The sequence below is a fragment of the Nycticebus coucang genome, chromosome 9 (genome assembly GCF_027406575.1).
Source record: "Nycticebus coucang isolate mNycCou1 chromosome 9, mNycCou1.pri, whole genome shotgun sequence".
NCBI lineage: Eukaryota > Metazoa > Chordata > Mammalia > Primates > Lorisidae > Nycticebus > Nycticebus coucang.
Window position 1 is genome coordinate 19,909,828 of NC_069788.1, and position 144,179 is coordinate 20,054,006.

Here is a 144,179-nt window from a genome sequence, read left to right on the forward strand (position 1 = left end):
TTAGCACACACAGATGTTAACATCAAAGGGGCTTAACTTGTCACTCCATTTTCTTCTCTACTATTGGTATTATTTTTCTTAAAAATTTAACATGTATTTACTACAGCCTTAGATAGTCTACAATTCCGAAAATTTAAGATTGGATCATCCACAATAAGCTACAATTGATGAGTCAAGTTCTGAGGCAGTAGAATAATGACCCTCAGGCACAGCTATGTTTGCTTACACAGCAAAGGGGAATTAGGGTTACAGCTGAAACTTTGGTTGCTAATCAGCCAACTGTAAAGAGAATCACTTAAGTGCGGGAGTTGGAAGTTGCTGTAGCTGTGACGCCACTTCACTCTACCAACGGGGACAGGGTGAGACTGTCTCAAAAAAAAAAAAAAAAAAAGGGAAGAGCTGCCCCACGACCCACCATCAGCACCCGCCCAGACCTCCGGAAGAGTGCCAGGACCTGCTATCGGCACCATCCCAGACCTCCAGAAGAGCTGCCCCGCGACCACAATGGCCACCCTCCCGGACCTCCAGAAGACCTGCCCTGCGACCCATGATCAGCACCCTCCTGGACCTCCATAAGAACTGCGCCAGCCAGACCCTGGTAAGAGCTGCGTTGGGACCCACTACCCCACCTGCGTGGCCTCCCCATGCCCTGACCAGGAACTCTGGGAGCCACACAACCCTGCGTCCTCCCTCCTGTATCCTCCCTGGCTCCACACCACCCTGCTCTTCTGCCCAGGGACTCTGGTAGCCGCGTGCCCTCCGAAGCCCTCTCTGCCTCTGCATGGAGCCCTTCTCCTGGCCAGAGACTGCTGGAGCCTTGGGCCCTCTGTGCCAAAGTCACTGAGCGCCGAGCCATGTGCACCACCCCCAGCCCTGTTGCTGGATCTGGGGGTGTCACACTCCGCAGTTGCTCCCACAACCAGAACTCCCTGGCTGGGGAAGCCCCACAGGAGCTACATAGGGTCGCTCCCTACAAAGAGTGATCGCCCCGGGGTCTAATCTCTGAGAGACACCACCCCAACTCTGACGACGGCCACAGGCAATAGTGAAAAAGAATCATGAGACGAAATCTAAGGAAACTCTGGCAATATGAATAATCAGAGTAGATCAACTCCAACAAGGAACAATGGGGCAGACACAGCACAAGATCCCATGCACAAAGCAATACCTGAGATGTCAGAAATCAAATTCAGAATCTGGATAGCAAATAAGATCGAAGTAGAATTCCAAGCAGTAACCCAACAGATGACTCAAGAATTCAACGAATTCAAAGACCAAATGACCAAAGATTCTGACACTTTGAGAAAGAAGGTGCAGCCCTCAAAGATCTGAGAAACACAGTAGAATCCCTCAGTAAGAGAATGGAACAAGCAGAAGAAAGGATTTCTGACATCGGAGACAAAGCTTTCAAATGCTCCGAAACTCTCAAAGAGGAAGAGAAATGGAGGACAAAAACAGATCACTCTCTGAGAGAGCTCCGGGACAATTCGAAGAAAACCAATATTCGTCTTATAGGGATCCCCGAAAGCGATGAAGTGGCTTCACAAGGCACAGAGTCTCTTCTCCATGAGATTATGAAAGATAACTTTCTAGACATGCCAAGAGATTCTGAAATACAGATAACTGACACTTTCAGAACTCCAGCATGACTCAACCTAAATAAGACATACCCCAGACACATCATAATCAATTTCACTAAAGTTAATATAAAGGAGAAAATTCTGAAAGCAGCCAGACAAAAGAAAACCATTACCTATAAGGGGAAGAATATTAGAATAACTATAGATCTCTCTGCTGAAACCTTTCAAGCTAGAAGAGGATGGTCATCGACTTTTGATCTTCTAAAACAAAATAACTTTCAACCCAGGATCCTGTACCCAGCTAAACTGAGTTTCATTGATGATGGAGAAATTAAATACTTTAACGACATTCACATGTTGAAGAAATTTGCCACAACTAAACCAGCTCTCCAGGATATTCTCAGACCTATCCTCCATAAAGACCAACATAATCCTCCAACACAAAAGAAAACCCACCGAGAAAATTTTGATCAAATTCCAACTTCCACAGTTGCAAAAGGATTAAAAATGTCCATCGACTCTCGAAAGGCTTATCAATATTCTCAATTAATGTGAACGGTTTAAATTGTCCTCTAAAGAGGCACAGGTTGGCTGACTGGATACAAAAACTCAAGCCAGATATCTGCTGCATACAAGAATCGCACCTTACATTAAAAGACAAATATAGACTCAAGGTGAAGTAATGGTCATCTATACTCTAGGCAAATGGAAAGCAGAAAAAATCAGGAGCTGCAATCCTATTCCGAGACGCAATAGGCTTTAAACCAACCAAAATAAGGAAGGATATGGATGGACACTTCATATTTGTTAAAGGTAATACTCAGTATGATGAGATTTCAATTATTAATATTTACGCACCCAACAAGAACGCACCTCAATTTATAAGAGAAACTCTTAATAGACATGAGGAACTTGATTTCCTCCAGTTCCATAGTAGTTGGAGATTTTAACACCTCTTTAGCAGTGCTAAATAGATCCTCCAAAAAAGAAGCTAAGCAAAGAAATCTTACATTTAAACTTAACCATTCAACATCTGGACTTAACAGATATCTACAGAACATTTCATCCCCCAAAAAACTGAATACACATTCTTCTCATCAGCCCACAGAACATACTCCAAAATTGACCACATCCTAGGCCACAAATCTAACCTCAGCAAATTAAAAAAAAATAGAAGTTATTCCTTGCATCTTCTCAGACCATCATGGAATAAAAGTTGAACTCAACAACAACAGGAACCTGCATACACATACAAAAACATGGAAGCTAACAACCTTATGCTGAAGGATACATGGGTTATAGACGAGATTACGAAGGAAATCACCAAATTTTTGGAACAAAACAACAATGAAGACACAAATTATCAGAACCTCTGAGATACTGCAAAGGCAGTCCTAAGAAGGAAATTTATAGCACTGCAAGCCTTCTTCAAGAAAACGGAAAGAGAAGAAGTTAATAACTTAATGGGACATCTCAAGCAACTGGAGAAGGAAGAACATTCCAACCCCAAACCCAGCAGAAGAAAAGAAATAACCAAAATCAGAGCAGAATTAAATGAAATTGAAAACAAAAGAATTATACAACAGTTCAATAAATACAAAAGTTGGTTTTTTGAAAAGATCAATTAAAATAGATAAACCTTTGGCCAACCTAACCAGGAAAAAAAAGAGTAAAATCTCTAATTTCAACAATCAGAAATGGTCAACATGAAGTAACAACAGACCTCTCAGAAATTCAAAAAATCCTTAACTAATATTACAAGAAACTTCACTCTCAGAAATACGAAAATCTGAAAGAAATCGACCAATACTTGGAAGTACACCACCTACCAAGACTTAGTCAGAATGACGTGGAAATTTTGAACAGGCCTATATTAATTTCTGAAGTAGTATCAACTATACAAAATCTCCCTAAAAACAAAAGCCCAGGACCAGATGGCTTTACGTCAGAATTCTACCAAACCTTTAAAAAAGAACTAGTACCTATATTACTAAACCTCTTCCAAAATAAATATTACCCAACACATTATACGAAGCAAACATCACCTTGATCCCTAAACAAGGGAAAGACCCAACAAGAAAAGAAAATTATAAACCAATTTCACTAATGAATATTGATGCAAAAATACTCAATAAGATTCTAACAAACAGAATCCAACAACAAATCAAAAAAATTATACGCCATGACCAAATGGGATTTATCCCAGGCTCTCAAGGCTGGTTCAATATACGTAAATCTATAAACGTAATTCAGCACATAAACAAACTGAAAAATAAAGACTGTATGATTCTCTCAATTGATGCAGAAAAAGCTTTTGATAATATCCAGCATCCCTTCATGATCAGAACACTTAAAGAAAACTGGTATAGGAGAGACATTTCTTAAACTGATAGAGGCCATCTGCAGCAAACCCACAGCCAATATCATATTGAATGGAGTTAAATTGGAATCATTTCCAGTTAGATCAGGAAGCAGGCAAGGCTGCCCATTGTTCCCATTGCTCTTTAACATTGTAATGGAAGTTTTAGCCATTGCAATTAGGGAAGAAAAGGCGATCAATGGTATCCACATAGGGTCAGAAGAGATCAAACTTTCACTCTTCACAGATGATATGATCGTGTATCTGGAAAACATTAGGGATTCTACTACAAAACTTTTAGAAGTGATCAAGGAATACAGCAATGTCTCAGGCTACAAAATCAACACCCATAAATCTGTAGCCTTTATATATACCAACAATAACCAAGCCAAAAAAAACAGTCAAGGACTCCATTCCTTTCACAGTAGTGCCAAAGAAGATGAAATGTTTGGGAGTTTATCTAACAAAGGACTTGATAGATCTCTATAAAGAGAACTATGATTTAGGATAAAACCATTAAAGTCATGAGTGGTTTCTGAAAGGACTGTGAATGAAATGGTTTCTCAGCTCTAATCTCTGCAGCTAGCCTGGGGATCAGACTTTACTCCTATAGTTTTGGAATTTAGAATAAATGCAAAGATCAGAAAGGCCAAAATACAAAACCCTAGGTAATAAAGCCGTGAGCACACGGGCAGGCTCCCAGGACAGGAAGCGACTGGAATCTGGTTGCTAGGAGACACTCGTCTTTTCCTGGCAGCAGGAAGATGTCCTTGAGCATGGCTTCCCCTGCGGTTGGCTTTGGACAGGCGGTGAATCAGCCTGTCCTCAGTAATGCTGCCCTCCCAGCAGGGCCCACCAGCCCACCACACAGGTGGGACTGAAGGGCCACTGTGGGACCTGTTCCCTTGGAAAATTTCTTACCCATACCTGCTTTTCTGATATAGTTTTCAGAAATCAACAAGCATCTGGTGTGTCTACTATTTGATATGGTTATAAGATTATGGAAAATTAGCTTCCTATGTGGTACTTACACCTGTAAGAATTTTGCAGGATAAAATCACACCCTGAATTACACGAAGCAGTCTACAAGGGCTATAAGAAAAACAGAGATAAGACGATTAGTTCATGGTAATTAAGAGAAGTTTCATAGAGGAGAGGGCACCAGAGCCAGAACCGTCTCCTCGGGAAGCATGAGTCTGGTCGAGGAACACCCTGTCCGCCACAGAGCTCTCCTAAAGGTTCCCTGAGGACAATGTGCTTGTCCTTCTTGCCCAGGACAGCACTTGGCAGTGTACGTGCTCAGTGTTCAAGGCCTGTACGAATAAATGAAGATGTGAGGGATGAGCAGCCAGAGCTTGGTGGTCGCTCCTGGTGTTCGAGGGACAAGCCAGCGGAGAGAATGTTAAATGAAGAGGGCTGGCCTCACTGTTATCAGAGCGTCTATGTCAGAAAATGGCGAGAAACCATTTTTCTGGTTGGGCCAGGTGAGGAAGGCTCTTAAAAACCAAATAGAAAATGGCTTCAAAAACTAGGGAGCTACTGAGGGATTCTGAGCCTGGTGGAGATAAAAATTTTATGGTTTACAAATGCGCCTTCAAATGCATTATCTCTTAAACATGTACAGTTTATTATATGTCAATTATAACTCAATAAAGCTGTTAAAAATACAAAAAAAAAAAAAAAAAAAAGAGAACTATGAAACTCTAAGAAAAGAAATAGCTGAAGATGTTAACAAATGGAAAAACATACCATGCTCATGGCTGGGAAGAATCAACATCATTAAAATGTCTATACTACCCAACACAATATATAATTTTAATGCAATTGCTATCAAAGCTCCATTGTCATATTTTAAAGATCTTGAAAAAATAATACTTCGTTTTATATGGAATCAGAAAAAACCTAGAATAGCCAAAATATTACTCAGCCACAAAAACAAAGCAGGAGGAATCACGCTACCAGACCTGAGACTGTACTATAAATCAATAGTGATCTAAACAGCATGGTACTGGCACAAAAACAGAGAAGTAGATGTCTGGAACAGAATAGAGAACCAAGAGATGAATCCAGCTACTTACCGTTATTTGATCTTTGACAAGCCAATTAAAAACATCCAGTGGGGAAAAGATTCCCTATTTAACAAATGGTGCTGGGTGAACTGGTTGGCAATCTGTCAAGGACTGAAACTGGACCAACACCTTTCACCATTAACTAAGATAGACTCTCACTGGATCAAAGATTTAAACTTAAGACATGAAACTATAAAAATACTTGAAGAAAGTGCAGGGAAAACTCTTGAAGGAATCGGCCTGGGTGAATACTTTATGAAGAGGACTCCCCAGGCAACTGAAGCAGTATCAAAAATACATTATTGGGACCTGATGAAACTAAAAAGCTTCTGCACAGCCAAGAACATAGTAAGTAAAGCAGGCAGACATCCCTCAGAATGGGAGAAAATATTTGCAGGTTATACCCCCGATAAAGGTTTAAAAACCAGAATCCAGAGAACTCAAACGTATTAGCAAGAAAAAAACAGGTGATTCCATGTCAGGATGGGCAAAGGACTTGAAGATAAACGTCTCTAAAGACGACAGATGCATGACCTACAAACACATGAAAAAAAGCTCATCATCCTTAATCATCAGAGAAATACAAATCAAAACTACTTTGAGATATCACCTAACTCCAGTAAGAGTAGCCCACATAACAAAATCCCAAAACCAGAGATGTTGGCGTGGATGCGGAGAAAAGGGCACACTTCTACACTGCTGGTGGGAATGCACACTAATACATGTTTGGAGAATACGTAGAGACCTAAAAATAGACCTGCCATTCCATCCTCTAATTCCTTTACTAGGTTTATACCCAGAAGACCAAAAATCACAATATAACAAAGAAATCTGTACCAGAATGTCTTTGCAGCCCAATTCATAACTGCTAAGTCATGGAAGAAGCCCAAGTGCCCATTGACCCACGAATGGATTAGCAAATTGTAGTACATGTATACCATGGAATATTATGCAGTCTTAAAGAAAGATGGAGACTTTACCTCTTTCATGTTTACATGAATGGAGCTGGAACATATTCTTCTTAGCAAATTATCTCAAGAATGGAAGAAAAAGTATCCAATGTACTCACCCCTACTATGAAGCTAATTTATAGCTTTCATATGAAGGCTATAACCCAACTATAGCACAAGAATATGGGGAAAGGGCCAAGGGAGGGGAAGGAGGGGGGATGTCAGGGTGGAGGGAGGGTTATGGGTGGGGCCACACCTACAGTGCATCTTAGAATGGGTACAGGCGAAACCTACTAAATGCAGAATACAAATGTCTACATACAATAACTAAGAAAATGCCATGAAGGCTACGTTGAACAGTTTGATGAGAATATTTCAGATTGTATATGAAACCAGCACATTGTACCCCTTGATTGCACAAATATACACAGCTATGTTTTAACAATAAAAAATAAATAAATAAAAATTAAAAAAAAAAATAAAGGATGATGATCCTGCATTATCTGAGTGAACCCAATGCAATTACAAGGATCCTAGAAGAGGAAGGAACAAAAAGAAGAAAGCCTCAAAGATGATAAAGCCTGGGTCTCACAGAGATGGCATTCAAAATAAAGGAAGGGACCACAAGCCAAGAAAAGTGGGTGGCCCCTGGAAACTAGAAACTAAGGCAAAGGTAAGGATTCTCCCCTAAAGCCTCCATACAAGAAATGCACCCTGCTGACACTCTTGGTCTTACCCATGAAGATCCACATCACAGTTCTGATCTAAGACCTATAAGACCATGAACTTCCGTGGCTTTAAGCCACTAAGTTTGTAGTTAGTTTGTCACAGCAGCAACAAAAACTAACAAGAGAATTACGGCTTGTGATTAACATTAACTGAAGATCTGCACAGAAGAACCCACAGGTTTTTAGCTAAATCTTCTTGCTCACTTTGAGAATTTGGGTTGTTCAGTGAAGGGTCTCAGGCCGGCTGGTGGAATGGGGCAAGAGGGGGCGATGGAAGGTGCGTATGTGTCAATCAGGCTTTTGCTCCTTGCTCTCTCATTCTAGATCCTCACAGCACAACTGCACTTTTGTCTTTGAAGAAAAGTAGAACTGCTGTGGGATGCCAGTTCTGACAACAGCAGTCAGACCTGAGCAAGTTGTTCGACTTTCTAAGTTCTAGTCTCCTCAGCTCTAAGACAAATTTGCACCTTTAAGAGCTGACCAAGGTTTACATCATGGCGTGTAGATGGAACTGGCTTATTAGTGTTTTACTTGTGTCTTGCAGAGAAACCTAGAGTCCAGTAACTCTTCAACTAGGTAAATCCGTAAAAGCAGATTTACTAACAACATACACATTTGAAATTTTAAAAGCAAAAAAAACTAGTTTGGGTTTTTTTTCTTAATTTGTAGAACCTTGACAGCCATTTCTTCATAATGGTGCAAAAGATGACTAAACACCCTTAGGCTTAGTTTTGTTTGGGAACTTTGTTTTTAAAAAGTTAATTTTCAGAAGAAAAGTAGACCAAAGTCAAACAGACCTCTGAGAACTTTTATAATGATACAGAGGATAAGGATGGAAAAACAAGTGTTGCAAGTCACTGCAAATTAGACAAAATCTTTGGTTCTGAATTTCCTCTCTTCTCTCTCTAGCAAAAATAAGGCTAATTCAGTTTCAAAACCTATTTTTAACTCTAATCTTTAGATACTTTATGAAAACAAATTTAATCTTAATTTTATGAAATTACTTACATCTTTCTTCATTGATACAGGCAGATAAAAAGTTTTCTGTGGTCAAAAGAGTTAGCATCATTTGATAGCTTCAGATTATAGCTATTATAGGATACGTATTTTAGGGTGTAAATAGATTTGGATTAGTAAGAGTCTCCATATGCTTTCTATCTCAAGTAAAACTGGAATATGAAACTATATAATGTAAAAATTATGGTAAACGACACATTTTTTTCAAGTATACAAAACACATTTTTTAAATAAAAGTTCTGTGGTTTTACAATGATTAGTGAGTAAATACACCAGACAGTGCACAGGTTTTCAGAAATGTCCGTATCAAGTGGGTGGCAGCTGCACGGTGTTTCTCTGGTAGTTCTAAATTCTAGCCTCTTCACAACTATACAATTTATCTAAACCTATAAAATATTTAAAGATTATTTTCCCCCTCATCTCATGCCTGACATAGCTATGTTTGTATGTTTTTGGCCAAGCAGGAGAAAAACAATGTCTGAAGGTAATTAAAACTTTAAAGAAGAAATTCTTTTACTACTGGATTTCAAATCACACACACAAAATAGGTGAGAAACTCTTTTATCATACTTAGAATCAAAATATCCCTTAAAATATTTACATTGTACAGTAAAAAGGATAGCAAAACACAAGATCATGTACAAGCTTAAGTATTCAAGTTTCTGAAGAGCCGAAAATGAAAATGAAAATGAAAAGAATGGCCTACCGCAAAGCTGTAATATATGTAACAAATGCCTTCAATGAGTACAGATTAAAGCAAGAAATGTACCCTTTGGGCTTATGATTCTTGGTCAAAAATCGCTCTATTAAATGATTAGCATAATCTGATTATGAAGTTGCTTCAATTTTTGTTGCTCCTCTACAGCTTCTTTAAAAACAGTGCAATTTAAAACAAACTTACAGAGCACACATTACTCTCAAATTAGTCATTATATAAAGGACATTCCCTAGAGGCAGTAAATATATTCCATAGTTAACCATATTTACCAATTAAGGAATAAAACTAAAATTTCTAAGCCTTTATTGCATATTAATAAAACAAATCTTTGAATATACAGCAATGTAAAACTTTTAAAAATATTAAATTCCTATAACTAGGGACAGTTGGTATGAAGAAAGGGTGATGAGCACTGGCACAGACAACTCTGCACCAACACACAGAATTTATTGTTCTGCAAACCAGCAACAGTAAAAATGTAAAAGATGGCACAATCTTAGCAGGCAATCTTAGAAAGTTTTTAAGATACAACATTTAACAGTTATTTAAATGTGATCTTGAAGCCGCCTGCGGATTTTACCTTTTGCTTTTAGCTCTGTCAGTATGGTCCCTGTCTTTGTGGTACCTGTCCCTGTCCTTTTCCCCTTCTCTATGTTTAATTTTCTCTCGTTCTTTGTCCTTCTCATAGTCTTCACTTTTAGGTTTATCTGGCTTCTTATCTACATTCCTACTCTCTCTGCTTACTTTTCCATCTGCTCCTCGATCACCATGTGATAAGCGTGCCCTCTCTTTATCTTTGTGCCCTTCCTCTCTGATTTTTCTGTCTCTGTCCTTGTCTTGGCTTCTGTCTCTGCGTCTATGCCTTTCAGATTCTTGCTCCCACTCCTTTTCATGTCGCTCTCGTTTCAAGTGGTGTGAATCACTATAAAATCTCTGGCGGTCCCCTTTACCCCTATTAAATGGCCTATCCAGTTGCTGTTGGTCTTGCCTACCCCAAGGGTCACTATGACGCCTTTCTGGTCTCCGAATGTCTTTAACCTGGTAAAAATTTTGTGGGCCTATATACCTTGATGCTTGTGAAAGAGGACCCATCATACGCTGCGGTTGGCCTGGAAGATGAACAACAGATGGCCAGGGAACCATGGGATTTTGAGCAAAGCCAAAGCCTGGAGGGGGGAGTAATGGAGGTGGCAAATGTGGTGGAAATCCAAACATGCTTTGGGGGGGGAAATTAGGAGGCCCTGGAAATGGAAATCCAGGGGGACTAGACTTGAGATGCTGGAGATTGGGCTGCTGTGGCCTCATGGGTGAAAAGTTTGTGCTTGTTCTGGGGCTGGTGCTTCTGGAAGTAAAGTTGATGTTCTTAGATGGAAATTCTGATTGACATGCATTTCCAACTTCAAAATGAGATGCTGCTGCTGGTGCTGATCCTCTTCTAAATGGGTGCACTGTTTCAATGTTTTGCATTAAAACATCCTCCTGTAAGGGTTTTGTTTGTTCTGTTTGAGACGTTTGTGTGTTTTCTACTGATGGTGAGTTTTGTGCAACCTTTGAATTATCACTCTGCTGAACACATGAGTTTTTCTCTTCAGAAGATGACTTTTCCTCTACATTGACAAGTTCTGTTAAGTGCTCCTTGTTGTGTGATAGGCCAGGCAGGGCATGTTTTTCTCCATTCCGGCAACTATCTCCATCTTTGCTTTCTGTAGTAGCTACCTGCTGACTTCTTCCTGCTGCTTGCCTAGGATCTCTTTTCAGGTTGATAAACGGTGGGGATCTTGATGCATTAGCAACAACGTTTTCGTTGCAACTCACATTACCATCTGTGCTTCCTTTTCCCACACTGGGTCTGCACGGAGGACTGGTATTCGAAGTTTGATTATCTTGCAAATTATTGTCTTGATCTTGCTGTAGTTGTCTTTTTAATGTTTTCTCTTTACTCTCCACTGTTTCCTCTGGTTTTGACTGGATTGATAAATTGGTTAAGAATGCTTCTGTGGAAACATCTGGTGGTTTACCTCTGAGACTGAGATTTGTCAAAGGCCCTGGAGAAATGGAGGAGGATCCTACTCCTGATGTTTCCTCTCCTATTACTACAGAATCACCTGTAGATTCTGAAAGATTATCTTTTACCTCGTTGGCTTCACCATCAGTTACTTCTACTTTATCTATTTTCTCTGCTTTTGAGTTGGTTTGCTCATTTAAAAATGGAATTTCTTTAAGAGTGTTCTGTTCTATAACTGACTGAGCCTGGTCATATATTTGACCAGTGGTACCTAAAAGGCTTTGAAGTATATCATCCACAGGAAGAGGTTTGTTTGCTAATTCCAGAGTAGAAGGCTGATTTTCCCAGCCAATCAACACACCAGGAAGAAACCTTAAAGGTTTTGGTGGTTCCTGTTTAGTGATTTCCATTAAAGGTTCAACTGCTATTGGAGGATCTTCTTGAAGAGTCTGCTGAGGCTTATTTCTCTGCTTATGTAATACAGTTGTAAAAGAATTAAAAAAGTCATTTTCTTCCTCTGGTGCTTCCTCTGCAGAAACTTCCAGTCTACTTTTTTTATCAGGTGGCAATGCTACTGGTATGCTTTCAGGAGCCTCAGCTGTGTGACTAGCACTAGCAGCACTATGTTGCCGCTTCAGTTTCTGACGAATAATTAGGCCCAACAACAGATTAGGTCTATGCAGTTCAAGCCCTGTATAAAATCAAAAAACATCAACAGTCATTTTCAATCATTACAAAAAAAGGTAAAACTTTGCATCTAGCTTATTATGAGCTATTAAATAATTATCTAGCCCTATCAAGCCATCTTTAGAGGGTTGGATCCCAAAAAAGCAGTTAGTCTTTTCACACTGATCCCCACCTCCCATGTGATTTCAATCTTATCCTATTATTAAAACGTATACCTACCAGGTCCGTCAAAAGGCACAAGAGGGTGTGGAATTTTATCTGCAGCACCCAAAGGAATAAGGTACATATCTTTAACCTGCTTCATATTGTTAGCAGCTACTCCATAGCGCTTTCTGCTACTGAAGTAGGCGAACAGCAAAGTATAAGAAATTTGATCTTCTTCAGTTACTGGTGTAAAGCGAACCACACAAATTTCCTATTCAAGAAAATAACAAATGATTGTTTAAAATAATAACCTGAAGAACAGCTTGGCTTTAAATACTGTTTCTTTTTTCAGTAATAATCTAAACTCCATAATGATAGTTACCAAATAACATGGTTTACCAACTTAAATACACATGAGAATAATGAAAGGAAATAACTCTTAAGAAAAGATCTTTGCTGGTCCATTGACAGATCTTGTTTTCACTAAAGGCTTTCTATTAAAAATTGAGTCCCAAGGGGACTAATTAATACTTAAATACTTTTGATAGCTATACTATATCCTGATTCCCAATGCTATAACTTCCACAGAGGGCAATCTGTGTTCTCAGTACTTTGGGAACTAAAAGCAACCAACACCACCTCCCTGTATGCACACAAACCCAGTGATAATTCAGTTTACAGGAAATAAATTTAGGACTAAAGGGGGCTGGGTGAAAAGACCTCAAATATGCAAAAGACCATAAAATTTATACAGTAATATGGCTTATTCAGAAAATATCTACTTGCCTCTGGATTCTTGGCTTTGTGTCAGGTAAAAAAGATAGTCCTAATTTGATATTAATTTGGTAGTGTTAAGAAATGGATGTTTTTTCATGAAGGTATACAATCAAAACAGGAAAGCCAAATTTGTTGTGAAGTATAAAACTGATGCAAGCTCTTGAATACACGAATGAGCTGAACTATGGCTCCACCTCTTATAAAATGTCTGTTATATAAACCACTTTTAGATTAAAGATTACTATACATATGTTAGCAACAACTACTATGGCGTTTCACTCAGTTCAAGTTGTACTATATACTATATTGTGTCAGTAGTAAAATACAGGAAAATCCAAGAGGATTCCCAAAGTGTCCCAAAGTGACAATAGATGCAGTAACATCTTAAACAGTGCTTCAAAGTTTATTTGTATCCTAACATTACCAATTTTAATTCTAAAACCTATATTGGGGGAAAATATTCTTCTTAGCTTAAGATCATCCATTTTTGATCACTCCAAAGAAAAACTACAGAGTTCTAGAAAAAGAGGCAAAAAGTAACATTACTTTCGTCAAGATGTATTTACCAACTGCCTATAATATGCTAGGTACTATCAGATCCCTTGAAAGAGAAAATTTCTTCTAATGATTCAATATTCCTCTGTAATACTATTTTATGAGTTAAAAAAAGGATAGAAAATGGAGAGAAACAGGTGATGGGTGTGTTAATCAGTTCAATGTAAGCATTTCACACTGTATATCAAATCAGTACACTGAACCCCATAAATGCATCAAAGTACACAGTTATGCTTTAATAAAAATAAATAAATAAATAAAAATAGCAAAAAAGGGGAAAAGGGAAGTATTTTTGTGATAGAAAGCTATTAATCATCTGCCAGTATCTTTTCTCCACCTTTCCTCCATTACTAATGAGAAGCCTTTAACTTTTAGCTGGGCACACAGCTATCCCTAGCATAAGTTTTTGCCAATGGAAGCTGATGACTATAATTTGTAGGTCTTGCCTTTAAAACAACTGGGTAGGCATTCCTCATTTATTCCCATTTGGTGCTTCGGAGTCAGCTTCGAGTGTATCTGACTGATGAGGGCAATAGTCTTGGAAAAAGCAAAATAACAAGGAAGGAGGAACAAGGTCCCTAAGTGATGTTTCAGAACCAGAATCATCTAACCACCCTGCATAACTGGCCTGACAGAAGAGAGAAACTTCTGTATTCTTTGAGCCACTATATTTTACAGCAAGCATCCTCAAACTGCAGCCCACGGGCCACATGAAGCGGTGTGAATTGTATTTGTTCCCATTTTATTTTTTACTTCAAAATAAGATATGTGCAGTGTGCATAGGAATCTGTTCATAGTTTTTTGTTTTAAACTATAGCCCCGCCCTCCAACGGTCTGAGGGACAGTGAATTGGCCCCTTTGAAAAAGTTTGAGGACGCCTGTTTTAGAGTCTCTTTATTGTTAAGAGCTCAGATGTGCCCTACTACAAACAAATACCTATAACCAAAGTAAAACCAAATTCCACAGTGAATCTCAACACTTGACTTTAAAACACTTCTTTCCAAATACTGACAGAAGCCACAAAGAAAGCATTCCAGAAGGAAGGCAGGGTGAGTGCTGACCAGTTTTAAGCCTTAGCAAATGGCTTTAAGTTCAGTTTTTTGAGGTCTGAGTAAATTATGTAGCTTCAGAATCTGTATTGGCTCCCTTCCCCAGAAGACCTTGTATCTTGGCATACGAACTCCTGATTTGTTTACTTTTAAATATTTTCCCAGGCTGGTATACTGGGAAGTTTTCCTCACCTTGGTTCCTGATGCTTGTATTTTCTCCACATAATCCCAAACTGTCTGAGGTGATATCCTGCCACCTACTTGAATACTATCCGGCAGATCCTGTGGTAAAAAATGAAAGTGATCAATACACGCAGGATGACTTTATTAAAATACCCATAATTTGTACAAATTTAGCTTCAAGATTAATTTGAAATGGTAATAAAAACAAGTAAAAAGATTATGAAAAATACATCAGAAAACATAATATAGAACAGAGACAGCAATCAGACTTTACAATGCCAACTGCAAATGACTGATGCCTAACATAGAGTTACCAAGAAAGAGTCTGAGCTCAGGCCAAATCTCACCGGAAAGATGGGCCCAGGAACGGGAAGCAGGGACTAGCACACAGCATCAGCAATCCAGAAAACTACAACACATTTCAGAATATTGAGTAGAGACTGTTCCACTTTTTTGTAGTGGTAGTTAAAGCCAGAGTATTCCTTCATCATTAATGGCTGAATTTCAGAGGATATAAAATTTAATATAATTACAAGGTATTTTTTTTGTATAGGGGACAATAACACTGCAATGTATTTTATTACAAGTACAATCTTTCTGAAACGAATGACTATAAAATCAATTACAGATATTTAAAGCTTTATTCAGTATATTCTTATTTTTTCCATGAAGACTGAAAATCATAAAAGCATAATTAACATTAAATTCAATTACAATTATTTAAATTGTTAATTGTTTTAAATGTTTTATTTGTAATTTTAGTTTCAAACTAAAAATAAGTAGAAAGCAAAGGTGGAACTCTGAAAAGCGGCCATATAAACAATGTGGCTCAGAAAGAAAAATAATAATCTGACTTTAAATCAAAAGGTTTCATAGTTAAGGACTTAATTCTCAGCATCCTATAGCACAGTGGTTACGGCATCAGTCACATACGCAGAGGCTGGCGGGTGCGAACCCAGCCCAGTTCAGCTAAACAATAATGATAACTGCAACAAAAAAATAGCTGGGCGTTGTGGTGGGCGCCTGTAGTCCCAGCTACTTGGGAGGCTGAGGCAAGAGAATCACTTAAGCTCAAGAGTTTGAGATTGCTGTGAGCTGTGACGCCATAGCACTCTACCAAGGGAGACATAATAAGACTGTCTCAAAAAAAATACTTTCACCACAGACCAATGAAAAACTAAATTTCCTATACGTATTTGTTCAAAAAGAGTATCACAAATCCACTTAATTTTTCTACTATAAAATTCACATTTCTAAAATATTATTAACCAAGCAAACTGTTATAAAAGTAACAATTATGTTAATCAAAACCAGAACTGTTAAGCAAATAACCTAATCAACATCAGATAAGCAATACATTGAATTAAACTAATTTCAGTTGAATCTGAAGAAAAGTCTGGCTTATGTTAGCCTTATAGATACTAGGCATATAATTTGGGCTTCTGAAATACTGAATTTTTAATTTTTAATTTTTGCTTTTATGGCCAGAATTAGGTATATACATAATAGCAAAATATGATCTCAACACACAGTACATGTATACTGATTTATTTTTCCTTCTACATATGCACAAAAATATATTTCCTTCAAAATAGAGTAGAACCTCTGTAAGTTGACCACCCAAGGGACTATAACAAAATGGTCAATGTACAGAGGTGGTCAACATAAGAATCTAGGCCTGCTGTACTGATACATACATGTAATGTATGTCTAGTCTGTGAAAATTAGGTCACCTTAAGGAGGTGGTCAATGCCGAGAGATGGTCAAATATGGAGTTTCTACTGTAGTTCAAAAAATGTCAAACTTTCTCACTTATCACAATATTATGATGCTGACACTACTTATTTTCAATAAGCTCTACATAATAGTTTCTCCCTACTCGCTTCAAGTATAAAACCAACTAAACCACTATAGCAATGATGTTCACTAATCTTACAGGACTGTCACCTAGCTGTAAAGCTTCATCTTAGTCAACAAATACCACATTCACAGAAATAGGCAAGTAAGAACTGTAGTCATGAAGCTGGGAAAAAAAGCAATGGGGAAATTAAAAGACTTGTTTAACAATGAAAGATCTTCGTGGACTAACACTATACACCATTAGTATGCTGATCTTGTATGTAAGTCTATATTCGATGAAGAACTTAGATACTCATGCAGACTCCCATTAATTTTAATTCTGACATAGTAAAGTAGTACATCTTGGGAACAGTACAAGACATGTGGTTTTAAAACTTTCATTGTACAGTCTTCCACATTTCTAAAGACCTACTTGTAATTCATAATGCCATTAATTGAACTGTTTAAGGATCACTGTTAGTAAAAATTTTTATTATTGTGTATTATCTCTCTAACCATTGCTTTCAGAACCACTTAGACTAACCCAGTGACAGAAAGGAAACAAAATCCACGGTACCTCTGTCAGGTATTCAGGAGAGCCAGATACTGGGTAGGCTTTGGTAACAAATTTTGCCACAGATGGCATATTAATAAAGCCTTTCCAGATGAAGTTCAATCGAGCAAGGAAAGTAGACTCAACTTCAACAGTTCCAGGCATCTCTGGACTAGAAAATGACATTAAAAAGTTAGCAGCCTAAAGAGATGCTCCTGAATAAATCCACTTTCTGCTTAGTCATCAGATACTTCTATTTTAACATGTTGAGAAGGCCAAAATATATAAAGGTTATTTGGTAAAGAGTTTACAGTTTCACTTTATTAAAAAAGTCCATTCACATTTATACACTAATGTTTCACAAAGTCATCATTCTTGTCTGTCCTGGACAGACTAAGATCTAAACATGTACAAACAATTTTTCTTTAATAATCTACCCTTGTCTTTTGAGATGAGCATAGTTAAAGAGAATTTTAGCTGCTTCCCCAAGCACTCAAATCTCTTACTCTAACCACTCAAATTTTCAAAGCCTTATTCTTTTATCCCAATTAGAGTATAGAAGTCACAGTTACTTTCTCAAGAGGAAAAGTTCCTAAGAACTATTCCTTTTCTGCTTTTGAAGACTTCTGAGTATGATAAAGATATATAAAATGACTATTACAGAAATTCTGAGAAAAAATTACCGTGGAGCAGGAGAGAATGTTGACTTTGGAGACTCTTGTTGCTCCTCTTCAAAGAATTCAGAAGCCAAAATATTTGAGGTTGAAGACAAGGCATCAGCTATACTTTCTGCTTCATTGTCGGAATGCTTACGGGCTACTCCAACAACAACTTTCACTTTTTTTGGAGAAAGATCATCTACAGGTGGTGCCATGCGACCTAAAATCCAGAAGACAAAGACAACAAAATAAACCAATTATTATTAACTGTAATTTTATAATAACCCATTTCACATTCTAAAACTTTCAGTTTCTATGATTCAATAGTTAAGTCACCACATATTTCCTAATGTGATATCTAATGATTATCATTTCCCATGAGTTTCATTACAACTGTATTTAAGAGTCTACAGGGATTTGCCAGTGTTCTTCCCTCCTCCAGCCCTCTTCTACATAGAGAAACCTAAGCTTATCTGAAATGTAGTACATCGCATATAGTGAAGGGTTCCCCCTATAGTATGCAGTAGAACCTCTGTAAACTGACTGCCCAAGGGACTGTAACAAACTGGTCAACACAAAAAACTAGGCCTGGCTTTCATATGAAAGCTATAACCCTGTTATAACCTAAGAATATGGGGAAGGACCAGAGGGAGAGGAGGGAGGGGGGAGGATGGGCAGAGGGAGGGTGATTGGTGGGATTACACCTGTGGTGCATCTTACAAGGGTACATGTGAAACTTAGTAAATACAGAATATAATTGTCTTAATACAATAACTAAGAAAATGCCAGGGAGGCTATGTTAACCAGTGTGATGAAAATGTGTCAAACTGTTTATAAAACCAGTGTATGGTGCCCCATGATTGCATTAATGTACACAGCTATGATTTAATATTTAATAAAATTTAATTTAATTAAATAAAATATTTAATAAAAAAATTCATTAATAAAAAAAAAAAAACTAGGCCTACTGTACTGATATGTACATGTGGTGCCATGTCCAGCCTATGAAAATGAGGTCAACTTAACAAGATGGTCAAAGTAGAGAGGTGGTCAACTATGGGGGTTCTACTGTATAACTTCCCTTTCAAATCATTTGTAAATATGATCTCCTAAATGTAAAAATAAAGTACAACATAAGTAAATATAGAACAAATAAACTAATTCTTTTCTTAGTGATGTGAAAAATTTGGAAAAGACGATGTGGTAAACATCTCAGACAAGTGTCTGAAATGAAAATATTGTAACTAGAACCGAAAATAGGTTTCCTAATTCCCTGACCTGACAAATGTTTTTTTAACTAAAACATACCAAATCCCAATAGTCTTAAAGTAACTTGAACAGAGTAAAAATAAATCTGCATCTGACTTTGGGATATACACAGCAACAGCCTGCCTGAGAAGGGCCCAACCCTCTCTGATCAAAGCCCAAGGTGCCATTTTGGGAGTCTGAAGCAGGGTAGTGATCCACCCTTGAGTTGAATTCAGGCTGATGAAGCTGCAGACCTATCCAGCTCAGGAGGGAAAGGGAAACCCAAGATCTTCCACATACCTAGAACAATTTCTATTGCCCTGTTATAGGCTGCTATGGGACCAAGTGGTGAACACACAGCACTCTCCTGGCATCCTGCATACCCTGTTTGCCTAGAAGAATTGAGAGGTGCCAGATTGAGAGTTTAAAGCTCAGCCGCACCCCAACCTCAGGCTGAGTTCAGGCTGATGTAGCTATAGCTGCCAGTCAGCTGAGGGGAGTTGGGGAGCAAAGAATCCCCCGCTTTCCTACACACACCTAGGACAATTCTCACTGCCCTGCTGCAAGGTGTAGTGAGACACATGAGCTAGTAACACGCTACCCAATATTTGCCAGGAAGAGACCCCGTCCTCTTTAGTCACCGGCCCAAGTTTGGGAGTTTAAAACTAGGCAGCACCCCGCACTCAGGCTATGATTGGGTTGATGCAACTTCAGCCCTACCCAGCAGAGGGAGAGAAAAGCCCAAGCTTCCCTGCATGCACTTAGGACAATTCCCACTGCCCTGCTACAGGATGAGAGACTGAAAAGTAAGTGGACAGCACTCCCCCCAGTTTCTTGCCTATGCTCCTTACCTGAAAAGGCCCCTGCCCTCTTGGACTGGAAGCCCATACCTAGCACTGTTTTGAGACTTCAATGATGGGTCATGCCGAGCCCTCAGGCTGGTGATTGCAACTGCCACCTGGCTGGGAAATGACAGGGAGACCAAGCTCTTCTAAGCACACTTATGACAATACCCACTGCCCTGTTACAGGCAGCTGTGGTACCGGGGACTAGCCTACCCAATCCACTGCAACTACCAGTAACACCAAAATGGACCATTTGGGTCCATCCTGGTGAGTGGCTCTATCACTGCTACTACCAACTCCCACATCACAGCAGCTGCTCAAAGACTCCCTCCACACATCCAGCTCTCTATTCTAACTACCAGCTTCTGAGCAAGCCACCTGAAGGCCCAAGAATTGGCCCCTCCCCCAGGACACATTAAACCACTGCCAGCCTAAACTGCTCTGTGGCCTAAAATTAGTCCCCTCACTGTATCACTGGGGCACAAAGACTGGCTGGGTTGCATTCAAGTCCCTAGCTAAACTGCATCACAGCCTAAACTATTGACAGTAATTATTCCCTAAACCACGAAGGAAATCACAGATAGCACTGACCCTGTATAAAAGAAATCATACAAAAATCAAACTACTAAAGGTACCCAAAATTAAAGTCAAAGAGTCATGCTCAAGCAACAACATATATATATCTTTAGGAAAAAATTATCCCCCTTGAAAGCAATTTCAAAAAAATCAGACAAAAGAACTGCTACATTACATGAGCAGATTATCAATGGAAACATAAAAAAGCAAGGAAACATGATACCATCAAAGGACCACAATTTTCCAGCAATGGATCTCAATAGAAAGATATTCCTCATAATACCAGATAAAAATTCCAAATATTGATTCTAAAGAAGCTTACTGAGATGAAAAAGATATCTGAAAACTGATACAAAGAAATCAAAAACAAAAAATCAATATAGAGTATGAATGAGGAATTTTCCAAGGCGACAGATACAAAAGGAAAACAAAACAGAAATTCTGGAACTGAAAAATTAATTAAAGAAAATACAACAGACATCAAAAAGCTTTGAGACAATCAGAAATGATAAAAGGGAAATAACAGATGCCACAGAGATACAAGAGACTATCTCTGAATACTACAAGAAACTCTACGCCCAGAAATGTGACAATGTGAAGGAAATGGATCAATATTTGGAATCACACCCTCTCCCTAGACTTAGTCAGGAAGAAACAGATCTCCTGAAGAGACCAATTTCAAGCACTGAGATCAATGAAACATAAAAAATCTCCTAATAAAAAATTTCCCTGGTCCAGATGGTTTCACACCAGAATTTTATCAAACCTTCAAAAAAGAGCTTATTTCCATACTGCAGAAATTATTCCAAAAAATTGAAGAGGAAGGAACCTTCCCCAACACAGTCTATAAAGCAAATATCACCCTAATTTAAAAGGAGCACTTCAGACCACTTTAGATGCAAACAATCAGAAATGATAAAAGGTAAATAACAGATGCAAAAATTCTCAACAAAATAGATGCAAATGAATATAGATGCAAAAATTCTCAACAAAATCTTAGCCAATAGATTACAGCTTATCATCAAAAAGGCCATACATCATGATCAAGTAGATAGATTTCATCCCAGGGAAGCAAGGCTGGTTTAACATACGCAAGTCCATAAACGTTATTCACTGTATCAACAGAAGCAAAAACAAAGACCATATGATCCTCTCAATAGATGCAGAAAAGCATTTGATAAAATCCAGCATCCTTTTCTAATTAGAACACTGAAGACTACAGGCATATAGGTGGCACATTTCTTAAACTGATTGAAGCTATCTATGACAAACCCACAGCTAATATTTTACTGAATGAAGTAAAACTGAAAGCTTTTCCACTTAGACCTGGAACCAGACAAGGTTGTCTTCTATGGCCACTACTATTCAACATAGTGCTGGAAGTTCTAGCCAATACAATTAGGCAAGAAAAGGAAATAAAGGGCATCCAAATGGGAGCAGAGGAAGTCAACTCTCTCTCTTTGCTGATGATATGATCTTATACCTAGAGAACTCCAAAGACTCAACAACCACAAGACTTCTGGAAGTCATCAAAAAATACAGTAATGTCTCAGGATATAAAAATCAATGTCTATAAGCCTTTGTATACGCCAATAACAGCCAAGATGAGAAGCTAATTTAAGACACAACACCCTTCACCATAGCTTCAAAGAAAATGAAATACCTAGGAATAGACCTAACAAAAGAGGTGAAAGACCTCTATAAAGAAAATTATGAAACTCTAAGAAAAGAAATAGCAGAGGATTTTTTTTTTTTTTTTTTGTTTGTAGAGACAGAGTCTCACTGTACCGCCCTCGGGTAGAGTGCCATGGCGTCACACGGCTCACAGCAACCTCTAACTCTTGGGCTTACGTGATTCTCTTGCCTCAGCCTCCCGAGCAGCTGGAACTACAGGCGCCTGCCACAACCCCCGGCTATTTTTTTTCTTCCTTTTTTTTTTTGTTGTTGCAGTTTGGCCGGGGCTGGGTTTGAACCCGCCACCCTCGGCATATGAGGCCGGCGCCCTTCTCACTGAGCCACAGGCGCTGCCCGAAATAGCAGAGGATATTAACAAATGCAAGAACATACTATGCTCATGGCTGGAAAGAATCAACATTGTTAAAATGTCTATACAGCCCAAATCAATCTACAGATTCAAATACCAATATCATACTTTTACAACTTGGGAAAAATAATTCTTCATTTTGTATGGAACCAGAAAAAAACCCGTATAGCTAAAGCAGTTCTTAGTAATAAAAACAAAGCTGGGGGCATCACCATACCAGACTTTAGGCTGTACTACAAAGCCATAGTGATCAAAACAACATGGTACTAGTGCAAAAATAGAAACATGGACATTTGGAATCAAATAGAAAACCAAAAAATGAAACTAACATCTTACAGCCACCTAATCTTTGATAAACCAAACAAGATCATACCTTGTGGGAAAGACTCCCTATTCAATAAATAGCTGGGAGAACTGGAAATCTACATGTAAAAGACTGAAACTGGACCTGTACCTTTCTCCACTCATAAAAACTGATTCGAGATGCATAAAAGACCTAAATTTAAGGCATGAAACAATAAAAAATTCTCAAAGAAAGCATAGGAAAAACATTTGAGGATATTGGCCTGCGGAAAGACTTTATAAAGATTTCTGTGGCACTGGCAACAACAACAAAAATAAACAAATGGGACTTAATTAAACTGAAAAGCTTCTGTATAGCTAAGGAGACAATAACCAAAGCAAATAGACAACCTATGCAATGGAAAAGATATGTGCACATTTTGAATCAGACAAAAGCTTGATAACTAGGATCTATAGAGAACTCAAATTAATCCACATGAAAAAAGCCAATAATCCCACACATTAATGGGCAAGACAGATGAATAGAGCCTTCTCTAAAGAGGACAGACAAATGGCTAGCAAACATATGAAAAAGTTCTCATCATCCCTAATTACTAGAGAAATGCAAATCAAAACCACCCTGAGATATCATCTAACCCCAGTGAGAATGGCCCACATAACAAAATCTCAAAACTGCAGATGCTGGCACGGATGTGGAAGAGAAAAGAACACTTTTACACTGCTGGTGGGACTGCAAACGAATACAACCTTTTTGGAAGGAAGTATGGAGAATCCTCAAAGCACTCAAGCTAGACCTCCCATTTGATCCTGCAATCCCATTACTGGGCATCTACCCAGAAGGAAACAAATCCTTTTACCATAAGGACACTTGTACTAGACTATTTATTGCAGCTCACTTTACAGTCGCCAAAATATGGAAACAGCCTAAATGCCCACCAACCCAGGAATGGATTAACAAGCTGTGATATGTGTACACCATGGAATACTATTCAGCCATTAAAAAAGATGGAGACTTTATATCCTTGGTATTAACCTGGATGGAAGTGGAACACATTATTCTTAGTAAAGCATCACAAGAATAGAGAAGCATGAATCCTGTGTATTCGATTTTGATATAAGGACAATGACCTAGTACATGGTGTGGGGGTGGGGGAAGGGGAGAACAGAGAGAGAAGGGGGGTGGGGGAAAGGTTAAGCAGAGAGAGGGAAGGAGGGAACGGGGTGGGAGTCTCGGTGTGTGATATACCTTTGGGGGGCAAGACACAATTATAAGAGGGACTATACCTAACAAATGCAATCAGTGTAACCTGGTTTCTTATACCCTTGATGAATCCCCAACAACAACAACAAAAAAAAGCTTTGAGAATAGACTAGACAAAGATGAAGAAATAATCTCAGAACCTGAAGACAGGTCTTTTGAAATAATCCAGTCAGCTAACAAAAAGGGAAAAATAATAATTTTTTAAAAAGGAGAAAAATCTTCAAAATGTCTGGGACTCTATAAAGTGACCAAACATACAAATTACCAATATTCCCAAGGGAAATATTTAGAAAACCTAGATTAAGGAAATAATTGATGAAAATTAGTCATCTGGACTAGCAAAAGAATTAAACATTCAGAGACAAGAGGCCAAATGATTCTCAAATATAACACAAAAAGGATTTCCAATACATAATATAATCAGAATAAAGTTGAAGTGAAATAATTCTAAAATTAGCAAGAGAAAAGCGTCCAGGCACTTATCAAGGAAACTGCACCAGACTAACAGCAGACCACTTAGCAGAAGAAATCTTACAAGCCAAAAAGAGAATGGGATGGTATTTTCAAAATGCTAAAAGCCAAAAAACTTCCAGCCAAAAATTTTATATCCTGCCAAAGATTCATAAATGAAATAAAAAAAGCCTTTCCCAGATAAACAAATACTAAAAAAATTCAACACCCACTAGATCAGCCCTACAGAAAGTATATGAGGGAGTCTAAAATATGGAAATTAAAGGTCAATACTCACCATCAAAAAATACACACAAATATATAAAATTCACAGGTCTTACGAAACAGGCAAAGAAAGAAGAAAAAGGAATTAAATGGCAATGTGACAACCTCGGCAAACCATGAAAATGAAAAGATACAGAAAAATGAAGAAGTAAGAATTTATAAAAACAACTGGAAATCAATTAACAATATGACAAAAAAATGCTCCCAGAGTGCTAGGATTACAGTCGTGAGCCCTGGTGGTTCACAACTGTAATCCTAGCACTCTGGGAGGCTGATGCAGGTAGATTGTTTGACCTCACAAGTTTGAGACCAGCCTGCACAAGAACTAGACCCTGTCTCTAAAAATAGCAGAGCATTGTGGTGGATGCCTATAGTCCCAGCTATTCAGGAGGCTGAGATAAGACAATCACTTGAGCCCAAGAGTTTGAGGTTGCTGTGAGCTATGACACCACAGCACTCAACTGGGGCAACAGAGTAAAACTCTGCCTTAAAAAGGAAAAAAAAAAAAAAATAAGAACAAAGCTTCACATACCAATGTAAACCTTCAGTGTAAATGGATTAAATGTTCCACTAAATGATATAGATTGAATAAATGATTAAAAACACATGAACCACTATATGCTGCTTATAATATAAGGACACAACACATGTGTCCTTATCCGTAAAGACATACACAAATTGAAAGTAAAGCAGTGGAAAAAGACAGTCCATGCACACAGAAACAAAGCGCAAACAAGAGTGGTTATACTTAAAGAAACTTTAAATCAAAACAGTAAAAAAAGGATAAATAAGGTCATGATACGATGATAAAGCGATCAATTCAACAAGAGGATATAACAATTCTAAATATATATATAACCAACATTAGAACACAAGGATTCACAAAACAAATCCAGCAGAAACTCTGTAAGTTGACCATCCAAGGGAATGTGACAAACTGGTCGACATAAGAAGCGGTCAACAAAAGGAACCAGTTGTATAGCCTACTGTACTGTTACATACATGTGGTGCATGGTCAGTCTAGGAAAATTAGTTCAACTTAAAGAAATTGTCAATGTAGGAAGGTGGTCCACTATGGAAGCTCTACTGTATTACTAGACCTAAGGAAAGAGACAACCATCAACACAGTAGTACTGGTGGACATCAATACAGCTCTCACAGCACAAGACAAATCACGAGGACAGATAATCGACAAACACAGGACTTAAATTCGATGTCAGGGGCGGCGCCTGTGGCTCAGAGGAGTAGGCGCCAGCCCCATATGCTGGAAGTGGCAGGTTCAAACCCAGCCCCAGTCAAAAACTACAAAAAAAAAAAAAAAAAAAAATTCGATGTCAGACCAAATGAACTTAATAGACATTTACATTCTTTTCATCAGCACATGTAATGTTCTCCAAGACAGACCACATTTTAACCAACAAATTTTTAAAAATCAAAATCATATCATCTCAAACCATAACTTAATAAAGCAAGAAATCAGTATGAAGAGGAATTTTATAATATATACAAACACATGGGAATTAAACAACATGCTCCTGAACAACTACTGGGTCAATGAAAACATAAAAATGGAAATTAAAAAATGTTTTCAAACAAATGAAAATAAAAGCACATCATACCAAAGTTTATGGGATACAGCAAAAGCCATACTAAGAGAAAAGTTTATAGCATTAAATGCCTACATCCAAAAAACAGATCACAAATTAACAACCTAACATCACAAATTAAGAAATAAGAAAAATAAGAACAAATCAAACTCAGAGTTAATAAAAGAAATAACAAAGATCAGAGCAGAACTAAAGGAATTAGGGACCAAAAAAATCAATATAGAGGATCAACACAACAAAAAGTGGGGTCTTTGAAAAGATAAACAAAATTGATAAACCACTAAGCTAGACTAAGCAAGAGAAAATATCCAAATAAACACAATTAGAAATGAAATAAAAGGCATTACAATTGATACCACAGAAAAACAAAAGATCAAAAACTATTTATGAACAACCATATACTCACAAACTAGAAAACCTAGAAGGTATGGAAAAATTCCTGAAAACACACAACCTCTCAGGATTGTACCAGGAAGAAACAGAATTCCCAGATAAACCAATAATGAGTAGTAAACATACACAAGTAAAAAAATGTGATTCACCACATAAAAAGAATGAGAAAGAAAAACCGTATGCTCTTGTTAATATATGTACAAAAGTAGTCAATAAAATCCAGCTTCTCTTCATAACAAAAACTTTCAAAGAACTAGGCATAGAAGGAACACACCTCAAAATAGTAAAGCCACATGTGACAAACCCACAGGCTACATCACACTATATGAGGACAAGTTGAAAGCATTTCCCCTAAGAACTAGGATGAGACAAGAATGCCCAGGCTCACTTCTATTCAACATGGTACTGGAAGTTCTAGCCCAAGCAATCAGGCAAGAAAAAAAATAAATAAATAAAAGGTATCCAGATTGGAAAAGAGGAAGTCAAACTGTTTTTCCTGATGATATGATCTGATACCTAGAAAACCCCAAGGACTCTTTCAAAAGACTTAGATTTAATAAATGAATTTAGCAGTCTCAGATTATAAAATCAACATTCAAAAATCAATAGCACTTCTAAATGTAACGATGACCAAGTGTGGAACAAAAATAAGTACTTTTATTTATAATAGCTGCAAAAACAATAAAATCCCTAGGAATAAATCTAACCAAAGATATGAAAGATCTCTACAAGTTGAACTATGAATCACTGATGAAATTGTAGATGACGCAAATGGAAAAATATCCCACACTCATAGATCAGAAGAATTATTTTTAAAATGTAAGATTCAATGTAATTCCCACCAAAATGGCAACAGCATTTTCAACAGAATTAGAAAAACCAATTCTAAAATTCATACAGCCCAAATAGTCAAAGCAATCCTAAGCAACAAGAACAAAGCTGAAAAGTATTACATTATTTGACTCCAATTTATACTATAAGGCTATAATAACCAAAACAGCATCACACTGGTATAAAAATATACACATAAATCAATGGAACAAAGTAGAGAACCCAGAAATAAAGCCACATATTTACAATGAACTGATCTAAGTTGACCAAGACACACACTGAGGAAAGGACAACCTTTTCTGTAAATGGTGCTGGGAAAACTGGATAGCCATATGTAGAACAAAACTGCATTGCTATCTTGCACCATACACAAAAATTAACTCGAGATGGATTAAAGACTTAAAAGTAAGACCTAAAACAATAAAAATCCTAGAAGAAACCCTTAGGAAAAATGCTGAACATTGGCCTAGGCAAAGATGTTATGACTAAGGCTTCAAAAGCAAATAGAAAAAAAAACAAAAACAGACAAATAAGACTTAATGAAAATAAAAAAATCTCTGCAAAGCAAAAAGAAACAATCAAAAGAGTAAACAGACAACCTACATAATGGGCAAAAATATTCACAAACTACGTGTCCAACAAAGGACTGACATCCAGAATCCATTAGGAACTAAATTCGGCATGAAAAAAAACAACACCCTCTAAAAGTGGACAAAAAATTTTTTCAAGAGAAGATATGCAAATGGCCAATAAACATACAAAAAAATGCTTAACTTTACTAATCAAGGAAATGCAAATTACTACCACAATGAGATAACATGTTACTCCAATTAGAATGATCATTATTAAAGAGTCAAAAAAGAATAGAGTTGGGTGTGGAAGCAATGAATAGGGAACACTTAGGCACTGTTTATGGAAATATAAACTAGTACAACTTCTCTGGAGATCAGTATGGAGATTTCTCAAAGACCTACCATTAGATCCTGCAATCTCACTACTAAGTATCTACCCAGAGGAAAAGAAATCATTATTATCAATAAGATACCTGCATTCGTATGTTTATCGCAGCAGATGTGGGATCAACCTATGTGCTCATCTACTGACAAGCAAATAAAGAAAATGTGGCACATTTTCTACTCATTAATAAGAATGAAATAATGTCTTTTGAAAGACATTTCCCAATGTCTTTTGAAACAACACAAGTGGAACTTGAGGCTAGTTTCTTGAAATGAAGTAATCCAGGAACAGGAAAATGCAGTATGTTCTCACTTTTAAGTGGGAGCTAAACAAAAGCTATACAAGATAACACAGAGTGGGTATAATGGACACTGAAGACTCAAAAAGAGGGAGGGTGATAAGCAGTGAGGTATGAAAAATTACCTATGAAGTACCTATGTTACTTGGGTGATAGGTAAGCCAAAAAGCCTAGACTTTACGTACCACTATACAATATATACATATAATGAAATTCAACTCATGCCTCTTAAATCTATTAAAATAAAATAAATTCTTTTAAAAGCTGCTAGAACAACTTGTCATTCATGTGCAAAAAAATAAAGAAAGAAAAAGAATCCTGACACAGATCTTTTACCCTTCCTTCACAAAGATTAACTCAAAATGGATCAGAGACCTAAATATAAAATACACAAGAAGATAACATAGGAGATAACCTAGATGACCATGTGTATTGCAATAACTTCTTAGACAAAAAAGACAAAGGCATGATCCATGAAGGAACTGATAAGGCGGACTCCATTAAAATTTAAAAATTCCACTCTGCAAAAGACAATGTCAAGAGAATGAGATTATAAGCCATGGACTAAGAGAATATATTTGCAAAAGATAAATCTAATAAATGGGTACTATCCAAAATATAAGAAGAATTAAATACAGTAAGAAAACAAACAACCCAATTGAAAAACAGGCTAAAAAACTGAAGACATCTCACCAAAGATATTATAAATGTCATATAAATTATATACCTTCCATATACCTCACTGGGAAACGGCAAAGTCAAACAAGAATGATACACTACTACCTACCTATTAGAATGGCCAAGGCTCGGCACCTGTGGCTCAAGCAACTAGGGCACCAGCCACATACACCTAAGCTGGCGGGTTCGAATCCAGCCCGGGCCCACCAAACAATAATGATGGCTGCAACCAAAAAGAATGGCCAAAATCCAGAACTCTGACAACACTAAATGCTGACAAAGATGTGGAACAACAGAAACTCTCCTCTAATCCTGGTGGAAATGCAAAATGGTATTGCTGTTTTGGCAGTTTCCTATAAATTCACCATATGATCCAACAATTGTGCGCTCTGGTATTTACCCAAAGGAGTCAAAAATTCACATCCACACAAAATCCTGTATACGGATGTTTATAGCAGTTTTATTCATAAATGCCTAAACCTGGAAGTAATCAACAAGTCCTTCAGCAAATAAATGGATAAATAAACTATATATTTAGACAATGGAATATTACTCAATGCTAAAAAGAAATGAGCTATTAAGCCATGAAAAGACATGGTGAAAACCTAAAGGCATTACTACTAAGTGAAAGAAGCCAATCTGAAAATTCTACGTACTAGATGATTCCAACTATAAGCTATTCTGGAAAAGGCAAAGCTATGGAGACAGTAAAAAAATCAGGACTTGCCAGGTTTAGTGGGGATAGTGGAGGGAGAGATGAACAGAGCACAGAGGATTTTTAGAGCAGTGAAAATACTCCATACAATACTATAATGTTGGATTCATGTTGATATACATGTATCCAAACCCACAGAATGTACAAAACCAAGAGTGAACTCTAACGTATACTGTGGACTTTGAGCAATTATGGTAAGTCAATGCAGGTTCATCCACTGTAACAACTGCTCTGATGGTGGATTCTGATGATGCACACGTCAGGGGCAGGAAATATATGGGAAATCTCTGTACCTTCCTCTCAATGTTGCTATGAACCAAAAACTGCTCTAAAAAATATAAAATCTTTTATCAAAAAGTAATTTCAATTTCTGATTATTTAATGATTTGTAATAAAATATGAAAGCTATTTTACTCTCACTTTAGTAAATGAGAGTACCATAACAACTGCCCACAATTTCTAATATTCATTCTAATAATTAAATTCTTATTATTTGACCCTAGTAAGAGTTTTTAAGTTCAGATCATTTATAATATAATTAATTCTAGATAGTAAACTATACTATCAACCAGTATCAAAATATACTTCAACCTAGAAAATCAGTTACATATAAATGTGTTACAACTAAGAGGAGGTGGGTGCATCATCACCAACACTGGGAAAACAAAACCCACTAAAATGACAAGCACTAATATACAAGTGTCCCCCTTTCACAAGGAATATAAAATTTTAGAAAGAAAAATTATAAATTACCTATGCAAATTTTGCAGTTAAGATCAAAAAGATGCTGTCTGTGTTGACTAGTAGTATCTTTAGATGTGGAGTCAACTTCCTCTTTTTGTTTTTCAGATCCTTCCAGCTTCTCCAATGACTTATTAGCAGTAGGTTCCTAACACAAGTGAGTATAAAAATTAGTATTCACCGATAAAATATCACACTGAAAGAAACAACACTCTAGCCACTTTTTTGTAGCAGATGGAACATTAGAAGAATGAGAGTTGTCTTGGGCCATACAGTAAATATACAAATACTAAGGAAAGCTGATTAGCAAAAAAAAGGTCTGTGTTTACTTTTGTGATATCCAACACCACAGATAAGCAAAAGTCCTCACAAAATCAGCATGGAGCCTGTCTACCTACAGGTTGGACATCCCTGCAGCATTCTCAAACAAACACTAAACCAATATGATAGACGACTTTAATATGGATACATGTTTAAAAATTCTTCTTAGGATGGCACCTGTAGCTCAGTGGGTAGGGCGCGAGCCCCATATACCGAGGGTGGCTGTTTGAACCCGGCCCCAGCCAAACACAACAAAAAATAGCCGGGCGTTGTGGCGGGCGCCTGTGGTCCCAGCTACTCAGGAGGCTGAGGCAAAGTCCAGGAGTTGGAGGTTGTTGTGGGCTGTGACACCACGACACTCTAACAAGGATGATAGTGTGAGACTCTGTCTCTAAAAAAAAAAAAAAACACTTCTTCTTAAAAACACTAGGCAAATAAATCTTTTCTGCATCTTCATGGTCTGAGCTATGAAACACGACATCTTTACCTGAATCTCCATTGCTGCTTCCTGTTCTTTCATTGGGGCATCACTCTCAATTTCTATTTCACCTTTATGAGTTATTTTTGTGATAGGTCGTCTCTCTGCTTCTCTCTGTTCCTTCTCAATCATCTCTATGGTCTAACAAGAAATAAGTCAAAAGAAATATTAAATGCAAAATATGTACTTCCAAATGTACACTTTAAATAATTAAAGCTTACGTAAAAATAAATGAATCAGTAAAGAGGACTTTTAATCGTTGGGTAGTCTCTCATATAACAAACTTATACTGGGTGTTCGTATATGACAGAGACTGTTTTAAAGTGCTGGGGTTGTAAGAATGGGATTAGACCCATACTTTAGCCATGAGAAGTTCATGTAGACATCCTAACAGAAGGTAACTGACGTACGATGTAATTTGCAAAGTGGTGCAACATGGTATCAGTTGAAATCTGTCTGTACTTTTTAGCAGCTGCCACAGAGAAATGAGAACCATCTTGCTTTTAAATTCCTAATTTGATGTTCTACCATCCCCTCCCTACAATGGCAGTTTATATAAACAGCAAAAATAATCTGACCGTCCTCTGACTTGAGCCTGCTTAGCGACACTGCAAATTCACTGACACTGAACAAGCTCAGTAACAAAACATAAAACTTAAGCAAGCATACAATAGGTCATATAAAGGTAGCTGGGAGTGGAAATGGGGTAAGGATGGTAGAAAGATGGGCTGGCTCCCTCATTTTTGCTTTATTAAGTGAAAATCATCCTATAAAAAAAGAAATCTGGCTCAGCGCCTGTTGCTCAGTGGCTAGCGTGCCAGCCACACATACCAGGGCTTGAATGTTCGAAACTAGCCTGGGCCTGCTAAACAACAACAACAACAAAACAAAAAGAAATCTGGCATGTGACCTACAGAAAGAACAACCTGGTCTCTGATGTGATACTTGAAGCCACAGTTCCAAAGCAAAAGAGAGGCATGTGTATATTTGGGATAGGAAGAGAAAGAAGAAGTGATATTATTTTCAAAATAGAAAAGGAGATTTAATTACACAGGGCAAAGGTGAAAAAAATGTGAGAAAGTGTGATCCATCAAATCAAGGCCTGTTGAGCTCCAAACTCGATCTGGCACAGAACTATACAGAGGTTTAGTGCCTAAGATACAAGTATGGACAAGAGAATCAGGTAAATCATTCAGAGTTAATACAAACTATAACAAATCAATATTTTCCACACTAGGGGGCTGATATTCTGAGGACACTGTAATAAAAGTATTCAATAACATGGCTTACTGTCACAACAGCTCTGAGTCACATATTTACTTAATCTTTAAAGGTATTTCAACTTCACAATCTCCAACCAAAAACTCAGCATCTGTGACCGAACAGAATTTTTCAGTTTTAAAAATACAGTATGAGGCTGGGTGCATGAGCTCATGCTAATAATCATAGCACTCTGGGAGGCTTGAGGCAAGTGGATTGCCTGACCTCAGGATTTTGAGACCAGCCTGAGCCAGAGCGAGACCCCATCTCTAAAAACAGCTGGGCGTTGTGACAGGTGCCTATAGTCTGAGCTACTTGGGAGGCTAAGGCAAGAGAATCAGTTGAGCCCAAGAATTTGAGGTTGCTGTGAGCAATGATACCACAGCACTTTACCAAGGGGGACAAAGTGAGACTCCGTCTCAGAAAAAAAAAAAGAGGGGGTGGGGGGGTAGTGCCTGTGGCTCACTCAGTGAGTAGGGTGCCGGCCCCATATACTGAGGGTAGTGAGTTCAAACCCAGCCCAACCAAACTACAACAAAAAATAGTCGAGCGTTGTGGCAGGTATCTGTAGTCCCAGCTACTCAGGAGGCTGAGGCAAGATAATCGCCTAAGCCCACGAGCTGGAGGTTGCTGTGAGCTGTGATACCACAGCATTCTACCCATGGTGACAAAATGAGACTCTGTCTCTAAAAAAATAAAAATAAATAAAATGCAGTATGGTGCACACGCTATATATTATATAATACTCCCCTGTTAGATGTGAGAGCACCATGTAATTAAACATACAATATTTCTGTGAATTTGACTATTCACACGTGGCAATTCAGTTCATACTTTATGAATAAATTAATTATGGAAAAAATTCTTATTTTTTAGAGCTTATTTCAAACTTTAATAAGGGATTGTAAATCCATACAATCTTTTTTCTGACATAAATTCATCTGACTCTAAAAATTACCAATATTCATAATACCTTCAAACTATGCTTCTGAAAAAGTATAGATATGATTAAGAAAAGACGTCCCTATATTTTTCCTTTCTTGTCATTCACAAAATATAATAACAAAACACAGGTTAATTCTTTAACTGGATAGCTGGAGAAAATGAGAAAAAATACTGGAGAGATCAGAAAACAACAGAATTTAAGAATGAGAGACATGGGCGGGGAGGATGGATGGAGGGAGAATAATTGGTGGGACCACACCTATGATGCATCTTACAAGGGTACATGTGAAATTTACTAAATGTAGAATATAAATGTCTTAACACAATAACGAAGACAATGCCATGAAGGCTATGTTAACTAGTTTTATGAAAATATTTCAAATTTTATATAAAACCAGCACAGTGTACCCCATGATTGCATTAATGTACACAGCTATGATTTAATAATAAAAAAAAAAAAACTGACATAATTACACAAAGGAAAATCTACATGAAGGGAAAAAAATAGGAGGAAAAAAAAAAAAATGAGAGGCATGGATAATAAGTAACTAGAAACAGCATGTAACAGAAAGCCTGTGTTGGGCTGGGGGCGGTGGCTTGGTGGCTCACGGCTGCAATCCCAGCAGTCTGGGAGGCTGAGGCAGGTGGATCACCTGAGCTCACAGGTTCGAGACCAGACTGAGCCAGAGCAAAAGAAACCTCGTCTCTAAAAATAGCCAGGCATTGGGGCAGGTGCCTGTAGTCCCAGCTACTTGGGCGGCTGAGTCAAGATCATCACTTAAGCCCAAGAGTTTGAGGTTGCTGTGAGCTATAATGCCATAGCACTCTACTGAGGCCAACAAAGTGAGACTCTGTCTCAAAGACAAAAAAAAAAAAAAGCAAGCCTGTAGCCTGTGTTACTCTGTAATCTGTTGAATTTGCACTGTATAATTTTTCCTGTGATAAAAACAGGTTTTGATAGTGTATGTATATAGATGATCTTACATGTCTGTTTTCTCTTCGTCTCCAAGCGGCTAATTCTTTAGAAGCCAGTTCTTCTGGACTCATTCTTATAAGATGATCAGGGGTTACTTCTCCTTTTAGTACTTTTTTAAATAATATCTGGAAATATTTAAAAATAGAAAGTAAAGGGGGGAGACATATTTAAAAAACAGTCTACTATACATAAACATGCAATAAAGATATAATTTTAGAAGCTTGATTTACAAATATTTAATGATTTATATATTATCTACTACACTGAATAAATCACTGCTTTGTATTCTAGAAATTTATCTAAGGCAATAAAACAAACATTTCATATAAAAATGAACACATAATAGAGAAGCACACACAGTGGAACCATTACAATACCTATCTAAAAGTTGTAGTAAGTCTAACCAGGGACATAATCTAATCATCATAATAAACCAATCTACAGCATAGCAAAGTATGGCATAAAAGAGTTTTACTCAATGTGATACATATTTTTAAGATTTTACATATTTAAATCCTGACAGGCTGGACTCTAGAAAAAAAACCCAACTGCGAGAAAGAAACCTAAAGGAAATAAGTCTCTGTTTAATTACTGAAATAAAGCTTCCAGATTGTATAATTTAGGATCTCCCTGACCATGATGGCGATTATACAATGTATGTTCTTCTTAAGGAGCTATTAGTACATGTCAAGAAAATATCTCAAATCGCATACTGTGGCAAAATATACTTTCATAAATTTATACCACTTATGTGAAAACCTCGCATGCAAAGAGATTATGTCTAATTACACTGAGTCATCTACAATCATCACCTAGCAAAAACTTCTGGTAGACATATGTAAATATGACACAAAGAGATCTATCATGTTATGAACTTTTGAAATGCTCACAGATGTGACTTTTGTCCACTGTAATAATCAAAGGCCTACTTTTGGTGCTGACACTGACATACACAAACAAATACACACTCTCTCTCTCTCTTTCGCACAGCTTTTATATTTCTTCTAAGTTCCAAACAAGAAATCTGTAGAAACAAGACATCCTAGGAGTTCAATTAATGCTTACACCACTGCTAAAACATACTTGGAACCAAAGTTATAGTTAATTCAGTAATTAACAATAGTTAATTGTTACTGCAGTTCTCAACTAAATGTAATTTACTTTTTTAAGGAATGCAGCTCTACTTTCAGATTTAAATTCAAAAGTGATAATAGAGTGCTATGAATTTTAGCTTAATGGAGTTTTTGAAGATTTTTTAATTAAGGTGATTATTCAAAAAACATTAAAAGAAAAAATTCACATAAATCAAGTTGAGACATTTTAGCATTTTAACAGACTGATTGGACAATACTACCCATTACCAAACACAATTCATAACTCAGATCCATAGCAAAAAGACTTTATTGAAATTACATGTTCTAAAACTAGAAAAAAATTCTCAGTCTCACTCTAATTAATAAATTATAGAACTACTGTGTAATAATCTTGGATACCTATGTATTCATGAAAGTTGGAAGCATAAATATCCGCAGACATTAACAAAACATACTTACATTGTTTTTAGGGTCCTTCAGATTGAACATCAAGCTTCTATATTTGTTCTTATATTTAGCATCTGTGTCCCGAAAAAAAGAGAAAAGCTCCTTTTCGATTTTTGTAGCAACTTTTGCTGCCTTTTCTTCTGGTACCTTCAAATTTGAGTCTGTAAGTCTTAAAATCAGAACAGTTCAATTATTTTTCAAACACATGAAGCCTGTATTATTGAATCTTCTACAATAATATGTGTTACCTTTTCATCAGAATTTCTTTGAGCGAATGTCTGACACTCTGTCTGATCTGATCTGTGGATGGCTTAGCAGCAGTAGTGGCAGGAGGATGTACATTAGGAACTCCTTTATCAACTTTCTTCTTCTTCATTTCTTGCTTCTCATGAGTACCTAAGTTAAATAAATACCAAAACTCATTAAATCATTTTAAAAAAAAATATTTTCCTTTTCATATATAATGTAAGTTTATAAACAAAATGGACTAATTAAAAGCCACTATTTAGAAATAAGATCAGAATCCATAGTCCACATTGAAATACTCCTGACACAAAATTCTAATTAAAATGAACAGTAACTAAAAAGTGGCCATAAAGTTATAAAATGCATATGCCCTTTTTCCAATTTAGATAATGGTTTTTAGAACTAGTTATTTTGCACATATATACTTTAACTTTAAAATATCTATTTAGAAAATTCAATCTGAATTTATCAGGTGATAATATAATGACCTTCCTTATACCATAAAACTGAAGAATTTCTACTCTTTTCAACTGCGCTTGACATTACTAATATCAATGTTAAGCTTTTAATGATTTTTAACATTCTATCATTACTAATTTCTGTGCAGCTCCCAAATCTCAATGTCAAACATTATACTACTCTGACCTATCATACCAGCTCTTTATTCTAAAATCTCCTCATTTCAGCGATTAAATCTAGTATTTTTGCCATCTTCGTGTCTTCACTTTCTCACATTATCAATTTACATGAAATAGTCCATCACTATTACAATCCCTTGCATACTTAACACTTTTATTCTCTCTCCTTTAAGTATCTGTGTAGCAAAACCACTATTTTGGTAAAAGCCAACTTTTATCCTTAACTCAAATAGGCTAACAGCTAAAGATAAGTTGAGAAAAATAAACATTGGTACTGACAGATCTCATTTTAATTTATAACTGCAAATATCAAGTAGGTTATATTCAATCTTCTGCCCAATCTTCTAATCCCAACTAACTTTCCCTAATAAATTTGTTCTCCTACTTTTAAAAACATCTGTTTTAGACAGCACCTGTGGCTCAGTGAGTAGGCCACGGGCTCCATACACCAAGGGTGGCAGGTCTGAACCTGGCCCCAGACAAACTGCAACAACAACAACAAAAAAAAAAACGGGTGTTGTGGCAGACGCCTGTAGTCCCAGCAACTCGGGAGCGAGACAAGAGAATCACCTAAACCCAAGAGTTGGAGATTGCTGTGAGTTGTGACGCCACAGCACTCTACCGAGGAAAACAAAGTGAGACTCTGTCTCTAAAAAAATTAAAAATAAAAAATAAAATAAAAACATCTGTTTCATAATTTTTTTCTCCTCTATTCTCAAACCAGTAATACCTCCCCCTTCCCAACTTTTTGCTCATGTCATATTTCACTGAGAAAAAAAAAAGTCAGCTATTCCATGTTCCATCATCAATCTAACCTACCTGTACCAGTTCTCCCTCCTATCATATACAATTTTCCTATATCTTCTCCCTTCAGGTAGAGTGAATCCCATCCCCTCTGTTTTCTTCATGGAGTTCACACGTCAACTATCACCTCTCCCTACATCAATACTTTCTTACTTCTCTCCCCAAGCCCACTCCCCAGTCATAAGTCTTACAAACATGTCATAATATCTGCTTTAAAAAAAAAATTCCTTGACCCCACACCTACCTCTAGCCACCCCATCATTTCTTTTTTTGAAACAGAGTCTCACTATGTTACCCTCAGTAGAGTGCCGTGGCATCACAGCTCACAGCAACCTCAAACTCATGGGCTTAAGCAATTCTCTTGCCTCAGCCTCCCAAGTATCTGGGACTACAGGTGCCCACCACAATGCCCAGTTTTGTTTTTTTTGTTGTTGTTGTTGTTGTAGTTCTCATGTTGTTTGGCAGGCCCAGGCCAGCTTCAAAACCGCCAGCCCTGGTGTATGTGGCTGCCACCCTAGCTGCTGAGCTACAGGCGCAGAGCCAGCACCCCATCATTTCTATTCCCTTAAATTGCAAAAATCCTTGGAAAAGTTGTCTGTAATTAATACCTCCTGTTACTCTCCTTTCCATTCTACCATAAGCCACTACAATTGGCTTTTGTCCCTGCTACTCCACCAAAATCATTCTAGTCAAAGTCACCAGTGAGCTCCATTTCTCTATGTCATAGATTTCAACAATCTGTGTTCATTTCATTAGATGTCTGGACAACAGCTGATAAGTTGATCATTCCTTCTTTCTTGAAACTTCACCTGGCTTCCAGAACACCATGGCTTCTTGGTTCCCCTCTTTCCTCACAGGCTTCTCCTTATTCTCCTTTACTGAATCCTCTCCTCTTCCCAACTTCTAAACGCCAGCATTCCCCCAAGGTCTCTGCTTCTGTCTCTTCACTATCAAACTTCTGTAGCTGTTTAAATCTAGGTCCATGATTGTAAATACAAGTTGATTATCCCTTTTCTGAAATGCCTGGAATCAGAATACTCTAAATTTGTGGTTTTACTCTGGATTTTCAAATATCTGCACTATACCAAACAGCTGAGCATCCCAAATAAGAAAATCTGAAATTCGAAATGATCACTGGAGGACCATGTCAACTCTCAAAAAAGTTTCCGATTTTGGATTTGCTAATTTAAAAACCTCAACCTGTACTAACAACTACACACTAATAAATCTCAAATCCATATACTGGCTGCCAAAGTTTTTTGCAAGCTCCACACTTACCAGCCTAAGGTTTACTTTCCACCTGAACTTTCTAATAGGAATCTCAAAGTGATAATGGCTGAAACATAACTTTTCAATTTTCTTCTCCAAATCTTTTTCTCTTTCTCATCTCAATACATGGCACCAACATTTATCCAATCATGGTCTAAGATTTTTATTTTTACTCACCTATATCTAATCGATCAGCAAATTCTGACAATCTCATAAAACGTATCTAAATCTAACCACTTTTCACTACTTCTATTGCACCTCTGTTCCAAACTACCTTCATTTCGTTCCTAAGATAACTGCTATAGACTCCTAATCAGTCCTAACCACCTACCATCCAAACTGCATAATGCAATCACAATAATCCATTATGCATTAGTCCCTTGTACAAAATCGTCTAAACATTTCTCATAACATTGAGAACATATAAACTCTTTGTGATGGCCTCAAAGGTCCTACATAATTTTCTCTGAACTCATCTTCTACCATTATTTTACCCTTCATGCATTATTGCCCAATCACTCTATAGTTGCTTTCTTGCTCCTCAAATGCCAAGTTTGATTCTGCCTTAAAGCCTTCACACTTGCTATGTCCCTTACCTAGTCCCTCCTCCATAAAATCTTCCCATCCTTTCAAACCCACCTCACACATTACTTCTTCCATTCTGTGTAAAGTAGAAGCTCCCATCTTCTCCCTAATTGTGACTCTCTATCTCACTACTCTACTTTCTATTCACATGCTCTAAGATAAAATACCATTTTCTTGTCAACTTCCTGTCAATCTTCTCCCATTAGTATTTAAGGGCTATGAAGAGAGAAGCCTTATATTAAGTTCACTGGTGTTTTTTCAGAATTTAGAGCAATATTTTTTAATTACAAGTAAAGCCAATCACCTAAATTTTTTTAATGTCATTTAAAAAATGTTAACTTTTCAAATATTTAAAAACAGTAGTTGTACACAAAATAAACAAATATATTAGTATATAATAATTCTGTCAAACTCATTACCTGATTTTGAAGCTTTTTCTCCTATGCAAATAACGGTTGTAGACTCTTTTGATACTTTCTCACTTTTTTCTTCTGAGGATCTCCGAGGTAAAACTGGTTGTCCCATCTTACGAAGAGGAGCTAGCTGCCATTTTTTAATTTCATTATCTCTACAGTCTAACGAATTTTTGCCCTCGCCAGACTCCTGGAAAACAGTACTTAATCAATTAGAATAAAAACTATTAAACAATCTTAAAATATAAAGCAAAATGCAATAGTATGTGGATGAAAAAACTTAAACTTTATTAATATCATACCCTATCGATATATCAAACACCCTTCATTCTTTAACCCAGTAAATGTTTAAATGTTTTAGGATGCACACAAATAGCTTTCGATCACTGGAAAAATGAGATTTACCCTTCATTCAAAAATCTGTTCTTTAAGTACCTATTTTGTGCAGAATACTTAACAGCCTATAAAAGAGAAACAAAGGACATAAAGATCATGTTCTCAATAATATCTTAGAAAGAAAATTAGATATAAAGTAATTAAGAGTTATCTCAGCTGGCTGTAGATATGGAAAAAAGGATTAAATTGTGGAGAAAATATATTTTTCACTATATTTATAAAACAAATGAAGTCATATTCACTTATAAGTGTATCAATTAAGTTCCTGTGTGCTTATTGATCATTTTAATTCCCATGAAGTAGAATTAATCATTAGGGAACCTGCTTACTCTGGTCCTAATTATATCCCATAACGAACAGCTAGTGGGCTTGGTGCCCATAGCACAGTGGTTATGGCGCCGACCACATATACCAAGGCTGGCAGGTTCAAACCTGGCCCAGGCCACCAAAAGCTAAAACAATGACAACTGCAACAGAAAAATAGCCCGTTGTTGTGGTGGACACCTGTAGTCCCAGTCCCTGCTGCTTGGGAGGTTGAGGTAAGACAATCGCTTAAGCCCAAGAGTTTGAGATTGCTATGAGCTGTGACTCCATAGCACTCTACTGAGGGCAACACAGTGAGACTCTGTCTCCAAAAAAAAAAAAGGAATCACTAGTGAAAGTGGAATTTTGAGATTCTTGGAAGAAACTAATTACATTATGCTAATATGTTTTAAAGACAGGAGAAACAACACTGTGTATAGACACCCTTGTACCCATTGGTTTTAAGAGAAAGTACATTAAAAAGTGACTTTTCTATAGATTTGGAATCCTCTAATTTTTTATTAACTTGTCTATATTCTACCTCCCCAACTAGACTTTCTTGAGAAAAGGAATATATTTCTATGTTGTATATCCAAGGCAGGTAGTAATAATATGCTTGGCATACAATAGGAACTCAGTAAATGGTGCAACATTAAAATCTAGGAATAAAAAGTGACATTTGAAAAGCAAATTTCATAACCTAACATCAGACAAGCCCAAATAAGATCCACCAGTTCACATAAAAAAGAAAAGGAAGCAGTGATTGCTTGTTATAGAGTATATATGTATAAAATCGGAATAACCTCAGTTCCTTTTCTTACAAGGAGACTGCATAGAGGCGTTTCTCTACACATTAACAACATTAATGTTTTAAAATGTCTTTTTAAGCAAGATGGAGACAACTGGGCTAAATGACAACACAACAAATTACATTTCTTTTTTAGACAGAGTCTCACTTTGTAGCCCTAAGTAGAGTGCCCTAACATCACAGCTCACAGCAACCTCAAACTGTTGGGCTTAAGTGATTCTCTTACCTCAGCCTCCCAAGTAATGGAACTACAGACCCCCCCCAACACCAAGCTATTTTTTTGCTGTAGTTGTCATTGTTGTTTGGCAGGTCTGGGCCAGGTTCAAACGCCGCCAGCCCTGGTATACGTGGCCAGCGCCCTAACTGCTGAGCTACAGGAGCTAAACCACAAACTGTATTTTTAAATTGTCAAGTACTTGTACACAAGATTAATAGTAATAAATAGATGTTTTCTAAAGACATGCTATACACTATTGCCAATGAGGCCCTTGGCTGTCAATTACTTTGATGCTCATCAAAGCAACATATAATAGCAAGTATCAGACAGAATCTGATTTTCAAAAAGTCTTAGAAGACAAAAAAAATTGGATGCTACAAGGATTTGGCAAACTAGAATTCTATCCAGATTTGCTATACAAAGAATATCTGAAAGAACTGATTTTACAAACAATGGGAAAGATTTTGGAGGAAACGTGGTCTTCAATCTGAATTACCTTCCATTAATGTTGTAGAATGTTGTTAATAGAAAGGTTTCAAAAAACTAAAAAGTTTTCAGAGGTGCAAATCTGGTTGAACTAAAGAACTTTCTAACAATTACAGCTGCTTAAAAACAATGCAGGGCTCGGCACCCGTGGCTCAGTGAGTAGGGTGCCAGCCACATATACCAAAGCTGGCAGGTTCCAGCTCAGCCTGGGCCAGCTAAACAACGACAACTGCAACCAAAAACAGCCGGGCGTTGTGGTGGGTGGATGTAGTCCCAGCTACTTGGGAGGCTGAGACAAGAGAATTGCTTAAGCCTAAGGTTTGAGATTGCTATGAGCTGTTGACGCCACCGGCACTCTACCCAGGGCAATAGCTTAAGACTCTGTCTCAAAAAATAAATAAATAAATAATGGTTTTCAAATATAAGTTAGGTCATTGTGGAGGGTAGGCCCTAAGACAGCAAGGCCCCCACAGCCTGGGGAACATTCAGGGAATGAACCCACCACTGCTTCTCCTCCATTCCCAAAACAGCCATATTCCTTTCTTCGTGCTCCCTCTGCCAGATGTCATAGCTCTTTCTTTGTCTAGTTAACTATGCAGAGACCCTTGTGATCTTTGCCTTCCTACTTCTTGTAATATGTTAATGAAGTTGAGTAGAAACTACTAAGTCACATAGTTCTTGCCTTGTTTTGTCAACTATGCTGAGAACCTCATGATCTTGCTCTTACTTCTTTTTTTTTTTTTTTTTTTGTAGAGACAGAGTCTTACTTTATGGCCCTCGGTAGAGTGCCGTGGCATCACACAACTCACAGCAACCTCCAGCTCCTGGGCTTAAGCGATTCTCTTGCCTCAGCCTCCCGAGTAGCTGGGACTACAGGCGCCCGCCACAGCACCCGGCTATTTTTTTGTTGTTGTTGCAGTTTGGCCGGGGCTGGGTTTGAACCAGCCACCCTCGGTATATGGGGCCAGCACCCTACTCGCTGAACCACAGGCGCCGCCCTTACTTCTTATAATGTTAATGAAGTTGAGAAGAAACCATTAAACAAGATGATTTGTCTTTATGAAAGTCATTTATATTTTCCAATTGTACTCTAAGACTAAAAGTATGTCTTTTGTTTATATTGTCTATGCTACTTCTCGCTAGACAACCCTGTACAGATACTATAAAATAAAGCTGATTTTGTGCTCTGGTGCTGGCTGCAGCCATCAGCTCAGTCGGACCTCCCGATCCCATCTTTTGTTTCTGTGTCTTCTCTTGTACTATATTTTCCTCATTCCCCACCAATTTCACTCTGGGTGGCTCCCCTTGGCTGCGCTGGTTCGCAACAGGTCATCAACTTCCTATAAATGTTATTGAGTATCTTATCAAATCAAAATGGTTGGAATAAAATATTTTTAAAGTTCCTACCAACTCTAAAATTCATGTTGTTGGTTTGGTTTTTTTTTTTTTTGAGACAAGAGCCTCACAATGTCGCCCTAGGTAGAGTGCTGTGACATCACAGCTCACAGCAACCTCAAACTCTTAGGCTTGAGGGATTCTCTTGCCTCAGCCTCCCGAGTAGCTGGGACTACAGACACCTGTCACAACACCCGGCTAATTTTTGTTGCAGTTATCACTGTTATTCAGTTGGCCTGGGCCGGGTTTTAACCCACCAGCCTTGGTGTATGTGGCTGGTGCTGTAACCACTGTGCCACAGGCATGGAACCATGTTCTTTGTTTTTTGTTCTTATACTTGACCATCCATATATATTTGTTGTTAGTATGTTTCTTCTCTAGCAATATGCTATAAAAACAAACTAATGATTAGAAAAGTCACAAATAGGCTCGGCGCCTGTAGCTCAAGCAGCTAAGGCGCCAGCCACATACACCAGAGCTGGCAGGTTCAAATCCAGCCGGGGCCTACCAAATAACAATGACAACTACAACCAAGAAATAGCCAGGCTTTGTGGCGGGGGCCTGTAGTCCCAGCTACTTGGGGTGCTGAGGCAAGAGAATCGCTTAAGCCCAGGAGCTGGAGGTTGCTGTGAGCTGTGATGTCACAGTATTCCACCCAGAGTGACAGCTTGAAGCTCTGTCTCAAAAAAAAAGACAGAAAGAAAAGAAAAGTCACAAGTAATGAAAAGATTGACAACGAGGATTAAAAAAATAATTAGATAAAATGCTGTGTCTCCTTTATACATTTCTTCTCTTAAAGGCTAAATATCTTAAAATTTCTATTTAGAAGGTACTTTCAGAAGATAGCCAAAAATATAAAACCAGGAATAACTGTTAACTTTTTAAGAGAAAAACTATGAGGTGAGTTCTAAGGAAACAAAGTCAGAAGAATTATTTTTCTTCACAGAGATAAAAAATTGCTGTCCTACTTGAAAATAATAAAGTCAAATGGTTAAAGGATTAGGAAATAATTATGCCTTTAAGGCTTTTTTTTTTTTTTTTTTAAAGTTTAGCAAGCATGATTTATACTTAGGACCAAAACACAGACACATTCACAACTACCGAAAGACAGACTAGAAATAGCACATAGAAATAAGACTGTAAGACGTAAGACCTGTATATTCTGAAGAAGTCACTACCTAGTTTTACCAAGATTACCGAAAAAATCTTAAATATGAATCTTTGAAAATATACAATAAAAACTAGAACCTAAAGAGAAACTTCAAAATTCTCATCATCTATAAAAGGTCTTAAATAAAAAACTCACCCGTTTTAAAATTTTGACTTTGTGCCTCACTGTATCATCAACATATTTGCTTTTGTCATTTGTTGTTGTATGTTTTGATAACCCAAGCTTTTCACATTCCATTGTTTTATCTTCACTATGGACTTCAACTGTGGCTTGATTTTCCAAAATATCTGGATCTAGTATTTCAGTCTTTTTATCTTCTTCAGCACAACACTTTACACAAACATATTCTTTGTCTTCCTCTCCCATCTGCTGTGCTTGAGAAAGACTTAACCCAACACAATCACCATGAAACCAGTCATCACATCTCCCACAGCCAACCATAAACCTGGAAAAAAAAAAAAACAAAACAAAACTTTGATATTAAAAAAAAAAAGTCAAAAGTGAGCCTAAATTTTTAATATTTGGCATTCCAACATTTTGCATTTTTTCCATCTGTACGCCTTCTGTAAGCTAAAATGGAGCAAGTTTTCAAAGAAAATAATATTGTATGAAAATGAAACATTTAAACCTCAAATATTTCCCCTCTGGTACGAATAAGAAAATACTGGGGGTGGGGGGGGGGTGTAGAGGGCCAACCAATCAGAAAGAAAATAAAGGATAATTGATCTTTGCCAGCATAAAATACTAAACAGCATAAACAAAGCACAGAATAGCAATTCATTTCTCCACTGTGAAGGGTGGTAAGATTTCTGAAATAATCTGATCACACACAATTCATCAAAGTTATAGCTACATTACCACACACCTGAAATCACACATAAAATTGGTAAGAACTGTTCATCCAACAAATTCCTTTTAAATTATCAAAAAAAAAAAAAAAACAAAAATGCAGTTCATGAACATAATGTTCTCAAAACTGCTTATTAGCCATCCTAACTATATAACTTTAGCCCAATATATTCTAGTTCATATTATTAGTGATTCAGCTGAAAAAACCTTTTCACGTAATCCAGTGTTAAGAACTTCCTTACTGATGCCTGTGTTTCAGATACTTTTCTCAAATAAGTATCATCTTAAAATGAAGATACTAGTGTGATTTTTTTTAATTCCCAATTTCCTTGTTTTCCCTTTCATTTTAGCTAAGAAATTACTTCACTAATAGGAAAAGTACAGGCACATTTGATTTATGACTCTAAAATGAGCTTCCATTGCCTAAAGAGTATCTGTAATTTTCAGAAGAAATAGGTGAGGTGGGGAGAATATCTATAATTACTTTTGAATAAAATGGTAAATCAGATATTATAAGCAGCAATTTAAGGGAGAAATTCTTTTTACATACTTCTTAACCCATTGTCAGGAAAGCTAAAATGCTCACTTCAAATAATCATTCATAATATTTTCCTTCTTCAGGCTAGCAATTCATGGTATGTCTAAGACTTAGCAGATTTAGGTGTGTTCTTTAATGATTTAAAAGGCTTTGTTCCACAGACTACTATTGGTAATAGTAGACCCACCAGCAGTGTCAAACTTTTTTAAAAAGCTAACGGTAATACACTGGTAATAGGGTCAATTCAAAATACACTAGAGGTCCTATTTTAATGTTGGAAATGTAAAATATAAAAATTGTGTTTCAATGTTTACAGGTCTTTTTAAAGTCATAGCAAATACCTTATTCCCCAAAAGTGCACTTCCTTCTCTCCTTCCTCATGTGCTACTACCTTGCCCTATTAATGAGACTGGACTTTTTCCTTTAATTCATCTTTCTTTGCATCATAATGCTTGTGCTAGCTTTATCAGGTTAAGTCTTCATCTCCCCAATGATTCATTTGGTTTTAAAAACAAAAATAATAAACTTGTTCACAAGTCAGGGAAAAAATCTTTCAAACAATGTAATTAATATATTTGCAAGGCAGAAATAGTCTTGTCTGGGTTTGAGATTTTTGATGTATCCATAATATTTCAATGATACAGATAACTCCAGCCAACACACACACAAAACGAAGGTTTGAATAACACCACGTGCTTGGTCTTTCATTTGAAGTTCAAAGTTACAACAACTGCTCCTACTTCTTGAAAGCAGTCGTCCAATATGAGTGCTTTTGAAATACGGAGGGAAAGCTAATGATTCCCGTCCATAATCAAGCTATATTAAGATTTCTTCAGAACAAGTCTAGGCTAGATTTGGTGAGAAAAGATTTAAAAAGCCTAGACTATGCTTTTGTCCCAAATTCAAATCTAAAAATCAAATTATAAAGCATACATTATGGTATTTCCAAATTTTTGTTTGACTCAATCAAGGAGAAAAAAAATCATCAAAATTTTCAAGCAATTATTTCACTATGCCTTTTTCAAGTTTATTTTGGAAAGTCTCAAATTTGAGAGGTTCTGAAAAGCAAATCTCTAGTACCATCTATAGACGGTATCTTAATAATTTAGATTTTATGTAAACAGCAGTTACAGAAAATTTTCTGAGAAATAAATGACATTGATAAAAATAATTTCCCTATGTGAAAAAATTTCTATTTCTAGTTACCCAAAAGTAAAAATATAAATCAATTTTAGGTCTACAACTTAGAAACACTACCAACATTTTATATCATTTTAAAATGTCCTATTATGTAAAAAGAATATATTTTCTTCCTTTTTCAAGCTATTATTTTTTTAATGTGAAGAACAGGGGAGTATGGAAGGAGGGACTAGCTAATAATTACTCTATTTTCTACCCTGTCCTTGAATTTCTGAATCAGGAGGAAAACCCATTTTAAGGAAAACACTAAAACCTAGATGTTAAAGCTGTTACTGCAAAATCAGTGTTACGTGGAGTTTAGCTTAAGATCAATTAACCGGAGCAAGGCAGCATCTGTTAATTGGAAGAGCAGCAATACTGTCCTCTCCATGTGTTCACATTTAAAATAAAAATAAACTAAGCTAGGCCTACTTTGAGACAATTAAAAATTTACAATTCTTAATCTTTATTATTTATGGCACGAGCCAAAAAATATCCTTAGAACATTTTCAGGTTTCTTCAAAGTACAGAGGTAACACTGAAAACTCCTGCTCTTGTCGAATTCATATGTTCACTAACATTGTAGGCGTTACAAAATGGGCATTCACTTCTAATAAGTGTTTCTTGGTAACAGCCTAGACCATGTTATTCAGAATGCGTATGTACTCACTCCACATAGACATTAGATCAGTTTTATTACTATCTAACCTGCAGAGAAAAATACTCATCAACCTAGGCCTTAAAATCCTGAGAAAAACAGAATCATTTATTCTGCAAGAAATTTCCTTCTCAGAAACAATTCTTGTTTGAGTACACGGTAGAAAGCTATGAAGCTAAGAAGCTATTATTTGCTAAAGAAGCTATTTTTTTTTTTTATTTTATCCAATACACTGCTCTACAATTGAGGGCAGCAAAGCACAATGAAAACTAGAAGTACGAGAACCTTCTAGAGAAGTGGAGAAACAGAAACCACAAGGTCCATGACACGGAAAGACTGAGATTTTTTCCTTAAAAAAAGTCAAATGGCTTAAAAGATGTTCAAGTCTCATTAATAAAATAAGTGTTAATCTGTGTTGTTTTTTTTTAATATTCAATGTAACTTTGGTATAAGGCTGAACCAGAAAAATATATAGAGGCAAAAACAATCTGATGTGTTTGCTGACTCTTAAAAGAGTCAATACCTATCATCTTTAGGATATGTATAGAAGTTGGTTATGGTCATGGCAATACCATGAATAAATACCTGTATTACAAAATATAATTTCCAACTGGAAGCACATACAAGGAATCTAACTTCAGCTGTAACGTGTAAAATGCTAGAGAGGTGAAGCAAAGCTGTCACAAATGCTAGAAAGTATGTCATATTAACAAATAGCTTTCAATGTGTCTAATGAATGAAATCAAAGAGAAGGATCAAAATTATTTTCAAACATGCCCTCTCTTAATAAATTCATATCCCTACACAAGGATTAAAACGGGAAAATTACATGCCGCAGGACAGATGCAATTTTGGAGTAAACTCAATGTACACAAACACAATGTTATCAAAAGTAGTAGTGAAGGCTACATAATATGTAAAGGAAAAAAAAACATCAATTAAATAGGCTTCTTTATTTATAAAATTGAAGTAATCTGAAATGCCGCTTCCAATATTAATTGGTTCCAATGTTAATGTATTATTATTCAGGTCAATTACACAGAGTGAAACCCAAATCCCTACACATCTTAACATTCTAAGTCATTTTCCAAACCCGGGCAAAGAAACTCTAGATTCTACAGAGTAGATCCAAAAGGTGCCATAAGGCTTAAAAACAGGGGATTTGGGGGAATGAGGCAGTGGCAGATAGAAACACTAACACCTATTCTTCCTTTTAGGAAAGTAAGTATTGATGTTGGTAAAGTGACAGTCGTCTCTAAGTAAGCTGGGCAAACTCTTGAAGACTGGGGTATCAGAAGTTTATTTTTTAAAAAGCTACATTATAACAGATTTTAACATGGCTTCCACTCTATGCCAAAGTTCTATTTTGGCAACTATTAAGTTAAGGCTCCTATTCCATTTCTCTGGTCAGATGTTAGTGTGATAATTTTTATAAGATTCTAGCAGAGAGAAAAGGGTTGCCATTTAAAACACTTCAGGCCCACTTTAGAATATTTGAGTCAAGTGTTGTATGGTTTTAAAAACCATAAAGAGCATGTAATTAAGGGCAAATACAGGACTGTACTAAAACGAGTCACAATTTTTAAAAACTGGGAATATATGGTTATAAACTAACCCAACACTATAAATAGGCTATGGAATAAATCACAAACGAAGAGCTCCTTTGTGCCATAACCTATTTTTTAAACAGCCCCAACAGTTCCTTCTCATCACCATAATGATCCCCTTCCCTCCAAAAAAAGTGTTACAACAGTTTACTAAATTGTCCCTCCCTAAAGAGTTCCGTTGATGTAATCTAATAGTGCTAGGGAAAGTCACTCTAACATGTACTTTCATGAGTGAGGATAATAATATAATGCACAAGTTATAATATTCTTTTATCATCAGTGTTGATAGACGTTCCAACAGCAATGTGAACACTTGAACAGGATAATCTTGTAGCTGCAAACTTCACTTCATCTCTTGTTCTCCTTTTCTTAAAAAGCTAGCAAAAAATACACTGGAGTTAGGGGGACAGCATCATAAAACTATAAAACACTGAATCCTAAGAAAAGAATAAAAAGCAGTGCTAAAAATCAAGATCACCTCTAAAATTTTTAAAGATTAGAATTAACAAAAAAATTCTTCAAATCACTAAAACATTGAAAAAAGAAGTACATGTTGTCACTATTTCATGTTACATACAAAATTCACCTGGGTAATTAACAGTTGTTTAGTTATCAAATTTCATTCCAAGGTCAAGTTTAAGAGTTATTAAGTGATGGTATTAAGTCTTTAATTTGCTACATTTTACCCCCCAGGAAAAAAAAAAAAAAAAAACCAACTCCACTCCCAAAAAAGCTTCAAAAGAAAAATAGAATTTTCATTATGACCTTCATATTTTATTACTAGTTCTTCTTAGGCCAAATAAAATGATATATAATTTACACACCCAAAGCAGCATAACAATTTTCTTATCAGTAAGTTTTTGTTTTTTCCTTTTTTTTCAGATGCAACAACTAAATTACACTCTCTAACTGGTTACAATGACAAAACATTTTCATATATGTCAGCTGTTGGTCACATTATACTTTTTATAAATGTTCTGGGTTGATATATTTGTAAATTCAGTGGTTCCATCTATCATTTATCCAGGGTTGATGATGTATTTTTATTTGTGGAAGTCTTTGTGTGTTAAATAATTTCTTTCTATAAGAAAGTTCTCATGCTAATCCCACCCCAAAGAAGTAATTTCTCTTCAATGCACACATCACTCATACACACCCACACACACCTGTTGCCATGTGGTTTTTTGCAAAACCCACACTGCTTGCTGGGAGTCCACATATATTTGCTTTCAAATGAGGAGCTATGATCAGAACCTTCTCTTTTTATGGTAGCAATGTTGTCTGGAATAAACAATGGTGGCTCATCCAAAGAAAAACTTCTGCTGCTTCTCCTTTGGCGGGGTTGTAGGTTCTTCTCAGGTTTTTTCAGTTTCAGTTTATCTTCCTCTCTAAAATGTTCAACACCTAGATGTTCAAGCTCTTCCTTCACATGACTATTAGGTTTCATCGCTGGGGCCTGCTGCTGAGGCTTATGGCACTGTTTCTGGCTGGAATGTAGTAAATGTCCAGTTTGCGCAGGATGATGAGGCTCTTTAGAGCAACCAGGGTGACCATGCGGCTTATCACTCAAAGAATGAGTTAAGGGTTTGGAAATCTGTACTAAATTTTGATCCTGTAGTGTTTTTTTTAGTATAGAATGAGTTTGGTTTTTTATGGATTTAACCCCAGAATTGCAACTCTGAATTTTTGGCTCCTTATCAACCTGTTTTTTCCTAACTTTGACTCTATGAAAATTTTGCTGAGCTCTTGGTTCATTAGCATTTCGTTTCAAACTTTTGACATTAACTTTAGTTCTGTTCTGCAATACTTCATGCTTCACTGAAACAATTTTCTTGGGAGTATCTGTGGTCATGTTTTGTCTAGAATGAATTACAGTTTTTGTGTGTTTTGACTTTATGTTTTTCAACTCTATGTAAGAAGCATTACTTGTCTGGCTGTTTCCATCATCTGGGAGGTTTGATGTTTCATGAGAATCCATTTGAGGACTTTCAGTAACAGCCAACTGTTTTGCATTTGGGTCAAGCACATCACAAACAGTAGTTTCTAAAATATTACTTTCTTGTTCAGAAGTGCTAGTATCAACCACCTCTAAGTTTGATCTAGTAAACTCAGTGCTCTGCAACTGTTTATTAGACTCTGTATCTTCGCAATAACCCAATGGTTCCATTTTATTTCTTTGAAGGGAGTTCTCAGCCTTATCATCAGAAACATCCACGGTAGTCTTCAATTCCAAATTACATTCAGTAACTTCATCTACAGAACTAGACACACCTGTAAGGTTCTTCTCTGTCTCATTTGGATTTGTACAAGCAACATCACCAGAAATACCAGCAGAAGATCCAGGTTCCTCAATAACTCGATCATCTTCATGAGATAATTTTACTGTCTCCTTTGAGCCTTGTTCAACTTTTCCCTTTGCTATCATTTCTTCAACAACAGCCTCATCCATTTTACCTGAAATGGAATCACTCCGTTCATGTTCTTTATCTGAAAACTTAAACAAAGGGCTACTAACAGTCTCAATTTTACATTCCATCAAAGCTTCATTTTTCTTTTCTGCAACAGTAACACAAGTCTCTGAAAGAAGTGGACAATTCAATTCATGAGATGCCACATGTGCTTCTTCCTGATTATTACACTCATGTTTAGAATCTAATCCAATTTCATTCTTCATTTCAAGAGAAGATGACAATGACACTGAAGACTGACTCGGAGACTCTGATACTTCTGGTACTGCTTCACCTTGCCCACTGTGTCGGCTGCCCCTTCTGTTCTCTCTCTGGTACTCGGGTTTCAGTGATGTACAAACTTCTTCTTTAGTCTGACTTCTTTCTGGTTGTCTCACCCCTGCTTTAGGGGTAGACGCAGTCTTCCCAGATGCTTTTTTTGTGTTACTTAAAGGTGCTGCATTTGAGCGCTTGGCAATAGTGCTTTGTCGTAAACTTCTTACTTGCTCTATCACAGGGAAAAAATAAAAATAAAAACAACTTTTAGCTATTATACCATGTGTTTTTATTTCAATACAATTCAGAACATATCACTTTATCATTCTGAGCTATAAAATTTGCTCATTTCAACAAAAATGTACTCACAATGGTGATTATAATATACATTAACATACATATAAATTTAATGTATGTTAAATTTTTCTACTTATCAAAACTTTCTCTGAATTCTGGCAGTAGGAAAAAAAAAAACCTCTGTAAAATTTAGAGTAATATTATACCTTACTCCAAGAAAATGTTTTCATCAAGTTTCTTAGCCATAAGAAGTAACTTCGGAGTAAAATAAGTAAGATAAGCTTCCTTTATCATTAATGCCTATCTTAAAGAAAAATCATCATGTATTTTTAAATATTAAATATTTCTAAATATATAAAGTATATTCCTATATATAAAACCAAATAAATTCAGTAAATTTAGTAAAATGTGAACTACTCATCAGAAACAGGATCTCTGCCAGTTTTAAGATAAAGCTTCAAATGAACTCTAACTCCTTTATCAATGTAATTCCCTTTACCACCATTTTAGCATTCCCACTAGTCCTAAGAAACGACACATTATCTAAAATGCCACACAAAGATCACCAAAAAATAAATTAGAATGTAAAAAATTTACATCCAAGAAAATGTATCATAAGGCAAAATAAAGTATGAAAGTAATTTAATAAAGCTTCCCACTTTTAACAATGCTCCTAATAAAGAATCCCCTTTCCCTGCCCTGGTACATCCCCCTTGAGGGAAGGAGAAACACAAAGTGAAAAGAACTGGAAAGAAAAGTGAGCTAAATAATCGACTAAGCAGGCTCAGCGCCTGTAGATCAGTGGCTAGGGCACCAGCCACATACACCAGAGCTGACGGGCTGACTGGTTTGAATCCAGCCCAGGCCTGCCAAACAACAATGACTACTACAACCAAAAAATAAAAATAGCTGGGTGTTGTGGTACATTCCTATAGTCCCAGCTACTTGGGAGGCTGAGTGAAAAGAACTGCTTAAGCCCAAGAGTTTGAGGTTTCTGTCAGCTGTGAAGCCACGGCACTCTACTGAGGGCAACAAAGTGAGACTCTGTCTCAAAAAAAAAAGAAAAAAATCAACTAAGCAGAGAAACAACCCACTAATTGAAATTTATCACTGAACTGGAAGAACCTTATAAAAGGTAAACATCCTCATTAACCTAGAACAATTCTAGGTGATGTATATAGTTCTAGCATAATTATTAACAATACTCTTTTTCACTCTCATTACGTGTCCCAGTTTGGACAATAAATTATACAGTCACCCTCAGCTTGGGACCCTTTCTAATTTCCCCAGGACTTAGCACAATTATCATCTGGACATTAGGTAAGTACTCAACAACTTTTAAGTATTTTTTGGTGGATTATGAACTGTTTACCACGTGCTATGTATTAAGGAACTAAATTTTTAATAAAATTTTGTTTCAATGTTTAGATGAATGTTAAAGCTTTAATGACAGCATGTAGTAATTTACAGTTCTACTTTAATCGTCCTTGAAATAAATGAAGAAATTTTAGCACCCATTACTCATTAATAATTTAAGAACTTTTAATACTCAGCAGTTGCTAAAAATTACAAAGGAATAGCATATTCAACTGCAAAGTTATTCAAATAAAAAACTGTCTTTCAGGCTATGCATGGTAGCACATGCCTGTAATCCTAGCCCTCTGGGAGGCCAAGGCAGGTGGAATGCGTGAGCTCAGAAGTTTGAGACCAGCCTGAGCAAGAGTGAGAACCTGTTGGGTGGCACCTGTGGCTTAAAGAAGTAGGGCGCCGGCTCCATATACCAGAGGTGGCGGGTTCAAACGCAGCCCCGGCCAAAAAAAAGACTCTAAATATATCCAGGCGTTGTGGCGGGCACTTGTAGTCCCAACTACTTGGGAGGCTGAGCAACAGGATCCCTTGAACCCACAAGTTTGAGATTGCTGTGAACTATGATATAACAGCACTCTACAGAGGGTGACAAAGAGACTCTGCCTCAAAAAGAAAAAATTGTCTTTCAATAGTAACTTATTAAAGCAAAGGATAAAGTCACTTTTTCTGCAAACAAGAGCCACTTTTTCTGCAAATTTTGAAAGCCAAACAAGAGAGGATTAAACTCGCTGACTGCCTGACAAAGACAAGGCAATTAAAAAAAAAAAAAAAAAAAAAGGAAATCATGTAGGAGACCAAAAAGTGACAAACACAAGCTGGCAGTATTAGCAAAAGCTAACAGCACTAATGCCACTAGAGCATTAGGAATGGGTGACCTCAGATGATTCTACAGTGGAAATGAAGGTAGGTGGTTAAAATCAGGATAGACTTAAAGCTCTTTAAAAGCAGCAGTTAGATCCTCTTCTCCCCTGGTCTCCTGTTGGGCAATGGCCTTTCCCTGGTCCTAACCCCAAACTGATGGTTTATTCCAGGGGTCCTCAAACTTTTTAAACAGGGGGCCAATTCACTGTCCCTCAGACCACTGGAGGGCCGGACTATAGTTTAAAAAAAAAAAACTATGAACAAATCCCTATGCACACTGCACATATCTTATTTTGAAGTAAAAAAACAAATACAATCACACCGCCTCATGGGGCCCGCGGGCTGCAGTTTAAGAACCCCTGGCTCAGAGTAAAACAGGGTCTCTAGATAAAGAAGTATCAGGCACAGTTGAGAGCAGCAGTAAAGTACACTGGAATTTGTCAAATTAAGTCAATCTGTATATACCGAAAGCTAAGAAGCCCCAGTCAGCTTCTCTCAAAGGCTCCCATAATACACCAGCAATCTAATGAAGACTGTGAAGAAAACCTAAATTCAGATTAAGGGTTCTACCAAAAAACAGCAGTCAGATCACTCTACAGTGTGATACTCATAGTTAGTAAAACACAACTTACACACTTAGAAGTTCCACAAAGTTTTAGCTCCCTACCATTAAACATGAGCAATGATCAAGATCAAATATTTCAGGAGGCCAAAAACGTTTTTTAAAAAAATTACTTTTATGCGGCACCTGTGGCTCAGTGAGTAGGGCGCCGGCCCCATATGCAGAGGGTGGCGGGTTGGGTCCCAGCCCCAGGCCAAACTGCAACAGAGAAAAAAAAAAAATAGCCAGGCATTGTGGCGCGCGCCTGTAGTCCCAGCTGCTCGGGAGGCTGAGGCAAGAGAATCGCGTAAGCCCAAGAGTTAGAGGTTGCTGTGAGCCGTGTGACACCACAACACCCTACTGGGAGTGGTACAGTGAGACTCTGTCTCTACAAAAAAAAAAAAAAAAAAAATTACTTTTAAACAGACAAATAGATACTACAGAAGAAGATAAAAACTTTTTAAAATACCATTCGTATCTTTATTTAAAAAAAAAAGATTGGCTCGGCACCAGTAACACAGTGGTTACAGTGCAAACCCAGCCTGGGCCAGCTGAACAACAATGGCAACTGCAACAAAAAATAGCCCCGTGTTGTGGCAGGCGTCTGTAGTCCCAGCTACTTGGGAGGGTGAGGCAAGAGAATCGCTTGGGCCAAAGAGTTTGAGGTTGCTATGAGCTGTGATGCCACAGCACTCTACTGAAGGTGACATAGTGAGAATCTTTCTCAAAAAAATAAGTAAAAATAAAAAAAAAATTGATGGGTACTCTTTTCACACACAAAAAGAGACATTCAGTGTCTAGCATATGAATGGGCTGTGTGCTAAGATTTCAGAGCCTTAGTTGACCACAACACACACACACACACAAAGACCATTCTATTCTTGCCCATGAAACAAGAACAGAATGCTATAAGAAAAAGGCCATTCCCAGAAGCAGCATCTGTGGCTCAGTGGGTAGGGTGCCTTCCTCATATACTGAGGGTGGCGGGTTCAAACCCGCCAGATAAAACAGCAACAACAACAACAAAAAAAAAATGGGCGTTGTGGCGGGTACCTGTAGTCTCAGCTATTTGGAAGGCGGAGGCAGGAGAACTGCTTAAGCCCAAGAATTGGAGGTTGCTGTGAGCTGTGACGCTATAGCACTCTGCCGAGGGCGACAAAGTAAGACTCTGTCTCAAAAAAAAGGACATTCCCAAAAACATACAAAAAAGGAACATTTAACAATCAGAAGTACAAAACTTGGTGGAAATGCTAGAGGATAAATAGAAAATTTTAACAAGTAAAGGAAAAGGATAAAGTGGTAGAAGGTAGGAAAGATAAGAAAAAGACAAATTAACAATTCCAGAAATCAAGAGCTAAGAAAATAAGAGAAATTAACAATAAAATAATTCAAGAAATTCTCCCAGAAGTGAACAATAGTTTTCAGACTAAAAGGATCTACTTACTGAGAGCACTTAGCCCAATACATAAAATATACCCACACCAAGATAGATTATCATGAATCAAAACGCAAGAGCTGAAGAGAAAGATGCCACAACTTTAAGAAAGTAGATATATGTCCCCCCTCAAAAAAATAAAAATAAGCTGAACACTAAAGTTAGAAGAAAATAAAACATCCTCAATATTTATGAAGGAAAATTATTCCCAACCTTGAATTTTATGTCCAACCAGCCCATGATTCCAGAGTCAAACAAAATTAAATATAATCACAGACTAGTAAGGCTCAGAAAGAATATCTCAATGGTCCTTTTCTCACAAAACTAGTGGAAGAAGTGTATCACTAAAATGGAAGAGTTAGGCTCGGTACCCATAGCAAAGTGGTTACAGCACCAGCCACATGCACCGAGGCTGCAGGGTTGGAACCCAGCCCAGGCCTGCTAAACAACAATGACAACTGCAACAAACAAATAGCTGGGCGTTGTGGCGGGCGCCTGTACTCCCAGCTACTCAGGAGGCTGAGGCAAGAGAATCGCTTAAGCCCATGAGTTTGAGGTTGCTATGAGCTGTGATGTCAAGGCCCTCTATTGAGGGCAACATAGTGAGACTCTGTTTCAAAAAAAAAAAAAAATGGAAGAGTTAAACTAAAAAAGGGAGAGGGAGAGAAACTACAAAAAAATACAAAGCACAGACTCTGCACAAGAATGGGAAAGAGACTCCTAAATAACAACCATGCATCAGGCTTATAGGGCTAACTAGCCCACACAGGACCAAACCAGAAGGCTCCAAGAGACAACGTCTTCAATAAAATAATAGAATATCTGATGTGCACAAACATATTAAGGAAAGATTTTAAATAACTGGCAGAGCAGTTGGGGTGTTCACTGCTGGTATGTGCACAGTAAACCGAGCAAATGAAAAACAAAAACAACTAACTGGAAAGATAAAAAGCTACATAAGAAAAGATACCATACTTCATTGAATGGATCATCTCCTTAGCATATATGGGAATAGTAACATAAAGAAATGCTCCAATAAAATTATATGATGGAAAAATGAGAAAATGTTAATTTGTGTGATGAAAACAAGAAGAGGAAAGAAAATTTTGATTATTCAGAGAGTAAAGTCAACAGGTAAATACCTAAATCACAATATATGGCTCAGCAACTGTAGCACAGTGGTTACAGCACCAGCCACATACACCAGGTCTGGCGGGTTCAAACCCGGCCCGGGCCAGCTAAACAATGAACTGCAAGAAAAAATAGCAGGGGGTTGTGGCTGAGGCAAGAGAATTGCTTAAGTCCAAGAGTCTGAGGTTGCTGTGAGCTGTGACACCACAGTACTCTACTGAGGGTGACACAGTAACACTCTGTCTCAAAAAAAAACACCTAAATCACAATATAAAAAACTAGCAATATATGCATGTTACCTAGATAAACAGAAGTAAACACCAAAATCAATTAAGAAAAGCAGCTAAAAGAGTTAACAGTGATTTCCTCTGGGTAAAGGATAGTGGGTATTGGAAACTTATACAACAAATTGATAAACTCTCAAAATCGATTATTATCAAAACGCTTACTTACATTAGCAAACAGTAACCTGCTCAGTAAGTTTACAACCTAACACATCTGTCCCTATTATCTCTGATTTAGTAGCCAGGCCTTTTTGGAAGGATTACCTTGTGCCATTAAACGAGGTGACTTTCTTGGTGATCTCACTGAATTTTCTTCTACTTTGTCCCTCAAATTCCTGTTAGGTAAAACCAGCTCTTCTTCATCAATGGTATCATTGCCACTTTCTTTAACAACTCCTTCATCCATAATATCGTCAAGACCAACAACTAGAATAAAACAAAACAATAACAAAAACAAAATAAATTTTTTAAAAAATTGTGTTAAGTATTTAAAGGCAATACAGAAAATAATGTGAGACCATTTTAATGTAATACTACAAAGTCTTAAAAATCTACGTTTATTCCCACCCAAAATGTGAAATTGCCACTATTAAGTTTCCAAATTAATTTTATAAACATGTACTTTGTAAGGTAATTAATAAAAGTGTTAACTATAATCATTTTTAATCTGACCTCAACTATCACTCTCATTTATTTGCTGTCCACTTGTGAATATTATATGCTACACGTGGAGTACTCAATTATCCCAATTTTAGTTAAAGTAGTACAAATGAGTTCCATGTCCTAAAAAGCTTGATTCCAGGTTTATGCCAGAAGCAAAGTTTCTAGTCTGAGATCCTACTACCTTATGCTACTGAGATTTTGAGATCCTGAGATCCTACTGCTTTGTGTGTAGCAATGCATATGCACTGTTGAGTGGTATCTGCACTGCCGCATCGCCCCCCAAAAGAAGAAAATCACAGAGAAAAAAAATGAGAAACACAACGTGACTTCCCCTTCCCCCAATGCTGGAGAAAACAGTAGGTGTCTAATACAGCCATATAATTACATTACCTTCTCCGAGGAGAGAGAGAGACATTTATTTAATTTGGGAGGGATGGAGAGAATGAAAAAGGAATCAGGAACATTGAAGGAAATATTAACACTGTACTCATCTTGTCCTTAGGTTTATATTTCTATATAGGGCAAATGTCACTTTATTAGCCAACATGTATCAATAACTCTAAATGTACAACTGTATGAAATCTTGCAAAGGAATGTGATTGTTTAGAACAGAAGGTCTGGATTCAAATCTCTGCTAGAACATTTAAATAAAACTTGATCAAGTCACTTAACCTCTCTCAGTTTATCTCTAAAAGGAGAATAACAATACCTGTCCTACCTACCTCACAGGGCTGTTGTGAGGATCAAGTGAGATGAAGTATGAGAACTCACTCTGTAAACTTTAGAGCACTACACAAATGTTAGTTATTATCTTCATCCTACGGGTTAGAAGGAACCTCAAGAAGTTATCTAGTCCTCATCTTTGTATCCAAGTAGAACTTCATTTAAAAGAGCTCAACAAGATAGTGGTCTATCCTAAAATTTAAAGAGAACAAAATTCTTCATAAATATACTTTTAAATGATACAATCTTTTTGAAGAGCAATCTGACAACAAATATTGAATCATGAAACTGCTTGTATACTTTGACCAAGATAAATTATAAAGAATAGAAGAAAGAATGAACTGTGAAGAAAATGCTGGCCAGAAAATATAGTACGATACTTGTTAGAAATAAACAAAAGGCATGTGTATGTACATTCAGACAGACACAAAAAAAGACAGGCAGGGCACATGACAATTGTAACTAATAATAAGTACTAATTCTTATCTATGAAAGGTAATAACGTATCTTTCTTTAATTTTCAAATGTTCTGCTATAAGCATATATTACTTTAAAAAATACAGGTTTTTAACCACTATGCTATACATTAGAAGTTTAGAGAACATACTTTAAGAAACTTAATCAAGATTAATTTAAAATATAATTAAGGTAGGGACAGGTGGGAAATCCAGTTAACCTATTCTACCATGAAAGAATACTCAAGTTAACCACACATTCACACACAATCTCAAAATTTTAATACAGAGTGCCCATAAAGTTTGTGTGTGAACTTTATGGTCACACTGTATTAGATTAGCATGTCTACTATGTTCACTTACAAAAGCAAATTTTAAGACTACTTTTCATTAACTCTGCATAAAAGCATACATACATGCATTACAAAGATGCAGAGATAAACATAAACAGGAAAAAATACAACAAACTGCTACCAGTGATTATCTCTAATGACACAGTGTATAAGGATTTTAATGTTGCTGCTGTTGTTTTTCAATGTTCGTTATAATTTCTCTCAGTTTTCCAAATTTTCTACAATGAGCATGTATTTTATATTGTAATCAGGAAAGTAAGGAACAATCCAAAAGAGGAAAATAGTCCTGGAAAAAAGCCTGATTAATAGCATTTGTTGGCTATGAAGGAATGAAAAGGTATGTTGTGAATGCTAGAGCTGTACTGCAAAGCAGAATCAACAGGATTTAGCAAACCAAATCTAAAGGTCAATGATCAGATTTCTTAATTATACTATTTCCTAGCAGTATCTGACATAATTGATCCTTCTTCCCTGCTTGCATCCCCTTCTCCTCACCTTGTTTCTGGAACATGATTCCCTCCTGTTTCACTAACCACTTTCTCAACAGCCTATGATAAACTCTCCTGCCTTAGATGTGTCTACATGTAACTGGGCCCAATGGTTCAGTTCTCCCATCTCTCTTCTTTACCTACACTCATACTCACTCATCCCTACATGATCTCATCCAGGCTTATCTATACTCCAGTGACTCCCAGAGTTACTTTCTCCTCCTCAAGCTCACACATGACTTTCAGAAAAGTACAAGTTGACAGTCTATTAGGTTGTCTAACAAACTCCAAATCACCATCATCTCTCATTCAGATTATAATGTAAATAGCCTCCTGGTGATCCACCTGTCTCCATTGCCACCCCCTCTCTGCACAATTTATCCCCCACACAGTCATCACTGTCATCCTCCTAAAATATTAAGTTAGATCACATTACATTCTTCTGTTCAAGACCCTCCAAAGCGTTCCCAACACATTTAAACTTAGATTTTGAGTCAAAATTCCTCACCAGGGCCCTTAACAAGCTCTTTCCATGCCAACTTCTCTGACTTCATCCCTAATCACGCTGATTTACTCTGCCCTAATCACACTGGCTTTTTCTTCATACCAGGAAGCATAAGCCCATCTCAGAGTCTCTGCACGTGGGTAGTTGCTCTGCATAAAGGCTTTTCTCCCAGATACTCATATAGCTAATCTCACTCCATTCAATATCACTTTCTCAGAGAAACCTTCCCTAACCACCATATGCAAAACAGCACACACTCTCATTATTAACTACTGACCCTTAGCATATTTTAACCTTTAATGTTTCACTATATGATAGTAATATCTGCTTATTGATGGTCTTTTCCAATACAATGTAAGCTTCAAAAGTCAGAGAATCTGTCTCTTATTCTTGGCTGCATTCCCAGAACCTAGAGTAACAACCTGATATATAGCAGGTACTCCAGAACGATTTACTGAACAAAAGAATAAGAGGAAAAGATGATTTAGGAAAACTGAAACCTTGATAAGTGAGAGAAAATGGTTCTATTAAGCTGAAGAGAAGTTGAAAAGGGAGAGAAGTTGAAAACAACAAATTTGGCAGATAATGACTTTACTTTTAGATATATTGATGACATGAAAAAAGAGCAGGTAAACTTAGCATCAAAATACTACATCACCACAAAAAGAAGGGTAAGGAGAATTTGAAGGAGGGGAGGATCAGGAAGGTTAACTGCCTCAGAGAGAAGAAATAAAAAAGCCAGTAGTTTCATACACTGAACCAGAGGGTCAGAAGATAAAGGCATTAAGAAGTGATAAAGTGATGAATGCTAATAACAAGTCTTTTTTATTTTTAAGCTATTTAATAATTAAAGAAAGAAAAGGCAGACAATTAGCTGAAAGAGGTTAAAGGGACAAAAGATGGCTTTTCTATAAAATGAGAGATGAGAAAGACAGAAGGGAAGAAAATTGAGATAGGGACAATACCCTTTACAAAAAGAGAGATGAATGAGGGAATAGAAGGCAAAAGAGAATAGGGCATAAAAGAGAAGGGGAGAGAGGGAAGAGGACGGGAAAATTAACAGACATCTGACATGTTTTAGATGCTGGAAAATAACTGGAAGGTAGTGATAATGCCTTGAGATTACACATCATCCATAAACAACTTAAAATCAGAATTAACACTGTATTTAACATTTTCTCAAAGGTGAGATTTCCAAAAACAGATCTGTTTCTGTATACACACACACCCCACCAAACACAGATCCTTCAACTCAAAAAGCCCATCTCTAAACTAAATCAAGTTCTATACTGCCTCCAAAGTTTCTAGACTCTCATGCTGAACAAGACCCCCCAAACTGAAGCACCTCCAGTAATACTTTCCCCTTCCTCCCACATTCCAGAACTAGGTGTCATTCTTATTTTGAAATCTTTTTTTCCCCTAAAATCTGATCCTTAATGCCAACTGTATAATAGAAGAAATAACTGACCTAGAAGTAGTTGGGCTGAGTTTGACGTTTACATTGCCACATAATTAACATTCCAAATATGAAGAGTTCTCTACCGTCCCTGATTTCTAATTCCCTCTTGTGTGGTGTGAAAGTGATTATTTAAGCCAATCCCTATTGTTGAGATATGTAATAAATCTAATTTTAAATGGTTCTGTTATCTATGATCATACTCATCAGAAATCTCTTTAGATCACATTAAAATTCCTCCCATACTAACCCTAAATAAACCTGCTTAAGCAAAAACCTCTTGACACTAATATTGCTTTATTCCACACTATTTAATTCCAATTTATCTTTTTTAGAAGGAAGAGGCAAACAAGATAAAAAGAAAATAAATCAAACCATTTGGGATTAAATTTGTTGGACTTCTCAACAACAGGGTTTGGTTTAAATCTTTTTTTTTCTTTAGACAGTGTCTCATCATGTCGCCCTGGGTAGAGTGCCATGGCCGTCACAGCACACAGCAACTTTGTGAAAATACTTGTAAATACCTCTTGTACGTAAAGGTTGGCAAAGGTTGAAATATTTGGGATCATTTAAACATAAGACTTCAGAATGTGTTAAATATAAATTACAGCAGAAATAGTAGAAGTAATTAAAGATAGCATTGTAAGAAAAAATTAACTTAGATTGCTGCCAAATACTAAAATAAGGTAACATAGATATTACATAAAGAATTCATATAAACTGTTGAGAGAAAAACTATAAAGACCCTAGGAAAAGACAAAGACAAAGCCACAGACATATACAAAGGGAGTATGTAAATCTGAAGTGTTGAAGCTTTTTTAGCAACCACTTTCCATTTACAAATCTGAAATACAGTGCTAATAAGTTATTATTGAGATTTAATAGGAAGCTCTCTGCACTGTAAAGAGCTTTTTTTTTTCTTTTTTTGAGACAAAGTCACTATGTCGCCCTCAGTTGAGTGCTGTAGCATCACAGCTCACAGCAACCTCAAACTCTTGGGCTTAAGCTATTCTCTTGCCTCGGCCTCCCAAGTAGCTGCGACTGACTACCTGGCTATTTTTTTGTTGCAGTTGTCATTATTGTTTAGCTGACCTGGGCTGGGTTCAAACCACCAGCCTGGATATATGTGGCCAGCGCCCTACCCACTGAGCTACGTGTGCCGCCTGGTTTAAATCATTTTAAATACCATACAAAGGAGAGAATTACCAGTCAAGAATAGTAGAGAATTCTTCTTATTTGGTATGTTTTAATTATGGGGGCAGTACAAAGGTCAAACTCAGACCAACTACTTCTAAGTCAGTTATTTCCTCTATCATACAGTTGGCACTGAGTATCGCCTTAAGGGGGGAAAAACATAGTATCTTTGCACTATCAAAACAATAAGGGTTAGATATCACTTGTATAGAACTTGTATTTCTGAAGTAGGATTTAAAAATATACTGATACCGCCTATTAACAGAGCCTCCACATTGCAGATGACCACCCAGCCTCTAGTAGGCCTCCTTCTAGTAATTCCTTCCTTCCTTCGTGAGTGATTCTCTGACTCCAGAAAGAAGCTGGGACGTGATATACTCCATCAAGTTGGATGTTACAGTAAAATTAACCATTTGGAGCTGAATTTATCTTTTTAGATATTATCATGTTCCTAATTTGAAAAATATAAACAATGCTACTATATAGACACACTATTTTTCTCCTCTTCAATGCCTTCTTACAATTAATTTTAAAACACGTTTAGTAAGTCAAAAACAAGATATATTTATTAATCGACAGATGGCTTTCCAGAAAGATCATAAAAAAATTTGTAGTGTAGCTGGGCGTGGCGGGTGCCTGTAATTCCAGCTACTTGAGAGGCTGAGGCAGGAGAATCACTTAAGCCCAAGAGTTTGAGGTTGCTGTGAGCTGTGACACTACAGCACTCAACTGAGACTTTGTCTCAAAAAAAGAAAAAAAACTTTACAGTGCAAAGAGCTTCCTATTAAATCTGTATTTCAGATTTGTAAATGGAAAGTGGTTGCTAAAAAAGCTTCAACACTTCAGATTTACATACTCCCTTTGTATATGTCTGCGGCTTTGTCTTTGTCTAGGGTCTTAATAGTTTTTCTCTCAACAATTTATATGAATTCTTTATGTAATATCTATGTTACCTTATTTTAGTATTTGGCAACAATCTAAGTTAATTTTTTCTTCACAATGCTATCTTCAATTACTTCAACACTACTATTTCTGCTGTAATTTATATTTAACACATTCTGAAGTCTTATGTTTAAATGATCCCAAATATTTCAACCTTTGCCAACCTTTACGTACAAGAGGTATTTACAAGTATTTTCATGGAAACCACTGAGTTACATGAAGTTAAAATAGTGTGTAACTGCAGAACTTTAGACTTCTTATGAGGGAAAGAAGTACGTGTGGTAAAGTGTAATTGTTTCCCAAGCTTTATTTTCTCATTCACACCCTTCCCCAAAAATGTCAAAATGAAAATATTGTTTATTTCAGAAAAGATTTTTCCCTTCCTTCTTATTCACATTTCTATTCCATCTTGCACTAAATGTTTTGTAAAAAAAAAAAAAAAAAAAATTTTCCAAAAAATGTTCTATGAATGAATACATGTGTGAATGCCTAGAAAACGAAGCTAGAAACATACATACTCAACAAAGGTTTTCTATGTAGAGGGAAGGGTTATTGGTGCTTTTATTTTTTATTTAAGTAATACATGCAAAAATTTCTTAAAGTTCTAATTCCATAAAGTTTATTAATAAAAACATTAATGCCTTATACTGATACACCCTCCCTCCACTTCCCTCTCTGAATCTCAATTTCTTCATTGAGAATCCTTCACTGAAGAGTTGCTTTGAAAATAAACAAATGTGGTTTCTAACAAGTGCCTGCTATGCAAGCCATTAAATCTTAAATAAATGATATTATATTCGTATTTACTGGCAGGTTGTCTCAAATAGATTTCTATATCCCAAAATTCTCTGATATTTTTCCCATTCCCAACGTCTAAATTATTGCTCTATTACCAAGATTATTCCATCAGGCTGATATAAAATAAGAAGGTAATTATTCCCTAAAAATTTAACATTTTAATTTTGTCCTTAAAATACTATGAACCATTTATCTTTAATTTCTTTAAAAATATTCACTGAACATCTACTATGTAAAGCACACAGAACTTTTAGAGTTCTCATGAGGGAAAGGTTATTCTCTAAGAATCAGAACTGTCAAGACAAATGATCTGGTTTCTTCCACAAATATCACAAAAAAAAGTGGGGTAGGGCAGCGCCTGTGGCTCAGTGGGTAGAGCGCCAGCCCCATATACTAAGGGCAGCGGGCTCAAACTCAGCCCCGGCCAAACTGCAACAAAGAAATAGCCAGGGGTTGTGGCGGGTGCCTGTAGTCCCAGCTGCTCGGGAGGCTGAGGCAGGAGAATCCCTAAGCCCAGGAACTGGAGGTTGCTGTGAGGTGTGACACCACAGCACTCTACCTAGGGAGATAAAGTGAGACTCCATCTCTACAAAAAAAAAAAAAGTGGGGTAAACTTATACAGACTGAAATAATTACTTATCAAATAATTGAGAGTACTGACCTTATTTCAATTCTGACTAAAACTGTAAAAATAATGAAGAAATTGGATAAAAATGACAAAATAGTTGAAAAATGTTAAGAACTATTTTTACATGTTTTAGGCAGATGTTACTAAAGTCTTTTAAAAGATAATGAATTCTTGCATTTCAAAGGTAACATACTGAAATACTAAAAGATTAAATGATATGCTTTTGTGTGCAGGCCTCAAAACAATCCTGGAGTCTGAGAGGGGGTATTAAGGATGAACAGAGTATAAATAAACAATTGTTAAGCTGAGTAACAGATACATGTGGGTTCATTATCCTATTCTCACTGTTTCTACATGATTGTAGATAGTTTCCATAAAATAAAATCTTAAAAATTGTTCCCAGGAAGCTTCATTTTAATGAGTGAAGCAAAATACATAGCATGTCAGGTGATAAGTCACCAGAACAAAAGGAAAAGGTAACAGAGAGAGTGAAGGAGGGAATAAAGGACAGTTTATAATTGTTTTATTTGGGACTTGGGGGTGGGGGGGGGGTGATGGTTTATAAATTTAAATAAAAAGGTAAGTTAGGAAAGAAAGGAAAGCCATCTGTATTGGCTTGCATTGCATAAGAGTTCTAACCAAGTTCTTCAGGCTCCTGTCTGTTTTTCAAACTATGTACAGAAAAAAGTGATGTCCTTACCTAATTTCCAAAAAGGTACTACACAGTACCTGAAGTTGATGATACTGAGGTAACATTTCAGGAAAAGCTTCAACAAGCTGGGAGATAGCTTTCAAGTAAAAAGACTCTGAGGCTGGAGCATGCCTAAGATACTGGAGGAATAGTGTGACTAGGTTAGAAAGAGAGAGGGAATACAGCCAATAAGAGCACAGAGGATCTTGTAGGCTAATTAAGAACTTTTGATTTTTTTCTTTGAACAAAAGAAAGAGCTACCAGACCTTGTGAGCAAAAAGGTTGACACAGGCTTGGTGCCTGTGGCTCAAACGGCTAAGGCGCCAGCCACATACACCTGAGCTGGTGGGTTCGAATCCAGCCCAGGCCCACCAAACAACGACAGCTGCAACCAAAAAGTAGCCAGGGGGCTGTGGCGGGCGCCTATAGTCCCAGCTACCTGGGAGGCCGAGGCAAGAGAATCGCTTAAGCCCAAGAGTTGGAGGTTGCTATGAGCTGTGATGCCACGGCACTCTACCCAGGGCGACAGCTTGAAGCTCTGTCTCAAAGAAAAAGAAAAGAAAAAAAAAAAAGAAATGTGTTCTATCTATTTGGTTTAAAAAAAAAAAAAAAAAAAAAGGTTGACATAATCTAACATATCTAACTTTTTAAAAATCACACTCAGTGCTCTTTTGAGAAGACTATAAGAAATCCCAAAGGACAGAAACAGGGAAGCCAATTTCAGGCTACTGCAATGATCCAGGTGAGAGATAGTCATGGTTAAAACCATGGATGCAATGAAGAAAGTGGAAAGCAGAAGTAGCCAGATTCTGGACATATTTTGGGAAAAATGCCAACAGCATTTGCTGATGAACTGAGTATGGATATGAAAGAAAGGGAGAAAAAAAGGGTGACTTCAAAGTCTTTGCTGAGCAACTTGAAGGAACTGCCATTTAAAGACGGCAATGACTATAGGAATCAGTGTCACAAAAAGACGGGAATAGAGGAGTACCATGAGCTCAACTTTAAACATTAAGATGACCAAAGCCGCCACAGTCTAGTCCACAGTTCGAGCAAGAAGTTGCAGCTACGGGTACATACACTTTGAGAACTAAATCAGAGATATTTGTAACCTATGAAATCAAGATAGTACAAAAGTAAGTATAGACAGAAAAGCTGTCCACACTCTGAACCCTGACTCTAATGTTTAGCAATTAGGACGGTAAAGAGGAGTATCAAAAGAAACAGAGAAGCAGCAACAGCCAGGAAGGCAGGAGACTAAGGAAGAGCTATAAAACAGGGATCAAGTGAATAAGTAATTTCAAAAAGCAAAGTTCAGCTGAGTTAAACCACACTGTTAGGTGCAAGAAAAAAGAAATGGACTTTGGATCTAGTAATGTGATAGTGCTTGGTGATCTACTATAGTAGTAAAGGTAAAATCCACATTTGGAGGAGTTTTGCCATAAACAAAAGAACAGAACAATACAAGCATACTAATAAATACATACAAAAGATGACATGTGACAACACTGAAATTCAACTGTAAGGTATGCTGAGTGACGTAGCCAGCACTGAGAATTTTTTTTCCACTTACGTTTGTAGTAAGTATAAGAAACAGACCAAGACTGAATCTTTTTTCAGAAAGAATGATTAAGCCACGAGAAAAACAGTAAATGTACTGACTCTGCATAATACTATATGTGTGATATTACTGTTTTGATTAAGTATGATTTCGTATGATATTCTCTAATAAAAGCTGTACAAGAAAGTAAAGTAGGTGTATGTACATATCAGTACAATAGACCTAGTTCCTTACGTTGACCACCACCGTATGCTGACCGGTTTCTTTGGGTGGTCAATTTATGGAAGTTCTACTATATTTTAATCTGATTAAAGGACTGACTAATCATCATTTAACATATACTTTTTACTTGCTATTTCTTTGCGTGGACTGTACTTCACTTGTTCGGGATTTTCAAAAGTCTGGCTGCTCTCCATCTATCTCCCTACACAACTACTCTCGACAGTCTCACCACACAGCTACTTTGACAAGAGAGAGGCATAAAGTGACTAGTCCAACTCAAGTAAACCAGGGCCTCCACCAACAAAAAAAATCTAGACATTCTCTATCACCTTATACTTTACTTGCAAGCTCCATGAGGGCAGGGGCATTGTCTCAAACACCAATGTACTCCTTAGCACTGTAAACTAACGCATGATAGGTATATTTGTTAAATAAACAGTATAGTAGCAACCACTGTTATGCCAAACCAAATCATACACCTTACATGCAACTGTGGAACCACATTCTGGTGTCTGGAATGCCATTTAATGAGAATGTTTAATAAAACAGAAATATATTAAAAAACAAAAAAGCAACTCAACCCTCTTACAATATGGGCCTTACCATTATTCACTGAGTTTCACATTCCATTTATCAGTTCCCAACTAGGTAGGCACTTCGTTCTATTCACTTTCACTCAAATACAAGAAAAAACACAAACAGGGCCAAAGAGTTCTTAGAGAATTACATTTTTTTCCCTAAAAGTAAGATAAGTAATAACAGCCCTAACCTGTAGCAGCCCAGGAAAAGACTTTATGGTTCGATACAGAAGATTAAATAGAATATGAACTCAATGAGAACCGGAATTTGTCATTTGTTGCATTCTGATACATTCCTCTTACCTACAACAGTGGTTGGAACATACAGTATTTAATTTTGAACATATTTGAACAAATAAAATGCATGCATGGATTCAAAAATATCATGGCTCCCAAATTACTATCCAAGAGATTAGGACCTCCATGTTCAACTAGACTCATATCAAAAAGCTACCCTCAGCAATCAAAAGAAATAGAATGAAACACCTCTACTCCATCACTGTTGTGTCAACAGCTCCCTTGCAGAACTCAAGGGTTGGAATACCAATAGTTTTAAAAGCACACATTAGGGACGGTGCCTGTGGCTCACTGAGTAAGGCTCCAGCCCCACATACGGAGGGTGGCAGGTTCGAACCCAGCCCCGGCCAAACTGCAACAAAAAAATAGCCAGGCATTGTGGAGGGCGCCTGTAGTCCCAGCTACTTAGGAGGCTGAGGCAAGAGAATCACCTAAGCCCAGGAGTTGGAGGTTGCTGTGAGCTGTGATGCTACAGCACTCTACGGAGGGCAATAAAGTAAGACTAGGTCTCAAAAAAAAAAAAAAAAAACACAGATTAGGCTTGGCACCCATAGCTCAGTGAGTAGGGCGCCAGCCACATACACCAAGGCTGGTGGGTTACCACCCAGCCAGGGCCAGCTAAACAACGACAACTGTAACAAAAAATAGCCAGGGGTTGTGGAGGGCGCCTGTGTCCCAGCTACTTGGGAGGTTGAGGCAAGACAATTTCTTAAGCTCAAGAGTTTGAGGTTGCTGTGAGCTGTGATGCCACAGCACTCTACCAAGGGTGACAAAGACTCTGTCTCAAAGAAAAAGAAAAAGCACAAATTAAAAGGACAGGACACATCCAAACAGAGAACAACCCAACAATAAAAAATTGCTGACTCGAAAAGATATAATTAATTAGTAACATTTTTCAGGGTAAATACTTAGGAAACAAAGCCTCTTTTAAGAGTAAAACTAAAAAAGTCTCTATCTAAAAGGAACTTTGATCAAGTACAGTAAGAAATTAGTCATGAACCTTTATAAAAAAAAATTATCAACTGCAATAAACTAATTTTGGACACATAAAAGAATTATTAGAACTTGGAAGACATAAGAAGAAAATTCTTTTTTTTTTTTTAGAGACAGAGTCTCATCATGTCCCCCTAGGTGGAGTGTGGTGGCATCACAGCTCACAGCAACCTCCAGCTCTTGGGCTTAAGCAATTCTCTTGCCTCAGCCTCCCAGGTAGCTAGGACTACAGGTGCCCACAACACCCAGATATTTTTTGGTTGCAGTTGTCACTGTTGGTTAGCAGGCCCAGGCCAGGCTTGAACCCACCAGCACTGGTGCATGCGGCTGGTACCCCACCCACTGAGCACAGGTGCCACCAAGACGAAAATTCAGGTAAACAGAAATAAATTGATAACATACCTTAAGTAAAGGATATAACTTAAGGAGAAAAAAAAATGAATCAGTATTACAGGTTTTTAGCGTTGAAGTAAGTATATATACAGCATTGCATATATATAGTAAAATGTATCCTGCTCCATTCCATAACATGTTTAATCAGTAAATACTTCCTATTATCTTCAGTAAGTCTCTCTGGCCTCTTAGGAGATATATGGACTGACTAATCTCTTTAATCAAATTCATTTCAGTTTAATTCCCAATTCTAGAGCCTAACTCAATGAAATTGAGTCTTCCTCAATTCTGTTTCTCAAGTAAACAGAAGCCCTCAGAGAAAAACTATTTTAATAAGGTTTATTTCCATCCATGTTTTTTCATATGCCTACCCCTTTATTTATAAGAACATAGCCCCTTATTTTTATTTCACCTGATTCTGACAATCTCAGTATCCTAGCCTCTCAATTAGGTAAATGGATGGTTGGAACAGACTAGATATAAAAGAAAGATAAACTAGTAAGTCCTAAGACATTATTATAAAAAGAGGAGAAATAAATCATTAAGAAAAAGTTTCCTGGGCGGCTCCTGTGGCTCAGTGAGTAGGGCGCCGGCCCCATATACCGAGGGTGGCGGGTTCAAATCCAGCCCCGGCCAAACTGCAACAAAAAAATAGCCGGGCGTTGTGGCGGGTGCCTGTAGTCCCAGCTGCTCGGGAGGCTGAGGCAAGAAAATCATGTAAGCCCAAGAGCTGGAGGTTGCTGTGAGCCGTGTGACACCACGGCACTCTACCAAGGGCAGTAAAGTGAGACTCTGTCTACAAGAAAAAAAGAAAAAGTTTCCTCCAGGTGTATTTGCCTCAGGCCTCATTAATGCAAGGCACCAAAGCCCCACCTACTAAAGCAACACCTAAGGATTTCACTAATAAAGAATGATAAAATAATTTATTTCTCAAGACAACTAAATCACCAGCTAAAAACTAAATTATGTTCACTACAGTTTTTAAAAAGATGTTAATATTCCTTTGAAAGCATGAGCTTGATGACACTTGATGCACAATTTATGTGCAATAATTTTTTTTTTTTTCTGTAGAGACAGAGCCTCACTTTATCGCCCTCAGCAGAGTACTGAGGCATCACACAGCTCACAGCAACCTCCAACTCCTGGGCTTAGGCGATTCTCTTGCCTCAGCCTCCTTAGTAGCTGGGACTACAGGCGCCCGCTACAACATCCGGCTATTTTTTTGTTGCAGTTTGGCCGGGGCTGGGTTTGAACCCGCCACCCTCGGTATATGGGGCTGGCACCCTACCCACTGAGCCACAGGCGCCGCCCACAATAATTATTTTTTTAAATCATCATAAAATGTTTCTATATTAAAGCTAATAATACTGTCTGTCCATTGATTAGAATCACTTATTTGACAGTTTTCCTGTAGCCAGAGTGTATCAAATTTAAAGTATTTTCATCAAAATTAAACCTCAAACCTTAAGCTAAAGAAAAATTTTTCTACCAAACCTTAACAAGAGACCAATTAAGGGTGGTGCCTATGACTCAGTGCGTAGGGCGCCAACCCCATATACCGAGGGTGGCGGGTTCAAACTCAGCCCCAGCCAAACTGCAACAAAAAAAATGGCCGGGCGTTGGGCAAGCACCTATTGCCCCAGCTACTTGGGAGGCTGAGGCAAGAGAATCACCTAAGCCCAGGAGTTGGAGGTTGCTGTGAGCTGTGATGCCATGACACTCTACCGAGGGCGATAACATAAGACTGTCTCTTAAGAAAAAAAAAAAAAAAACAGACCAGTTAATTTCTAAGCTGACCTCTTTCTACGTATTTGACATACTTTTATGAAGTTGCCTATCAGGATATCTTGCACACCAAAACTGGCTATAATTATACATACAACAGAGGAAAATACAGTTCTGAGGCCAAAAAGAAAATAGTCTCAGAATGAAAACGCATACTCAATAAGCACTTTTAGAAGCACTCTGCTTCTATAACAGGAACAAAACTATACAATGAAGCATACATTTAAAAATGCTATATCTCACTAACTACATGAGATGATTCGGTATAAAAAAGGCAATTTAAGTTTTAAAAAGAAAAAGCAGTGTTACACAATATATATTTTTTAATCTATGAACCCATTAGAACAATTAAAAAACAGCCAAAAAAAAAAATCATCTGCCACCTCTTGCACTGGATATGACCACCAACACCTTACTCTGAAAATTAGTAATTAAATGTTAATTCTTTCCCTTTAATCTCTCTTTGGTACAAACTGTATGTAAAACACAGGAAGATAATAAAAGAAAATTTTCCTTTACCAGAATAGTGCCAGCAAATAAATGTAAAAAGAAAATTAGAAATCATCACTTTGCTACAACTAATTCCAGCCAAATATCATTACTGGATAAATAAAACCATTAGCAGAAAGACTGGTAAGGAATTAAATATTTCCACGTTAACAAAGTTATATTCCTACAGATTATTTGCCACCTCAAGTGTTTAGGAAGAAATTTGACTCTCATTACTTTAACCAACTAATCAAACTTAATACCAAAGAGTCAGACAATTAAACATTAAAAAAATTCTTATTTGAGGGCAGTACCTGTGGCTCTAAGGAGTAGGGTACTGGTCACATATGCCAGAAGTGATGGGTTCAAACCCAGCCCCGGCCAAAAAAAAAAAAAAACTGGAAAAGAAAATTCTGATTTGGGCAGCACCTGTGGCTCAGCAAGTAGGGCATCAGCCCCATATAGTGAGGGTGGCAGTTCGAACCCGACCCCAGCCAAACTGCAACAAAAAAGAGCTGGGCATTGTGGTGGGCATTTGTAGTTCCAGCTACTTAGGAGGCTGAGGCAAGAGAATCACCTAAAGTCCCAGAGCTGGAGGTTGCTGTGAGCTGGAACATCACAGCACCCTACCAAGGGCTATAGACTAAGACTCTGTCTCAAAAAAAAAAAAAAACCCAACAAACTTCTGATTTGATGTAAAATTAAGTACACAGCTTCACCTATGAAGTATTCTTGCCAAAATATTTTTATAGCCACATTTTTAAATCTAGTTTCAATGTGCAGAAAATAAAGGAAATAAAAGAACAAGCCAATTGACATCACAATTTTATTTATTCATTTTTTTTTTTGTTTTTTTGAGACAGAGTCTCACTATGTCACCCTAGGTAGAGTGCCATGGCATCACTGCTCACAGCAACCTCAAACTCTTGGGCTGAATACGTTTGCCCTGGTGTATGTGGCTGGTGCCTAACCACTGAGCTATGGCCACCGAGCCTGATATCACAATTTTAAAAACTAGGACATTCCTAAAAGGCATCTGTTCCTTTCAAAAAGTACCAATGAAAAAGGTTATAGAGAGACTTCAGAAATATACATGTCACTCAATTCATAACAGGGAAGTTGTGGAAGAAACCTAAGTACCCATCAACCCATGAATGGGTCAACGAATTGGTATATGTATACTATGGAATATTATGCAGCTATTAAAAAAAGATGGAGACTTTACATCTTTTACATTTACCTAGATGGAGTTGAAACACATGCTTCTTAGAAAAGTATTGCAAGAATGGAAAGATGAATATCCAATGTATTCCATACTAATACGAAAAAATGTATAAACAATTACATGTTCCTAAGAAAAATAAAACACTATTATATTCCAGTTTGGGGATATAAGGAAGTGAGAGGGGGACGACGTGGCAGAGGGAGGGAGGGCATGAGTCAGGATCTCACCTAATGTGTACGCTATGAGGGTGTGTAACATGCCCCCTGGGTGAGGGGCTCTTCTACAAATGAAACTTTGGCCTGGAAATGAGAACAATGTAACCTAAATATTGTACCCTCATATTAATTTGAACAAAGTTTAAAATTTTTTTTTTTTTTATTTTTTTTGTAGAGACAGAGTCTCACTTTATGTGGCGTCACACAGCTCACAGCAACCTCCACCTCCTGGGGTTAGGCGATTCTCCTGCCTCAGCCTCCCGAGTAGCTAGGACTACAGGCGCCCGCCACAACGCCCGGCTATTTTTTTGTTGCAGTTTGGCCGGGGCTGGATTTGAACCCGCCACCCTTGGTATATGGGGCCAGCACCCTGCTCACTGAGCCACAGGCACCGCCCAAAGTTTAAAAATTTTTTAAAAAAAGAAATACAAATGTCAAACAGGTGAAAATGATACCTTTGGGATAAATAGTAAATGTGAATATGAACAGAAATAAGAGATGATATTGATAACTAGTTTTTAGGTGCAGTTATGGCAATGTTAGTGTGTAAGCACTTTTTCTGAAATACCTAGTAAAGTTCAATGAAATGATCAATTAGATGATGAATTGGTAAACCAATAAACTATACAGCAAATATAGCAAAGCATTAGCAGTTGGTGATGGGTAAATGTGAGTATACTATACTTTCTGTTTTTAATATATTTTAAATTTCCAAAATTCAAAGTTAAATTTAAAATATACAGAAAAGCTTAAAATAAAAAGCATCCTTAAGCAGGTATCTAAATAGCATATATTTCATTTACACTTTGTTCCAAAATAGATTTTAAATTGGCCTTTGAAAAGATATAAACAGAGTACTCTAATTCAATGGGTTCTGGAACAAATTCAACCAAAAGTAGATCAAAAATATTTTGGGGGGAAAAAAATCTATGTCTGTATGGGGTAAGTACAGACCTTTTTCCCTAGTCTTTATTCTCTAAGAACAACCATTTACATAGGATTTACAGTGTATTAAATATTATAAGTAACCTAGAGATGATTTAAAGTATAAGGGAATGCAAATACTATGCTATTTTATATGAGAAACTTCAGCATCCTCAAATATTGGTATTGGGCAGGGGGAATCCTGGAACCAAACCACCATGACTATACAAAAGATAACTGTACAACAAAGGGTTATTTTTTTTTTTCAAAATGCTAAGATAAACTAAGTAAAAAAAAAATATGAGTAAGACATTAAGATGAGGCTCAGAGCCTGTAGCTCAGAAGCTAGGGTGCCAGCCACATACACTGGAGATAGCGGGTTCAAATCTAGCATGGGGCTGCCAAACAAAGATAACTACAACCAAAAAATAGCCAGGTGTTGTGGCAGGTGCCTATAGTCCCAGCAACTTAGGAGGCTGAGGCAAGAGACTCGCTTAAGCCCAAGAGTTGGAGGTTGCTGTGAACTATGATGCCACTGCGCTCTACTGTGGGCGACACAGTGAGACTCTGTCTCAATAAATAAGTAAATGAACACCCTTAATCTGTCCCTTACAGAGGACATTTCAGTAATAGGACAAAAAGGGCAGCGCCTGTGGCTCAGTTGGTAAGGCGCCGGCCCCATATACCGAGGGTGGCGGGTTCAAGCCCGGCCCCGGCCAAACTGCAACCAAAAAAATAGCCGGGCGTTGTGGTGGGCACCTGTAGTCCCAGCTACTTGGGAGGCTGAGGCAAGAGAATCGCTTAAGCCCAGGAGTTGGAGGTTGCTGTGAGCTGTGTGAGGCCATGGCACTTTACCGAGGGCCATAAAGTGAGACTCTGTCCCTACAAAAAAAAAAAAAAAAAAAAAGTAATAGGACAAAAGATAGTTCCCCTTTCAAAAGAAAAAAAAAAAAAGAAAAAGAAAAACACAACCTGAGCTAAGAAAATTGTTCAGAGGCATTTTTATTATTATGTGATTTTGGCTAAAAAATGAACTGTGGCACTTATAAAAAAACTCTTGACTGGACATTTCAAAATTTTTCCAAATAGAAAAGGTTCAGTGAAGTTTGAGCTCATGTAGTAATAATAATTATAACATAACTTCCTGTTGGCTTAAAAGAACAAGGACACAGAAAAATCACAAAAATGTTCCAATTAAATTGTAATAAAAGCCCTTCAAACTTGATATGAACAAAAACTAAAATTATAATTTAGTAACAGAACCTACACTGAAATCCTTCCACTTAAATAAATATTATCATTCATTGTTGAGTAACAAGTTATACATCAGCTATGACAGCCATTAAAATCCAGTATCAAAATAAACACCTTAGAATCAGATGGGTATAAGATAATACCAGAATAAGATGAAATTTCCTACAATAATGAAGCATATGCAACAAAGTACATACCACAAAAATACAAATAATAATTTTTGGTAATAATTTTTAAAGTATAAATATCTTTTATCTATAGCTCATCATCTTAAAATAGCGAATGTATATGTTATACAAAGAACATTAACACATTAGTTCAGGAGGACAAGTCTATAAACACACATACAAACACTGGTGTATACTCAAAAATGTCTCACTTATAAACAAGTACAGTCAAAAAAAGTTTAGATATCATTACCTTAATGAAACGAAGCCTAAGATACACAAGAGCAATGAGAGCAATGTTGATACCCACCTCCTTCAGGATGAAACAACACAAGAATTCAATGAACAGAGACCTGGATTACATTTAGCTGAGATCCCAGTTCCATTCCTCAGGTATATAAAATATATATGTAAGCAGTCTAGAAAATTCTCTGACAAGTGAAGAAAGATTAGCTCTGAACACAAGCCAAGTAAATCAAACCTCCTAGGATGACCTATGAGCTGGGAAAAGGTACTGGTCTTTATCTCCCCACACAGTGAACTATGGAAGCTGTGCTTGAAAACTGCTAGCTGCTGCCAAATATCCATTCAGCCATTCTTTCTCATTTACTAGAATTCTGGTAGAAGACTATACTTTTCACCTACCTTATTGCTACAGAGAGTTATTGTCTATGTTGTAGCCAATGTTAAGTAGAAACCATACATCCCACTCCTGAGGATATGAGCTTAATGAAGAAAGTAGTACTTTACTCCTTCCCTTACTTAATGATTGAAATTCATACTTCATAACTGAAGGAGCCACCTCAAAATAATGCCATAAACCCAGAAATTATAATCACATATGGTAGTACAAAGTAGGAGGAGCTTAGGTTTCTAGCATCAAGAGACTCTATACCAGCTCTCAGTCACTTACTTTTGAGCTATTATGTAACAAAATTTATTTCTTTATGCCACTATTTTCTGGAGTTTTTTAATCACTCTCAGCTAACCCTAATCCTAACTTAAACCAAGGCCAAAAAGTCATCTTTTTCTTTTGAAAGAGATGGGAAGATGGGGTTTGTGCCCTCTTTGGCAGTATATATAATAAGAGATAGGGAGATGGGGTCTCACTCTGTCATCCAGGCTAAAATGCGGCAAAGCCAAAAACTCTAAGTCAAGGTGATAACCCAGTAAGTCACAACCCATGAGAAGTAAATCCCTGATACGAAAAACCAAAAAAAGAACAGAGTCTGGAATACAGAAAGAATTAATGGCTAGGGTCAGTCAGGAGGTTGAGGAAATAAGATATGGGCAGCTGGGAAGGCTGAGGACCCTTAGGTTTACGATACAGGGAACTCTGGATAGCCAGACTTTCCTACTTCTCAAAAACAGGCATCTACCACTGCCAAGGAATTACAAAATTTCAAGTTTTCCTAGCTGGCCAATACACTCACTTCTAGGATAGGGAAGGTGAGCCAATAGGGCTCTGAAACAAGTAATCACTCTCCTGGGCCACGATAAATTAGGCAAATAGGGCGGCACCTATAGCTCAAGGAGTAGAGCACCGACCCCATATACTGGGAGTGGCAGGTTCAAACCCAGCCCCAGCCAAAAAGAAAAAAAAAAAACTGCAAAAAAAAAGTTAGGCAAATAGTATCATCTCGAAATTTTGTTAAGAATCAAATTTGCAGGGTGGCACCTGTGACTCAGTGGGTAGGGCGCCAGCCCTATATACTGAGGGCGGTAGGTTCAAACCCGGCCCCAGCCAAACTGCAACAACAACAACAAAAATAGTTGGATATACGGTTTCTACTTAACACTGGCTACAACACAGACAATTTGGGAGGCAGAGGCAAGAGAATCAACTACACCCAGGAGTTGGAGGTTGCTGTGAGCTGTGATGCCACTCTTATCCTTTATCAGAATTCCTTAAAAATAGCAAGTAAAGGGGTTGGTGCCTGTAGCTCAGGGGCTAGGGCGCTGGCCCATATACCAGGGCTGGCAGGTTCAAAGCAGGCCAAGGCCTGCCAAAAAACAACAATGACAACTACAACCAAAAAATAGCCGTAAGTTGTGGCAGGCACCTATAGTCCCAGCTACTTGGGAGGTTGACGCAAGAGAACTGCTTGAGCCCAAGAGTTTGAGGTTGCTGTGAGCTATGATGCACTCTACCAAGGGCGACAAAGTGAGACAGTGTCTCAATAAAAAAAAAAAAAAAAAAAGAATTGAACCCTGGAAAAAGGGAAAGAAACTTTTTTTTTCTCTCTCTTTGAGACAGTCTCGAATTGTCACCCAGGGTAGAGTGCCAAGGTGTCATAGCTCCAACTTGGGCTGAAGCAACCACCAACTTGGGCTGAAGCAATCTTCTTGCCTCAGGTTTTTTATTTTTTAATAGAGACAGGGTTTTGCTTTTGCTCAGGCTGGTCTCGAACTCATGAACTCAAGCTACCCATCAGCCTCAGCCTCCCAGAGTGCTAGGATTACAGGTGTGAGCCACTGAGCCCAGCCAAAAAAAAAAAAACTTTTTTTTTTTTTAGATGAAGAACGAAACTGAAAGGAATTCAACGAAGAAGAAAGAAAAAAGTTAGAAAATGAAGAGAGAATGTAGAAAATAAGATACAAGATGGCCAAGAACAAGTACATCACAAATGTTCCAAGTGTCCCTAGACAAGGGGTTTCAAAACCAACCCTTTTCATACTTCTATACAAAACCAGGACCTGGGTCAGGCTCATTCTATTGTTCTGATCTGCAGAGTTATGGATTAAAAACACATTTGATGTGAAAGGAACTGGGAAGAAGTGGGGAAAAAAAACAAATGAAAAAAATTTCTTTAAGTTCTGCATTGACTGTGGTTAAATACAAAACAAAACAAACAAACAAAAAAAAAACTTAAAGAAAAACATAATTTAAAAAAAGAGAGAAGGCATTTGAAAGTTAATCTGGGAGGCACCTGTAGCTGGCAGGTTTGAGCCCAACCTGAACCTGTAGCTGGCGGGTTTGAGCCCAGCCTGAACCTGCTGAAAGTTAATCTGGATATCTGACCTTTCACAATCTGTTTTAATGAGAAAAGTAAATTCAAATTTATACATTTGAGATTCATTTCTGTTCTTTTGCTAAAGTTTAAGATACCTTTAATATCTGACATACACTCTCTTCAAAATACTGTGCCAGCCATTTTACAAATTTTACATTTTTTAACAAAAAGACTACAATAACTGCTACAAAATGATCAGATTATCATTGGCTCTAGTGAAAGAAAAAAATACCATGCCTATCCTATTCAAAATAGAGGAGGTATTTTTCTCTTTTCTTGCAATCTACCAAGCAGTAACCCTATACTGAGAAATCCAGTTTTAGACTAATTTTTCAAACTAATAATCTTACAAAGAGATTTTTCAGAGGGGCCATTTCTATTAGGAAAATTTAAAAACATTAAAATAAAGAAAACATTACCAAATAATTTTAAATATCTCATATAAATTAATATTTAACTCCCTTTAATTATCTGTATTCTGAAATTGGTACCCACTGGATCTATGCAACCCAGCCAATAAACACTCTGATCCTAGTCTCACACTCTGGTTAATTACCAGGAAAAAAGGATTTGATTATGCTTTGAGCAATGTCAATCATTTTGCATATTCCTGTACTTTAGGAAACTTCTAAGTAATCATCCCACAACAATTTATATCTCTTGGGATGTAAGTATACATTTGGTAACTAACACTAAAGAAGCACTTAAAGATGTGGTGAAAAGTCTAAATGATCAAAACTAGGGCAAGGCAGGAACAGCACCAACAAATGGCAGAGGACAGTACCAATGCTAGCAGCTCCAGGTCAGAAATCTCTCCAACCGAGACAGCAAGTAGAAGACACAGACCTCAAGCGTTCCCAGGAAACCCAGGCACCCATGATGGTGAAAATGACAACAAGGGATTCTGCAACCCCGCCATAATTAAAACAAAACAGTAACAATAATCATTAGAACTAAAAAAGAATAGAAATCTATAAATTTTATTCAGCAAGTTCTCACTTTAAATGTGGGCTACAAAACAAAATGATCTACGCTAAAATGATCTTCATTTGTGTCTAAAACTATGAGGATTCCCCGGTTTATACATTAGATAGGATCCCAAAGTCATTTTCTCAGGAAAATCTTGGACCTGTCCTCCATGGGACAGTTTGCAAAGCAGCCTCCTATTTAAACAGACACTTCTATTAACGTCTTTAACTTTACAAAATCTCATACCCAGCCATGATGATTAATAAAGCTTATGTCTATTCACTTAGCGGGAAAAAGAAAAAAAAGCTAGTAGCATTCTCAACAGTTCTTAGTATCATATAACTCACCTTCATTTCAATATTATTTAAAAATCTGGTGAGAAATGACATCCACTAAAGGATGTTTGAAAGACAGTTTAAAAATCTATCCTGGGATTAGGTCAGTCAGACGATTATGTTAATGTCTGTAATACTGCTTATACTGGAATATATATTGAAGGATGTAAGAAAAAGCCCTATGTTCACTGTAAGTATGCTGTTAAGGATTTTCTTTTATTATAGCACACATCATAAGACTATGGCTATAATTTCTTTCTAGTTTTACTGTCAGAAATATTTTCCTATTACCCAGGCACTGGATTTGTATTTACAGTCATGACACTTGATTTGTCACTTTAGAATGTTTTCCTCCTCCACAATGATTGCTAGAAATCTGAAAGCCTAAGGTGTACACCACTTGCAGCACACATTTTACCTGTTATATTAACTCTGGTTCCACTATCTGACCCCACATTTTTGTGCACTTTTTTCCAGCCAAAAGTTACTAAACACCTGCTAGTCTAGTGCCCTCATGGAAGTTATTTAAACCAATTTTTTATCTTTAATTAAAGTGCTTGGTAAATTTCCATGACACTTCTGGGATTAAACAAGGTAATGTTGGCTAGGGCGCCAGCCACATACACCAGGGCTGGCAGGTTCGAACCCAGCCAGGGCCTGCCAAACAATGACGATGACAACAACAACAACAACAAAAAAAAAAAGCCAGGTGTTGTGGCAAGCACCTGTAGTCCCAGCTACATGGGAGGCTAAAGCAACCTCAAACTCTCGTTTAAGCCCAAGAGTTTGAGGTTGCTGTCAGCTGTGACACCATGGCATTCTACTGAGGGCAACATATGAGTTCTCTCTCAAAAAATAAAAAGAAAAACAATAAACAAGGTAATTATCAAGAACTATGAAGGCTCTGGGATTTTACCCACCTTGCAAACTAACTATCTTATTACTGATTCATGGTAACTGACAGAAAACTTAAAACTATTGGATAAGAGACAAAAAATCCTGTTTATTCATGGTATAGCAAGCAGTATAATGATGATGTCATACCAATTCCCTCTGCCTCTTCAAATTTCAAAGGGTCAATACAGGCATGCCTAGACACCATAAATGCCTACATACAAAGTAGGCTGAAATACAGAAGGGAGGAACAGTGCTGGGAATTTACTGCTTTTATAGTGAGCAGTAAGCAAGCCCGCTCTCTGTGTGAAATAAGAGGGGGAGGTGAAGAAGCAAATGTTACATCACCCTTAAAGTTTGCTTACTGCAGAGTGGTGCCTGTAGCTCAGTGGGTAGGGAGCCCACCACATACACCCAGGCTAGTGGGTTCAAACTCAGCCCGAGCCAGCTAAAACAATAATGACAACTGCAAACAAAAAGGGTGTTGTGATGGGCGCCTGTAGTCCCAGCTACTTGGGAAGCTCAGGCAAGAGAATAGCTTATGCCCAAGAGTTTGAAGTTGCTATGAGCCGTGACGCCACAGCACTCTACCTAGGGCAACAGCTTGAGACTCTGCCTAAAAAAAAAAAAAAAAAAAGTTTGCTTACCGCAATCACAAGCCTGAGAAGCGGTCCAGGAAAAGTGGTCAACACTGCATTCTTGGCATACTCAGCAAGGAAGTTTAGAAAAATTAAAGGCCCATGACAGACTCTCTCTCTTACTAAGTATGTGTTCAATAGCCTTATCAAACATCCTTAGGAAAATCAGAAGAAAAACTATTTCTATACTAAATTTTAAGCTCCATGAGAACAGAGACCAAATTTTGTTTTACTCAGTATCATACATCCACTGCCTACCACATTACTTGGCATAAAACAGAATTCAATAAATGAATAAAACCAAAACCAACTCATCTCCAAGTTAATGTTTATTTTTAAGCCACAATTTTTTCAACTGTAAAATGAGGAGGGCTGTGGGAGAAATAAGAATTTACTTTTCTTGTATCTAACCAAATTCAATCCTATACAATAATACTTTACCTGATAAAGAAGATATAAAGTACTTGAAGTACATTCTGCCTGCTGGCACTTACTCAAGGCGATGGCATCCTTATAGAACCTTTCTAGTATTCATGATTGACAAAATCATTAGCCCATGACCATCTCTCTATAACCCCTTAGTCTTTAATAACCGAAGGTCATTTCAGGCACTCACAAGTCCACAAATCTCTCAGACAAACACACACATCTTTACATGGGGAAAAGAACCACCCTCTTTGTTCTTTTAAGAATAAAATTTTAGACTCACACCGGTAGCTCAGTAAGTAGGGCGCCAGCCACATACACCAAAGCTGGTGGGTTTAACCCAGCCTGGGCCTGCTAAACAACAATGACAACTACAACAAAAAATAGCCGAGCATTGCAGCAAGCGCCTGTATCCCAGCTACTTGGAAGGCTGAGGCAGGAGGATGGCTTGAGCCCCGGAGTCTGACATTGCTGTGAGCTAGGCTGATGCAATGGCACTCTAGCCTGGCTCAACAGAGTAAGACTCTGTCTCAAAAATAAATAAACAAATAAATAAATGATATAAAATTTTTTTAAATGCTGCTGTGAAGGTATTTTTTAGGTAAGATTAACACTTAAACTGATAGCCTTTCAGTAAAACAGATTACTCTCCATAATGTGAACGGGTCTCAACCAATCACTTAAAGACTTTAAGAGACAAAGACTGAGGTCCCCTGAATAAGAGGAAAATCTACCTTTAGAATGCCTTTGGACTGGAGTTTTAATATCAACATCAACTCTTCCCTAGGTTTCCAGCCTGCCGGACTACCCTGCAGACTTTGGGCTTGCCAGCCTCCACGATCATGTAAGCCAAATCTTTACAATTAACTCAACCAGTCAATATTTATCTCTCACTATAAACACACACACAATCTCTTTCCCTAGAGAACCCTAATACACTTGCAAACTCTGAAAAGTATGTTACTACACATAGCATTATTACTAATACAAAACTAACACACAGATTAATATTACTAATAGGTGAAAAAATACTGAAAGCAAGGAAATAAAGGCAAATTGATCATGGAAGAAATAAATAATATGGTAAAACTCAACACTGACAAAGGTAAGATAGTAACAGAGTTCCAAATTCCCCAAGAATCACTGGGTATCAGAAATTTTACATTTATTACGATTTATTTCAACAAATACATTTCTGGAAAATGAAAAGAAAAATGAATAGAAGACATTAATGAAACAGCATGAAAGTCACAGCTCACAGTCAAAGAGAACTAAAACTTGGGCGGCACCTGTGGCTCAGTCGATAAGGCGCAGGCCCCATATACCGAGGGTGGCGGGTTCAAACCCGGCCCCGGCTGAACTGCAACCAAAAAATAGCCGAGTGTTGTGGCGGGTGCCTGTAGTCCCAGCTACTCAGGAGGCTGAGGCAGGAGAATCGCTTGGGCCCAGGAGTTGGAGGTTGCTGTGAGCTGTGTGATGCCATGGCACTCTACCAAGGGCCATAAAGTGAAACTCTGTCTCTAAAAAAAAAAAAAAAAAGAACTAAAACTTAAGAGAACACGATCCTGTTCAACAAACTATAAAGGGTCTCCAAAAATGGAATGATAGAGGACGTAAGTAGCAAGATGGTTGGACATCAACTAAAGGCCTCAATACTGAGAGTTCAACTCCATCCCTTCCCCTATTAAAAAGCAATTATTTTTATTCTTAAAATCCATGCATGTGGAGAAGCACCTTCATCCTTATCAGCTCACCAAAGAAATGGTGCCTGCTTACATTCCCATCAACAACGCATGTCTGCCAGTTTGCCCATCCTTGCTAATGCTTATGAAGAATGGTCTCAGAATGCTTGTCCAAGTGGCTTGGCGCCTGTAGCACAGTGGTTATGGCATCAGCCCCATACACTGAAGGAGGCGGGTTCAGACCCAGCCTGGGCCAGCTAAACAACTGCAGCAAAAAATGGCCAGGCGTTGTGACGGGCACCTGTGGTCCCTGCTGTTTGGGAGGCTGAGACAAAAGAATCGCTTGAGCCCGAGAGTTTGAGGTTGCTGTGAGCTGTGATGCCACGGCACTCTACCAAAAGCAACATAGTGAGACTGTCTTAAAACAACAAAAAAAATTACTTTTATAATGTGTATATTCTGGGATACCCCAAGATTACCAACTATATATTTGCACATTAATACCAAATATTCTGTAATCAGCTGAAAAATTTTGTTATAAAGAACAGGAATTGTTTCAAAAAACAGTACTAAATTTTGAGCAAAAAATCCATGCACAAGGCTACTTAATCTTCTATAACATTTAATTAAGAGTATAAATAAACTCTGTCTTAACCAATGTATTTTCATCTCATTTGCATGACTACTCTACATTTTTTAAATTTATATTTTTCCTGTTCAAATACAATTTTCTCTGTAATAAAACTTTCTTATCTGGCTCAGCGCCAGTAGCACAGTGATTACGGCATCAGCCACATACATCGAAGCTGGCCCAGGCCAGCTAACCAACAGTGACAACTGCAACAAAAAATACCCGGGCATTGTGGCGGGCTCCTGTAGTCCCAGCTACTCAGGATGCTGAGGCAAGAAAATCGCTTGAGCCCAAGAGTTAGAGGTTGCTGTAAGCTGTAGCTACAGAGCGCGACCTAAGAAGAAAAAGAAATGCCAGGAACGTAGTGGATTCACTGTAGAATTCTACCAATTTAAGAAGAACAAATACCATTCTTCTCATACTCTTGCAGGAAACTGAAAAGGAGGGAATTCTTCCTAACTCATTCCACAAGGCCAGTACTACCTTGATAACAAAACCAGACAAGGTACCAACGAAAAAAGAAAACTACAGGCCAATATTCTTGATGAACACAGATGTAAAAATCCTCAACAAAACATTAGTAAAATGAATCCAGTGGCACCTTAAAAATTAGATCGTTCACCATGATCAAATGGTATTTACCTCAGGAACCCAAGAATCATTTAACACATTAAAACCAACAAACACAATAAATCACATCAACAGAATGAAAAACAAAAACCATATGATCATCTCAATAGACAGAAAAAAGCAAAAACTTAAGTTAGGTATACAAGGAACTTATCTCATCAAAATAAAGGCCATGTATGACACACACACACACAGCCAACATCACACTGAACAGGGAAAAATTGAAAGCTTTTTCCCTAAGATGTGGAACAACACAAGGAAGCCTACATTCACCACTTTCATTCAACAAAGTATACTGGAAGTCCCAGCCAGAGCAATTAAGCAAGAGAAAGAAAAGAGCAACCAAGTTGAAAAGAAGTCAAACTGTTCCTATTTGCAGACAACACGATCTTACATATAAAAACCCCATAAGCTCCACAAAAACTCCCAGAACAAATTCAATAAAGTTAAAAAATACAAAAGTCAACATATAAAAAAACAGTAGTTTTTCTATATACTAATATGCCGGAAAAAGAAATCAAGAAAGCAATCCCATTTACAATAGCTACCAAAAATATAGAATGCTTTGGAATAAATTTAACTTTGGAGGTGAAAACTATAAGAACTACAGAACACTAATGTCGAAAACAGAACACATACATAGACACCCCGTGTTCATGGAATGGAAGAATACTGTGAAAATGATGACAATATCAAAAGTAATCTACAGATTCAATGCAATCCCTACAAAACTGTGAATCATATTCTTCACAGAAATAGACAAAAAAAAACCCCAAAGTATGTATAGAACAAAAAACTCCAAATAGCTAAAGCACTTCTAAGCAAAAAGACCAAAGCTAGAGGCATCATACCACCAGAGTTCAAAATATATTACAAAGCTACAGCAACTAAAACAGCATGATACTAACATAAGAGACACGTACATCAATAGAACAGAGTAACAGACCCAGAAGTAAGCATATATATATACAGCCACGTGGTTTTCAACAAAAGTGCCAAGAACATTCATTGGAAAAGGGTGGATCCTTTCAATAAAGGGTGCTGCAAAAACTGGTGCAGATACCCTGTTTCCCCGAAAATAAGTGTCTTATTTTTAAGGTGTGCTCCCGAAGATGTGCTAGGTCTTATTTTCAGGGGACGTCTTATCTTTCCTGTAAGTAGGTCTTATTTTCAGAGGATGTCTTATTTTCGGGAAACAGGGTAGTGACACTATCTCTCATCATTTATAAAAATAACTGAGAACGAATTTCTTAAATGTAAGACCTGAAACTATGAAACCACCAGGAGAAAGCAAACAGGATTTTGGTGTTGGCAAAGATTTTATAGAGACCTCAAAATCACCAAAGCAACAAAAGTAAAAATAGACAAATGGGATTACATCAAACTAAAAAGCTCTACACAGCAAAGGGAAACAATCAACATAATGAAGAGAACACCTGCAGAATGGGAGAAAATATCTGCAAACAATTCATCCTACAAGGCATTAATATCCAGAATATGTAAAGAACTCAAACCACAGCAGAAAAAAACAAAAAGCAATCCTATTTTTAAAATGTGTGAATAAGGTGAACAGAAATCTCTCCAGGCCAGGCACCATGGCTCAGAGCTGTAATCCTAACACTCTGGGAGGCGGAGGTGAGAAGATGCCTTGAGTTCAGGGGTTCCAGACCACATGAGCAAAAGCAAGACCTTATCTCTACTAAAAATTAAAAATAAGCCTGGTGTTGTGGCAGGTGCTTGTAGTCCCAGCTACTTGGAAGGCTGAGGCAAGAGAATCACTTGAGCCCAAGAGTCTGAGGTTGCTGTGAGCTATGACACCAAAACACTCTACAGAGGGCAACAAACTGAGGCTCTGTCTCAAAAAAAAAAGAAAAAATTAGGAAGCTGAGGAAGGAGGACTATAGCTAAGACGCCATAGCAAATATAGAATAAATTTGTATATGTAGTTGGATCCACAGATGTAACTAGTCTGCACAAACAGCCCCCTATAGTGTCCCTCCCAAAAAAAAGGACAAGGAGGAAGTAAAATAATAAATATTTTGAATACTGTATTTTACTGGAAGAGAGTCACTATGTTTAGTTGAATGTACTAATTGAAAATGTTGGGCAGCACCTGTGGCTCAGTGGGTAGGGCACCAGCCCCACTTAACAAGGGTCGCGGGTTCAAACCTAGCCCCAGCCAAACTGCAACAACAACAACAAATAGCCAGGCATTCTGGCGGGCACCTGTAGTCCCAGTTACTCAGGAGGCTGAGACAAGATAATTGCCTAAGCCTAGGAGTTGGAGGTTGCTGTGAGCTGTGACGGCACAGTACTCTAATGAGAGCAACAAAGTGACACTGTGTCTCCAAAAAAAAAAAAAAAAAAAAATTGGGAGGCTAAGGCAGGAGGACTATAGCTAAGATGCCATAGCAAATACAGAATGAATTTGTATATGTAGTTGGATCCACAGATGTAATTAGTCTGCACAAACAGACCCCAACAGTGCCCCTCCCAAAAAAGTACAAAGAGGAAGCTAAATAATAAATATCTGAAAACTGCATTTTACTGGAAGAGAGTCACCATGTTTAGTTGAACGTACTAATTGAAAATGTCAGGCAGTGCCTATGGTTCAGTGGGTAGGGCGCCAGCCCCATATACCAAGTGTGGCAGGTTCGAATCCAGTCCTGCCCAAACTGCAACAACAACAAAAAAATAACCAGGCGTTCTGGCAGGCACCTGTATTCCCAGCTCCTTGAAAGGCTGAGGCAAGAGAATCGCGTAAGCCCAGGAGTTGGAGGTTGCTGTAGGATGTGATGGCCCAGCACTCTACTGAGAGCGATAAAGTGAGACTGTCTTTAAAAAAAAAGAAAGAAAATGTCCAAGAGAAACAAAGTCATAAAATTCATAAATACCTTTTAAACAAACCTCAGTGACATACTAGAACACCAATCGTTTTTCCAGAACAAGTACAGTATAATTTTTTCAAATATTACACAGATGAACTCTGTCTCTAGTAATGAAGAAGCTCCAAACTACAGAGGTATATGTTTGAAAGTTAAAAGTTCATGCACCAAAAAAAGAAACTAAATCACACTATGCTGAGAAGCTTGATTAAGCTAGTCTTAAATTACAATATTGTGCTTACAAAGAAAGCAGCACAAGCTAAAATTCTGTCATTAAACACTGATGCCAAATAATATCAATGGCAATTAAGATAAGAAAGCAACAATCACATGTGCGTATTAGTAGGTATTTTCCTTTATAGTTGAAAAAAGGTATGTGTACAATATGAATCAACTCTTAGCAAGTATGTAAAATACCTGTAAGAGTTCAACAACTTCATGATTTGCTTACCCTCCAAAAACCATGTTACAGGAAAGTCTTCCTTTTAATTTAATGAATGATGATTTTGTAAGCCTTATGCAGCCTGTAAAGAACATCTTGATATTGCTCAAAGATATAGTACCTACAAGTGCTATTTGAAAGAAAGACTGTTCTGAATACCCATTTATCTACATTGTGTCTACCTTCTAGTCTTGAGGCAATGTTCAAATTACAACCCTGGAACATTTCTTTTAGTGTACCATACTAGGAAATGGACCCTAAAAGTTAAGACTGTTTCATACCTATTAATCACAGCTGTCAATGCAAACTTTTTTTCACGTCAGGGATAAAGCCAATAAAAATCACTTCTTCAGTTTTAAATACATTCCTCAAGTAGTATATATAAACAATATATTATGTTGAACCTATTACTTGGAAAAATATTATTTTAAATTTAAGGATAACAGGATTTTAATTTGGAGTATTAATAACTGGTCTGATTATCAATAACACATATCTCCCTCATACTTAATGATTTTCCTCACTGATAAAGGAAAAAAAAAAGCATCACTGGGCATATCTAAAAACCATATGCAAACAATACAATTAGATAAAGCAAATACTTCACAAAGTCAAAAGCATTCAAAAAGAAAATCAAGAATCTACCGATCGCTCTCTCTCAAAATGAACAATTAGCATCTCAACTTTTATGCACGTGACAGAGCACTAAAAGTAATTATCTATGTTTCTTTCCTACCTTTATAATTTTTTTTTTTTTGGCCAGGGCTGGGTTTGAACCCGCCACCTCTGGCATATGGGACCGGCGCCCTACTCCTTGAGCCATAGGCGCAGCCCTACCTTTATAATTTTTAAAACTACTCCACAAGTTTTTGAGACAGCTGAAATATACAAGCTACTCAACTATGTCAACAAAAAATTGGTCTTTAACAACTACAGAAACCAACCTGGTTCATCCTATCAGAGAACAAAAATGTAGCAGTCATTTGCCAATTTTAGCCCAGTGAATGCCAATGTTACAAAATAACCAAATCTACAGCTTTCACTGGCTTAAGGAATACTAATACAGAGAGGATCATTTCCTTGCTTTACTTAAATTAGTAAAAGCCCACAGAGCCAGGTACAAGCATCTGGGTAAGAACTATATTGTTTTTATTTTATAACAGAAATGTGAAGTAAATTTATGAATAGCTGAAAGTTACTGTTCACGTGAAGTTGTTATTAATAGTTATAGTATAAGATCTCTTATTTGTAATTTTCTCTTAACAAATAAAATCTCAAAAATGTTTACAGTTTTGCCCTCAGAAAATATACGGATCTTTTACAGACCCAAACATCCCAAAGGGCAAAAGGAACTTTGAAGCCATTAAGATAAATACTCTGCCTGCTGGCACAATGAAATTTAAACAATCCTAGAGAGAAGATTTATTATTACGTTTTCCCCACATATCCCCTTACATATCTTAAAAACATATACACTACACACATATTAATAAAAACAGTTCTGCTACAGAATCCAAGAAAAATAATTGTACCAAATTTCAATATTAGAATATTTAGAAAGTAATTCTATTTAAATTCTTAAATGTTAGTTAAAAAGATAACAAAATCAAAAACAAGTATTAAGAAATCATACCTCAAAAAAAATTTAAGTACTTCAGTAAAGGTACTTAAAAGCATTCTATAACATTGGCAAAAGAAATGTTCACCAAAACTGAAGATGTGAAAACACATCAATAAAACTTTTCTTTTTTTTTTTTTGTAGAGACAGAGTCTCACTTTATGGCCCTCAGTAGAGTGCCGTGGCCTCACACAGCTCACAGCAACCTCCAACTCCTGGGCTTAAGCGATTCTCTTGCCTTAGCCTCCCGAATAGCTGGGACTACAGGCGCCCGCCACAACGCCCGGCTAAATAAAACTTTTCATATCAACAGAAATCTTAAAAAAAAAAAAAAAAAAAGAAAGAAACAGGAAGTGGGAATACTAGTATTACTAAAGGGCTGGAATTTTATAAGTAAAAAAATCTAATTGAATGATATATGTGCCAGTTCCAGACCCAATTTAATATCCTTTGAAGGTGATTAGTCCTGGCAACAAGTATTAAGTGTTTTTCTTGAATTTGGACTAACCTGGGAAACAGCATACAACCACACATTGTTAAGAGTGCTTAACGATAAAAATGATTAGAACTACTGCACTGACACAAGCACCAAAGTAAAAAACTTGAACAATGCATACATAAAACAAAATTGTAAAAGCTTCAAAACATTTAGAATACAACAAAACAGTGTAAACCTAAGCAATAACACAACACAATATAAATAATTAGAGATACATCAATACCAAGCAATTCAAAAGATCTCAGTAGTAAGGAGTTATTAAAACAGAAAGATACCTAGCAGCAGTGTTGAGGTCTTCAGGCAGAATAATCTGATAAATTCATGGGTGAATAGCAGAAAAATTATTTCAAACTTTAAGTATTACTAATTAAATTTAAAATATTAGGTAGAAAATATTAAAAGAAAAAAATATACTGAAAAACTGTGTTGCAGGAAGAGACTATAGTCTATGAAAAACAAAACCAGTGTCACCTAAACCTGTGAACTTACTCTAAGTAAATGGTGAGGGAAAGCCTTACTGCTCCATGTGAGACTGATTTATTTACCTTTAACTTAAGTTTACAGAATAGCTAATTTGCCAAAGTTTACAGTAATACTTTGTTTTATGAAGAAAAACTACGTTTATATATACTAAAATAATGCAAGTAATTTCCAAGAATAGAAAATTATAAAAAAATTACTGTCTTTCAGCTACTTCAATTATATAACAGATCCTGTTCTGCCCAACAGAACAGAAATATGCTAGCACATAATTTTAAATCTTCAAGTAGCCATTTTCTAATTTAAAAAAGAGAACAAAAGCAGATAAAATTAATTTCGCTATTTAACCAAAAATATCACTTCAATACATAATCAACATAGAAAAATTGATGAAATATTTTCTCTCTTTTTCATAACGATTCTTCAAACTCTAATGTGCATTATTTTACAGCACATTTCAATTAGGACCAGACTCAATGCAGGTAATCAATGAGTACGTGGCTACTGGTCACTGTATTGGACAGCAGAGGTCTGGAGTTCTTACTCTGGTTTTGAGATATATGCACAAAAATACCAAAGGAGCTGAATGAGGAGCAAACAATTTATTAAATCTGAAGGACTAGCAGGGACATTGGGAAAGGTCAATTCAGCCTTCCCCCTTGAATCCAACAGGCCTAAGCTGACATGTCCCAATTTGCCAAGCAATCACTATTTGCTAGGGAGAATCCCAATTTACACCTGGTATTATGATGTAATTATTTACAGCACCCCTGGTAATCCTCAAGTGTCCCACACATCAGATGATATGGTCACCCTATCTATCTTTAGGGCAGCCTCAAAGATAACGCCACACTCCTTGAAAGAATTATTTAGTTCATGTTGTAATTCTGATGCCTGGAAAAGAAGCTCTAAATTCAAAGGAAAGAACCCTAAATTTACTACCCTCATCATTTAAAAAAAAAAAAAAGCTGCTGAAAATTCTTTTTATTTTAAATTGCAGACTAAAAAAAAAAAAAGTAAGAATTACCTGTTGAACAAGGCATCTGGAAATTGGGATCATTGCTATCCAAAACAGGCAAACAGAACTGGTTACTTGCAGATCCTAGCATAGGATCCTTATCGCTGAGCATGTTCTTCAGCGAGTCCTCTAAGACATTTTGACTTGCACTAAAATCCTCACAGACTTCATTCTCCAGGTTGGATCCTAGAAATAGGGCATCATCTAAGTGTTCAGTAGGAATTAAATGATTAAATGTATCAACTATATCCATGAAGACTTCTGTGTGTCTTTCAGCCCTATAGAAAGACAAAAAAAATACCATAAGAAATAAAGCTATCAATTGAAAATCACCTAATACCAAATTATTTTAATAGTTTTGAGACTAAGAACACACTTAAGGTATTTCTGAACTGTTGTTTCAAAAAAAAAGACTCCTCACTCTTTTTAGAATATACACGTGGAAATGTAGAACGAATCTTTACTAAATGTTTCATCATGCATGTAGAACACCATTTTACCAGAAATCCTATTAAATGTTTATGCAATTCATTATTTGTAAGAAAAAAATATGTATAATTTGACTCATTTGAAAAAATTGCATGGCTTAAACCACAAAAACCGTATGTTTTTAACCATAATCTTTTCATAAATTAACTCAAGACAGTCCACATTAAAAAAGCTGAAATCAAATTGTTTATTGTCCCATACCTATTAAAACTGTAAAGTAGCCTTGTCTTATTTACAAAAGACTGAAATTGCTTAAAGATAGGTAATACATAAGCGAAAACCTTTTTTGTGGGATTAGGGGAGGAAAATGGTAAAAACTGTTAACTAAACCAAACAAATCAAGCTCAAAAACTACAAATGCACACAAAGATGTGCACATACACTCATTTTTTCCCTTTACAAGAGGACAAGATAAATGACAACACATATCATGTATTTAAATTTATTTTAGTAAATTACATGTGGTCTATACAAAATTATCAAGTTAATCTTCTATTTGAACTGTACCTACTACATATTAGGTATTGCTCAGCAAAAGTCATCTCAAGCTCTGAAGCAGCCTCAACTATCAAAAGTTGTATAATTTTCACCATTAGTTTTCAAGAAAACTGAAGCAACGTGTTTTGGAGGAGGGGAAGTTAACTAAAAAAAAAAATTAATATTCAGTTAACAGAAAATTCCACTGTTAACCCAGAACATCCTGGGGTCAATAATTCCAAGGATTTTTAGATTAGGTCCAAATCTAAATTTTCTCCAATTGATCTTGAAATCTTCCCCCTATAAAAAATGAGAAGAGGAACTTCAGAGATACTTGAACATTTACAGGATATGTATTTTTTTTTTTGAGTCAGAGTCTCACTATGCGACCCTCAGTAGAGTGCCATGGCATTACAGCTCACAGCAACCTCACAGAATTGAGGCAGATTCTCTTGCCTCAGCCTCCCAAGGAGCTGGGACTACAGGTGCCCGCCACACGCCAGGCTTTTTTTTTTTGTTGTAGTTGTCATTGTTGTTTGGCAAGCCTGGGCTGGATGCGAACCCAACAGCTCCTGTGTATGTGGCTGGCACCCTAGCTGCTGAGCTACAGGCACCGAGCCAAGCGTATGTATTATATGCCATATACTGCTAAACATTTTACCTCCATCTATGTAATTCCAAGAAACTGACTCTATTATTTTCTTTTCTTACAAAGAAAATGAACTTAAGGGCGGCACCTGTGGCTCAAGGAGTAGGGCGCCGGTCCCATATGCCGGAGGTGGCGGGTTCAAACCCAGCCGCAGCCAAAAGAGACAAAAAAAAAAAAAAAAAAAAAAGAAAATGAACTTAAATAATTTAAATGTCTTCCCCAAAATTCAAAGGTAGATTTCAGGTTCCACAGCCAATGCCCACACATATCATCCTTTCACAGTGAGCTAAGGAGCTGGTAAGATCTGACTCTTTAAATAAACAATTTTCCAACAAATCAGTGGTTACCTGGGGCCAGAGATAAGATAAAAAGAAAGATGGTCTACAAAGGAACAAGCTGATACTCTGGAGGGGATTATGAAATTGTCCTAAATCTTGGTTGTGATAATGGTTTCAGAATCTAAAACTTTTTTTTTTTTTTTTTTTTTGCAGTTTTTGGCCAGGGCTGAGTTTGAACCCACCATCTCTGGTATTTAGTGCCAGTGTCCTATTGCATTCAAATATTAATAAAGCACTGACAGAGGGCAGCGCCTATAGCTCAGTGGGTAGGGCGCTGACCACATACATAGAGGCTGTGGGTGCAAACCCAGCCAGGGCCAGCTAAAACAGGACAACTGCAACAAAAAAAACAAATAGCCAGGAGTTGTGGAGGGCACTTGTAGTCCCAATTACTTGGGAGGCTGAGGCAAGAGAATCGCTTGAGCCCAAGAGTTTGAGGTTGCTGTGAGTTGTGATGCCACAGCACTCTACCCAGGGCAACAGCTTGTGACTCTGTCTCAAAAATAAATAAATCAAGGGCAGTGCCTGTGACTCAATGGAGTGAGGTGCTGGCCCCATATGCCAGAGGTGGCGGGTTCAAACATAGCCCCGGCCAAAAACTGCAAAAAAAAAAATAATAATAATAAATCAATAAATAAAGCATTGAAAGAAAATGTTAACTTTTTTACTAACTGGTTGCTTATTTTACGTGTATTCTCTAAGTTAACAAAACTATAGCTAGCGATACCAACAAAAACTGAAGAAAAGCTCCCTTAAAAATCCCCTACAACATTTCAGTATCTAAGAACGGCTCAATTATCATAATCACCAATCCGCCATTAATAATGTTTTTAGTTCCCAAAGAAATTTTAGTATTTAAATTATGGTAATTAAAAATAATTTACTGGCTCGGCGCCTGTAGCACAGTGGTTACGGCGCCAGCCGCATATACCAGGCTGGTGAGATAAAACCTAGCCCAGGCCTCCTAAACAACAATGACAACTACAATAAAAAATAGCCAGGTGCTGGGGCAGGTGCCTGTGGTCCCAGCTACTTGGGAGGCTGAGGCAAGAGAATGGCTTAAGCCCAGGAGTTTGAGGTTGCTGTGAGCTGTGACGCCATAGCACTCTACCAAGGGCGACATAATGAGACTATGTCTAAATAATAATAATTTACAAATTCTCATATGAGGACAGTTAATGACCTAGTATACAGTGTGAGGTGGGGGAAAGGGGAAAGCAGAGGGAGGGAAGGTGGGAGGGAAGGTGGGAGGGAGGTGGGGGAAGCGGAGAGCAGAGAGAGGGAAGAAAGGAGGGGATGGGAGGTAACAGTATGTGACATACCTTTTGGGGGCGGGACACAATTATAAGAGGGACTTTATCTAACAAATGCAATCAGTGTAACCTGGTTCTTTGTACCCTCAATGAATCCCCAGCAATTAAAAATAAAATAAAATTGGGCGGCGCCTGTGGCTCAGTGAGTAGGGCACCGGCCCCATATGCCGAGGGTGGCGGGTTCAAACCCAGCCCCGGCCAAACTGCAACAAAAAAACAGCCGGGCGTTGTGGCGGGCGCCTGTAGTCCCAGCTGCTCGGGAGGCTGAGGCAAGAGAATTGCGTAAGCCCAGGAGTTAGAGGTTGCTGTGAGCCGTGTGACGCCACGGCACTCTACCAAGGGCGGTACAGTTAGACTCTGTCTCTACAAAAAAAAAAAAATTAAAAAAAAAATAATAAAATAAAATTTACAAAATAGGCCAAAGCTACTGCCTCTTCAGAGAGCTGCATCCCAACTAGTAACTTTTTTTTTCTCAGATGAATCAAAAAGAACTAAATGGTCAAAAAGAACTAAATGGTCATTTCAGCTCTAGAATAAACAATGGCTAACTTTCCTTCAAAAAATGGTGTGTGCTAAATCTACTAAAAATGTACTCATTCCCATAGCAACACAAGGCTAGTCAATTCTGCAAACTTTGCCTGAAGTCCTTTTGTTGCACTATTTGTGGTGTGCTTTCAAGTGATAGGGACATTCAGAACATTCAGAACATTAAGAAGTTATGGTCATACAGCTCAAGATCACATAGCTATAAAGAAGACCAGATCCTTCTCACTAGTCATCTAAATGAGTGATTTTTTTCAATAATACTGTTAAAATTAGTGAAACCATCCTAAAACTTTACTGAAAATGTCTTCAGAGCCTGTGGGATACTTTTTCAAAGATCTTCTTCTTTTTTTTTTAAGTAGAGCATATTGTAAATAAAATGAGTGAATCCAACTTTCCAGTACTGTTTTTAATCAAAACTATTATCAATTATAAAGTATGCTTCCCTGTATCTAAAGAGGCATATCTAATAAGCATCATCAGGAAAAAAACCTCCAAGTGGAGAAATTAATAACACCTTTTATTGTTCATGTTTACTAAGTAGCTACCATTGTTTGAGACACATTTAGTAAACTAATGAAAAAGGGGATCTTGTGAGACAAAATGGAGTACAAAACATCCAAAATTTATGAGTCCAAAGAAGGTAATTTCCATAAGACAAATCACAATACTAGTAGCCTATGGAATGCATTTTAAGAAAAACTGTTATAAACTAATGATACTAATTTTTCTTATGTGGTTCCAACTGGCCCTGGAAGCAACTCCAAGGGAAAAAAGCCAAAAATGGTAGTAGACAGACATTAAGACTATCTTGACAGTAACATTTATTGGAGGTATAAAGTAACTCATTTTAAAAAATCAGCTTCAGGGCAGCACCTATAGCTCAGTGGGTAGGGCACCACCCCATATACTGAGTATTAAACTCAGCTTGAACTCAGCCCCGGCCCAACTGCAACAAAAAAATAGCAGGGCGTTATGGGCACCTATAGTCCCAGCTACCTGGGAGGCTGAGGCAAGAGATCCCCTAAGCCCAAGAGTTGGAGGTTGCTGTGAGCTGTGACACCATAACCCTCTACTGAGGGCAATAAAGTGAGACTCTGTCTCTTTAAAAAAAATCAGTTTCAGGTAACAAGTGATCAGTACCAAAAATAAAATTAACCAATTATAGAAATGTTTACGCTTAAAATGAGCACACAACTCTACTAAACCAAATCATATCCTGGATTGAATCAAGAAACAGAAAACAGTGGCAAAATTTAAAAGTGAAATTAGAATAAAATCTGTTTAATTTAGTTAACAGTAATTCGCCTACAGTAATCTCTTAGTCTGATAAAGGCCCTAAGCATTATGTCAGATGTCAATAATCAGAGAAACTGGATGAAAGGTATACAGAACTCTATACTCTGTAACATATCTATAAATCTAAAATTATTCAAAAATAAAAAAGTATTTAAAAAACACTAAGGTAGGCGGCGCCTGTGGCTCAAGGAGTAGGGTGCCGGTCCCATATGCCGGAGGTGGCGGGTTCAAACCCAGCCCCGGCCAAAAACCACAAAAAAAAAAAAAAAAAAACACTAAGGTAGAATATACTAAAATACTTAATAATGTGGACAAAGATAATCAGAATTAAGGGGGAAAGAGCCAAATTTAGCATCTTTGTTAATTATACGGACTGATTTAAACACATTCCTGCTTCTTCATTTGCCATTCCAAATTTAATAATTAAACATAAACATAGCCTATCGAGGGTATATTTTAAAGGGCTAATGGTAATGTGTGTATCCAATTAAATCAATACTAGTAATTTGGATATACATATGCTAAAGTCAAACTGTGACTGGGTTTAAAGTCACATCTCATGTTTACAAAAAATAAAACGTATATAGATAAATCAGAAAATTGGATAGTCTATCAGGAGGGTCCAACCTTTTTTCTTTTCTGCTGCATATTGGAAGAATAAGAGTTCTTAATCATTGGCCACACAGTAAATACATAAACACTAATAAAAGCTGATTACCAAAAAAAAAAAAAAAAAAAAAAAAATTTCTGTGCATACTTTCCATATCTGACACCACAGATAAGCAAAAAAAGTCCTCACAGAATCAGCACGCAGTCCTCGGGCCACAGGTTGGACACCCCAATCTACATAATTCACAATTATTCATTTACTCATGAATGTATTAAGCATCTTCTACAAAGCATTATAAAGTGCCAGAGGAAAAAAACTGTCTCGAATTCAAGGAAGTTACAAACCATAACAGAATATAGACGTACAAATAGAAAACATATAACATTACAACAAAATGTTAAGTGCCATACCACAGAAGAAGGTGAAACTCAGGAAGCCAAGTATGGCTAAGCAAGTGATGTGTTAGCTACATCCCAAAGGTCCAGAGGACATTCCAGGCAAAGGAAACAGAATGTGCTAGTTATGGAATGGATGAGTTTAATCCTAACAAACCATTTATAAAGACTGAGAATACAATTCAAAATAATTAGTACTAACATTTCAAATAAAATTTAATCTGAGCCCAAAGATATTTCCTACTTTAAAATATTTGTTTTATCTATTAATATTCAGAAATTATACTGCAGTCAAATTTAGTTTATACTAACAAAAACCAGCCTATTTTTTTTTTTTTAAATAGTCTCAAACTGTTGCCCTGGGTAGAGTGCCAGGGCATCACAGCTCACAGCAACCTCAAACTCTTGGGCTTTAGCGATTCTCTTGCCTCAGCCTCCCAAGTAGCTGGGATTACAGGCGCCCGCCACAATGCCCAGCTATTTTTCGATTGTAGTTGTCACTGTTGTTTGGCGGGCCCAGGCTGGATTCAAACTCACCAGCTCCAGTGTATGTGGCTGGTGCCCTAGCCGCTTGAGCTACAGGTGCCGAGCCCAGTCTATATTATTTTATGAATGCTTACAGTATGGATACAATACAATGAAGAGATTAAAAAAAATTACTAACAGCCAAAAAATTACACTTCTACAAAACCTCACTAAAGTAAATTATCTATCCCGACTGTTTAAAAACATTTTCAAAGTAAACTTTATGAATTTTATATAATTTCTTTAAAAATATATACAGTAAGCCTAACAATAAAACACTAAAGTTCTGAAGTATGTAAGAAGTTATATACTATGAAGTCCTATCTTATGTAGTCTACATTTGTGTGTGTTGGTTGCAGGGTGGAGAAACGGTGAGGGGAACAGAAATCTATCAGGAGATTATAACATCTACTAGGCAAAATTAAATGGGGTAACAGTGATGGTGGTGATAAGAAAACGATGTATGATATACATATGATAGTAAATAAAGACCTCACTGACAGGGTAGTATCTGAGCCAAAACCTGAAGTGGAAGAGTGATCAATGCAAAAATAGGTAAGAGTGGAGTGGCACCTGTGGCTCAGTGAGTAGGGCGCCAGCCCCATATACCAAGGGTAGTGGGCCAGCTCTGGCCAAACTGCAACCAAAAAAAAAAAAAAAAAATAGCAGGGCATTGTGGCGGGTGCCTGTAGTCCCAGCTACTTGGGAGGCTAAGGCAAGAGAACCACCTAGGTCCAAGAGCTGGTGGTTGCTGTGAGCTGTGATGTCACAGCACTCTACCAAGGGCAACAAACTGAGACTCTGTCTCTCAAAAAAAAAGGGTAAGAGCAATCCAGGCAACGACTACAGGTATGAAGGCCTTAAAAGTGGAGTATACTTGTCTTCCAGCTCCTACACCATCATTTAAATTAAGCAGTCTTTCACCAGGGGCCCTGGCTCATGCCTGTAACCCTAGCACTCTGGGAGGATTGCTTGCTCATCAGTTAGAGACCAGCCTGAGCAACAGCAAGATCCCATCTGTAAGAAAATAGCCTGGTGTTGTGGCGGGCACCTGTAGTCCCAGCTACCTGACAGGCTAAGGCAAGAGGAAGAAGCCTAGAACTTTGAGGTTGCAGTGAACTAAGACACCATGGCACTCTACCCAGGATGACAAAGTGAGACTCTTGTTTCAAAAATAAATTAATTAATTAAGCACTCTTTTCCTTGCCATAGCTTCCTTCTTGGGGGGGGGGGGGAGAATTTGTTTTATAAAAAATTAAGCTATTTTCTGGGCGGTGAGTGTGGCTCAGTGAGTAGGGCAACGGTCCCGTATACCGAGGGTGGCGGGTTCAAACCCAGCCCCAGCAAAACTGCAACAAAAAATAGCTGGGCACCGTGGCGGGTGCCTGTGATCCCAGCTACTCGGGAGACTGAGGCAATAGAATTGCCTAAGCCCAAGAGTTGGAGGTTGCTGTGAGCTGTGACATTATAGCACTCTACCAAGGGCAACAGGGTGTGAGAGTCTGTCTCAAAAAAAAAAAAAAAAAAAAATTGGGCGGCGCCTGTGGCTCAGTCGGTAGGGCGCCGGCCCCATATACCGAGGGTGGCGGGTTCAAACCCGGCCCAGGCTGAACTGCAACCAAAAAATAGCCAGGCGTTGTGGCGGGCGCCTGTGGTCCCAGCTACTTGGGAGGCTGAGGCAAGAGAATCGCTTAAGCCCAGGAGTTGGAGGTCCTGCTGTGAGCTGTGTGATGCCATGGCACTCTACCGAGGGCCATAAAGTAAGACTCTGTCTCTAAAAAAAAAAAAAAATTAAGCTATTTCCACAGGCATACTTACTAAGAACAAATTTCTATATGCAGTACTAGAAGAATAAAATTACCCCTATTTCTACTGATGATAAAACATAAAACATAATATGCTCTAACTTCATACCAGGCACTGTTCTACACACTTTACATCTGGAATCTCAGTCAGAGGTGATTATGCCCACGCAAAGGCATTTGGCCACATCCAAGATATTTTTGGTCATCACAACTAGAAAGGGTGCTATTCACATCTAGTAAATATACTATAAGGCACTAGGACAACCCACAAAAGATAGTTATCCAGCCAAAAATGTCATGTCAAGATTAAGAAACTACACCCTACATTTATTAATTCATTTAATCCTCACAACAACCCTATTAAAATATCCCCAATTACAGAAAGAATACAATAAAATTGGAATCAGAGAGATTAAACTATCTCCTATTATAAGCAGTGCAGCTAAAATATTAAGAAAATTTCACTCGAGAGTCAATGTGCTTACCCCCATATTTTATTATCTACCCTATTATTATCTCTTCATAAAGCTAAATTCACTAAGTATTTATTGTATTCAAGGCACTGTGCTGAACAACTTTAATGCATTATATCATTTAAACAGTGACACACCAATGGGGGTGGGTCAGTGACAGTTTGTTTTCACAAGTCCCTGACCTTCCCATTGTTTTTCAACCTTAATCTTCACACCTGCACAATTAGGCAGGTACTATTATTCTCAATTTCCAAGAGGGGCTAAAACTTACCAAAGTTATAACCAATATTATAGAATACATAAGTGATAGAGCTAAGGCTCAAATCCACTCTGTGTTACACCAAGGTCATTTCTTAACCACTACAGTATAACAACATTAAAGATGAATCATAGGTTATTCTTCTAGGATGGAGTCAAATTACTAAATGGTTAGGCCACATGGTATGACACTACACTACCAGTATAATTCTACAAAGCAATGCAACCTAGTCACCTATCCTACACAGTATTTCAAATTCTGGTCCCATGTCCCTAGTTAGAATCTGTTGGCCAAGATATCATAAAGAAAGCAAGGATCATAATTTCTTTTCTCAATGTATAAGGTAAAAAGAAGATAACAAGATGTCTCTCTGCTCTACAAAGATAACTAAGACCAAAACAAACCTAAGACTACAGAAAACTATCAAGTAGAAGCTGACACTGACAAAAGCAGAATTGCAGTAGCCAACAGTAGTAAGAAAAGGTTAAATACAAAGTTTACAGCTATACTGGCATCTTAACTGACACTATGAAGAGTGTTAAAAGTTTGAATTTCCTTCTACACCACAGTTCTGAGGAAAAAAAAAAAAGTTTGCATTAACTGCAGAAGTAATGGGCCTAGCTCATCATTAAAACTATAACCCAGGTCATGGTTGGGCATCCTGCTGCCTGGGGCCAACATGTGGCCTTCTGTATTGTGTCCTTGATTGTAGCTTTTTGATTGAATCCAAACTTCACATAACAAATTCTTTTAATAAAGGCATTTGTTCTCTGAAGTTTGGATTTAGCCAAGGGACCACACTTGGGGATCTGGACACCTAACACAGGTAATAACATTCAAAATAACAACATTCCAAACTACCATGTACTTGGCACATACTATATATATACCTGGCCCCTTGTATTGTATACATTATCTCATTAGCTTCTAACAATGACCCCCAAAGGTAGGGGAAAGTCTTTCTTTCTCTTTTGACCAAACTGAGACCCAGATAATTACATAGTTTGCCCAGGGTCACATACCCAGTATTCTCAAATATGAACCAAGACAGTGTTATTCTTAAGCTTGCACTTTTAAATTCTATACTTTATGCACTCTACTTGCTTTAATATTAAAGAGTTTTAATATTATCATTAATGAAATCTTAAAAACTACTAGAAATAAAACTCACCCTTCTTCCAAAATAAAGCAGAAATATGCATTTAGCCATCTTCTGCATATAAAAAACAAAATGGCTATCCTCAATGCATGTGAATAACATCATCTGGAGGAAAGCAAATTATCAACTACAAACTTTGCAATTAATTTCCAGTCTAAAATTTTATGTTTTCATGTGTCCACCTCACACAAACTATGAATGAATTAAAACGCTCTGTATAGTCTACTATGCCATTCAGAATTATTTAATACAGTTAAAATTAAATCTTCTGGACAATATTTTGAAAAAAAAAAAAAAAATTTTTTTTTTTTTTTTTGAGACAAGAGTCTCACTCTGTCAGAGGGCAGTAGCATCACAGCACACAGTAACCTCAAACTCTTAGGCTCAAGCGATCCTCTTGCCTCAGTTTTTCATTTTCAGTAGAGACAGGCAACTCACTCTTGCTCAGGTTAGTCTAGAACTCCTGAGCTCAAGCAATCCACCCACCTCAGCCTCCCTGAGTGCTAAGATTACAGGCGCCAGCCATTACGCCCAGACTAATATTTAGAAATTTTTACTTAACTATTTCTCCATATTCCCCTTCACTGTCCAAATGATCATAAATGTTTAAATCCCCGGACAAACTTCTGAAATATGTTCCTTTTTAAATTTGAAAACACTGACAAAATCTTTTGTCTTTGAATCTAGTTCCCAGCCTATCTATATGCTCCTCTAGGGTAGAAACAGCACCTGAGTCTCATATTTTTTTAATCAAATCAATACTCTAATATCCTTCCATGTGTAATCAAAGGGCAACAATTAAAGAATAGTTTACTGTTCTAATAAATGCAACATGATCATAAATGTGTAACTGTTCGCCAAGTCATTTTTGTAGTTGGGGGAAAAAATAAAATCTATGCTCTGAAAAGATACTCCAGGATTGTTCGTTCGTTCTTTAGGAGGTTTTTGTTTCTAGTCCTTATCTTAAACATTGTTATTGTCATTAAATTTTAAGTCTTTTTAATTCTGTGAAGGCAAAAAAATAGAAACCTAATTAACACATGTATATGTAAAAACAAAAATAAAAAATTCCAACCAAAGCAAAAAAAAAAAAAAGATACTCCAGGATTCTCAGAGGTGCTCCCAGAAATAGAGCCCAAGATGAACTGTCCCTTAAGAACAAAAAAATCCAGCAGCTGCTTATCAAAAATAGTTCCTGAAATGCTGATGAATAAAAACATTTAGCAATCAATATTCTAAAAATCCTGAACTTCCTGAGAATATGAGGTGAAGTAGTCATAGGTAATACATAAACCTAGAAGCTGATCAATAAACCACATTATCAGCTCGGTGCCCACAGTACAGTGGTTATACTGACAGCCACATACATAGAGGCTGGCAGTGGGTTCAAACCCAGCCCGGGCCAGCTAAAACAAAGACAACTGCAACAAAAAATAGCCAGGCGTTGTGGTGGGCACCTGTAGTCCCAGCTACCTGGGAGGCTGAGGCAAGAGAATCACTCAAGACCAAGAGTTGGAGGTTGCTGTAAGCTGTGATGCCATAGCACTCTACTGACAGCGACATAGTGAGATTTTGTCTCAAAAAAATAAATAAATAAATAAAAAATAAACCACTTTATCCTTAAAAAAGGAAAAGGTATTATCTCTAGGAAAAAAAATATATAAAAGGGATTGTATAAGAAATTAAAATGGAACTTAATCTGCATAAGGAAAAAGAGTGCACATTTATTAAAGTAAAATGTGGCTCAGCACCTGTAGCTCAGCGAGTGGGGCGCCAGCCACATACACCCAGTCTGTCCGGTTGGAACCCGGCCCAGGTCAGCTAAACAATGACAACTCAAACAAAAAAATAGCCAGGCATTGTGCTGGGCACCTGTAGTCCCACCTACTTGGGAGGCTGAGGCAAGAGAATCGCTTGAGCCCAAGAGTTTGCGGTTGCTATAAATTGTGATGCCACAGCACTCTACTGAGGGTGACATAGTGAGACTCTGTCTCAAAAAAAAAAAGGAAGATAATCACTACCTTTTTTAGTAACCGAAACACAGAACTGTTTTCAGAACTGCATAATTTTCATTCATCAGTTTTTCTAAGTATGCCCCATACTATTTAAAAATCTAAGCTGTTAATTTTGCAGTAAATTCAAATTGTCACTTACTATCTTTCAACTTTTATCAGTAATACATTTACCTAAGTCAAAGACTATCAATTTTTCCCAAATGATTCCAATATTCATCTAAATTTTAATAGCATGGTCTAAAATAATTAGTACAAAGACAAATCTCTATTTTTCTATCTTGAAATTTGAATTTGACCGAATTTATATTTTTACCTGTAATTTATACAGACCACTTCTCTTAACTCTGACTTATGTGAATATGTAACATATAAGAATACCGTAAGATCAACACAATAAAGTCATCTAAGGTCTACCTGAACAACAGAGAATACAAAACTAATTCAATGTGATAAATAAGTTCATGTTCTCCTAACAGGATGCAACACCAGTACAGTAAATTTTGCTTTTGTGCTCTTCTAAAAATGAGCCTATAAAGCATGGAAGAGATAAGAGGAAAACTGGTCTTATCACCAATTCATGGTTTTGACAAGTCACTGATAACAGCTATCCAAAAAAAGCTTAAAATCTTAACTTGTAATCTTTTAAATAAAAGTAGCCTATTTCAGGACTGAATATGTGGCTTCATCAGAGAGGCAATAATTTCTAAAAGTCCTCCCTTAAATTTTGTTACTAAAAGTATGTATTTAAAAACAGTAATATCGTAAAAAAACAAACAAAAAAAGTAATATCGTAACAATGATAATGATATTGATAATGTTGATAATAGAGGAAATAATCATTGTGGTAATATATGACTAATAACAGAAAAACGAAAAGATAAAGAGGATAAAAGGTCTAAGTGGCAGCAAAAGTTAAGAATTACTATTAATATTTGAAATAACAATAGTCTTTAACGACCTCTTTTGTGCTCAGGAATAGAGCTATAAATTCAAAATTATATGTAATATACAACAGAAAAGCTTCTGGTTCTTTGATTCATTCGTCTCTCTCCTGTCACAAACACATACCATCCCCTAGAAACACTTTCACAATCCCAAACACTTCATTCAAGAATCAAAAAATAAGAAATGAATAACTGAGGCACAGTTTTAAACAACCAATTTGGAAAAGGGGAGACAAGTTCCACCCCAAAATAGTAACTAAATACAATATACTATTTAAGTACTCGAGGTAGTTTATTGTAGCATTTTTAAATTTTAGCTTAAAATAAGGAAGTAAAGTTTGTATCTGGGAAATCTCAGTAATCGGTCTTTCTAAATTAAGCATTGCTATAAGCAACAAAGATTAGGTAAATATTAAAGCATTGTTGCTACTTAGATTAATCTATGACCATACTCTTGAAATAACTTAATAGCACTATTAATCACATCCTCTAATCATAAGTCTATAGGAAATGGCGTTTAAAACCCCAACGATGGGAAAAGGTCACCTGACCCGGCAACACATTTCCGAGAGAAAGAAGGGACACAGGACCGAAGGAGATACCAACCTCCCCTCCCCTTCCCCATATTCCCCCGTAGCAAGCCGCCCCCCACGGGTCAGGTGATCAGTTATTTAGCACCATTAACACGTACGTATCGACAAGTGGTTCGTTTGGTTACAGGTATTATTGGAAGGCAAGACTGTAGGCTTCTTTTCAAACTAAGCAAAAGGAGTCGACAGTTTGGGTCCCGAGCACAAAAGCGCGCGGTAACAGGAGAGGAGAAAGAGCACCAACTCCCATCTCCAAAAGTAGGCACAAGGACTGGCCTCGCGGCTAAGCTGCTCCCCGTTTCCCGCAACCAGGGCCCAAAGCTCAATGCCAGGGCTCCCCGAGGGGGAAGAGGCTCAGAAGGCCGGATACCGGGGCCTGTAAGCTGGGCCTTCCTCGCCGCGGCCGCCTTGCCTCCGGGCCTGCGCGCCCGCGCGTCAGCGGAGGCGAAACACTCGCGCCGAAGGCTGCTGGCCAGCAGTCGGGGAGAGGCCGCGGCCCGACCCTCCGCCCGACGACCGCGCCGCCCCGGCTCCCTCCCCAGCCGGCACAAGTGGTCCAGGGCGGCCGAGGCGCGGTCCGGTTAGGCCGAGGACGTTGCGCAAGAGGCCCGAAAGACAATTTCCTGGCCGCGCCGGAGAAAGGCGCGGAGTGCCAGCCACGGGAGGGGCGGGAGGCCCGCCGAGGCGCCGTGCGTGTGGAAGGGAAGGGGGAGGGGAGGACTGCCCGTCTCCCTGGCCGCGGCCACAGCCGCAACTCACCCAGCTCCGCCAGACGAGCGCTACCACTGGCAGCAAGAGGAAGATGGTGGCTGCTGCCGCCGCCGAGGAGGAGGAGGGGTCCCGGTGGGTGCCGCGGAGAGGGGGTACGCGCAGTACGTCGGCGTCGCTGCCACAGCCTCTTTCCCTCCGGGGACCAAGCGGCGGCTGCTAACGACACTTTTACTGGCTTCCGCGCCGCCCTCCTAATCCTCGTTGCAGCCGCCGCCGCCCTCGACCCGAGGGTCGCTTGCCTCGTGGAGACTGTGCGGCGGCGCGAGACCCCGCAGCCATCGGCGTGCGGCGGCGGCGCGGGAGCTGGAGCTGGGCCTCGTCACGTGACCTCACTGTTTACCGTTCCGGGGGCCGCGGCCTGCGTCGCCGCTGCGCCTGCGCCGTGTAGGGCCTCTCGGAGCTCGCCTCCGCGGGGCCCCGGGCTGCCGCGCTCCGCCGGGCTTTGGCGCCCCTCCCTGTCTTCTAGAGCTGCTCCGCCTGCGGGCCTCTAGTTTCCACCTCCAGGGGGCCGGGAGGGTTCGGGCTGGTAGATGGATGAGCCCTTTTGTTCGACTCAGTGCTTCTTTGCATTAAGGCGGCTTCCCTGTTTTGGAATTTGGATGGGGAAAGCTGCTTCCCATGCCCAGATTCTTTTTATTAATTGGGTGTGAGTTCAAGAATGGTAAACGAGGATGGAGTAGATGAGTCCTCTGCACAAAAAAAAAAAACACGCTTCCTTTTCACAACAGCCTCACCATTGACTACCTCCACCCTCACCCTACGGTCACATAGCTCTGGTCTACCGCAGGATTCAAGTTGGCTCCTCCAAGAAACATTTCTGGTATCCTGGCATCCAGTAAGCAGTACTCGCAATGTGGTCCGAGAATTCCCTGAGGGGTCCCCAAGACTTTTCATAGGAGCCTTAATTTCTTTGCCAATAGCGTGTGTCTACGGCCAAATTTTCCTTCCATCCTTCAACCAAAACAGCTTACAGCAACTGATTAAAATGCAGAAATACTAGAATCCAACCTTTTTCTATTAAGCCAGACATTAAGGAAATTTGCAAAGATTTTAAACAATATCGCTCTTTTCATTGATTTGTTGGAAAATACATTTTTCATATGAAAAAGGTAAGATAACGTAATGGGTTTGTTATTTTTCAATAACATGTTTTAAATTTTTCTTAGGTTTAATTTCTAAAATTGTAACTATCAAGGGATAAAACTGTAAAGAAAAGCTCTTGGGAATCTCTCTGAGAAAAAAATTTGAGGAACACTGGTCAAGGTTATGTATTTCAACAGCAGCTTGGGCTGACCCCTCTATCAGCCCTTACTGAGCTCTATCTATGAAGTCATTTTTGCTGTCAGTCACTCCAACCAAATGAGCTCCTAGGGAACAAGGATTGTATCTTCTATCTGAACGGATCTTTACGCTATATTCGTGCATCACCTCCTAGCGCCTGATCACTGGTCTGCACTCTTAAAACCTTTATAGTACTTGTTGATTTGAGCTTCCACTAACTGCAGTCCACATTGTTAGATCATTGCAAGGTTTGAAGAGTAAGTACAAGCATGTAAAAAGATTTGTTCTTTCTTCTCTCCCATCTTTGATATTTTAAGCATTCCCAATAACAAGGTCTCTCTTCAAAGGAGGTTTTATTGTCCTATTTCTGCTGTATTCCTAGAATTCCACCCTTTGCTTTGACTCATCAATCTCTCAAGGCGTTGTTATACAATTGTTTTTTAAATGGTGTTTTGAAAAAGGAAAATATAAATGAGTAATTAATTTTTTTTCTACTTGGGATGGCTGGAATGAATTACAAAAAAAAATATTGGCCAAAGCACACATCTATAGTCCTAAGACTCTGGGAGGGTCAGGAAGGTAGACTCCCTGAACTCAGGAGTTTGAGACTAGCCTGAGGAAGAGCAAGACCTCATCTCTAAAAAATAGAAGGACCTTGTGGAGGGCATCTGTAGTCTCAGCTACTTGAAAGGCTGAGGCAAGAGGATCGCTTGAGCCCAAAAGTTTGAAGTTGCTGTGAGCTGTGAGCCACATCACTCTACAGAGGGTGACAAAGTGAGACTCTATCTTGAAAAAAAAAGACACAATTATTATCAGCTGCAGCACCTGTAGCTCAGCGGCTAGGGTGCCAGCCACATGCACCAGAGCTGGCAGGTTCAAATCTAGCCTGGGCCTGCCAAATAACAATGACAACTACAACAAAAATAGCCAGGCGTTGTTGCGCGTGCCTGTAGTCCCAATCACTTGGGAGGCTGAGGCAAGAGGCTTGCTTAAGCCCAAGAGTTTCAGGTTGCTGTGAGCTGTAACACCACAGCACTCTACCGAGGGCCACATAGTGAGACTCTGTCTCCAAAAGATAGATAGATAGATAACAACTATTATCTTAGCTATTCTGCTGAATTGCTGAATGTCAGTGTTGAATTTGAAAAGAGCATTCATTAGGAGGCTGAGAGCCATGGCTCACACCTATAATACTTGCACTCTGGGTGGTGAAGCTGGAGGATCCCTTGAGCTCAGGAGTTCAAGACCCACTTGAACAAGAGCAAGATCTCCATCTGTACTAAAAACAGAAAACTTACCTGGGGGCGGCTCCTGTGGCTCAGTCAGTAAGGTGCCGGCCCCATATACCGAGGGTGGCGGGTTGAAACCCGGCCCCGGCCAAACTGCAACCAAAAAATAGCCGGGCGTTGTGGTGGGCGCCTGTAGTCCCAGCTACTCGGGAGGCTGAGGCAAGAGAATCGCTTAAGCCCAGGAGTTGGAGGTTGCTGTCAGCTGTGTGAGGCCACTGCACTCTACCTGAGGGCCATAAAGTGAGACTCTGTCTCTACAAAAAAAAAAGAAAAAGAAACAAAACTTACCTGGGCTTTTGTGGCAGGCACCTGTAGTCCCAGCAAATCAAGAGGCTGAGGCAGGAGGATCACTCCCAGGAGTTTGAGATTGCTGTGAAGTAGGCTGATCAGGGCACTCTAGCCTGGAGCAATAGAGTGAAACTGTGTCTCTAAATAAATAAATAAATAAAAATAAAATCCTGGCTCAGCACTTGTAGCACAGTGGTTATGGCACCAGCCACATACACTGGGGCTGGCGGGTTCAAACCCTGCCCAAACCTGCTAAACAATGACAACAACAAAATAGCCAGACTTTTTGGCAGGTGCCTGTAGTCCCAGCTATTTGGGAGGCTAAGGCAAGAGAATCACTTAAGCCCGAGAGTTTGAGTTTGCTGTGAGCTGTGACATAACTGAGGACAAAATAGTAAGACTTTGTCTCAAAAAAAAGGATGGGCGGTGCCTGTGGCTCAGTGGGTAGGGCACTGGCCCCATATATACAGAGAGTAGAGGGTTCAAACCTGGCCCTGGCCAAACTGCAACAAAAGATAGCCAGGCTTTGTGGCAGGTATCTGTAGTCCCAGCTACTAGGGAGGCTCAGGCAAGAGTTGGAGGTTGCGGGCGGCGCCTGTGGCTCAATGGGTAGGGTGCTGGCCCCATATACCGAGGGTGGTGAGTTCAAACCCGTCCCCAGCCAAACTGCAACAAAAAAATAGCCAGGCGTTGCGTTATGGCGGACGCCTGTAGTCCCAACTACTTGGGAGGCTGAGGCAAGAGAATCACCTAAGCCCCAGAGTTGGAGGTTGCTGTGAGCTGTGATGCTACAGCACTCTACAGAGGGCAATAAAGTGAGACTCTGTCTCTAAAAAAAAAAAGACAACATTGATATGAAAAATGTCATCAGTGAAACTCTGGTCCCTATGCTATCAGTTCACTATAGTAAAGATGGAAAAAAATCAGAATTAACCACAATGATCAGAAAATCAATAAAAATACTGAATTCACTTAATAGTTTTCTCTGGAAAATACTTCCTAGATACGCACACTCTCTTATTAGTTTGGTATAGATTTATGCTTAAACATGGAATCAAAACAGGTCAAAATATCCAGAATTCATCGTACTGAAATCATTATTGAATTTGGAGGATTAACCCACATACTTTGTTTCTTATGCCATTGGGCTTATTCCCTTCCACAGGTTTCTTTATCTATTGTTTCCAAAAGGATGGCTCACAAACACACACACTCAGGCTTCCAGTAGTAAACAGTGGATAAAGGGAGTGAAGTGCAAGCCCTATCCAAGGGTGAATAATTAAAATAGCACACTGGAGTTCATGGGGGTTTAGGAAGGCTAGGTCAAACAATAAAAGGTCCTCCATGTACCAGGATTGGGCAAGACGTAAAACAACTTTGTAAACTTCAGCAACCCTAAACTACAGGGGAAAAGCAAGGAGAGACCAGAAGAATTTCTTTTCTTTTTTCTTTTTTCTTTCTTTATTTTGAGACAGAGTCTCACTACATCACCCTCGGTAATGGTGGAAAAAAAAGAATACTCCCTGCCCAAAAAGTACCCCCCACTTTTTTTTTTTGACACTTCGTCACCCTCAGTAGAGTGCCATGGCATCATAACTAACAGCAACTTCAAACTCTTGGGCTCAAGTGATTCTCTTGCCTCAGGCTCCTGAGTAGCTGGGACTACTGGTGCCCGCCACAATGCCTATTTTTAGCCACCCTGTGGCTCAGGCTGGTCTCAAACTTGTGAGCTCAGGCAATCTACCCACCTAGGCCTCCCAGAGTGCCAGGATTACAGGATTACAGGCGTGAGCCCCCAAGCCCAGCCAAGGTCAAAGGCATTTCTATTTTCTTTTTTTTAGAGACAGAGTCTCAGTTTGTCACCTCGATAGGGTGCTGTGGCATCACAGCTCACAGCAACCTCCAGCTCTTGGACTTAGGCGATTCTCTTGCTTCAGCCTCCAGAGTAGCTGGGACCACAGGCGCCTGCCACAATGCCCGCTATGTTTTGTTACAGTTTGGCTGGGGCCGGGTTTGAACCCATCACCCTTGGTATATGGGGCCGGTGCCCTACTCACTGAGCCACAGGTCCTGCCCAGCCAGAGGCATTTCTAAACAACTTTGTGGTTAACTACTTTGTGACCTTATCTTTCTTAACCCCTTGGTGTTACTTTCCTTACCAACTACAACTTCATTCATTTGCCTGTCATTTATCTATTCCATTATGTACCCTGGTAGGTTTCAGAAATAAATGACATTGTTTCTGCCTTCAAGGAACTCAAAACAGGAGCACTAGAAGAAAAACTGCACTTACAAGGAAACTTGATGCAGTATAGCGGAAAAAGAAAAAAAAATTGAAAAAGAAGTAGAAAGGGCTCAGCTCCTGTAGCTCAAGCGGCAAGGCATCAGCCACATACACCAGAGCTGTCAGATTTGAATCCAGCCCCGGCCTGACAAACAACAATGGCAACTACAACCAAAAAATAGCCATGTGTTGTGGCAGGCACCTGTAGTCCCAGCCGCTTGGGAGGCTGAGGCAAGAGAATCGCTTAAGCCCCAGAGTTGGAGTTTGCTATGAGATGTGAAGCCACGGCACTCTACCCCAAGGTGCGACAGCATGAGGCTCTGTCTCAAAAAAAGAAGCAGAAAGAGGACATACACTTTCTGATTTCTAAGAGCAATCAAGACAGTGTATTACTGGCATAAAGATAGATATCAATGGAATAGAACTGGAAGTTCCAAAATAAACCCACATGTCTGTGGTCAAAAGATTTTCAACAAGGGTGCCAAGACTATTAAACGGGAAAAGAATAGTCTTTTCAGCAAAAGACACTGGGACAGTACCTTAAGCCATATATAAAAATTAACTTAAAATGGCCAGGCACAGTGCCTCATGCCTATAATCCTAGCACTCAGGGAGGATGGGCAGATTGCCTGAGCTCATGAGTTCGAGACCAGCCTAAGCCAGAGCGAGACCTCGTCTCTAAAAATAACCAGGCATTGTGACAGATGCATGTAGTCCCAGCTACTTGGGAGGCTGAGGCAAGAGAATCCCTTAAACCCAAGAGTTTGAGGTTGCTTTGAGCTATGACACCATGGCACTACCTAGGTCAACAAAATGAGAGTCTGTCTTAAAAAACATAATAATAATTAACTCAAAAAGGATATGCCAGACTTCAGTTAAGACAAGGAGGTGGTAGGAGACCTCAATATCCCATACACCATTAGATCATCAGGACAGAAAATCAACAAAGAACCACTGGATTCAAGTTGAACTTCAGACATTTTATCCAACAACCGCAGAATATACATTCTTCTCATCGATACATGGAACATTCTACAAGATAGATTATCAGGCCACAATTCTCAACAAATTTTTAAAAATTGAAATAATATCAAGTATCTTCTAAGGGCACAATGGAATACATAGAAATCAATACTAAGAGAAACTTTGGAAACTGTAAAAATGCATAAAAATTAAACAATCCTGGGCTGGGTGCAGGGGCTCATATCATCCTAGCACTCTGGGAGGCTGAGGCGGGTGGATTGCCTGAGCTCAAGAGTTCAAGACCAGCCTGAGCATGAGCAAGACTCCATCTCTGAAAAAAATAGCCGGCTGTTGTGACAGGCACCTATAGTCCCAGCTACTGGAGAGGTTGAGGTTGCTGTGAGCTATGTAGCACTTCTGACTGGTATAAGATGCTAAGTCACTGTGATTTTAATTTGCACTTCTCTAATGTCTAGTGATGAGAAATTTTTAATATCCTAATATCCTTTCATATGTCTCCTTTTGAAAAGTAAGTGTCCCTCAGTGAATGAGTGGATAAAGAAAATGTGGTATATAGGCACAACAGAATACTATTCAGCTATAAAAAAGAATAAAATAGGCTGTTCATGGTGGCTCACGTCTGTCGTGGCTACTCAAGAGGTTGAGGCAAGGTTGGTGGTGAGAAATTGTTTAATGGGCATAATGTACATTATTGTGGTGATGAATACACTGTAAGTCCTGATTTGACCACTTAACTAAGTGCCCATTCATAATTCTTTTTTTGTTGTTGTTGTTGTTGTTTTGTTTTGTTTTTTGAGACAGAGTCTTACTCTATGGCCCTGGGTTAGAGTGCCATGGTGTTATCATAGATTACAGCAACCTCAAACTCCTGGGCTCAAGAGATCCTCTTGCTTCAGCCTCTCAGGCTGCCCCGCTATGCCTGGATAGTTTTTATATTTTTAGCAGAGATGGGGGCTCTTGTTCAGTCCAGTCTGGAAATTTGAGCTCAAGGGATCCTTCTGCCCCAGTCTCCCAAAGTGTTATGATTACAGGTGTGAGCCACCGGCACCTGGCTCATAATTCCTTCAAATTAATACCTTTAACATGTGTTTGAATTCAAACTGTAAGTGAAGAAAAAAGTTACAAAATCACTTGCGCAACTTATTGTCTACAAAGAGAGAGGCTCAGGATAATTTGGTTAGAGGCTTCAGGCCCTAAAAGGAAAATTTTCTCAGGTAGTCAATCGAAATACTTAGGAAACTTGTTGATCACAAATTGGAATTCAGAGCATGTTTTAGAAGAGTTGGAAGGGAGGGCCAACGAAAAGGATTTCGTCAAACTCGAGGAAGTACTGAGAAGTACTGAGAGAGTGGGCCACCAGGGAAGTTGTAGGAGAAGAATAGTCTAGGGGAAGAAAAACCTAATTTCAGCAAGGAATTTAGAATCTATTCTAAACAAAATGGGAAGCCACTGGGGGATTTTTTAGGCAAAAAATGACATCAGTTTTGGCTTGACACCCGTACCGGAGTGGTTACGGTGCCGGCCACATACACCAAGGCTGGTGGGTTCAACTCTGGGCCAGCCCAGCTAAACAACAATGACAACTACAACAAAAAATAGCCAGGCATTGTGGTGAGCGCCCATAGTCCCAGCTATTTGGGAAGCTGAGGCAAGCCCAAGAATTGGAGGTTGCTGTGAGCTGTGATGCCACCGCACTCTACTGAGGGTGACATAGTGAGACTCTGTCTCAAAAAATAAATAAATAAATAAATAACATCAATTTTGGGTGGCGCCTGTGGCTCAAAGATAGGGCACCGTCCCCATATACAGGAGGTGTCGGGTTCAAACCCAGCCCCAGCCAAAAACTGCAAAAAAAAAAAAAAAAAAAAAAAATCAGTTTTTTTTTGGTAACACCTTTATTGAGTTATAATTCAGATACCAGATAATTTGCCTATTAATGTATACCATTTGATGATTTTTAATATTTTAAGCACACATAGTGTGCATTTAGCACAAAATTACACAATCACCACAATCAATTTAGATCATTTTCATTACACCAGAAAAAAATTTCATACCTTTTAGTCATTACCAGCCAGGCTCCACCCCTTGCCTGTCCTCGGCAACCACCAATCTGTCATTAAGCTTTTTTTCTGTCTCTATACATTTGCCTACTGTGGACATTTCTTACAAGGCATCAGTGACCAGGGGATGGAACTTTATGACATGTACTCACACACTGGGGCTCTTCAGTGCAAAGACCAGAACCAAAGCAACAGCAAGACTGCCCATGCTGAGCTGTTAAATAGCTGCTCTGGAATTCCATTCGTTTAAACCTCTGTCCCAGGTAGGCAGGGAGACGGCTAACAGAAAACAGGCAGCAGTTGTCTTAAATGACTGCTGAACACCATACGTACACTATTACATTTAATTGTCTTAACACCCTCACAAGACTATTAACTTCAATCAGAGATAATGAAAGGTTAAGTAACAGCCCACAGGTTTTAGCCAGAAAGTTATGAATTTAGGGTTTTTTTCTCTTTTTGAGACAGAGTCTTACTGTGTTTCCCTCCGTAGAGTGCTGTGATGTCACAGCTCACAGCAACCTCAAACTCTTGGGCCCAAGCAATTCTCTTGCCTCGGTCTCTCAAGTAGCTAGGACACTGGCCACAATGCCCAGCTATTTTTTAGAGACAGAGCCTTGCTCTTGCTCAGGCTGGTCTCAAACTCAGGTTCCACCCACCTCAGCCTTCCAGAGTGCTAGGATTACAGGCATGAGCCACTGAGCCCAGCATGAATTTAGGATTTAAATTTAGGCCTTTCTGTATCCTCAGTCTGTACTTCCTCCTCAAAACTTTCTCACTTGGTGGCACCCAGAGGTCAGTGGCTAGGGCACCGGCCATTTCCCCCAGGGCTGGTGGGTTCAAACCTGGCCCGGGAGAGCTAAAACAACAATGACAACCACAACAAAATAATAGCCAGGCATTGTGGCGGGCGCCTGTAGTCCCAGCTACTTGGGAGGCTGAGGCAGGAGAGTCTCATGAGCCCAAGAGTTTGGGTTTCTGTGAGATGTGATGCCGCGGCATTCTACCCAGGGCAATAGCTTGAGACTCTGTCTCAAAAAAGACAAAAACAAAAAACTATCTCATTTGATCAAATTTGCTTTCATCTGTATCTAAGCATATAATCTGTACCCAACCTTTTATTTTTCTCTCTTGTCTTAGTATGAGAGACTCACTTGCTCCTGCCCACGGCTACTATTGCCATGTGTGTTTTGGTCCTGTCCCCTCCCACATTCACTGATGTAACGACCCCCTTTCCTCTCTCATTGTTCAACTCTTTAAATCTACTCACTCATTCTCTTTAGAAATTAAATATATTGAAGTCTCCTCACTCCCTCTTCCTTCACAGACAAGCTCAAAAAAAAAACCAAAACCCACTTTTCTTATAAAAATAACGTATGTTCGGGCAGCACCTGTGGCTCAAAGGAGTAGGACACGGGCCCTATATGCCGGAGGTGGCAGGTTCAAACCCAGCCCTGGCCAAAAACTGCAAATAATAATAATAATATATGTTCATTGATTAAAAACCAAACCATCCAACCTAATAGAAGTTATAAGGGAAAACAATTCTTCAATCCCCTTATGCCCACCCCTACTACCAAATTTCCTTAATATAATGTGTATTCTTCTAAATATTTTCTACACATCTGCATCAAATATTTGTAACTGGGCTTCCACTTTCTTTCCCAATTGCAATTACCATTTGTCAGTCTGACTTCTGTCCCAAACAAATAGCAACTGCATAATCTTGGTAAAAGGCATTAGAAGGCAAGTTATTTGAGGGCAGCTATTTCTGACCATTTTATCCACTGATAGAGTCCCTAGCTCCATGAACAGTCTCAGGCACATAGTAGTGGTTCAATAAATATTTGGTGAATAAATGAGTGAATCTCTGATTACACCCAAGAACAACAGCCAGGTTGGAGATTAAAAAGAGAGTGGATAAGACAGTGCTCTGGCTTTTGCAATAATCAGAAGTGATGCAGGACAAGGCAGCACCATGACCTGCTGCCTTAGCCCTGGAGGTGTTAATGCTCCTGCGGATGGAGGACCAGCGGGACACCTATGAGGGAGACTCTGGCCTCTTGCCTTCTCCTCCACTTGCACTTCTGGCTAGCCAGTTTTATGGATGGCGCCTCGCTGTCTCCCTCTTGTGCACTTCTGACTGTGGATTTCATGTCAGATTCCAAGGCCTGAGAGTTCATTGGACAGCTGGCTGTAAGTGACAAGACCCAAGTCCTAGCAGAACAACCCCCCTGAGCAGAGAGCCTGAAGACAGACCTCCAAGAGGGAGCAGGGGAGTTTGTTCTCCTCTTGAGTTCTCTCTGCCAAGAGGTTTTTTTTTTTGTTGTTTTTTTTTTTTTTTGTAGAGACAGAGTCTCACTTTATGCCCCTTGGTAGAGTGCGGTGGCATCACACAGCTCACAGCAACCTCCAGCTCCTGGGCTTAAGCGATTCTCTTGCCTCAGCCTCCCGAGTAGCTGGGACTACAGGTGCCCTCCACAGCACCCGGCTATTTTTTTGTTGCAGTTTGGCCGGGGCTGGGTTTGAACCCGCCACCCTCGGCATATGGGGCCGGCGCCCTACTCACTGAGCCACAGGCGCCGCCCAAGAGGTTTGGTTTTTATAATTGTTATAATTTTTGTTTCTGTAAATAAATCCTGACTTACCACTGATCCTGTGATCCGTGGATTCATTCTTCAAATCCCCGAGACCAAGTACCATATTAGAAGGATTGGTAAAGCAGCATCTCACCCCATGGAAACAAGGGAGCATCTGACTTAGGAGGCTCCTTGGCTATCAGAAATCCCCAACAATAAAAAAATAAATAAATAAAAATAAAAGTATAATGTGTTCCACTTCCATCCAGATTAATACAAAGGATGTAAAGACTCCATTTTTTTTGTTGTTGTTGTTGAGAATCTTTTTTTTTTTTTTTTTGGCTGGGGCTGGGTTTGAACCCGCCACCTCCAGCATATGGGACCGGCGCCCTACTCCTTGAGCCACAGGCGCCGCCAAGACTCCATTTTTTTTAATTGCTAAATAATATTCCATGGTGTACATATACCACAGCTTGTTTATCCATTCCTGGGTTGGTGGGCATTCAGGCTGTTTCCACATTTTGGCAATTGTAAATTGAGCTGCAATAAACAGTCTAGTGCAAGTATCCTATGATAAAAGGATTTTTTTCCTTCTGAGTAGATGCGCAGTAATGGGATTGCAGGATCAAATGGGAGGTCTAGCTTGAGTTCTTTGAGGTTTCTCCATACTTCCTTCCCAAAAGGTTGTATTACTTTGCAGTCCCACCAGCAGTGTAAAAGTGTTCCCTTCTCTCCATATCCACGCCAGCATCTGCAGTTTTGAGATTTCGTGATGTAGGCCATTCTCACTGGTGTTAGACGATATCTCAGGGTGGTTTTGATTTACATTTCTCTAGTAAATAGGGATGATGAGCATTTTTTCATATGTGTGTTAGCCATTCGTCTGTCTTCTTGAGAAAAGGTTCTATTCATGTCTCTTGCCCATTGATATATGGGATTGATGGCTTTTTTTTTTAATTGTTAAATCATAGCTGTGTACATTAGTGCAATCAAGGGGTATAATGTGCTGGTTTCATATACAATCTGAAATATTCTCCTTAAAATGTTCAATGTAGCCTTCATGGCATTTTCTTAGTTACTGTATGTAGGCATTTGTATTCTGCATTTAGCAGGTTTCGCCTGTACCCATTCTAAGATGCACCATAGATGTGGCCGCACCCATTACCTTCCTCCACCAAAACCTCCCCACTCCCTTCCCCTTCCTTGGCCCTTTCCCCATAGTCTTGTGCTATAGTTGGGTTATAGCCTTCATGTGAAAGCTATACTTTAGCTTCATAGTAGAGCTGAGTACATTGGATACTTTTTCTTCCATTCCTGAGATACTTTGCTAAGAAGAATATGTTATATGTTCCATGTAAACATGAAAGAGGTAAAGTCTCCATCTTTCTCTAAGGCTGACTAATATTCCATGGTATACATGTACCACTATTTGCTAGTCCATTCGTGGGTTGATGGGCACTTGAGCTTCTTCCATGACTCAGCAATTATGAATTGGGCTGCAATAAACATTATGGTACAGATGTCTTTGTTATATTGTGATTTTTGGTCTTCTGGGTATAAACCTAGTAAAGGAATTATAGAATCAAATGGCAGGTCTATTTTTAGGTCCCTAAGTATTCTCCAAACATCCTTCCAGAAGGAACATATTAGTGTGCATTCCCACCAGCAGTGTAGAAGTGTGCCCTTTTCTCCACATCCACGCCAACATCTCTGGTTTGGGGATTTTGTTATGTGGGCTACTCTTACTGGGGTTAGGTGATATCTCAAACTAGTTTTGATTTGCATTTCTCTGATGATTAAGGATGATGAGCTTTTTTTCATGTGTTTGTAGATTGTGCATCTGTCTTCTTCTAGAGAATTTTCTCTTCAAGTCCCTTTCCCACCCTGAGATGGGATCATGTGTTCTTTTCTTGCTAATACGTTTGAGTTCTCTGTGGATTCTGGTTTTAAACCTCTATCGGAGGTATAACATGCAAATATTTTCTCCCATTCTGAGGGCTGTCTGCCTGCTTTACTTACTATGTCCTTGGCTGTGCAGAAGCTTTTTAGTTTGATCAAGTTCCAGTAGTGCATTTTTGATACAGCTTCAATTGCCTGGGGAGTCCTCCTCATAAAATATTCACCCAGGCCGATTCCTTCAAGAGTTTTCCCTGCACTTTCTTCAAGTATTTTTATAGTTTCATGTCTTAAGTTTAAATCTTTTATCCAGTGAGAGTCTATCTTAGTTAATGGTGAAAAGTGTGGGTCCAGTTTCAATCTTCTACAGGTCGCCAGCCAGTTCTCCAGCACCATTTGTTAAATAGGGAATATTTTCCCCACTGAATACTTTTAATTGGCTTGTTAAAGAGCAAATAACGGTAAGTGGCTGGATTCATCTCTTGGTTCTCTATTCTGTTACAGACATCTACTTGTCTGTTTTTGTGCCAGTACCATGCTGTTTTGATCACTATCGATTTATACTACAGTCTCAGGTCTGGTAGCATGATTCCTCCTGCTTTGTTCTTATTTCTGAGTAATGTTTTGGCTAGTCAAGGTTTTTTCTGTTTCCATATAAAATGAAGTATTATTTTTGCAACATCTTTAAAATATGACAATGGAGCTTTAATAGGAATTGCATTAAAATTATATATTGCTTTGGGTAGTATAGACATTTTAACAATGTTGATTCTTCCCAGCCATGAGCATGGTATGTTTTTCCATCTGTTAACATCTTCAGCTATTTCTTTTCTTAAAGTTTCATAGTTCTCTTTGTAGAGATCTTTCACATCTTTTGTTAGGTATACTCCCAAATATTTCATCTTCTTTGGCACTACTGTGAAAGGAATAGAGTTCTTGACTGTTTTTTCGCCTTCATTATTGTTGGTATATATAAAGGCTACAGATTTATGGGTGTTGATTTTGTAGCCTGAGACGTTGCTGTATTCCTTCATCACTTCTAAAAGTTTTGTAATAGAATCCCTAGTGTTTTCCAGATATACGATCATGTCATCTGCAAAGAGTGAAAGTTTGGTCTCTTCTGACCCTATGTGGATACCCTTGATTGCCTTTTCTTCTCTAATTGCAATGGCTAAAACTTCCATTACAATGTTAAAGAGCAATGGAGACAATGGGCAACCTTGCCTGGTTCCTGATCTAAGTGGAAATGATTCCAATTTAACTCCATTCAATACAATATTAGCTGTGGGTATGCTGTAGATGACCTCTATTAGTTTAAGAAATGTCCCTTTTATAACAATTTTCTTAAGTGCTCTGATCATGAAGGGATGCTGGATAGTATCGAAAGCTTTTTCTGCATCGATTGAAAGAATTATATGGTCCTTATTTTTTAGTTTGTTTATATGCTGAATTACATTTATAGATTTACATATATTGAACCAGCCATGAGACCCTGGGATAAATCCCACTTCATCATGGTGTATAATGTTTTTAATGTGTTGTTGGATTCTGTTTGTTAGGATCTTATTGAGTATTTTAGCATCAATATTCATTAGTGATATTGGTCTATAATTTTCTTTTCTTGTTGGGTCTTTCCTTGGTTTGGGGATCAAGGTGATGTTTGCTTTGTAGAATGTTTTGGGTAAAATTCCTTCTTTTTCTATATTTTGGAAGAGGTTTAGTAATATAGGTAATAGTTCTTCTTTAAAGGTTTGGTAGAATTCTGACATAAAGCCACCTGGTGCTGGGCATTTCTTTTTTGGGAGATTTTGTATAGTTGATGCTATTTCAGAACTTGATATAGGCCTGTTGAACATTTCCACTTCATTCTAGCTAAGTGTTGGTAGGTGGCGTACTTCCAGGTATTGGTCAATTTCTTTCAGATTTTCATATTTCTGAGAGTAGAGTTTCTTGTAGTATTCGTTAAGGATTTTTTGAATTTCTGAGGGGTCTGTTCTTATTTCATCATTACCATTTCTGATTGATAAAATTAGAAATTTTACTCTTTTTTCCCTGGTTAGGTTGGCCAAAGATTTATCTGTTTTATTGATCTTTTCAAAAACCAACTTTTGGATTTGTTGATCTGTTGTATAATTCTTTTGTTTTCAATTTCATTTAATTCTGCTCTGATTTTGGTTATTTCTTTTCTTCTGCTGGGTTTGGGGTTGGAGTGTTCTTCCTTCTCCAGTTGCTTGAGATGTCCCATTAAGTTATTAACTTCCTCTCTTTCCATTTTCTTGAGGAAGGCTTGCAGTGGTATAAATTTCCCTTTTTGGACTGCCTTTGCATTATCCCAGAGGTTCTGGTAATTCGTGTCTTGATTGTTGTTTTGTTCCAAAAATTTGGTGATTTCTTTCTTAATCTCATCTATAACCCATCTATCCTTCAGCATAAGGTTGTTTAGCTTCCATGGTTTTGTATGAGTATGCAGGTTCCTGTTGTTATTGAGTTCAACTTTTATTCCAAGATAGTCTGAGAAGATTCAAGGAATAATTCTATTTTTTTAAATTTGCTGAGGTTAGATTTGTGGCCTAGGATGTGGTCAATTTTGCAGTATGTTCCATGGGCTGATGAGAAGAATGTGTATTCCGTTTTGTTGGGATGAAATTTTCTGTAGATGTCTCTTAAGTCCAGATGTTGAATGGTTGAGTTTAAATCTAAAATTTCTTTGCTTAGCTTCTTTTTGGAGGATCTATCCAGCACTGCTAAAGGGGTGTTAAAATCTCAAACTACTATGGAACTGGACGAAATCAAGTTGCTCATGTCTCTTAGTGTTTCTCTTATAAATTGAGGTGCATTCTGGTTGGGTGTATAAATATTAATAATTGAAATCTCATCATATTGAGTATTACCTTTAACAAATATGAAGTGTGCATTCTTATCCTTAATTATTTTGGTTCGTTTAAAGCTAATTGTGTCTGCGAACAGGATTGCAACACCTGCTTTCTTCTGCTTTCCATTTGCCTGGAATATAGATGACCATCCCTCCACCTTGAGTCTATATTTGTCTGTTAATGTAAGATGCGATTCTTGTATGTAGCAGATATCTGGCTTGAGTTTTTGTATCCAGTCAGCCAAACTGTGCCTCTTTAGAGGACAGTTTAAACCATTCACATAAATTGAGAATATTGATAAGCCTTTCGAGAGTCCGGTGGACATTTTTAATCCTTTTGTGACTGTGGAAGTTGGAATTTGATCAAAATTTTTGGGTGGGTTTACTTTTGTGGTGGAGTATTATGCTGGTCTTTACGGAGGATAGGTCTGAGAATATCCTGAGGAGCTGGTTTAGTTATGGTAAATTTCTTCAACATGTGAATGTCATTGAATTAATTAATTTCTTCGTCATAAATGAAACTCAGTTTAGCTGGGTATAGGATCCTGGGTTGAAAGTTATTTTGGTTTTAGGAGATTAAAAGTTGATGACCATCCTCTTCTAGCTTGAAAGATTTCAGCAGAGAGATCTGAAGTTATTCTAATATTTTTCCCCCTGTAGGTAATGGTTTTCTTTCGTCTGGCAGCTTTCAGAATTTTCTCCTTCATATTAACTTTAGTGAAATTGATTATGATGTGTCTGGGGGATGTCTTATTTGGGTTGAGTCATGCTGGAGTTCTGAAACTCTCTACTATCTGAATCTCAGAATCTCTTGGCATGTCTCGAAAGTTCTCCTTCATAATCTCATGGAGAAGAGACTCTGTGCCTTGCGAAGCCACTTCATTGCTTTCGGGGATCCCTATTAGACGAATATTGATTTTCTTCTAATTATCCCAGAGCTCTCTGAGAGACTGATCTGTTTTTGCCCTCCATTTCTCTTCCTCTTTGAGAGTTTGGGAGCGTTTGAAAGCTTTGTCTCAATGTCAGAAATCCTTTCTTCTGCTTGCTCCATTCTATTGCTGAGGGATTCTACTGTGTTTCTGAGATCTTTGAGGGCTGCAACTTCTTGTCTCAAGGTGTCAAAATCTTTGATCATTTGGTCTTTGAATTCGTTGAATTCTTGAGATATCTTTTGGGTTACTGCTTGGGATTCTAATTCGATTTTATTTGCTATCCAGATTCTGAATTCGATTTCTGACATCTCAGCTATCTTTTTGTGCATGGGATCTTGTGCTGTTTCTGCCCCATTGATTCTTGGGGGAGTTTATTTACTCTGATTGTTCATATTGCCAGAGCTTATCGGTTGATTTTGCCTCATGATTGTTTTTCACCATTGCCTCTGGCCGTCCTCAGAGTTGGGGAGGTGTCTCTCCAAGTTTAGACTCCAGCAGGATCAGTCTATTTTTGCTGGATCTTTGTAGGGAGTGACCCTGTGTAGTTCCTCTGGGGCTTCCCCAGCCAGGGAGTTCTGGTTGAGGAAGCAGCTCCGGCGTGTGACACACCCAGATCCAGCAACAGGCGGGAGGTGGTGCACACGGTTCTGGGACTGCTTGGCGCCCAGTGACTTTGGCTCAGAGAGCCCAAGGCTTCAGCAGTCTCTGCCAGGAGAAGGGTTCTGCACAGAGGCAAGGAGGGCTCCAGAGGGCACACAGCTACCAGTATCCCTGGCCAGACAAGTGGGCCAGTGTGGACGCTTGGAGGACACAGGAGTGAGGACGCAGGGTTGTGCGGCTCCCACAGTTCCTGGTCAGGGCATGCGGAGGCCCGGTGGGTGCAGGTCACAGGTCGAGGTTCGTGGTGTAGCTCTTATGGAGGTCCAGGTGGCACCAGGCCCAGGAGTTTGAGGTTGCTATGAGGTGTGATGGCACGGCACTCTACCCAGGGCAACAGCCCAAGCTCCAGTGTGCCCAAACCATCTCACTCTGCCCCTAAGGGTTAAGGCTATAAGGCAGCTCAGTCCCCGCCTTTAGGCTGCTCAGTCGCTAGGTTACTAGGTCCCACCCAATCCTTGCTCTTGGACCCTGAGGGCGCAGCTTGCCAGGGCAGTTCTCTACAATGGCTCCCTGTGGCCCAGCTCAGTGGCTCAGTCTGGGGCCCTAGACAATGCCCAAAGTTCTCCACACTCCTGCTCAAGCTCTCCCCAAGGCAGTTCAACAGAGTGCCAAGTCCAAAAACACTGAAACAGTTCACAGGTAAGGCCTTTCCGGTTTGCAGTCTCACTGCTGCTTGTACTTACAGTTGCCGGCCGGATTAGGTCCATCAAACACATGCAATTACTTGCCAGTTTTCCACTGTTTTTGTCCTCTTCTTGGGGTCAGAAGTCCCTTGCTGACTCCCTGTATCCTCAAAGGGATGATTATAGGCAGATCCCACCAGCCAGAGATGCCTGGAGTCTTATCTCCCCAGACTCACGGTGCCCAGTTGCAGGGAAGCTGTTACTCAGCCACCATCTTTAATTTACAATCTGGTGGCTTTTTTTTTTTTTTTTTTGTAGAGACAGAGTCTCACTTTATCACCCTCGGTAGAGTGCCGTGGCATCACACAGCTCACAGCAACCTCTAACTCTTGGGCTTAGGCGATTCTCCTGCCTCAGCCTCCCGAGCAGCTGGGACTACAGGCGCCCGCCACAACGCCCGGCTATTTTTTTTTTGTTGCAGTTTGGCCGGGGCTGGGCTTGAACCCACCACCCTCAGCATATGGGGCCGGTGCCTTACTCACTGAGCCACAGGCGCCGCCCACAATCTGGTGGCTTTTTTCATGTAGATTAATTTGAGTTCTTTATAGATTCTAGTTATCAAGCTTTTGTCTGATTTAAAATATGCAAATATCCTTTCCCATTGTGTAGGTTGTCTATTTGCTCCGGTTATTGTCTCCTTAGCTGTACAGAAGCTTTTCAGTTTAATTAAGTCCCATTTGTTTATTTTTGTTGTTGCAATTGCCACTTTCCGCAGGCCAGTATCTTCCAGTATTTTTCCTATGCTTTCTTTGAGGATTTTTATTGTTTCATGCCTTAAATTTAAGTTCTTTATCTACCTTGAATCAATTTTTGTGATTGGAGAAAGGTGTGGGTCCAGTTTCAGTCTTCTACATGTAGATATCCAGTTCTCCCAGCACCATTTATTGAATAGGGAGTCTTTCCCCCAATGTATGATCTTGTTTGGTTGTAAGATGTCAGTTTCATTTCCTGGTTTTCTATTCAATTCCAAATGTCTTTGTCTCTATTTTTGTGCCAGTACCATGCTGTCTTGACCACTATGGCTTTGTAGTACAGCCTAAAATCTGTTATGGTGATACCCCCAGCTTTATTTTTATTACCAAGAACAGCCTTAGCTATATAGGTTTCTGATTCCATACAAAATGCAGAATCATTTTTTCCAAATCTTGAAAGTACAATGTTGGTATTTTAATAGGAATGGCATTGAATAGGTAGATTGCTTTGGGAAGTATAGACATTTTAACAATGTTGATTCTTCCCAAGCATGAGCATGGTATGTTCTTCCATTTGTTAATATCCTCTGCTATTTCCTTTCTTAGGATTTCATAATTTTCTTTATAGAGGTCTTTCACCTCCTTTGTTAGGTATATTCTGAGGTATTTCATTTTCTTTGAAACTATGGTGAAGGGAGTTGTGTCCTTAATTAGCCTCTCATGTTTGGTGTTATTGGGGTATACAAAGGCAACTGACTTATGGATGTTGATTTTATATCCTAAGAAATTACTGTATTTTTTGATGACTTCCAGGAGTCTTGTGGTTGAGTCTTTGGGGTTCTCTAAGTATAAGATCATGTCATCTGCAGAGAGGGAGAGTTTAACCTCCCCAGCTCCTATTTGAATTCCCTTTATTTCCTTGCCTTCACTAATTGTATTGGCTAGAATTCCAGCACTATGTTGAAAAGTAATAGTGACAGAGGACCCTTGGTGTGTGTCACACTTTATGGGGGCAAGACATGATTGCAAGAGGGACTTTACCTAACAATTGCAATCAGTGTAACCTGGCTTATTGTACCCTCAATGAATCCCCAACAATAAAAAAACAACAACAACAACAACAACAAAATAGTGACAGAGGACAAACTTGTCTGGTTCCAGTTCTAAGAGGAAAGGCTTTCAGTTTTACTCCATTCAATAAAATATTAGCAGTGGGTTTGTCATAGATAGCTTCAATCAGTTTCAGAAATGTGCCACCTATGCCTATACTCTTCAGTGTTCTAATTAGAAAAGGATGCTGGATTTTATCAAATGCTTTTTCTGAATCTATTGAGAGGATCATATGGTCTTTATTTTTGCTTCTGTTAATATGGTGAGTAACGTTTATGGACTTGCATATGTTAAACCAGCCTTGCATTCCTGGAATGAAACCTACTTGATCATGATATATGACTTTTTTGATGAGAAGCTGTAATCTATTGGCTAGGATTTTGTTGAAAATGTTTGCATCTCTATTCATTAACGAAATTAGTCTGAAATTCTCCTTTTTAGTTGGGTCTTTTCCTGGTTTTGGTATCAGGGTTATGTTTGCTTCATAGAACGTGTTGGGGAAGATTCCTTCCTCTTCAATTTTTTTTTTTTTTTTTGAGACAGAGCCTCAAGCTGCACCCCTGAGTAGAGTGCTGTGGCATCACAACTTACAGCAACCTCCAACTCCTGAGCTCAAGCAATTCTCCTGCCTTCACCTCCCAAGTAGCTGGGACTACAGGCGCCTGCCACAATGCCTGGCTATTTTTTGGTTGCAGCCATCATTGTTGTTCGTCAGGCCGGGCTGGATTTGAACCTGCCAGCTCAGGTGTATTGCCTGGCACCTCAGCTGCTTGAGCCACAGGTGCCGAGCCACCTCCTCAATTTTTTGAAATAATTTCTGCAAGCTCTTCTTTGAAGGTTTGATAGAATTCTGGTGTGAAGCATCTGGACCAGGGCATTTTTTTTTGTTGGAAGCTTTTGTATTGTTTCTTTAATCTCAGTGCATGAAATTGGTCTGTTCACAAGCTCTATTTCTTCCTGGCTAATTCTAGGCAGAAGGTGTGATTCCAAATATTGATCCATTTCCCTCACACTGTCAAATTTCTGGGCATAGAGTTTCTGGTAGTATTCAGAGATGATCTCTTGCATATCTGTGGCACCAGTTGTTATTTCCCCTTTATCATTTCTGATTGAGGTTACTAGAGATTTTACTTTTCTATTTCTACTTATTCTGGCCAAAGGTTTATCTATTTTATTTATTTTTTAAAAAAGCCAACTCCTTGTTTCATTAATTTTCTGAATGATTCTTTTGTTTTCAATTTCATTGATCTCTGATTTAATTTTGGAGATTTCTTTTCTTCTGCTGGGTTTAGACTTAGATTGTTCTTCTTTTTCCAATTCCATAAGATGGTTTGTGAGTTTGTTGATGCTCTCTCTTTCTGTTTTTCAAATGTAGGCATCTAAAGTGATAAATTTTCCTCTCAAAACTGCTTTTGCAGTATCCTACAGGTTTTGGTAGCTTGTGTCATCATTGTTGTTATGCTCAAGGAAGTTAGTGATTTCCTGTTTTATTTCTTCCTGCACCCAAGTGTCATTCAACAGAAGGTTCTTTAATTTCCATGCCTTTGTGTGGGGTTGAACATTTTTGTTGAGAGTTGAGTTCCACCTTTAGTGCCTTATGGTCTGAGAAGATACAAGGTAAAATTTCAATTCTTTTGATTCTGTGGAGGTTTGTTTTGTGTCCTAGGATGTGATCAATTTTGGTGGATGTTCCATCGGGCGATGAGAAGAATGTGTATTCTTTATTTTTGGGATGGAGTGTTCTATATGCATCTATCAAGTACAGTTGTTCTAGGGTCTCATTTAAGTCCCTTATACCTTTAAAATCTGTTTAAAGAATCTGTCCAGCTCTGTAAGAGGAATGTTAGAGTCCCCTGTTATTATGGAATTATCGAAAATCATATTGCTCAGACTGAGTAAGGTCTGTTTCAAAAATCTGGGAGCATTTAAATTGGGTGCATAAATATTTAGAATTGAAACGTTGTTGTAATTTGTTGTATTTTTCCCTTGACAAATATAAAGTGACCATCTTTGTCTTTTTTGACTTTAGTTGCTTTAAATCCACATGTATCTGAAATAAGATTGCAATTCCTCTTTTTTTCTGAATTCCATTGGCCTGAAAAATTGTCTTCCAACCCTTAACTCGGAGTTTTAATTTGTCTTTTGAAGCTAGGTGTGTTTCCTGCAGACCGCAAATGGATAGCTTGTGTTTTTTAATCCAGTCAGCCAATCTATGCCTCTTTAGTGGGGAATTCAAGCCATTAACATTTATTGAGATAATTGATAAGTATGGTAGTGTTCTATTCGTCTTATTTTGTGAGTGTCCATTGCTTGGTTTTATCTTTTGCATCATTGTGGAAGTTAGGTTCTGTCCTTTAATTGCTGAGTTCTTACTTTGCTGTTGATCCATTGTGATGGTCAGTGTGTAGAACAGGTTGAAGTATTTCCTGTAGAGCTGGTCTTGTTGTGGCAAATTTCCTCAATGTTTGTGTATCGGTAAATGATTTGATTTCTCCATCAATTTTAAATTTGGATGATTATTGTCTTCTTGCTTGGAAAGTTTCATTAGAGAAGTTTGCAGTCATTCTGATGGATTTTCCCCTCTAGGTCAACTGGTGATTATTCCTGGCAGCTTGAATAATCTTTTCTTTTGTCTTGCTTTGGATAGGTTCATCACAATGTGTCTTGGAGAAGCTCTGTTAGAGTTGAGGTGACCTGGGGTCCAATATCCCTCTGAATGGAGTGTGTGAGAATCTTTGATGCTATTTGGGAAATTCTCATTTATAATATTCTCTAGTATGTCTTCCATTCTGCTGGGGCATTCTTCTTCCCCTTCTAGGATATCTGTAACTTGTAAGTTTGAACGCTTCATAACGTCCCATAATGCTGTCAGTGAAAGTTCTGCTTTCGCTCTCTTCTTTTCTGCCTCTTTAACTATCTGTGTTATCTCAAGAGCTTTGTCCTCTACCTCTGAGATTCTTTTTCTGCATGGTCTAATCTGTTGTTGATACCTTCTATTGCATCTTTAAGTTCTCTAATTGATTGCTTCAGTTCTTTCAGCTCTGCTATATCCTTTCTATATTCTTCATATCATTCATCTCATATTTGATTTTGTTTTTGGATTTCATTTTGGTTATTTTTCACTGTATCAGCCATTTCCTTCATTGTTTCCATCATTTCCTTCATTGTTTTCATCATCTGTATTCTAAATTCCCTTTCTGTCATTTCTAACATTTCTTTATAGGTGGAGTTCTCTGCAGCAGCTACCTCATGGCCCCTTGGTGGGGGTTGCTCTGGACTGGTTTTTCAGGTTGCCAGGATTTTTCTGCTGATACCTTCCCATGAGCGATTTCTTTTATCTGTTTCCTTGCCCTTATTTTCCTTTCACTTCCTCATGCTGTTTAAGTTGGTGTGCCTCTGGACCAGGGTTTCGATGAGTCCTTTTGGTACAGGACCAGAAGGATAAGAAGGTTGAAGAGCAAGAAGGGATAAAAGAAAGAAACAAACAAAAAAAAAAATGGAAAAAAGAGAAAGGAGAGGGAGTCAGTAAAAGGGAATGTAGACAAAAAGAAGGAGGGAGACAGAGCAATATAGGCATACAGTAGGGTACTTTGACCCAACCTTAAACCACCCTCAACCTCTGGGAGTGCCGGGTTGGGTAGTTCCCTTGGGGTCAGCAGCTCTTTGCTAGCCTGTTCGGACACTTTACCCCATCTCCACCAAGTAGAGAGGAAAGACAAAAATGCTATAAATCAAACCAAAACAAGCAAACAGAAAACTTTACAGGATAACTTGGAGGAAAGGCCAAATAATAGGGGTAGAAACACTAGCAAAAATGAAGTTCTAATTGTTGAAAACCATAACAATGGGAAATTATATTTAAACTAGAAAAATGAAGAAAGAAAAGAAAAGAAAAATCTGTAGGGAAAATGTTGAAATTAAAAAAAAAGAAAACAAAACAACAACCACCAAAACAAAAACAAACAAACAAAAAAACTCAAAACAAAGCAGTATATATCTCTTGCTGAATATTGTCTGGATAACAGGTGATCTTCTGGGATGAGATGTTAATCACAATGCTAATACACCTGTATGAGATGGAGACTGGAGGCCTCTGCTGATTTCTCTAACTCCGCCGAGTGGAGAACCTAAATCTCTCCTCAGCCCACGTAACAGGCACTTTAAACTGCTAAACATGGCTAAGAAGCGGCTTTCCCAGGAACGTGCTTGTTGCAGGGATCACTCCTGAAGTGGCTATCTACTTAATCAGTGTGCCAAAACCGGTCTGGCCTATGTCCCTGAGGGCTAAGGTTGAAAGGCATCTCAGTCCCCACCTTCAAGGCTGCTCAGTCACTAGATTAGTAGCTCCCACCCAATCCTTGCTCTGCAACCCTGAGGGCGGAACTTGTCAGGGAACTTCTCCCACAATGGCTCCACATGGTCCACAGCTGAACACTTAGCGCTATCTGCCTCAGCGGCTCAGTCTGGGGTCCTAGACAATGCTCAAAGTCCTCCGCAGTCTTGCCCAAGTTCTCCCAAGGTAGTTCAACTGAGTGCCAAGTACAAAATAACCAAAGCACTCACAGGTAAGGCCTTTCCAGTTTGCGATCTCACTGCCGCTGTACTTACAGCTGCCGGTGGGATTAGATGGAACAAACACATACAACCACTTGCCAGTTTTCCACTACTTTTGTCCTCCTCCTTGGGTCCAGAAGTCTCTCTCTGACTACCTGTGTCCTCAAAGGGATGTTTATGGGCAGATCCCAGCAGCCAGAGATGCCTAGAGTCTTGTCTCCCCAGACTCAATGTGCCCAGTTGCAAGGAAGCAGTTACTCGGCCACCATCTTCAAAGTTGCTCTGTTTCCATGAAGCATTTCTCTTTTACTGTTACCATTCCAAACTTTTTAACATCATATTACTTATCAATTTCTATCAATATACTAAAGGTATTTATTTGTATGCATCCTTCATATTCTCTGCTGGACTGTAAGCTAAGAGCAAGTTGCATGTCTAATTTTTTTATAAGCTCAGCTTTTTTTTTTTTTTTGTAGAGACAGACTTTCACTTTATGGCCCTTGGTATAGTGCCATGGCATCATACAGCTCACAGCAACCTCCAACTCCTGGGCTTAAGTGATTCTCTTGCCTCAGCCTCCCGAGTAGCTGGGACTACAGGCGCCCGCCACAACGCCCGGCTATTTTTTGGTTGCAGTTCAGCTGGGGCCAGCTTTGAACCCGCCACCCTCAGGTATATGGGGCCAGCGCCTTACCGACTGAGCCACAGGTGCCGCCCCATAAGCTCAGCTTTTAACATGTAATACATGTAAGAACACATAAATGCCCAATAAATATTGGTTGAATAAGAACATGAATAAGTTAGCATTCTCTTCATTACCACGATCCTGCAAAGACTTTGATTTTGGTTCCTCTTTCATTTGTCATTTTTTAACACTTACGTATTTCTCTAACATAGGTCTCAGTATAATGCTTTCATGTTTACTTCCTTAGACTACGAGATTTTTCTTCTCTGCACCGCTACTTTCAAAACTGTTGTGAAAAGATGACACAACATTTTCACAGCTTTATAACTTTTTTTTGTTTGTTTGTTTTTTTGAGACAGAGTCTCACTATGTCTCCTTGGGTAGAGTACACGGCGTCACAGCTCATAGCAACCTCAAACTCTTGGGTGTAAATGATTCTCTTGCCTCAGCCTCCCAAGAAGCTGGGACTACAGGTGCCCCCAATAAAGCCCGGCTATTTTTTTTGTTGCAGTTCTCATTGCTGTTTAGCAGGCTCTGGCCAGGTTTGAATCTACCAGCTCCGGTGCATGTGGCCAGTACCCTATCCACTGGGCTACAGGCAGGTGCCAACCCCTGTAATATGTTTTTATTTTTTTGAGACAGAGCCTCAAGCTGTCACCCTGGGTAGAGTGCTGTGGCATCACAGCTCACAGCAACCTCCAACTCCTGGGCTTCAGTATTCTCATCCTCAGTCTCCCAAGTAGCTGGGACTAAAGGTGCTTGCCACAACACCCGGCTATTTTTTGGTTGTAGTTGTCATTGTTTGGCAGGCCTGGGCTGGATTTGAACCTGCCAGCTCTGGTGTATGTGGCCGGTGCCTTAGCAGCTTGAGCTACAGGCACCGAGACTATAACATGGTTTTTAATGGCACTTTTGATGAACACACAATGAATTTTTTGGAGACACATGACATAAGAGGCACTTTCAACTAAAATCAGCTGAGGTCACTTTCCCTATTTTGGTGGTGCCATCTTCAATCTTCTGAAATATGAATGTACTATTATCTAAAATGGAGAGGAACCTACCTTTTCAATTAAGAGATATTTTATCAAGTGTGAGTGAGAAGAAGTTTAGGGCGAGGTGATCAGTTTAAAAATTTAGGCTGGGTGCGGTTGCTCATGCCCATAATCTATAGGACTGTGGGAGGGGGAGGATTGTTTGAACTCAGGAGTTCCAGAACAGCCTGGGCAAGTGTGAGACCCACCTTAATTTACCAACCCTCCAATCTCTACTGAAAAACAGAAAAACTGGGCAGCACCTGTGGTTCAGTGGGTAGGGCACTGGCCCCATATACCGAGGATGGTGGGTTCAAACCTGGCCCCTGCCAAATTGCAACAAAAAAATAGCCAGGCATTTAGGTGGATGCCTGTAGTCCCAGCTACTTGGGAGGTTGAGGCAAGAGAATTGCCTAAGCCCAGGAGTTGGAGGTTGCTGTGAGCTGTGACGTCATGGCACTCTACCAAGGGTGATAAAGTGAGATTCTGTCTCTAAAACAGAAAAAAGAGAAAGAAAAGAAGAAAAATAGAAAAAAAGAGCCAGGCACAGTAGCCCACACCTGTAGTCCTAGCTCGGCAACTGTAGCTCAGTGAGTAGGGCGCCAGCCACATACACCAAGGCTGGCGGGTTCGAGCCCAGCCCAGGCCTGCTAACAACAATGACAATTCCAACCAAAAATTAGCCAGGCGTTGTGGCAGGCACCTGTAGTCCTAGCTACTTGGGAGGCTGAGGGAAGAGAATCACTTAAGCCCAAGAGTTGGAGGTTGCTGTGAGCTGTGATGATTCCATTTAGCCAGGGCAACAGAGCAAGTAAGACTCTATCTCAAAGACAAGTTTAAACAATAAAATATTTTTTAATTTTTAAAAATATTAGACATACAAAAAAATAAAAAAATTAGACATACATTAAGTAAACTACTACATAAAATGGCTTAAAATGGCAAATAAATACAAAGTCTCTGCTGCCCTTCCTTAGTTCATCTAGTATTATAATTACCGTTGAGGTACGATAGCTCTAAGTAGATAATTACTTCCTTATTTATCTATTTGAGATAATATATACTACATATTGGTCCCCAGTGCAAATTACTTTGCATACATCCCAATTTTACCATACCTCCTAATTAAATAGCTGTTTATTGCCATTTGTGAGTCATGATCACTCGGTACATAAACTCAGACAAGTTTACTTAATCCTCTGCGATTCAGTTTTACTATCTCTGAAATGGAGAAAATCTGGGTACTTCAAGAGACTGTTGTGAGGATTAAAGGAGTTAAATGTAAAATGCTTAGAACTGTGCCTGAGGGCACACAGAAAATGTTATATATGTAATGGCTGTTATTACTGTTGTTTTTCTTCAAATGGCTGTATTTAAAAATACACATATTCTTGGGCGGCACCTGTGGCTCAAAGGAGTAGGGCACTGGCCCCATATACTGGAGGTGGCGGGATCTAACCCAGCCCAGGCCAAAAAAAAAAAAACACATATTCTTAAACGTTAACATTTCATTTAATCAGTTCAGATACTATAATGGCTCTGTGTTCTATCAGCTACTCTGCACCTGCCCTTCCCACCTCGTACCTTCCAATGTATAGAAATCAAATATTTTATTTAATTTAATGAATGCATTTTAATTCAATTATTTATTCTATTCTGTAACCAAAATTTGGGTTTCTATGTTTTGTATAAAATGATTTTGAAAATTGAATCTCCCCAAGACAACATTTACATTTTTATGACAATGGCAATAGTGTTCACTATAGAATGAAGTAGAATGGTTAAGATTTTATTTTGTTATAAGTCCAACATCACTACCCTGTACCAATCCAAAAATAATGTTCCAAACATCAAGATAAACTATTTTCTCTTCTGGGCGGCGCCTGTGGCTCAGTGAGTAGGGCGCGGGCTCCATATGCCAATGGTGGCGGGTTCAAACCTAGCCCCGGCCAAACTGCAACAAAAAAATAGCCAGGCGTTGTGGCGGGCGCCTGTGGTCCCAGCTGCTTGGGAGGCTGAGGCAGGAGAATCGTGTAAGCCCAAGAGTTAGAGGTTGCTGTGAGCCGTGTGAGGCCACGGCACTCTACCCGAGGGCGGTACAGTGAGACTCTGTCTCTACAAAAAAATAAAAAAATATTTTCTCTTCTTATATTCAAGTAACTATTCAAATCATTCCATATTTTAGTTTGCTTTATATTTAAACCATAATTTCTTATAAAGTTTTTATTGTTTACTGGTATTTCTGATTTCTTTTTGTGGGGTTGGGGGTAGGGCTGGGTTTGAACCTGCCACGTCTGGCATATGGAGCTGGCACCCTACTCCTTTGAGCCACAGGCGCCGCCCTCTGGCTTTTCTTTTGCCTAGTTAATAAAAGAATCACAATATTTTACTACATGCTGAAGATTATCCGGCTTGTAGAAATTACTATCTGTTGCAGTACTGTTTTAGGATCCCACTGACTTCAGGCTTCCATCTGGACAAACTTTGTTCTAATTTCCCCCTGGCTTAGCTTCATTATTTTGGTACTTCCCTTGTTTTCAGTTTTATCCCTTGTTTTGCTAAAATAATGTTCTCAAAAAAGATGATTAAGAGGTCAACTTTCTGAATTCCTGAATGCCTCGAAATGTACTTCTTTGTCATCATAATTATCTAATAATTTGACTGGGAATAAAATAGTAGGCCCCAAATCCCTTCCCTCAGAAGTTTGTAAACACATTTCATCATCGTTTTCTCATATCCAGAGTTGCTATCTAAAAGACTAATGCCAATTGGATGCTTAGGACTTGGGAACCTAGATTTTCTTTCTAGAAGCATTTACAATTTTATCTTTGTCCTTGGCAATCTGAAATCCAATGAAGACGTGTATATGTAATATTTTATTTTGTTTTTCATATAGTCTACTTAAGTCTTCATAAGCATTTCATCTTAAAAATGTTTTGTTTTCTGGCTCCATGCCCATAGCTCAGTGGGTAGGGCGCGGGCCACATACACAGGGGCTGGCAGGTTCGAACCCGGCTCAGGCCTGCTAAACAACAATGACAACTCCAACAAAAAAATAGCCAGGTGTTGTAGCGAACGCCTGTAGTCCCAGCTACTTAGGAGACTGAGCAAGAGAATTGCTTAAGCCCAGGAGTTGGAGGTTGCTGTGAGCTGTGATGCCATGGCACTCTACCAAACATAACGAGACTCTGTCTCAAAAAAAAAAAGAAAAGTTTTCTTTCGGTCCTAAAAATGATCTTCCTATACTCTGGTTCCTCTTCAGATTGCATAAATCTTTTGCCTTTTACTAAAAATGATCTTCCATTAATAATTTAATCTATTCCATTTCTTCAATTCTGTCTTTTTGAAATGCATATTAGGTCAAACGTTGGAGTTCTGAGATTAAGCTTCATAAATCCCAGGTTTTGACCTGCGCATCTGGCCAATTGGCTATAAATTGGGATTCCCACGACCCACTCCTTGAGTCTAATAATTTGCTAAGATAGTACATAGAACTCAGGGAAATGCTGCTTATGTTTACCCATCTATTATAAAGGATGTTACAAAGGATACAAATGAACAGCCAGATGGAAGATCTGTACAGGGCAAGGTATGAGGGAGGGAGATGGAGCTTCCATGCCCTCACAGGACATGCCACCCTCTCGGCACCTCCACATGTTGGGCAACCTGGAAACTCTCCAAACCTGCCCTTTAAATTTGTATAAAAGTTTCATTACTGGGCGGCACCTGTGGCTCAAGAAGTAGAGTGCTGGCCCCATATACTGGAGGTGGCGGGTTCAAACCCAGCCCCAGCCAAAAACTGCAAAAAGAAAAAGAAGAAGTTTCATTATATAGACGTGATTGATATAAAACACTGGCCATTGGTGATCAAAGCAGCCTTTAGCCCCCTTCCCTCCCTAGAGGCTGGGTGTGGGGCTGACAATTTTAATCTTCTAATAAGATCATTGGTTCCCGCAGACAGCCTGTATTCTAAGGCTATTCAGGAGCCCACTAAAAGTTGCTTCATTAGAACAAAATATGGTCCTGTCATCTAGGAAATTCCAAGGGTTTAGGATCTCTGTGTCAGAAATTAAGGTCAAAGACCAAATAACAGAATGAAAGGCTGGTGGCTCATGCCTGTAATCCTAGCACTTTGAGAGGCTGAGATGAGTGGACTGCTTGAATTCAGGAGTTCAAGACCAGCCTGAGCAAGAGCAAGATCCTGTCTCTACTAACAATAGAAAAACTAGCCGGGCGTTGTGGCATGTGCCTGTAGTCTCAGCTACTTGGGAAGCTTAGGCAAGAGGATCTCTTGAGCCCAAGAGTTTGAGGTGGTTGTGAGCTATGACGCCACGGCACTCCACCCAGGGTGACATAGTGAGACTCTGTCGCAAAAGAGAAAAAAATAACAAAAAATTCTCTTATCACCTTTCTCTAAGGGGTTAAGCTCTATGTCAGAAACTAGGGACGGAGACCAATACATTAATTTCTATTGCACACTTAAATGACAGAAATTTATTTTTTCACTGTTCTGGAGGCTAGAAGTCCAAGGCCAAGGTTTTGGCAAGTTCATTCCTTCTGAGGTCTCTCTCCTTGGCATACAGACATCTTCTCGCTATGTCCTCCTCAAATGGCCTTTTCTCTGTTTGTGTGTGGATATCTCTGGTGCCTCTTCCATGTATTATAAAGACACTGGTTGTATTGAATTAGGACCCTAGCCTTATTACCTCATTTAATCATAAAGGCCCCATTTCCAAATACAGTTACTTTGGGAGTTAGGACTTCAACATACGAATGTTCTAAGAGCTTTATAGTAATTACTTTAATATTCTCAACAATCTTAGCAGATAGGTATTCTTTTTTTTTTTGAGACAGAGTCTCACTATGTTGCCTTTGGTAGAGTGCCGTGGCATCACAGCTCACAGCAACCTTAAACTCTTAGGCTTAAGTGATTCTTTTGCCTCAGCCTCCCAAGTAGCTGGGACTCTAGGCGCCCGCCACAGCACCTGGCTACTTTTTTTGTTGCAGTTGTTTAGCTGGCCCAGGCCAGGTTTGAACCTGCCATCCTTAGTGTATGTGGATGGCACCATAACCACTGTGCTACAGGCACTGAGCCAGGAGATACGTATTCTTATTATCTCCCCTTTTTTTTTTTAAGACAAGGTCTCACTTTGTCACCCTTGGTAGAGTGCCATGGTGTCATAGCTCACAACGACCTCAAACTCTTTTTTTTTTTTTTAAATTAAATCATAGCTCTGTACATTAATTAAACTCTTGGGCTCAAATGATTCTCTTGCCCCAGTCTCCCAAGTAGCTGGGACTACAGGTGCCCGCCACAACACCCAGCTATTTTTAGAGACGGGATCTCGCTCTTGCTTAGGCTCCTCTCGAATGTGTGAGCTCAGGCAATGCACCTGCTTCAGCCCCCCAGATTGCTAGGATTACAGGCATGAGCCACTGTGCCCGGCTAGCTCCATTTTTTCAAAGGAGAAAACCAACTCTTGGGCTCAAAGGAGAAAACCAACACATTTTTTCAAAGGAGAAAACCAACACACCAGCAGGCTAAGCAATTTGCCTTAGGCTATGCAGTATGTCATTCTTATAACTGGTAAAGCCAGTATTGGAATGGAGGGCCATGTCCTCTTAACCATTTCAATATACTGAAAAATAGAAGCTTCAGGAGCTTGTGTTCAAAAGGTAGCAAATGTCTGTTTATGCCATTTAAGATCTCCCTCTATTTTGGTTAATTTTTATTTTTATAAATTCTTCCTATCTTTGATTCCTCTTCTGCCTGCCTTCGGGAATAGGTTTTTTGTTTGTTTCTTACATCTTTTTTGTTGTTGTTGCAGTTGTCGTTGTTGTTTAGCAGGCCCAGGCTGGATTTGAACCTTCCAGCCTCTGTGTGTGTGGCCGGCTCCCTAACCACTGAGCATGCGCACCGAGCCACATTTTGTTTTAAGTATCAATTTCTTGGCCAGGTGCGGTGGCTAATACCTATAATCCTAGTACTCTGGGAGGCTGAGGCAGGTGGATTGCCTGAGCTCCTGGTTTCAGACAAACCTGAGCAAGAGCGAGACCGTATCTCTAAAAAAAAAAAGCCAGGCGTTGTGGGGGCGTCTGTGGTCCCAGCTACTCAGAGGGTGAGGCAAGAGAATCGCTTAAGCCCAAGAGTTTGAGGTTTCAGTGAGCTGTGACGCCATGGCACTCTACTGAGGGTGACAAAGTGAGACTTCATCTCAAATAAAATGTATCAATTTCTGATTTATGTGATAATGGAGGAGAGAGAGGCCTGAGGGAAAGAAAAACTGAGATTTGTAAGATTTTAGTGTAAGCAATCAACTATGATGCTCAAGTTCGTTATTTTGTTTTATTATTAAATTTGCCAGTTTATAATTCTTGCATAGAAAAAAAAAACAAAGGTGTAATATTTTGTTGGCAGGTGGTTTGAGGATTTTGGCCTTAACCAATACATTGAATTTTTGATGATGACTTGAGAGACACGATCATATGCCCTAAGGCCCCGCTAATAACTGGTACTACGATAAACTTCCTTGTGCACGTTTCTCTTAAAAGTGGCATTTTATCTGTTTGTATGAGAAACCCAATAACCAATAAACTGCCCACATATTCCTGACTGTATATAGCAAGGAAAATGTAGACTTTGTTTTTACTTTTCAAAGTTTATTTATTTTTCCTTTTTTTTTTTTTTTTTTTTGAGACAGGGTCTCACTTTGTCACCCTGGGTAGAGTGCTATGGCGTCATAGCTCACAGAAACCTCAAACTCTTAGGCTCAAGTGATCCTCTTGCCTCAACCTCCCGAGTAGCTGGGACTATAGGTACCCGCCACAGCACTCAGTGGGTTTTTAGATGGGGTCTCGGTTTTGCTCAGGCTGGTCTTGAACTAGGAGCTCAAGCAATCCACCCACCTTGGCCTCCCAGAGTGGTAGGATTACAGGTGTGCACCACTGCTCCTGACCTCTACTTTTCAAAGTTTTATTCTAAAAGTAGTTAAAATGAAATTTATATGAAAGCATTTTTAATCACAAAATAAAAAAGGTTGCATGTCAAAAAAAAAATTCCTTTGGCTCAGAGCAGTGTTTTTCAACCTTTTTCATTTCATGGTACACTGGATCCTATAGTTGAAATTCCATGCACACGGGCGGCGCCTGTGGCTCAGTGAGTAGGGTGCCGGCCCCATATGCCGAGGGTGGCGGGTTCAAGCCCAGCCCCGGCCAAACTGCAACAAAAAAAAAAATAGCCGGGTGCTGTGGCAGGCGCCTGTAGTCCCAGCTACTCGGGAGGCTGAGGCAAGAGAATCGCTTAAGCCCAGGAGTTGGAGGTTGCCGTGAGCTGTGTGATGCCATGGCACTCTACCGAGGGCCATAAAGTGAGACTCTGTCTCTACAAAAAAAAAAAAAAAAAAAAAAAAAAAGAAATTCCATGCACACTTAAATTCTGTTGATCAAAATAAAGAGTTAAAGGCTTGGCGCCCATAGCACCGTGTTTACAGTGCCAGCCACATACACCAAGACTGGTGGGTTCAAACCTGACCGGGCCAGCTAAAGTAACAGTGACAACTGCAACAACGACAACAACAAAAATAGCTAGGCAACAACAAAAAGAATAGCTGGGCATTGTGGTGGGCGCCTATAGTCCCAGCTATTTGGGAGGCTGAAGCAAGACAATTGCCTATGTTCAAGAGTTAGAGGCTGCTGTGAGCTGTGATGCCACGACACTCTACTGAGGGCAACATAGTGATACCTTGTCTCAAAAAAAAAAAAAAAGAAAAGAAAAGAAAAAAGACTTAAAAAAAGAATATACGTAATGTGTTTTGAAATTCTCTCTCTCTCTTTTTTTTTTTTTTAACAGACGGAGTCTCACTTTGTTGCCCTTGGTAAGGTGCCATGGTATCACAGCTCACAGCACCCGCCACAGTGCCCGGCTATTTTTTTTGTTGCAGTTTGGCCAAGGCCGGGTTTGAATCCTCCACCCTCAGTATGTGGGGCTGGCACCCTACTCACTGAGCCACAGGAGCTTCCCCTGTTTTGAAATTCTTTTGAAAATAATTTAATGATCTTTATTTATTTATTTATTTTGCAGTTTTAGCAGGGGCCAGGATTGAACCCACCACCCCTGGTATATGGGAATGGCGCCCTACTCCTTGAGCCACAGGCACCATCCAATTTATGATCTTTAAAAATTTTTCCAGTACACTAAGATCCTCTCACCACATACCAGTGTGCCACGGCACACCAGTTGAAAATCACTGGGCTGGAATGTGGTGGTGCCCCTAACACACCTCAGGGAGGAAGAAAGACCTGGCCAGCACCACTTTTCTTAGAAGAATTCAGGCAACATCCCTGTGTCCTACCTCATAGCACCCAGGAGCCCTGCTCACTACTTCCCCCACCACCTGGCAAGTTGGAGGCCAGCCCATACTCCAAGGCCCCACCCGAACACATTATTCTTAGTAAAGCATCACAAGAATGGAGAAGCATGAATCCTACGTACTCAATTTTGATATGAGGACAATTAAGGACATGGTGGGGGTGAGGGAAGGGGAGAGCAGAGAGAGAAAGAAGGAGGGAGAGGTGGGGAAAGGAAGAGCCGAGAGAGGGAAGGAGGGAGGGGGGTGGGGCCTTGGTGTGTGCCACACCTTTTGGGGCAAGACACAATTCTAAGAGGGACTTTACCTAACAAATGCAATCAGCGTAACCTGGTTTCTTGTACCCTCAATGAATCCTCAACAATAAAAAAAGGAAAAGAAAAGAAAATGGAGCAATTTTGTTATTGTGTTGAGTGCTTGATGACAACCAGATGCAAGCTGAGATGTATGCCCATCACAGAGGTCATCAGGTGCAGGTCAGGAGATAAGGAAACATTATGTGATGTTGCTAGTGAACCAATTATATCAAAGTAACCATATATATATATATATATATTTTTTTTTTTTTTTTTTTTTGAGACAGAGCCTCAAGCTGTCTCCCTGGGTAGAGTGCCGTAGCATCACAGCTCACAGCAACCTCCAACTCCTGGGCTCAAGTGATTCTCCTGCCTCCACCTCCCAAGTATCTGGGACTACAGGAACCCGCAGTAGGAACAACACCTGGCTGTTTTTTTGGTTGCAGCCGTCATTGTTGTTTGGAGGGTCCTGGCTGGATTCGAACCTGTAAACTCAGGTATATGTGGCTGTTGCCTTAGCCACTCGAGCCACAGGTGCCGAGCCACCATATATTTTTGATAGGAGACCCTATCTCCTCCCAATCTTTTTCTAGAATCAGACAACCATATTTCTGCTTGGCACTTGGCCTACCCAAAGCTAGCATAATACAAGAATGTGATAGAGACAAAACACAATACTCTTTGACAAAATTACACACTAGATTCGATGTTCAGTATTTTTAAAAAGGTTTGTTTGGTAATTTTGACTTTAAGACTGAACCAGGCAGCCAATTTTTTCTCTTCTCCACTGCGGGTAGGAGAGACGGGCTCCCCCAACATCACCTCTCCACGTACACACATACGCACATATGTGTACACTTTCTTTTCTCTAGCTTGGGCTAGTAGTTAATCAGATTCAGAGGAAGCATGAGCCGGAGAATGAGGAAACAT

General features: G+C 38.6%; 1 protein-coding gene across 6 annotated transcripts; it reads right to left on the minus strand.

The window, feature by feature from the left end:
- Window positions 1-9,248: 9,248 nt before the first annotated feature.
- On the minus strand, window positions 9,249-109,019 carry PHF3 (PHD finger protein 3). 6 transcript variants are annotated; one of them, XM_053601632.1, is made up of 16 exons: window positions 108,690-109,019; window positions 94,057-94,325; window positions 59,152-59,313; window positions 51,354-53,142; window positions 45,492-45,801; window positions 40,587-40,770; window positions 36,874-37,021; window positions 36,638-36,794; window positions 35,093-35,209; window positions 31,913-32,044; window positions 31,117-31,252; window positions 17,897-18,092; window positions 17,238-17,385; window positions 14,831-14,920; window positions 12,333-12,528; window positions 9,249-12,117 (listed from the first exon to the last, which is right to left on the minus strand). In XM_053601632.1, the coding sequence occupies exons 2-16, from the start codon at window positions 94,298-94,300 to the stop codon at window positions 9,998-10,000; spliced, it is 6,129 nt and encodes a 2,042-aa protein (XP_053457607.1). In that variant the 5' UTR covers window positions 94,301-94,325; window positions 108,690-109,019; the 3' UTR covers window positions 9,249-9,997. The 6 variants fall into 6 exon arrangements, with proteins under 6 accessions (XP_053457607.1, XP_053457608.1, XP_053457610.1 ...); XM_053601633.1 differs by lacking the exon at window positions 108,690-109,019 and adding an exon at window positions 108,032-108,427; XM_053601635.1 differs by lacking the exon at window positions 108,690-109,019 and adding an exon at window positions 108,032-108,426 and having other exon boundaries at window positions 94,057-94,233.
- Between the last annotated feature and the right edge of the window lie 35,160 nt (window positions 109,020-144,179).

Bases quoted from the DNA above. Each gene is read 5' to 3' on its own strand.
- PHF3 (XM_053601632.1), bottom strand. From the start codon at position 94,300: ATGGATATAGTTGATACATTTAATCATTTAATTCCTACTGAACACTTA. The intron at 53,143-59,151 runs GTAATCCTTCCA...TCCCTGTGATAG, and splicing joins ACCTCGTTTAATGGCACAAG to AGCAAGTAAGAAGTTTACGA. The intron at 12,529-14,830 runs GTGAGGAAAACT...TTTCTTGAATAG, and splicing joins TACAAGCATCAGGAACCAAG to GAAATTTGTGTGGTTCGCTT.